The sequence below is a fragment of the Ascaphus truei genome, chromosome 3, assembly GCF_040206685.1.
Source record: "Ascaphus truei isolate aAscTru1 chromosome 3, aAscTru1.hap1, whole genome shotgun sequence".
Taxonomy (NCBI): domain Eukaryota; kingdom Metazoa; phylum Chordata; class Amphibia; order Anura; family Ascaphidae; genus Ascaphus; species Ascaphus truei.
Window position 1 is genome coordinate 382,346,076 of NC_134485.1, and position 144,179 is coordinate 382,490,254.

Genomic DNA, 144,179 nt, shown 5'->3' on the forward strand with positions numbered 1-144,179 from the left:
GAGTGTCAGACATGCTCTCAAGAATACCACCTTTGGCACATCCTCCTTTCTTAACTATCGCCCTGTCTCTCTCTTGATTTTAGCTTGTAAACTTCTCAGGTGCCTTGGTTTTTAAGGCAGGGGTGCGTAGACTGGGGGACGCACCCCCTGAGATTCTCTGTGGGGGGCAACGGGTTTACAGAGGCCACGTTGGCATGGCAATGCGGCATCAAATGACGCCGTGGGGGCGCATGACGCGTGTTGCCATGACAACGTGACGTTGTGATGTCAGCATGCCGGATCCGAGGTAAGGAAGGGAAAGTGCGAGATGGGGGGGTGGGGGGAAGCCAGCAGGGGGCGCAGGGGAAAAAGATTGCGCACCCATGACTTAAGGCATACTTCATTTCCTCAACTCCCGTAGCCTAGTTGACCCCCTCGCATACCATACTCAACTGAAAGTGCACTCAAAGTAGCCAATTACCTCCATGTCAGATCTGAAGGAAACTACTCCATTCTGATTCTTGTTGACCTCTCCTCTGCTTTCAGTACTGTGGACCACCGTCTTCTCCTGCATATTCTTCACTCTCTTTGTACCTGTGGCCCTGCCCTCTCCTGGCTTTCCTCCTACCTCTCTCACCACTTTTAAGTGTCTCCTTTCCCAATTCCTCCTCTACCTCTATGGATCGCTGTGTTGCTGTACCCCAAGACTCTGTTTCAGGTCCTTGTGATGGGGTATATTTGGTGATGGGACACATCAAATTAGATGCAAAAGAAAGGCAAGTGGTTTTTCACTCACCAGGAGCCTGGAAAACAAAGTAGTCAGACAAAAGCCAAGCTAATAACACAGTCCTTAGTCTGCTTTATCATAAGCATGGGTTACAAATCAAAACAAAACAAACAAAGTCTCTTACAGGCACAGTATAACACTCCTTTGTGGCACATCTTTGCAGAAAGTTCAGCAGCTCAGCTCTCCCCTTCCAAGTTCACTCTAGGGAAGAAGGGAGGCAGTTGAAATATCGATTCAACTGGTCTTACCTGGAAAGTAACTAAACCTGCATTCTCTGCCATTCTGGCAGCATTGAACTGCAGATAGTTTGAGTGAAATTTGCACATGTAAGATGTTAACCTTTTAATGCTTGTTACCTTTGTAGGGTTTATACACCCCATCATATACTGTACCACCCACCTCAGACTGTAACCAGTCTCCATTCTTGGGAGAGAAAAAAATCTTAATTTACATGTAGCCTACCCTGAAGTGCATTTAACATACCTCTAAGGCATCAGTCTGTAATATAAATTATTTTTTAAAGTCTGGGCTATGTAAAACAGGTTGACTGCATAGCAAATGTTTTATTCCTTAAAATGCCCTTTCACACTCTTCTTGCCATCTAATACGATTGGGGGCTACCATACAAGTAAGGTCAGTTAAAGGAGCTGCAAGAGTGTAGAACCCAGGAATTAATTTTCTGCACTCTCCTGCAAGCCTGTAAGAACAAACAAATCTCTTAACAAAGATACAATACCTTCTGGACCATAAGCTATGCTTGAGCCATGCATTCTGGCAATTATGGGGTTACACACTGGGATCTTTAGAGGAAGCAAAAACATTTAAATGCAGCCCTGTACCCTGCTCTAAGACAGGTATGGCCAACCTGAATGGGAGTTGGAGCCAGAATTTACCAGTGTAATTGTCAAAGGGCCTGTAACAGGGACTTATCTCTGTTTAAAGAAGGCTGCAAAATAAGCCTCTAGTGGTCTGAGGAATCTAGCAGGGAGCTGGTTAATTGCTGCTAGACAATTAACCAGCTCCACCTGGTTAATCAGACAAAGGTAAAAACCTCCTGCTGGGAACAGACTCGGAGACTCTTGAGCACACAGGCATGACTACGCTAGAGATGAAGTTCCCACTGTGGCTGTAATGCTGTGGGACTTTTGCAAATGTTAAAAAATGTTATAAAAAAGTTAGTATCCAGCCCAGGGAGCAGTTTTTTACCCAGAGATTCCTAAGAGTTTTTGCTAAGGAGATTCCTAAGATTCCAGATTGCTAAGGAGATTACTAAGAGATCAGAACACCGATCCGACCTGTGATTTCAAGGTCCAAAGTGTGTAACCTTCACGGAGGGGTCAGACCGACCCAAAGAAGCCTTGTGGAGACAGCAAGGTAACAGCTACAGGACTTTAAGCAGAAACGTTTCTAAGTCACACTTTCAGTACCATTTGGAGTGGAAAGTGCGGGAGCTGCTGGAGGCACATGCCGATTTGAGCTCCAGAACTTTTCGGGCTAAGACCCGGTCAACCAAAGGACTATTTAAAGACTTTGTTTCAAACAGGAAAGTTAGTTTTTCCACCTCAAACCCCCAGTAAGTGTATTTTCTTCTGCCTATTGTAATCCAATGTGTGTTTGCCTGTTTCTACGGAATAAATCACAATTTATTTTACTTTTTGGTTTTGCTCAGTGAAAAGATCCCAGTATAAAGGTGTATTTTGCCTGGTCTCCAATGACAGATTGCCCATTGTCGGTTAAAGTATTAATCTGTGAGGGTACCGATAAATACAGTGACAGGCAATGCATTTTTTGGCAAATGCTTGTTATCAATTGATGTTATTTTTTCTATTTCTGTTTATTGTTAGGATTAAATTGTTTAGCATTTGAATTACTTGTTTTTAGTACATTTTAGGATTGGTTAGCGTTATAAATTAATTAATTGTTTTGTTAGCTAGTGGTTTTATTTATTAGATTGATTTGTTGGCTAGTGGTTTTATTTCTTGAATTGGTTGGATAGGTTTTTATTTAATTTAATTCTTATGTTTTGGAATAACATAATTTTTATTCTTTTGCTGTTTTGGTGATAGATAATTTGTATTCAAGTGTACTATTAGGCTTTTTAATTCTTTTATTGTTGGGGTGTTTAGGTGCTTGTGTATTTCTTTTATTCTTGTGGATTTTTGGCCTTAATTATTTTTATTAGGTTCACTATTGAGTGCTATAGTGGCTTATCATGTCCATATTATATGGGTATGTTGAACCACTGTTCCAATCAATGGGTAGAGAGTGGGTATAGTGTGCCCGGGGTGGGTGGTTAGGCCTCCCGGGTGGGAAGCGAGGAACAGGGATTAACCCCTTAATTACTATAGTGGTTTATGGAGGCTTACAGAATAGGACCCTTGGAGTTAATCTACATCCCACTATGTTTAGCAAGAATAAAGATTTTTGTGATAAATTTGAACATTTTAGGAATAAATGTTCATTTTTATCATTCTTTTAACTATTGAAAATATTCAGAGAGAACTTCAAACTATATAGAATAGATTAGGTGAAAGTAAAAAAATTCACTCCCGGTGATGTGACCTCTTGGCAGACAAAATTGGATGAAAATGTCGAGGATTTTAGACAAAATCTAGAGGCACGAAAATGTGGAAAATCCATACGTTATATTCAGAACTATGATTCCCCACATGTCTACAGATGGAGACAGACACACTGTGATTCTCAATGTGGACAGAGATCATTCCAGAGGTGGACACGTCCTAACCGGGACTTTGGACAAACTTCAGACTCCGAATATTCCAGTGACACTTCATTTTTATATAAGAGATAGAGGAGCGCTCAATGCCAGGTAGAATGTTCAATAACACCAAGACCACCATCCAAGGAGAACAATATCAGGATTGATAAAACGTGTAGGTAATATAGCCAGCAATTATGGATAAACACCCCCTGAAGACAGGTAGTGGGAAGCAACCAAAGGCCCCCACCATCAATCTCATTGGGGGATATCCCTGTAGTAAAAACCAAATAATTACTCACGAATCCTGGTGTGGCTAGGTGGATGTGCTGCTTCCAGGATGAAGTATATGGTATGCAGATAATATGAGGAGCGCACGATCCGGTAGGAGCAAGAAGAGGACCCAGGTAACAAAAGTGAAAATTTATTGAGTCATCAAGACATTAAAATCCAACGTGTTTCGAACATGTTAGCGTTATTTATCAAGGATCCTCTCCTTGCTCCTACCGGATCATACGCTCCTTATATTATCTGCATACCATACACTTCATTTTTAGGCTGGGATCACCGGTAAAATTCTACATGGAAGAGGAAGGCAATAAGTAGAGGTCGACAGAACAGATCACAAATGGTAACCAGGTCCCGCAATCAACAGAACTAATAGTAGTAAACATACAGTATCACGGTATGAACTGACCATTTTAGAGACTAATCTATTTGCTAAGGGTTTGTTATTTGCCTTTATTAACTCTGTGAAACAGTTTGAATTATACATTGAACTCAATCGGTTCTTTAGTAACTTAAGACTGAAGCCTTTTTTTGCCAGCATAAATAGATCTATGCCAATTGATGCCCCTCTCTCATCTAAAACTACAGACAGAATACTGTAGATCAAAGTCAGAATCTTTCGTCTTTTTTTGATATCCACACCTTGGGTCAGGGGTGCGCAAAGTTTTTTTTGCTGCTACCCCCCTGTGTGACGGTCCCAGCGCTCGTGCCCCCCTCTCCAGTGACCCGGCATCAAATGACGCCGAGAGTCACGTGACCCTGCAGCGTCATTTAACGCGCGTTACCATGACGACGCGTCACGTAACATGACCCCACGGTGTCATTTGACGCCACATTGTCATGGCGACGTGACCAGAAGCCGGCTGAATCCCGGTAAGTTGAGGTTGCAGAGGCCTCGCGCAGCCCCCGGCATTTAACTTAAATGCTTCAGGGAAATGCACGGAGCCTCTGCAACTGCCATGCCCTCCTAGAAAAATCCCACCCTCCCCCCCCAGTTTGCGCACCCGTACCTTAGGTCTCAAAACTGAAAGTAAATGTAGGCTTCATACACGAAACATCAAGTTGAAACGTACACTAAGTTGACGCAAAATGAATGTAAGAAAATGAGAGGTGTATATAATAATGGATTGGGCTCATGGTAAAAATCATATGAGAGAAGAAGCTGATGCCCTTATGGCATTAAAGAATAACAAAACTAAAATGATAAAACCAGCAGACACAGGGGGAGCAATTGTGGTAATGAATATATTCTCCTGCAAAGATGAAATTGTATTACAGCTTAAGCTTGGGGGTTTCCAGTTGCTAAACTCGGTCCATATAAAGGAATCTTGGAGTTGTCCATGACTGTGACTTGACCCTGAAACATCACATATCAGCCATGATCAAATCTTCATTCTTCCACTTAAAGAACATAGCCAGGATTAAGCACTTGATCCTCCCAGAGGACCTTCCTATGCTTGACCATGCATTTGTGTCTTCCAACCTGGACTACTGCAATGCACCCTACCTGGGGTTTCTGGGAAAAGAGCTACGCAGTCTGCAGCTGGTACAGAAAGCTACGGCCAGGTTGTTAACCAGACCCGTTGTTGCCACCTGACCCTTGTTCTCCGTTCTCTGCACTGGCTGCCTGTAAAATGGCGAATTTATTTCAAGATTGGCTTGTTTTCATTGAAAGCCCCACATGACCAGGGTCCCAGCGATCTGAGAGAGCTTCTAGTTCCCTACACTCCCATTTCAGCAATTCGATCTGCAGATGAAGGACTAGAAATATCTCAGTTTCCAAATGAAGATATAAATATAATTTTTTCATTATGTTCTTTGTCCTGTGCCCCACCCCCACCCCCCTGGATAAATATGTAGGAATCATAAATATAGGCAAAACGCTGGAGATAAACTGGGGCCTAAGGCTTTGCAGAATATTAGTGTAGCCCCCTCTTGGAGGGCTACTAGTTTCTGTAATGGGTTACTGGCCTTAAAGGGTTAACTGTGTGGGCTCACTCAAGTTACTCCCCTCACAACCATGTGATCTATGATGTAGATGTAAGGGTATATATAGCTGCCCCTTATGTTCTAGCAGCAGGATCTTCAGAGTTCTGACTGGGGTCCTCACTGTGAGTCCTTTAAATAGATTTGTGTGCATAGTCATGTGTATTAAGATGTGTCCTGTCATCCTTTATTGTTTTCAGTTACGAACATGCCCCTTTCTAAGCTGGCGCCTATTAAAGGAACGGGATATCCAACTGTCCTAGTCTCATAGAGTTGCCCCTGCAGCAGCCTGACCGACACTGCTCGCATTCGGTTTGCCTATACTTAGGGTGAGCATATTTGTCCCAGCAAAAACCGAGACAAATGTCATTGCGCATGCATGATCGGCACTTGCCGGCTGCGCATGAGTGACATTTGTCTCAGTTTTTGCCAGGACAAATATGGTCACCCTAAGTTTAGGCAAACCCTATGTGAACAGTGTCGGTGTTGATCGTGCATTTGCAGCCAGCGGGATTAAAAAAAAAAAACGGGACAACACCCCACAAATTCGGGAAAGAGACCTAAAAATCAGGACTGTCCTGGCTTAACCTACACATCTGATCACCCTACCTATACTACATCCCTCACATGACTAGTGGGTTCTCATTGCATCCCAGTCTCCTTGCAAGCGGTTTCCACTCCCTCCTTTCCAATGGGCTATTAAGCTCAGAACCTCACCTGAATAGGAATGGGAACTATACGGGGATGAAGTATCGGAAGAATTGTTTGCCTGGAATTTCTGTCAAGTACCCTGTATGTCGATACCTGTGGAGTGTTTTAGATGGCTGTCAAATAAAGCACCTTATTGTTTACCAAAGTTCCTGGCGCCCATCTTTTTCCAATCGGTTTATTCTGCCCAACCTGCACCTACCCAGCACCCTGGAAAGGCCTGAGACTGAAAACTGCCATTGTACGTAACTAATCTAATGTGGCCTCTTTTAGAGCCGGGTATGGAGGGTTACATAAGGAGAACATTAAAAAGGAATGGACAGACTATATGCACCTTCTCTGCAATCAATTTCTGTAGCAATATTAATTGTTCCTTGGTTTATTTCCATTTTTTTAATGTTATTTTAACAACATTTGGCAGAACACTCAGTGATACTGTAATTTGTTCAGTGCTGTTCATTACAATATTACACATCTTGTTGAAATACAGTTTTCTGACTTAGTGTGTAGTGCCATCTTTTGAAACAAACTGCATATTGCACATATCATGTAGAATTACTGTTCTAGCACTGGGATGTCCTCTGTACATATATCCCATACCTGCCTTAATAGATTGTCCATTTGTACCGTAAGGCGGAAAAGAATACACACAGCAGAACCTTACCAGAGGATAATAAAGAGTGAAACACAACATGAAGTGTAATTTAAGTTTTTTTTTTATATTTGTTCCGAGACTTTAAACCAGGGCTGTCAAATACACTCAGCAGAATTGCAGACAGACCACTTCAGGCTGCAGACAGACGATACGCTGGAACCCTGTAGCGTGCGAATAGATGTCTTTTCGCCCAATTGCACCCACACCCGATTCCTCCAATCGCTACCCCGCTCCAGAGTGGGAGAGAGGGGTGATGGGGAGAGAGAGGGGATGGGGGAGAGGAAGACAAATGGGTGAGGGGGGAGGGGATGGGGGGAGATAGATGGGGCAGAGGGAGGGTAAGGCTACGCTTATAGTGCCGGCGACGCGACATCAGGCTGCGGTCGCTGGACAAATCAAATTGAGATGACTTCCTGCAATCGCGACCAAGCCGTCGCTGGCACTATAAGCGCAGCCTAAGACGGGGGGGGGGACGATAGAGATATGGGGGAGTGGTAGAGAGCAAGGGGATGGGGTGATGGGGGAGAATGAGGGGGAAAGCTCAAGAAAAAAAGGGACACGTAGGTTACAGTGACTATTCAATTATTTTCCTTCTGCCGCTCTGCTGATGCGACCCGAGTCTTGCTGTCACTTGTAACAATTGCCCCCCAAGCTATTCTGAGTTTGACGGGCCTGCTGTAGACATTGAAGTGTTTTTAGCACCGCACTAAAACAGTAGGATGTAGTAATCACATCAGCAAAACAGGACTAAATGTAAAAGCATTCAGTCATTTAATGCAATACACTTTTTGAAGGTCACAAATGTTTCAACCAAGTTATAAATCTGTAAAGATTGTCACACTACAGGTAAATAAAACGACTGCAGCTCCCAGGTGCAGGAGATGACTAGGCAGAGAATCATGGGAATTGTAGGCAGATAGGTCAGCAAGGGATTCTGGGAGTTGTAGTAATTAGACAGCTTCCTGGTAATGGCTGCCTGCAGCAAGGTAACGTGCGTGATTTGCAGGGGGATGTGTTAACGTTGTAGGTCTCAGTTTAGGATTGTTATCTTGCGTGCTGGAGGAGTGTGTGATACTGCACAGTATTTGCCACTGCTGTGCAGGTTCCTGCAGCACTGAAACGGTTTAAGACAACTATACAAGTCTTTGTTAAAGCTGTCGGATGGATAGGCTAAAAATACAAGCAGTGCAATAGCAAAGTGGTAACGTGTTGACATTCTTTGGTATTTCTAATTATTCTGGGTAATTTTAGAATATGGAGAATCACATCTCTATTAAGAAGTCCGGGGCTTAATATTGGCCCCTAACTCCTATTTGGTACCCTGTATCTGTTAAGCAGGCACAGTACCTGTTTTGGGGGTAATGTACAGGCCACCTGCATCTGTTTATATTTCACTCAGTATGAGATCAGGGGATAGTTCTTTCTCCTGCACCCATTGGTTGAAGATCTGAACCTTCAGCTGCTTAGAGCAGTAGATCTGATAAATGTATTTTAAATAGGGATTGTATCTATTGGATATATTGACAAAAAGGCTTTATCAAGAAGAATTCCTGTGAGTTTGGACTATTGGAGTGGGGAATTATACACAATGTTCTGTGTTTTTTCTATGCACTATAGGTTTTTCTTTCTGGTGTGTTTTAATTTAACTGCAATTTATATATAATTTGACATGTCGTATTTGCTATCCATGGTCATAGGACACCACCCTGTGGTAGCAAGTAGCAATTCATTGCAAATTTAGGCTGGCGTCCTTTGGCTTAAAGTATTTTATGCTAGTCTTTGTCTTGTTTTAATATCTGTAGGATTGGTGATTTTATATTGTGTATCGCTTTCATGCATACATGTGGGTAGAGAAAACGAAATCTGAAAGAAGAGGGATGTTTTATTTCTGAATGAGAGAGTTCTTCATATGTGTAATAGCGTTTAGAGCTTTCCAAACCGTACAGGTCTGTTTTCCATGTGTACATAACATAATAATATTTTATTGTATATAGAAAGTTATTACCACAATGAACCCCTGCCCCGAAGAGATTTCATTCCAATGAGTTCCTGCCCCGAAGAGATTTCATTCCAATGAGTTCCTGCCCCGAAGAGATTTCATTCCAATGAGTTCCTGCCCCGAAGACCTCACAATCCAATGAGTGCTGGCCCTGGACTGGAGTCCACAGTCTTATTCTTGGTGTCAGAGGCACAGGAAGATAGGGACTTGCATATAATCACAAGGAGAACTCACAATTAGATTTGAACTAAGTTCACCCACATTAGAGGCGATGTCGTTAGGAAACTGAAAAGTAGTGAATTTAAAGTGCGCTACTGTAAACATTAAGTGATACCAATAATATAGAATGTGTAGATAACATAAAACTACAACTCCCATAGTACCCACCATATTAAGTACAATGTGAATTAAACAAAATATACAACACGTATACTGGGGTTAATAAATTGAGCATCTGCAGCTATGAACGGGGGTGGCTCGGCACCCCCTAACCACTAAAAGAGAAAGAGAGTGCAAAAACGCTCAGTGAAAGTGTGTTTTAGTAAAGTAAAATACTATCAGCAGGTAAGTATTCTGTGTACATCAGAGAAGATAATCACAGGCACATCATGAGTCAGGTTACCAATCACAGGATACACAGGTCTGGAGTAGGGTCGTCATCTACAGGTAGGTGGCCTCTCACACGGGCACAATAGATCCTCCTTGATGTCCCCTCTTTTTTCCGATCAAACCTTCTGTATGCTGGAAACACACTGCAATGGCGTCACCTATCCTCCCATCCCCACGATCCCGCAGGGCTTGGTTTATGGTGTGTAAGAAGTCCCGGTAGTTGGAAAAAAACTCCTCTCCCCACTTCAGATTGAGGGTAAATTAGGCCTCATTTGGGAATCACATTCAAAAATGGATACCACAAAGTCCCTTTAAGTTCCTTATGCATAGGTTAGAGTCCTCAGAATGATAACAACCTCCTATTCTCTCTTGTACCATAAGAGCAGGGGGTAAAGGGAGTAGTTAGCAAGATCGCAACAGAGTACCACACCGGAGTACCCACACGCTGTGCTTGGATAGAACTTGCTCAGAGCACTGCTGCGGCTGAGGCTGTAATCCGTACCGGCACTCGAATCAGCACCCTAATAGATCACAGGTGTTGGTACAAAAAAATAGCGCAGCCAACAGCCACAAACAGGGTCATACAGAGAATACCGTAAAAATCATATAGATAAAACTTGCACAAATCTAAAATAGAACCATCCTACGCATTTCGTAGCGCGTACGCCACTTAATCAGATTTCAAAAAAGGGGGGACATCAAGGAGGATCTATTGTGCCCTTGTGAGAGAGGCCTCCTACCTGTAGATGATGACCCTACTCCAGACCTGCTGTGTTTCCTGTGATTGGTAACCTGACTCATGATGTGCCTGTGATTATCTTCTCTGATGTACGCAGAATACTTACCCGCTGATAGTATTTTACTTTACTAAAACACACTTCACTATGGGTGTCCTTAGGAATATGTTACTCCTTCAGCACATGTAACAGTATGTTATAGACTTCATAATGTTCATTTACAAAGCACTGTCTTGTTCGTTAATTAAAAAGTATCCCATCCTTTCGAGATCTGTACTTCGCCAGGACCAGTAGAGCTAATGAACCAGTGATTTTTCAACCGGTGTTCCACGGCCACCAGAGGGGGAGTGCTGGGATAACTCTCCCAGCTGTTCCAGGCGCGGAAGCGCCCTCACATAGCAGTGACCTGTCATCAGCAGCAGATCACTGCTCTTTCCTCTCCCTGCTTCTGCCGTCAACTTCCAGCCGACAGGAGAGAGAAGAATCGGCGCGAGAGCCAACTCCCTTAAAGACACTGTGTATCTGTGAGAGGGGGGAGAGTGTGGGGAGGGGGAGAGTGGAGGCGGGAGGGGGAGAGTGTGTGTGTGTGGGGGGGTGGGAAGAGTGTGTGTGTGGGGGGGTGGGGAGGGGGGAGAGTGTGTGTGTGGGGGGGTGGGAAGAGTGTGTGTGTGGGGGGGTGGGGAGGGGGGGAGAGTGTGTGTGGGGGGTAGGGGTGGGGGAGAGTGTGTGGGGGGGTGGGGGGAGAGTGTGTGGGGGGGAGGGGTGGGAGGGGTGTGAGGGGGGAGAGACACAAGACGGGGATGAGGGGGTGAGTGGGGGTGGGGAGGGGAGGGGGGAGAGTGTGTGTGGGGGAGGGGTGGGGGTGAGTGGGAGGGGTGGGGGAGTGTGTGTGTGTAGGGGGGAGAGACACAAAAGACGGGGATGAGGGGGTGAGTGTGTGTGTGGGGGGGTGGGGAGGGGGGAGAGTGTGTGTGGGGGGGAGGGGTGGGGGAGAGTGTGGGGGGAGAGTGTGTTGGGGGAGAGTGTGTGGGGGGGTGGGGAGGGGTGGGGGGAGAGTTTGTGGGAGGGGTGGGGGAGAGTGTGTGGGAGGGGTGGGGGAGTGTGTGTGTGTAAGGGGGAGAGTGTGAGGGGGGAGAGACACAAAAGACGGGGATGAGGGGGTGAGTGTGTGTGTGGGGGGGTGGGGAGGGGGGAGAGTGTGTGTGGGGGGGTGGGGAGGGGGGAGAGTGTGTGGGGGGGAGGGGTGGGGGAGAGTGTGTGGGGGGAGGGGTGAGTGGGAGGGGTGGGGGAGTGTGTGTGTGTAAGGGGGAGAGTGTGAGGGGGGAGAGACACAAAAGACGGGGATGAGGGGGTGAGAGACGGGTTGGGGTTCTCCAGAATTTCACAATCGAATTCTGGAGTTCCCCGAACAAAAAAAGGTTGAAAACACACTGTAATGAAACTTTGCAATACCTCTGAACAAGGCAGATGCATTCAGAATTCATCCCCAAAACACAGTGGCTTTTTCTATAAGCTCCGAAGCGGCAACTTACCAAAAACACCCATTCAGGTCAACAAGAGTTTTGAGAGTATTACAATGCTATTGGCCACTTCACAGCTTATAGAATAGGACCCAGGGGGCCAGTTTTTCAATCCCAAACCAGTTCAGCAGTTACCTGGGTTAATGTGCATGTACATAAAGACAGTCATTGGGTGTCCACCCAAACTTTATTTCCCCTGAGATCATGCAGGCAAAACTAAAATATTCATAAAAATATTTAATATTTTGATTTTCTCTTTTCAATTGAGAAATCATAAAAACATCTAATAGGTACAATCCGTGGTAAAAATAATAAAACAAAATAAATAAATACGAGGGTAGAAGTAGTAATTATTTTGTACAGCATACATAACTTGGGTCTGTCAACTGTCCTTTGCTTAGATTGGAGGGAATGTCCTCAATATTGTAGGAAACACATCCACTGCAGTTGATCCAAAGGGCAAACTGTACCTGGAAAATATATATACAGCTCAACCCCGTTATAACGCGAATCCGCTTATAACGCGATGCAAGCATGGCTCCCAATTTTCGTATTTAGGAATACTTTACAACACGCTTATTGGTATCTTAAATACTTTATTGTACAATGCATACAATTGTACATTATTTCTAACGCGATGTGATTCTTTGGACCCCAAGCACAGCGTTATAAGGGGGTTGAGCTGTATCTTTTTTGCATTTCTGATGGGGAGTTGCAACATGGTTTGATGTAAGTGTTTGGGAAAATGAGAAGTTTTGTTTTGGTCCAAAACCATATCTTTCTATCCAGTCGGTTGTAGTTCTATTTTTATCGGCTCAACAGTTTAACCCACGTTTAATACATTGCTGACTTCTCTTGCAGTGAGGGGTTCATGTCCACATGCAGAAGTGGTTAAAAATATAACATTCATACTTTTCACATATTATGAAACTGGTTTGTTTTGTATTTTTCTAGTGTCCACTTCAGAGAATGAACAACACTACGGAAACTAAAACAAAACTCAGCAAAGAGGAGAAGAAGCTGATAAGGAAACAGGCAAAGACCAAGAATACTTTGCTAAGACATGAAGGCGTTGAAACTATATCACACCCCTCAAAGGTAGCTCAGTGCATTTTAACTTACTTTGTATTTGTTTTCCATATTATAAAGTGTTACTGATACCTTCCGTTACATGGGTAGCTCTGGGACCACCTAATTCTGTTTTGCTAAATAATTATTTGTAGACGTCTGGCCCCTCCTTTCAGGTTCCAAACTTCTTACCAATTCTCCAATTAGCAAATAGGTATAAAACACTTCTATGTGGTAATCTGATGTTCACTCTACAGGAGAAGGTGGCGAGTTTGTGTTTGTGTTTGTGTGTGTGTGTGTGTGTGTGTGTGTGTGTACATGTGCACTCACAATTTTCCCTTTATAATGGGGAAAACATGTAAACTCCATTTAATTTGGGGATGTAACCTTCATAAGCAACAGCATATTGAATATGGGTATGTGTTTGACACATATACACACACACACACCATTTGTAAACAGATACCCATATGCAATATGCTGTTACTTCTGAAGATGAAATCTCCAAATTAAATGAATTATGAATATTATATAAATATATACATAAATATACATATGCAGCCGGGCGAAGAAGTTGGACCCGGCCAGAGGTAGGGCCCAACTTCCAGCCATGGCTGGCAAGATCTCCCGCAGCCACCGGGCCCGGCGCTCTTGCCCTGGCTCTCCCCCCTGTCGGCGGCCCTGGTTGTGTGTACTGTCATAGGAAGGACAAAAATAAATATATATATATATATATATCACCCCCTCCCCAGTGTTTCCTGGGTGAGTGACAGGCCGCTCAGTCTATCAGAGACAGGGAAGGTATGTATGTATGTATGTATGTATGTATGTCATTATTTATATAGTGCCGACAGTGTACTCAACGCTCTACAAAGACAATACAGTACAGTACAGGGAATTATAATCAATAAGCTCAGCAAAGTCCTATAATAGGAAAAGGAAATCCTTACCCGGGGAGCTTACAATCTAAGTGTTATGTTAGGAGACTTACAGAGACAGCAGGTGAGGGAATCAGTGCAGTAGATTGCAGTGCTTGGCCACAATTGTTAGTAGGAGTGACTGAGTGTGGGACAGTAGGCATGAGTGCAGGCTATTGGAATGCTTCTTTTGAGAGGTGAGTTTTCAGGTTGGTCGATATTAGATGGGTTAACACCATTAGCAGGGAAAGAAGTGTCAGGGAGGCGTGGGTGAGAGCAGGCATGTATATGGTTAGGCCCAGGATTAGGAGGGATCTCCCCAGCAGCAAGGAGTAGAGAGAGAGTAGGTGAGATGAGGATTTGTGGGTGCTTTTTATTGAGGGGTGTAGAAGTTGGTAGGAAATAATTGTGTACATAATGATGCAGTGTATAGGCACAAGCATAGGTGGAGGGGAGGAGAGGTGAAGAAATGTGGATAGGAGGAGAGTAGGGAAGTTGGAGAGAAAGGAAATGTTTACAAAGGAGTGAGGACACAGCATAAGGCTTTGGTCCCGCTGCGCGCGGGCCACCAGCTCCTTTCCTCCTGTCTGGAGGTCCCCCGCTGGCTCCTTCAGACGTGGCTGACTGCGTGCTGTGACGCGTCAGCCGGCCGATGCTGCCAGCTTCTGGTGATCAGAAGCGCTGACGCGTCACGTGGTGCAGCAGTCGGCCAATGAGGGAAGGGAGGCGGCTAAGGGGAGGGAAGGGAGGCGGCTACGGGGAGGGAAGGGAGGCGGCTACGGGGAGGGAAGGGAGGCGGCTACCCTGTCTGTGCAGCCGTGCATAGCGCCCCCCTCCCCCCCCCCACTCCTCTGGTGCCCGTTTCGCAGACTGCCCCTGCTCCGGGAGGGGGGGAGAGGATGGGGGCTCCGGGAGGGGGGGAGAGGGACCGACAGGTTGGGGGGGGGGGACAGCACGAGAGCCCCCCGCTCAAACCACGCCGCCCCCCACTCAAACCACGCCGCCCCCCGCTCAAACCACGCCGCCCTCCTGCTCAAACCACGCCGCCCCCCGCTCAAACCACGCCGCCCCCCGCTCAAACCACGCCGCCCCCCGCTCAAACCACGCCGCCCCCAGCTCCCTCTCCCTACAGACCGCAGGGAGCGGTCAATTGCAGGGGCTGCTGTGGAGCTGAGGGACTGCTGTGGAGCTGAGGGGCTGCAGCGCTGTGCTGTGGGATGGTCCCGCCCCCACCCATTTTGGCCACGCCCCCCCGCGCCGGAAAAAAATCACTGCAGGTCGTGGTGCAGTGAATTGCGCGCGCCGCCGGCAAGCAAGGCGGCCGTGCGGGCGCGTGCAGCGGGGCCTTAGCCTAAGGAAAAGTAATAGGGAGGGCGTTATGAGATGCTGGGAGAGACGTCCCAGGTATTGGAGGATAAGAAGAGTTGAAATAGCAGAAGTATAAATCAGGTCTGGGAGGGCAGTGTAGCACTGAAGGTTACACAGAAGCTTTGAAAGTTAGTCTTTAGATGTGACAAAATTGTCAGAGCATTTAGAAAGCCAGGGTCTCCCAGTTGCAGGGTTCATGAAGTACAGAGTACAGTTCTTGTATTCTTCAGCTCCAAATTCTTCAGCTCCAATTCTTCAGCTGTTCGTGGTGAGGTGCCCGCTGCGGGCCGCGCCATGGACACACAGACACATACACATACACTGACTGACACACTCACTCACTGACTGACACACACATACACTGACTGACACACTCACTCACTGACTGACACACACATACACTGACTGACACACATACACTGACTGATACATACAGACTGACACACACACCCCAGTGATGCGCCGAACACCGCCCCGAGTGATGTGCCTATCCCTCCCTCCCCCCATGAGCTGCCGAGCACCTCCCATGTCCCGTACCTCCGCTGGGGGGCTGGCTGCAGCAGGAAACACAGCCCGCAGCGGGGAGGAGACTCAGACAGAGTCCCCCGTGTCCGCAGCTCCACCCAGGGTGGGGGGAAGTCAGGAGGGGGGGGGGGGTAGGACACAGAGAGAGACATACACACCACAGAGAGAGAGACACACACACACACTGACTGACGCACGCAGACACAGAATTCAGTTACTATAAATATAGACGTGCAAATAGCTAAAACATGCGGTCAAACTTTTGTGTTTTGGAAGGGAAATTGTGTTGTGATTTTTAATTAAAAACATCACCATCACAAATACAATTTCTGTGACAAAAAACAAAGAAGTTTCACTTACTATGCGCGTGCTCAGCACACACAGCTTTTTATTTTCCATTTGGCGTTTTATGTTGCACCTTTTCATATCAGTGTCATTTTTAATTTTTTGTGTGTTATTTCCCCCCCTTATTTATGTATTGTTTTATGCCATCTATTGTTTTATGGGGTTTTTTTTCTCTTCAATATATAGGTGTGTGTGTAGGGGCATACGCTTTTATTGATATAATTCTTTACAAAATGACTAGAGGTCAAAAAGCAATAGTGCAATACCACAGTTTTCACAGTTCAATTTTCTTTTTAATGAGTGGTATTTATTTTAAAAAGGAATATCTCCTTTTTCTGTTTTTAAAGCATAAATATTGTATGAAGTTTTCTAAATTGAACTCCAACGTGCTTAGCTCCGATGTTTGTAAAAAAAATATAGAATTTCTCAGAATCACACACAGTGCTACTATTTTCTTTAAAGGGCTTAGATCACTGAAATTATCTATGGTAAGGCAATAGTCTTGTCACAGCCTGCTTTCGAGTTTAGATCTGACCGCAAACATAGTGATGCCGTTATCATTTGCTTTCCTGTGGAGGGTTTTTGTCACTTTTTTTACTCACCATAACTTAACTCAGTATTATGGTTTGGCCTATCCCATAGCCTCTCTTGCATTCCCAGTAAAATCAACCCCACACAGAGGAGACCCATCGAGGTCGAAACAGCTGTCTGTGGGTGGTTTTCTGGGTATGCACCTTAACCCTGGCTGTGCTCAAAGCTGTGACCATGCAGCAAGCTTAAGCCTATAGGGAACCATGTTAAAAATGGTTATTGAGGCAAAAAGTGACACTGTGTGCTCATTTGCATGTCATTTCCAAGAATCCCTTGCTGCAGTGGAAGTGCTGTATGCTGGGTGATAATGGGGAAAGGCGGGGTTGCAGACCTGCCTAAGACATGCAGATGAGCATACAGTTATATTTGCATATGCCTATAGGGAACCATGTTAAAAATGGTTATTGAGGCAAAAAGTGACACTGTGTGCTCATTTGCATGTCATTTCCCAGAATCCCTTGCTGCAGTGGAAGTGCTGTGTGCTGGGTGATAATGGGGAAAGGCGGGGTTGCAGACCTGCCTAAGACATGCAGATGAGCATACAGTTATATTTGCATATATATATATATATGTATATATATATATTAGCATGTTCTTGTATAGCGCTGCTAATTGTACACAGCGCTTTACAGAGACATTTTGTAGGCACAGTTCCCTGCCCCGTGGAGCTTACAATCTATGTTTTTGGTGCCTGAGGCACAGGGAGATAAAGTGACTTGACCAAGGTCACAAGGAGCCGACACCAGGAATTGAACCAGGCTCCCCTGCAGCAATCTCAGTGCCAGTCAGTGTCTTTACTCACTGACTCCTTCTCCCATGAGCCACTCCTTCACATATATATATATATATATATATGTGTGTGTGTTCTTCTCTTAAATCTGCCACTTTGAACGTTAACAGTTTTAAACCACATCAGATTGCATTTCTGAATTAAAAACTCGGAGCCTCTGAATATGAAAGGACAAGTGCTGTAAAGAGAATTATTAGTTTATTCATATTTAAACAATAGTCCATCGTATGTTCTGTTCATTCAATAGGATTTTTCTTTTACGTTTTTATTTTAAAGCAGCAGTTAAAACTACCGTTTTTTAAACATTTTTTTCCCATTCAATATGTGCATCAATACAATCTGCACACTGCCAAGTAATTAGCTAAGTTTCTGATCAATCCGTTCTCCTGTGATCGATCGGCACCGAGCCTCGCGCTTACAGAGTCCCTGCCCTCTTCCTCACAATAGTTAAACTGATTGCTGGGGGAGGACGTGGGGCCTCTGTAAGTGCCTCTTACCTTCTACCTGGCTTCTCCTCTCTGGCATCTCCTCAACCTTGCGACTTTGCGGTGTCACGTTGGCATGACGTGATGTTGCGACGTCATATGACACTGCGACGTCGCTGAAATGAGCACGAGGAGATGCCAGCGCGGGTAAGAGGACCCGCGCTCTCCCCCCGACACCGAGCCCCGCTAAATTTCAAGCTGGCTCTGCTTAGATGGCAGCCATTTTGATTTCCCAGAAGGGACTTGAAACAGCAGCCCATATCTTGCGACCTAAGTTCTAACGAACTCGTTGGTTTAGCTTCAGGAGACCCCCAGAGGGATTCACTACATAAATATATCGGTTATTAATTACAAATGCTTGGGTCCTAGCAATCTTTTTCTACTCTTTTTTTTCATTTAGAGCCTCGTGGTTGCCAATGGAGGTCTGGGGAACGGAGTAAACAGACAGCAGCTGCTTGCTGTATTGGAGACAGGTGGGCTGGTTGAAGCACTCCTAATGCCCCCAAACAAGCCATATTCATTTGTCACATATGGTACAACAGAGGAGGCCATACATGCTTACAGTTCACTGAGTGGCCGAGAAATCTCACCTGACGACCCTGGGCAGAAAATAACCCTGTATTTGAGTTTTGTTGAAAAAGGTATATATTTTGCAGTGTGTTTTTTTTTTTTTCCCCTCTGCGTATTACTTGTTACTGTTATTGAAAAAACATGAGGCACAGTCAGAGGAAATCACGATACCGTCCTGCACAGCTTCAGTGTAATTCAGTGCTGAGAAAACAGGCGATGTGGAAATGGCTCTGCTTTCTGTACTTTTATAAACCCTTCTGAAGGGCAATATTAACCCTGATAGGTTTACACGCCTAAATATTCAGAATTATTTACATAGCATCATAGGTGAAGTATGCTCCCTTTCAGTGGGAAAGAGAAGTGTGTTGATTTAATTCAAGATTATTTAAATCAATGACCTAAATCACCAGAAAACCTTGACTTGCATATTTAATTTAAATTCCTGTTCCCTTTGGTGAAAGAGGAATACTTGTGTTCATCTAACAGTTTTAATGTTATTTACAACTATAGTCTTTATACCAGATTTGCATTATCTTATTTGCCTATTTACAGGCATACCCCGCATTAACGTACGCAATGGGACCAGAGCATGTATGTAAAGCGAAAATGTACTTAAAGTGAAGCACTACCTTTTTCCCACTTATCGATGCATGTACTGTACTGCAAACGTCATATACATGCATAACTGACGTAAATAACACATTTGTAACAGGCTCTATAGTCTCCCTGCTTGCGCACAGCTTCAGTACAGGTAGGGAGCTGGTATTGCTGATCAGGACATGCTGACAGGCGCATGTGCGAGCTGCCGTTTGCCTATTGGGCGATATGTCCTTACTCGCGAGTGTACTTAAAGTGAGTGTCCTTAAACCGGGGTATGCCTGTATTGTATTATTATTACCGTTGTGTTTTTTTTTTAGCATGTTTTTTTTTTTTTTTTGATAATTCTTTATTGTAAATTGACATGTACAGTGAAATAAGTGTGATAACGAAGCCTATGGTTACAACATATACATGTAATGGCAGTCAATACTTTGAATCTTTGAATTAGTTTTTTGTTTTCTTACAGATTTTCTCTCATTTTTTTCCTCGCCCTAGACAATGATTATCAACAAAGTGTATTATCTTTATGCAACTCATACGCACTAAAATGTATTCTAAGGGGTGGAGGGATTAAGGGGGACCATAGGCATATATACCTATCCAGACATAGACACATGGATGTAAAATGAACCTTAACCCCTGGGAACCAGGATCTGGATTTTGTATTAGTAGAATAGATGAAATCTTCATGAGATGTAAATATTATGCTTATGTATTGGTCTGATTTTAGTTTGGATTAATAAAAGACAAAAAGTCAGGTATAGTAAGTAGTTAGGACTTGCAAAAGAGGGGATAGCTTGGCATGGTTTGCAAGCTTAATGTTTTGGCCAAATAATTTTTATGGAAAGAAAAACAGATACGTATTTGACTATATAATTTGTCATATTGGATGTCACACTGAGGCTTTTTGTCTTTTGTTGTACTTGAGGTCACAAACTCTGTGGCACTTCTTTTGACATAAGTATATATGGTGGGTTTGCGATCTTAGCTTGCGGAGGTTGTGTGTGTTAGTTTGGATTAAGTCTATTCATCCACGCGATCTCCATCAGCTTCCTACCATATAATTTATCAACGACCGTACCCTTCTATTTACCTTTAAACTACTGTGTTCAAACACTGACTTGGTTTATTTGAGGATTTATTATACGCTACATTCGAAAATGATGAATTGTCTATTATTCCTGCCAAGCTTTCTAAAGGTAACGACACATTTATTAAGCACAAAAATTACAATATAGGACATGTTCTGGCTTATTAATAAAATGGTACCTTCCACAGTTAAATGGTTATCCTTTTTATTCTTCATTTAATAAACAATATTGAACTAATTTAACATTTGTGATAGATACTTATGGATTTGGTGTAGTTTCATGATGTTTTACAAGATAATTATATCTCTTAGCACAAATTCTCCTGATTTTGTCAGAAAGCGTTACTGTGTTTTTAGCTGAACATTGATGATTACCTTCTATCTCTGAAAATATTTCTCTCTTTCCAATGCAAATCAATGGAAGATCTGTGAATCTCCTGCATTTTCACACCAGATCTCCAAAGAAGGAGCTTTCACGTGCTAGTATGTTTATGGTCTAGCCCAGGGCATATCATATATTATATGAAATGCAGATTTAGTCTAAAAGTACATTTTTGTAAGAAATGGATAGACGACACCCTACACACAAATATTGTTGTATAATTTGTAAGTATCCAAAACCAACAGAATATAATATCAATGACTAAATGAGGGTTAATTAAACCACTTGGGTACCAATATAGCACACTGTGGGGTGATCACAATATGATAAATGTATACAGGCATACCCCGGTTTAAGGACACTCACTTTAAGTACACTCGCGAGTAAGTACATAGCGCCCAATATGTAAACGGCAGCTCGCGCATGCGACTGTCAGCACGTCCTGAACAGCAATACCGGCTCCCTACCTGTACCGAAGCTGTGCGCAAGCGGGGAGACTATAGAGCCTGTTACACATGCGTTATTTCCATCAGTTATGCACGTATATGATGATTGCAGTACAGTACATGCATCGATAAGTTGGGAAAAGGTACTGCTTCACTTTAAGTACATTTTCGCTTTACATACATGCTCCGGTCCCATTGCGTATGTTAATGCGGCGTATGCCTGTAATAATGCTGTGTATCTGAATATGTAGAATATGGTGTGAAATGGTGCTCAAAATCACATGTGAACCCTGTAAACATCTTATATGATATGTTCATATAAATCCTGGGTTCTGTAGTATTTGTCCACAAGGAAAACAGTCCATGTATAATGGTAGTAAAGAGGAGTAAGCGCCTAGTGGTATCTGTCAGGTAACCACAGTATATGGCACACAATGATATCCTCTCTGCAGTATATTAAATACTTAATGGTAGGAGAGCAGGGTAACTTAACTCAGGGCTGAAGCCCATTACCTGTTAACCTCCCTCTTAGGATAGTCCAGCAACTCCAGGGCGTGCAATCCTTTAGGTTGGTGTTGATACCTAGATAAAGAGCTTGCGCACGAAACGCGTAGGTGCATTTTTCATCTGTCATTCGCTTGAGCTTCACAATAAATCGATTTTTATTTGGAGTTGCCCTGGATTACTGAAATTTTTTGGTTGTGCTCCGGTTCTACACCTTTTTTTTGGTATCTCTGAATATGACGGTAAAAATTCAAAACATATATGAAAATCAATAAAAAAAAGTTCAGAAAAATGTATTGCAGTATAACAAATAAATAAGCGTGTATAAAACCCACAATAATTGTCATCCGGAGTTCCAGGCTGCTTTCTTCAAGGATTAACCACTTCCCATGATGAATCCTAAAAAAACAAGAAAAGAAAGCGCACACTCCATGTGTAAAATCAATGTGACAATTTAATTAAACTGGACAAATCTAAAAGCATCTCGCTCACAAACGCCAGATAATTTTGAGCATTGTATGAGTAAAACTCGAGCTCTGTTACTGGATTTCAACTGTGGCAGTGATGGAGCTTGAGTTTTTCTCGTACAATGCTCAAAATTATCTGGTGTTTGTGAGCGAGATGATTTTAGATTTCTTCAGTTGAATTAAATTGTCACATTGATTTTACACATGGAGCGTGGACTTTTCTTGTTTTTTTATTTATGTACGTTATTTAATTTTTTTCGTTTCTAACTGAATACGAGGAAGTAGACTTTGCAAGAGTACTTCTCCACCAGTTGTACCTACCTTTACTGCATGCTTTTCTATTACTTGGCCACATTCTTTACACTTTCTTTGTGGTTACACACAACATTATTCCTACAGCAATGTTATCACTTGTAGCCAGAAATCTTTCTTTACTACAAGGAGCCACTTGACCCTTTTGTAATTTGTACATGCTTCCCTGCTATGTACTGTGGTATCATCTGTTTCTGATTCAGGATTGCAGAATTGTAAATCGGTTTCTTATTTCACCTCAAGTTCCTTGAATCCCTGTATTTTTCACTGTCTAGAAACAAAGGAGGGGAGTATATGGTATGATACCTTTTATTGGACTAACAAGTAGTTGGTATGTTACAATCTTTCAAACCTCTCATTAGGGAACCCGATGAAGGACCCTGAGAAGTTCGAAAGCTTGTAACATATCAACTATTTGTTGGTCCATGTAAGAAAGGACCAACATGGCTACCCTCCCTTCTTTGCCTGTTTTTTTTACTATCAGTTTGTACGCACTGCCTGTGCCAGTTAAGGATGTAGCCTATTCTTTGTAAAGATGAGTTCATCGGCCAGTAGAAATGTGTGGGGGAAACTATAGGTCTTTGACATGAAGGATGGTAATCATGCTAAGAGAGTACTTTCCATTTTACTCTTACCCACAGTTGATGTGAAAGAAGTGTTACCTCCGGCATTACCTCCTGGCCTGGTAATAGTAGAAGAATTTGTACCCCCTGAAGTGGAGAAGATAATGTTGGAAAGTATTGACTGGGCCACAGATAATGACACCAGTAAGTATCCTTATCTACTCTTGTGGTGGAGGGACCTACAGTGCATTAAAAAACATATTTAAAATCTTTGGTTTAAAAAAAAAAAAAAAAAAAAAAGTTTAAATAGATTACTGTTTAAGTTGTATTTACCCTATAGAAAATTATCATTTTTGTATGTTGTCTTATCCTATTAAATTGTATTGCCTCTTATCTGGAATGACTGACCTTATTGGAAAAGCATCATTGTTTTTGTTACATAGAAGCTCAAGATACGTTTTTTTATCAAACTGGTTTTGTTTGTAAGCTTATGCTTGCCACATAAATTAACCAATAACATTTGACAGGCAACTTTCTTCTCGGAACCTACCACTCTCGTAGAAAACAAGACAATCTAAACTAAGGCGCTACGCTTATAGTGCCGGTGACGTCAGACTGCGGTCACTGGAAAAATCAAATTGAGATGACTTCCAGCGATCACGACCAAGCCGTCGCGCCAGGCTTACTATAAGTGCACGCGACGGCGGCAATGCATTTGTTTTGACGCAAGGTCGCTGTCGCCGGCACTATAAGCACAGCCTAAAGCAGACTTGGAAAAAAAATAAGCTATATTTTTATAAATGGACCAATACAACAGAAGGCCATAGTTTATTTATTAAGGTTGTGGTAAATCTAGTTGAAAATCAACAAAAAAACAGAAACAATATCTAAGTGCAGGTGTCTTATGCAAATACTGGATAATGAAAAGCTCACCACCGCCGTCTCCTCCGAGACGCTGGTGGTCTGGGGAAGCCTCCCCAGCTGACTGCCTCCTTGCTGGCGACTCCCGCAGGCTGCGCTTCGCCACTTCCGGTGTATACCACGTCACTTCCGGTTTAGGCTGGGAGAACGCATCTGCGAGTGCTCGGAGGACCTGGGAACTCACACGTTTCCCAAATCCCTTGCCTTCATCAGGAGTGCCACACTTCCCCCAGACGACCAGCGTCACAGAGGAGACGGGCTGTTCACCCAACTATGTCTGATATATTGTGATAATGCGTTTATGATCGTACATATTGTACATTTCTCCTGAACATCCTACACAAGCAAGTTTTTGCCACAGTTTTGGAGTTGCGTTTATATTATCTACTACACTGAGTAGGCACTTCATATGATCCCAGGCTTTTCATGATCCAGTATTTGCATAAGACACCTGCACTTTGATATTTTTTCTGTTTTTTGTTGATTGTCTCCCATGCTCCCCCTGGATTGTGAAGAAAACAGCAGCCTTGAGGGATCAGTGAAGACAGTCCCTACCAGAGGGTCCTAGCAGGGAGTTACAACTATCATTCACTATTATTGCACTATTTTTGGCACAGTAATTATTGTGTTTATTATATATATTGTATTTGACACTTATTTTTTGAATCCCTTAATATTACGATTGATTACACTTTGTCCTGTACAGGACAGGGCACTTTGTGCCTAATTTAATCACATTGGTGTTTGTTGCAAATCTAGTTGAAATACATGTCAGAAGAACTGAATTTATTATATTTTTAATGTCTGATAATACTCTATTGGAAATAAATTGTGCTTCTGAAGACTTATGTACTGTAGTCTCTGATGGTGTTTCAAAACAAGCCGTAATAAATAATAATCAATGAAATGTCAAAGTATCTAAGACAAAACAGAACTGCCTGACCATTTCAATGTCAAGTTAAAGCAAAGTTGAAGTTTACCAGAGATTGAAAAATGGCTTACATTACTAATGGAATGACGACAAAGTCTGAGCCAGTGCTTCGGTCCAAATGTACCTTCTTCAGGTTTGCACTGCAAGGCTGCTTGGACTCGAGTATTGGCTGTAACTTTTGTCGACTTTGTCACAAACAATGTAAGGTTATTTTTATATCTGGATCTTGTTCTATTTCTGTTTTCTAGTTTCTTTTTAGAAATGCTAAATCATGTCTTACTCATTCTATCTGTCTGCAGGTCAAAAGTCCTTAAAACATAGACGCGTGAAACATTACGGGTACGAGTTTCGATATGACAACAACAATGTAGACCAAGATCAGCCCTTACCTGGAGGTATAATATATAATAAAGCGTTTATCCTTAGAGCAGGGGTGCGCAAACAGGGGAGGGGGGCGCAAGATTTTTCACTGGGGGCGCGGAGGTTGCAGAGGCCCCGCGCTCTTCACCCAAGGCATTAAATGAATGCCGGGGGATCGCGTGAGGCCTCTGCAACGCCCCTTACCATGTCTTCCGTGACACTTCGCCATGGCAACGCGGGGTCACATGACATCACGTTGACATGGCAATTGTAAGGAGGGGAGCACAGCCAGAGGGGCGCATTGGGGAAAATTGGTGCTCCCCTGCCTTAGAGAAGGGTTCGCAAGGTTTTGACTCTGCGTCCCCCCCCTGCCTTCTCACCTCCCGGCTCGCGCCCCTCCCCTCATGCAAGGCTCTGGCATCAAATGATGTCGCGGGGTCATGTGCAGTGTCATTTAACGCCAGTTACCATGGCGACGCACCACCGTAGATCAGCTAGGAGAAGCTGCAGAAACCTCGCCCGGTCCCCCTGGTACTTAATTTAAGTGCCTTTGGGGAGAGCGCGGGTCCTCTGTAGCCGCCGCGCCCCCCTTGGAAATTTTCCCACCCCCTCTAGGGTGCAGGAGCAGAGCAGTAACGTTGAGAAACTGATTATCATTCAAAATGATAACACAGAGTTATTTAACCTGGCTCCAGAAGTGGGTACTGAGCCACTTTTTAACCCCTTTGCTGCCATGGGCTTCTTGCAATGCATTGCACCTGGTGCTTTATTTTTATAGTGTAAAAAGATTAAACTGATGGCCGCAGATCCAAAACCTAATAACCCCCACTGTAATATATGTGGCGGGTAACTCATACACAACTTCTCCTTTGGCTCCATAAAACTACCCCAAAATTGTAAGCTTGCACAAAATAGTGATACATACAATATAATATGCAATTAAATGATCGTTACAAGACCAAATAGAACATTTGCGTTGCATGTGTGTAATATTGTACAGGTCATATTCACGTGAATAAGCTGTAAAGGGCTTCACAGTGTATCACTTTTTTTACTGTGATTCTTCTACTTTTTTTTTAACTAGATAGCAAAAATGTAACCTCTGGAAGATATAGACAAGTCCCACACAAAATATTAAATAGTATAACTTTTCTTATTTTGAGTCACACGCTAGAAAATGACTTTTCTTCTGTGTCTAGTCTTTGCACCAAAAGCCGTGGGTGCGTGTCTCATTCGTATATACTCTCGGCATTTTTGCACAAATGTCCCCTGTTTCCCCAAATTTCTTCACATGTCTTCAGCTTCCTCTGTTGTCCTAGTCCTTTGATTGTCCCTGTATACTCATAACTCTATGACCTCTATTCCCCACACCGGTTAGTGTGGGCACTTCCCACGTACGCTCAATTCTATCCCAGATATACCCGCAGACACAATCCCACTTGCTCATACCTGCAACATTACCCATTTACCTCCATGGCACTTACAGTACAATTGGTTTAGTTAAAGACCAATAACAATTCTATCTGCAGCTAGAGCACGATTACAGGTGACTAGGTCCAGATGACTCTGCCGACACGAAGTCTGTTTCTAAGGCCAGTGCTCTCTCCCGCTGCTTTCTCACTTTAACCCTCTAGACTAGAGATTGACTGAGGTGAAGAAGCGAGCCCAGTCCATAGCTGTCCTGGTCTTATGACCTCAGACTCCTTTGGGCCTGCTGGCTGCAACCATTCTGCAGGATCTCCAATTCATTTTCTACTGCTCTTCAGTGAGAGATTGGGAGCGCAGGGACAGGATCTGTGGGATCCTTTTAGATCTAGAAGAGTTGGCGTTCCTTCTATCACCCTGTCTTCTTCTTAACTATTATTCTCATACTGTACTATTCCACCATGTCTTTAATTCAAAAGTACATCAATAGTGCTGTGCAAAGACAATTCAATATTATTGGTAGAAAATTGCATATTTCATTGTATACATTCTTTTTCATGTATATATACAGGTCTGCCTGATTTTTGCAATGCAGCGCTGGATAAATGCTTGCAACATGGACTAATCAAGGTTAAGCCGGATCAGTTGACAATAAATCAGTATGAACCAGGGCAAGGTAAGAGAAGACCAACAAACAGTGAACAATAATATATATATTTTTTTCATAGTGCTATTAATGTATACAGCGCTATAAACAAACAGGATTGTGCACAATATAGCTCCCAGCCCAATCTTTGGAAGTAACATGACCATGCTCACATGGAGAATGGACACTGGGTTAATTCCCTTCCATGGCAAAGACTGAGCTGCTCCATGAGTTGTTATTGTAATTGGTGTTTGACGTTCAAATACATAGTCTTATTCCCACTAGGACTTCACATATTGTCAGTATATGCCTAATTTCATAACATAAGAAGATCTAATCTCCCCATCAAACACATTAGATAGTAGCTTTGCCAGCATTGCAAATGCCGGGGTGTTTTACTTAATAATCAGAATTTACACTGATGAAAGAAGAAAGAATCATTCGTGTAATCTGTGCTTGCAATTTTAATACTTAATGTTTAATACTACTATAAATTCAAATACTTCATATTAGGATCAACGACAAACAGAATAAAATATATTCTTGACTACATTTTGTCAGTTTCTTAGTTAAAAATCTGATAAAAGAGCCCTATTTGTTACAGTGATTAGATGTCGGATATTAAGTGATTTTTATATTGATCAAATTTAATTGAAGAAAGAAAAGGGGGGAGCTTTCTGAGCCGTCTGCTTACCCAGCAGAATAAGTTTTAAGATGATAACTCAATGTATGCACTATAGAGATAGGTGAAAACAATTGTCTCGATGTGGTGTATATGTACTAATTTCGGTCGACAACAGCCGATCGCCGGCTTCAGTGAATATAGAATAAGCCTGTATGTTGTCTTTGTCCATAAAAGACTACTATGATGCAGAGTGCACTGTGATTACAGTTAGAAAACAAATACTGTTCATATTAGCTGCGCTCCTCCCTTTGTGCAGTATGCTGCTGGTAAAAGAATTGTCCTTACATTTATGGACAAACAAAGAACAATTCCTGCGCTCCTACCAATTTGGGCTAAAATATACTAGTGACATTTATACATTTAGAATCCAAGTCTGTGTGACAAAGGAGTCATTTGGTTGCATCTTTTGATCAAAAATAGTGTTGTACCGGGTCCATAAAAAAACCAAAAAAAAAACCACAGGTATAATGGGTACGGCCGGTTACCCGGACGGCACTTACCTGCAGGGACGGAATACCGGTGAGGAAGACCGCTGTGATATCTGGGACCAGCAGCAGAAGTCCTGGTGGTGGTGGCAGCAGCTGAAGGTCTTATTCATCCGGAGGGAGCAGCAGGAACAGAGCACACAGCTGATGCCTATGTGAGCCGGGGAGGCGTGTGAAGGAGCGTTCTTATTGGACAGCTGGGGAGGAGCTGGCTGTCCAATAGGAACGCTCCTGCTCCGGTCACATGCTTCTCTGGTTCACACAGGCATCAGCTGTGTGCTCTGTTCCTGCTTCTCCCCCCGGATGAGCAAAGACTTCTGCTGCTGGTCTCAGATGTCGCCGCGGCCTTCCCCACCGGTCTTCCGTCGCCGGCTGCAGGTAAGTAAGTGTTTTGACTATTTTCAGCTGCCCTGAAATTACCCGGTGCCGGTGTCCCAGTTCCCCTGCTGCCGGGTAGCTGATAAAGCGCCGGATACTGGATATTTTTCGAGTACCCGGTACATCACTAATCAAAACATGATTCAAGCCTGCCAACCTCGTCAAAGTAGACTCCGTTTAGCAGGTACCTACACGGAATATATGCAATTTCTTATTGTCCTATGGACTAAACTTTTTGAAATACGTGAAAATGCTCTGAGGGGGTTATATAAATGAAGCATATGCTTTTGTGATTTACTGTAGTGCTGCATTGACATTTCCAACTTGGCAATTGATGTCTTGAACTTTTACTCCAATCATCTTTACTTTTCAGTCAGTAACTTGTTGGTCTTAAGCCAAGACCCACTCCGTCCCTTACATATTACTCACACTTCATTAGTGAGCTTCATTGCAAATTGAATTTCAGCCCTGAGATATAAAATGTCCCAATTCCTATTTCCTAGGAATCCCGCCACACATTGATACCCATTCTGCTTTTGAAGATGAAATCATCTCTATCAGTTTGGGAGCAGAGGTAAGATGAAAGCAATGTATTACAAATGTACTTATTCTTGGTATTTGAGAATAAAAGGTAATGCGCATTTTGCATCCGATACTGAAGAGGCTAAACTTGTGCTATCTGTGTGAGCTGAGAGTGTAGATCGTTACATTTTAACAATGGTTTATGTCCAAGATACAGTCTGTATTAAAGTTAAAACTTGGCGAACTAAGGGTTTTTAGTATTATTTCTGCATTTTGAACCAAATTTCCGAACTAGATCTAAACTTTAGTAAAACTAATGTCCTTTCACTTGAGAGGGTTTTAAGATGCACTGGTACTTGGTATCATTTTGTACATCTGATCTCGAGGCTGTTTAATGGATGATCTTGTATGCTGCTTGTATTACATATTGCCCCACTCTGAATCTTGAACAATATTATTGAATATTACTTAAACGTTCAAATTGCTGCAGGAACCATAAAGGAATTACATCAAATTGCTACTCAGCATTGCAGATTTTGTTTAAGTTCAGTTACCTATTTGAGTAGAGCTCAACTTCGCTGCAAACGCTGTGTGCTACTTTGTGCTGTGGACCATTCAATTGGGCTGATGTAAATGTCTTAAAAAGTTCAAACTCCCACAATCACTTTATCAAGAGCCTATCTGGGACCTGCAAACTCTGCGTACTTTTTTCATTCAGTAAAATGTAAGATCATAATGAATGGAAGGCTTTGTCTGGCTGTGACTTTCATCTGTAATTGAAGGTATCCATAGTTTTGCAAATTAGTCTAATACGTATAGGAATTCATAGACTTGATTATACAATGTTTACAGTAATGCGACTTAATACACAAAGTGAAAAAATCCTATAAAGATAAAAACAACCTTGAAACCCTTAAAGCTACATCAAATCCAGTTGTATATATGTTTCCTCAAATGTCCCTCCAAATAAATTAGGTAGAGATGCCTGTGCTGAAAAAGGAGCACACCTGAGGTACTCTGGGAGATATGCTAAAAGCTATACAAAGAATATTGAAATGAATCAAACCTCCTAAAATATATCCACACGCCTACCACGTAAAAGACCCTATTTCAGGCTCAGGGGGGGAACTCGCATTTTGGCTTTGAGGTGGGGAGAAAAAAAATGCGAGGAGTTTAGAAGCGATTTAGCCTTTTCAGTTTCCGGAGCAAGTAGAATACAGCTAGTTTGCAAAAAAAATACCAGTTTGTTTATTCAGCACAGATTTGCACAACCAGAATGACACAGCCTCTTAGCCACGGATTGGACATGCGAGAAGGCTTGCAGAATAGCAAAGCATACAAATTTTTTTTCTAAAGTGCACTTAAGCGGTTGGTCACAGTTTGGAGTCATTAGAATAGGCCGCTAAATCATAAGTTATCAGCAGCAACTGATTAATATATATATATTTTTTCTTGTACAATTTCTTAGTATTATACTACACCGAATTATTCCCACCAGGACTTCCTCAAGAGATTCCTATTTTTACAACATTAGCAGAATAGAACATCCTCATCGAAGACGTTGGGCAGCAGCTTAGGCACGTCCCTGCCGTTCGTTCTTTTTGGTCCCTTCAAAGACCAAAATGAACCAACAGCCGTGATATGTGTAAGGGGTTAAAGCAGCAGCTTTGAAGATAAAACAAAGAGTATTATTATTATTATTTTTAAACTGGACGGGTCTAAGGGGTTCTGCGATGCTTTCAGCTCTAAGGACCCCCGGGTTGCTGGTCAATTAGAATGGAATCTCCTGACAACAATCCTTATCGAAGAGAAGAATATTACCAGTAGAATTAGCCCAAATCCACCGGCCAATAGAAAGCCGCAGCATCGTGGGGAGATGGCAGCGCGGCTTACTATTGATTTACCCCATGGTCATTTTCAGAGTTTTTCATTAACAATCCGGCAACATTCGGAAATCCAATCCAGGCGGATAGCTGCTTTAAGAATTCAAATATTTTTTATATACATCTGGAAGTATTTTTTAAATATTTGTAGGCATTTTCTTGTGGTGATACGTGTCTTGGAAAGGTATTTATATCCTCTAGATCAGGAGTGGCCCACTTCAGTCCCCAAGGGCCACCAACAGGTCAGGTTTTAAGGAAATCCCTGCTTCAGCACAGGTGGCTTAATGAGTGACTCGGTCACAACGACTGAGCCACCTATGCTGGAGCTGGGATATCCTTAAAACTTGACCTGTTGGTGGTCCTTAAGGAGTGGAGTTGGCCACTCCTGATCTAGATACAACCTTTTACATTAGTGAGTTTGCACAGGCAAACCTTTCCCCCTCTTTTATCTTTATTGGCCCTCTGATAGATGGAAGGTAAACTAAGGTGGAAAGTAACATTTGCTTACAAAACACCCCCCTATTCAGAGTCAAAAACCTTCTTAATTTCCTATGTAACACCCTATCTCCACCCACCCCCCGCCCCCCTAAGGGAGACCTGTTGTTACACATGATGTTACAGTGGAATGGTGCTCACCTGTAGGCTCTCATGAGGTCTGTGTCTCTGCGTTGGTATGTGGAGTAGACAACAGGACAGGCTTTCAACTTTGGTGCAGTGCCTCCATCCTGCAGGGCTCTGCCAGAGACAGGGTTTCATCCCCACAGGAACCTTTGCAGTATTTCAGCCACAGACCAGGAACAGTACAACATGATTTATTGATGGACCAGCTCATACAATTCCTTTCCATATTCCTCCCATGCAGGAGAGGTGGAATTCGCTTGACTAGGCCTCCCTGGAGCTTGAGGCCCCTGGGTGAGTCTTTACCCCCCTGTCCCCTAGTGGGGCAGGGTAGAATCTTGCCTACTCCCTAAGGACCAGGCTACACTGGAACACCTACTGCACTAACTATCGAAGGAAGCCATGTTTTATACCAGAGCAGGATCCCACTCCTAAGCTCCAGTAACTGGGCAGCACTCCTCCATTGAGCCCACCCCCTGGCACATACTCCAACGGTTTCCAGACTAGGCACCTGGGAACCGATACAAATTAACCACCCAGTGGGGAGACACACATGCAGGCCCATGTGAGAGGAATTTAACCCCAACACTGCTTACTCCTTACTAGGACTTAGTGTAAGGGCCAGGGAATATATAGCCTGGGGCACAAGGCTACACACTCCCCCTGGTGAAAGTTCCTCACGACCCCGCATGGAGTACATAATTTACATACCACCAATACGTTTTGTGAAATAACAATAAAATGCAACAGTAAAAATAAAACAGGGCATAACCCACAGCAACCTTTGTTTAACAGGGCACTTCTATAGGAGCACCCATAACCCTTGCAGCACAGCTCCCGCCCTGTAGATAGCACATATGATACTCATTGCAGCACAGCTCCTGCTCTGTAGATAATAATACTCAATAGTAGTGAGCGGGGTCAGGTTTGCGGACCAATTTACCATTTCTATCCGGTACTGTGACCGAATAGCATCTCTTCTGGCCCTTCTCACACGGTCTATGTAGCTATTTTGCCAAACTTTACACACTCTCATTAAGTACTCTATTCTGTCCTCATTGTAGTGACCCTGACTGCTGAGGCGGGAAGACATATAGTCCAGCATCTCTGGCCCATTCCTCCCTACTCTCCTCCGCTTCCCTCATTAATGGCTCAGGTAGATCGTGGTAATAATACCCTTGGAATTTCCTGTAATGCTGGATTACTATCCTATCAGCTCTGCTATTCATTACATTTTGACCGCAAGCCTGCCCTGGCAGCACCCAGAATAATGACTCTTCTGGTATGACATCATATTTAACTATCTCCAAGCCGGAAGGAGAGCTTAGCCCCATAGCAATATCCTTGCTGCGATTCCTCATTATCTCTAATTGTCTCCTGACGAAGCTATCCAAAGTGAAACACCTAGAGTCACTGTTGCTGGTGTGCCTCTAGGACTCTAATCCACCCTCATGATCTAGCTGGGACCCTCCTTCATCCGGGATCAGAAGTTCGTCACAAATCGGAAGTGACACGACAGAGAGGTTCCACACGGAGACTGCGGTGAGAGTACCTCATCTCACACACACCGTATTTTATATGGCTTATACCTTTATGACACTGTGTAAGTGTTGATTTTATATTTACCTATAAAACTGTTATTTATCCGACTGGATTACACTATGTTGGCTTTCTTTGTTCTAACTCCCCATTGCCATTGATGTCGCTACGCTCATACCACATGAGATTGGGAACAATGTTGCACCAGTGCCAGAATACCACACCATACCGGGGAACATCACTCACCTGTACTTCCACCATTTGCCACAGTTTTGGATCTGCCCAATTTATTTTGGGATAATGTGAGTTCCCACTCCAGAGATCTTCTTCCAATACATTCACCTTATTTAAAACTTTATTGCACTATGTTGTGTTTTTATTCTTTTTCATGTTTTACACTGCTACCTGCGCTCCCCTACGTTTGAGAACAAACCTCGATGGTAAGCAGCAGGATTCCCCCAGGTAGCTCAAGTCTTTGGGCTATTTGATCAGCCATAATAGCAGGCGCGGTATCGGGGAACAAGTCAGACACTGCTCTGACTTGGGTAGTCACCATTTGCGTCTGTTGGGTGTGATAGCTGCACGTGATGGCAGTTAAGTCTGCGTCTTCTCCCTCTGGTGGATCCAGGAGTCCCATGCATTGTAGAAAGGGCACGGCTATGGCTTTTGCACCAAGCCACACATATTCTGCAAAACTGGAGCTTGCATCTTGCAAACTCTGCATGCAGTTCTCCCGATTTGGGCGGGTACCACTCTCAGACCTCAGGATCCCACTTGGCTGAACCAATTTCAGTTGGTTCCTTCTTGGGGGTTCTGGTCCCGGGCCAGAGATCCACACCTGGCAGCTCTGCATGCACGAGTAGGATAGTAGTTGAGCACACACTGCGAACCCCAATCTTGGAGCTCTAATCCATCGGAGGCATCCCTGGGCTCATTCCCGCGTGCGCTTGGCTGATACCATGTTTTTCACACACGTCTCCACTCTTGAACAGGTCAATATAGGGGAGTACATGCTGGCGTTGCCTTCTTGGAGGTTCTGGCCCCGCGCCAAAGATCCACACCTAGCGAACTCCACATGCACTCAGCTGATACCATGTTTTTCACGCACATCTAAGCCCCGGAACAAGCAACATAGTAGTGGGGTACACACTGATAATCCCAATCTTGGAGCTCTAGTCCATCGGAGACATCCCTGGGCTATTACCATATGCACCAGGCTGATACCATGGTTTTCAAGCACATCTCAGCCTCTAGAACAATTCGGAAGGGATATGGCTCTGATACAGTGGGTTTCAGGAACCTCTCAGATATAGCGGGTGTCCTAGACTTCTAATTGCTCTGATACAGTGAGTGCCCCCATTCACTTCTCAGGTTAGCAGCAGTGGAGTTTGCAATCATGAGCAGGATGCTACCACTGTCACCTCCTCAGGGAGCATCTCTGCTTGCAAACAGTTAGGAATATGTGGCTTGGATACAGTGACTGGTCCTTCACTTGCATATATCACATTCCTTCTTTAATGCCTGTCCCTATTGTCCATCTCAGCAGCGTCTCCAAATGTAACACCCCTATCTCCTCCCCACCTAAGGGAGATCTGTTGTTACACATGATGTTATAGTGGAATGGTGCTCACCTGTAGGCTCTCAGGTGGTCTGAGTCTCCGCATTGGTATGGGGAGTAGACAACAGGACAGGCTTTCAGGTTTGGTGCAGCGCCTCAATCCTGCAGGGCTCTGCCAGAAACAGGGTTTCATCCCCACAGGAACCTTTGCAGTAATTCAGCCACAGACCAAGAACAGTACAACATGATTTATTGATGGACCAGCTCATACAATTCCTTTCCATATTTCTCCCACGCAGGAGAGGTGGCATTCCCTTGACTAAGCCTCCCAGGAGCTTGAGGCCCCTGGGCTAGTCTTTACTCCCCTACCCAATGATAGGGCAGGGTTGAATCCTTCCTACTCCCTAATGAGAAGGCTACACTGGAACACCCTCTGAACTAAATATCAAAGGAAGCCATGTTTTAGGGTCCCACTCCTAAGCTCCGGTAACTGGGCAGCACTCCTCCATTGAGCCCACCCCTCTGGACATGCTCCAACGGTTTCCAGACTAGGCTCCTGGAAACCAATATAAATTAACCGCCCAGTGGGTAAACTCGCATGCTGGCCCATGTGAGAGGAATTTAACCCCAACACTGCATGCTCCTTACCAGGACTTAATGTTAGGGCCAGGGAATATATACCATGGGGCACTAGGCTACACCTAGAAAACTAAAACAGCCAAATCTTTTCTTAAAGCATGATTACAATTGTTTAAGAAAAACAACCGTAGTGTGTCTCAAATTGTATTTGTTTGTGATCTTATGGGGATTGCACCTTCAATACATTGCTATGTGGGATAGGAGCCTAAACACACATGAATCTACAATCCCCCATGCACAGTTTACATTTCCTTCTCTGTTTGGTAAGCTCACCCACAGCACGTCATACTTATTAGAATTTATTAGCTCCTCTTTAAAATGTCAAATGAATGTATGACATTTAATAGCGTTTCTTCTGTATAGACGTGTGGGATGCAATACTAATTTTTATGTTTTATATATGGAAGTTGAGCTTTTAACTCTAATAAAATGGCACATGTGACTGTGCATTGTATAATAAGGTCTCATCTGTGGTCCTCTTTTTAGAGTAAAAGAGATAATAAATTCAAAATGAAAAAAATATATACATTGTTTTGTCCTGGAACAGGATTGCGTTTTTTCTCTGCCTTCAGGCAGCCCAGACCAGCATGCTGTCTTTTAGTATTAGTGCCACCTTGAGCAGTCACCTCTCCTATCCTGGTAAAGTTACTGATTTTTACCTATCCCTATATCGTGCATTTAGCCCACTTTCCTCATAGCTCCCCTTCCCCTCCATTGCTCTCATGTCCCAGTGTTCCCTCAGTACTTTCCCCCCCTTTTTATTTGTCTGTTGCCCCAAATAAACACTTCAGCAAGTATGAAGGTTCCCTTGCTTGATATATGGGATTGAGTTAACCTGCCTGTCCCTACGCATCTATCAGGGTGTGCTTGGGCTAGAACATGTTTTAAAAGAGGCAGTCCAAGCGGCACTTAAAACCAAAAAAAAAGTTGTTGTTTTTTGTTTTGTTTTTAAATATATGCAGCCTTTAATTACCTTTTAATGAAAACGAATTACCTAAGCTGCAGATCGATTCGTTATCCCGTGATCAGTCGGCAAAATCCTGCTTCCCAGAGTTCACTAAATGGCTGCTTTCCAGTTTCAATCAATCCTTCCGTAAGTGTAACTCAGCAGCTACAATGTATTCTTATATTACTAAGGTAACGTTATCTATTGTTACAGTTTGCAGCTCAAACTGCTGGGAATATTGGCAACAAATGATCACAAACAGGAATGCGTTACAAAGATCTTACACTGCTTGGGAGGTGTGTTAAAACCTGCTATAGAAATCAAAGGATGCTCGGTAAACGCTCATTTAAAATAGAATTAGGAGTTAAATAAAATTTAAAAAAAAAAAAACAATGTAGTAAGTATTATCAGATACTACAGAATTAATTTATTTTTATTTAAAAAACATGTGTAGGATATTGCACAGATTGCTCCTTTAAAGTCCTCGTGATATAACATAAAATATATAGTTTCCAAATGGGTTTAGATTGGGCAAAACTTAAGGAATGTTATTTGTTCGATTCATTTTTGCATTTTATTATTGAGCGTGAAAGTAGTTTAATCAATAACTAAATTTTCTCTGCATTATGCCCTTTTTCATTTAAATTCAATTTGATGTTAAAATCAATTTTTATGCCCCAGTAACTACATTGTTTATTGCCAACATGCAAATTAGAAATTTAATGCTGGGTTTGCCAGCTAATTTAAATAATTGTGTTGGATAAATTTGCTTAAAAAAACTTGGGAAGGAAGCAAAGATAAATAACATTATTTCATTTTATATTATTTATTGATTCTAATACCGGTAATTACATTTTACCTGAATCAAAAACAAAATGCTGCAATTACAGCAGATGTTTTATAAATTAACAGGGCCTTGTATTGAACATAAATGTTTCGGAACTACGTGGACTACATGGACATTCCATACACAGCAGCATGCATCATTTATAGAGCATGTCAGATAAACTGTTTAAAGCAATATCCTACATGTAATAAACAATACAAACCGGCGCCGATACAGTCCAAAGATGAGTATTATAGTCCAATGGTATTAAAGTCTCTAATGGTAGATAACTGTTGGTATGACTTCCCAGCTTTTCTTCAGGATGTTAACTCCATACATATAATGCAGAATGAAAAAGAACAAAGAAAACACATCATAGTGCAAAAATGCAATTAAGTAACATGCAGGACAAACAAGACAAGACAAACACTACATGAAACAAGCAAGGCTGACTAATACTAAAGAATTCGTTTATTACACACAATAAAAAACTGTAGCAGATGTGGGATCCGGTGTATTAAAACCAGAGTCCTACTTACAGAACTGCCACAGATCATAAGCAGGGGTTTAGGTGAATGGTGACCGGCTACAGCTCCGTCCGAGCACGTGACATCCAGGGGTCTCCTTCGCTCCGCAACCGGAAGTGCGTCAATCCAGGCGACTCTGGAGCTCTCCAGGAACTGTCAATCAGCCTGCCACCGGAAATACGTCACTAGGGGCGGGTGAAATCGCCGAAATCCCTTCTCCAAATGACTACTGCGGCAATGTTCTACAAGTCCTCTGCCTCAGTCTGAGAGTAATAACAAAACTGCCCAACGCGTTTCGTGCGCATGCGCACTTCTTCAGGGGATATAAATCACTAATTTTACATACATGGTATTATAACTCTCCAAACCTACGTGTTAATCATAAACAAAACGCAAAACTAGAATCCATGTGGCAAAGTGACATATTCTTATCCATAGTATAAAATTTATATAAACAATTATTATTTTAAAATTATATATACATATCAAAATGTTAAAAAATTATATATATAAATATATACATTCATTTAAAAATATCATTATTTTAAAAATGTTACTATTTTAAAAAGACTCCCAGTTCAAAATCGATATTTAAGCCGTTTGGAGAGAGGGTCTTCAGCTCATAGATCCAATAAGCTTCACGCCTACTGATCTGATTGAGCTGATTCCCCCTGATTTATGATTAACACGTAGATTTGGAGTGTTATAATACCATGTATGTAAATTATATTATACTATATAACTTCATTATTTGCAATTTATAAGCAGGTTTTAATATTGTATTGGTAATTGTATTTATTGTGATTGTTTTGTTATGTGTATATTTGTTAGTGAGGTTGATTGTATATTGGGCGTGACTGACAGCCTTTTAGACCAACCACAAAGATGGATTTTGGTTTTATCATCCAATAGTATTGGCTCTGTCAGTATATAGGTATCTCATGCTCAGTGATTTATACCCCTGAAGAAGTGCGCATGCGCACGAAACGCGTTGGGCAGTTTTGTTGTTAATCTCAGACTGAGGCAGAGGACTTGTAGAACGTTGCCGCAGTAGTCATTTGAAGAAGGGATTTCGGCGATTTCACCCGCCCCTAGTGACGTATTTCCGGTGGCAGGCTGATTGACAGTTCCTGGAGAGCTCCAGAGTCGCCTGGATTGACGCACTTCCGGTTGCGGAGCGAAGGAGACCCCTGGATGTCACGTGCTCAGACGGAGCTGTAGCCGGTCACCATTCACCTAAACCCCTGCTTATGATCTGTGGCAGTTCTGTAAGTAGGACTCTGGTTTTAATACACCGGATCCCACATCTGCTACAGTTTTTTATTGTGTGTAATAAACGAATTCTTTAGTATTAGTCAGCCTTGCTTGTTTCATGTAGTGTTTGTCTTGTCTTGTTTGTCCTGCATGTTACTTAATTGCATTTTTGCACTATGATGTGTTTTCTTTGTTCTTTTTCTTTCTGCATTATATGTATGGAGTTAACATCCTGAAGAAAAGCTGGGAAGTCATACCAACAGTTATCTACCATTAGAGACTTTAATACCATTGGACTATAATACTCACCTTTGGACTGTATCGGCGCCGGTTTGTATTGTTTATTTTGTGTTTTGTTCACTAACTGTGTCTTGGAGTTAGTATCACCTGGCAGCCTAGTTTCATTATTGTATACTATTATATAGTTTATTTTGTGCAGGGTCACATATTATCACATACACTGTATTGTTATTTTTAACATCTTTTAGCGCTATTTACACCAATTTTTTCTTGTTAATATCCTACCTGTGTTATTTATTTATATATATATATATATATATATATATATATATATATATATATATATATATATATATATATATATATATATATATATATATATATATATATATATATATATCAGTTCTGTTCTATGAGAAAATACTTGTGGCATTTAAAAAAAAAAACTTATATTTTATTATTCTTTTTAGCAAACATAAGAGAGAAGAGGGTACAAAAAATTAAAAGGGGGGGGGGTGGGCAAGGATAGGGGGAGCACCATCAACTTTTTCTTGATTTTGGGTTTCCTGCCGTTCCAGATAAAAAAATAATTTAAAGACATTTTTAATGTATTATGTAACCAGCATTTTTTGTTTGTATAGCAACTATTTACAAAGTCACATCCCCTTCCTCTTCTGAAACAGGGTCTGGCACATCCCTTTTTGAGCCTCGCCCTCTCTAGCAGTGCACCAATTGTATCTAGTGACTGCCTGGTCACATGCTCTTTCCTACAGAACTTTGCATCTTTGGTCCTCTTCTGCTGCACTGACACATTTAGTGAACCCCCGAGCCAAATCTTCGCCGATCGATCGGCAACATAGCTAATTACTTGTCAGTGTGCAGATTGCATTGTTGCACACATTGAATGTTTAATTTTTAAATGGCAGCTTGAACTGTTGATTTAAACCAGATGCTCTTCTTTTAAATAAGATACATTATGTTAAGATAATGTCATTGGTCAGTAATAACAGTGATAACATTGCCCATAACCTGAAGGTATTGAATAATAATTGTGATTTAAATAGGGCTTTTAATTTCTTTACACATTGCATTTTTACTTGAAATAAAAAAAATTAAAAAAAACCCTGATATGCAGTAGATCCAGAAAGCGCTGTTAAATCAGGGCTCATTATGTAGAGTAGCGTTGCCTAAAACCATAACGGACGGTATGTTACCTGCGGTCAATGCGTATCCACGAGCTAATTATGTGCAAAAACAGCACCTGTTGTATATGTCATTAGCATAGGCCTAACGTTGCGTTATTGTTGCGTTAGCTTACAATAACGGGACATTGGATATGTTTTTGCCGTGAGAGAGAGAGCCAAATTAACGCCTACACCTCCGAACACACTCCTCTATTCAACATATGGAGAGATTCCTGGGAAATATGCAAAATATATTAAAATGATTTAAATTCGCATATTTCTCCGGGGGCTTTAACAGATAAAGCCATATTTCAGAGTCTGGATGGAAGTAACTCCAAGTTAAGGTATGACTTAATATTGTAACGTTTAGTCAGTGCGGTAACTTTAACAGACTTAAGTAGGAAAGGCGATGTTCATGTAAAATTCTGAGGGGAGGACACCATGAGCTACATTTAAAGATTTTGTTTTAGATGGGATCCGGCCTTTTATCCTACTGTAATTTACTTCGACCGCAACTGCCTATTGAAGTTGGAGGCTTTTGAAATGTGTTCCTAATTGATTCATATCAATGGGGAAGGGTTGTGTACTTTCTGAAAGGTTTCATAGTCAGGACCACAGAGAATAGAATGTTGACAAATCTCTAAGCAGAGCCAGAAACCCCTGGCAGACGGAAATGTCTCGAAATGTCAGATTCCTTCAGCTAATGTAAAGGCAGCAGAAACGGTCCTCTGAAAATCCTGCAAGTAAAAATAAAGAAATGTGACATCTATTTAATAATTCTTTAGTTAAAATTAAACAAAATTACTTTTGGGCTAATAGTTTACATAAAGTAATTATAACAGAGACATTTGATCATTTTACAAGTATTTATAACCTCTTTTTTTCATCACCTTAGTTTAAAGTAGCAATAAAAGTAGCAATACGGTTAACTTAAAAAAAAAATATTATATATTTACTGTACCACTATTTGACATACTCAATACCTGTGTACCATTTAATTAAATCCCATTAGGATTAACACTGTTGGGCTACTTGTGTGTGTTGGCTATATAGTATACCAGGTTGGCATAGAGCAGGCCTGCACAACTCCAGTCTTCGAGGGCCGCAAACAGGCCAGGTTTAGTTGTGCTGAAGTAGAGATATCCTGAAAACCTGGCCTATTTGCTGCCCTCAAGGACTGGAGTTGTGTAGGCCTGACATAGAGCTACAACCATCTGATCTGTTTACTCATTACCAGTGTACCCGTTAGTGCTGTTGCAGTTGGGTTAACACGATTAGGTTGCATGTGTGTGAAGGGTATACAGTTTAAATTATATGGTATATACTGTAGTAAACTAGGTTGGAATAAAGATAGCACCAGCTGACCTGTCTCTAGTTTCTACCAGTATATCATTTTATTTAGTTCCATGGTGTCTAACCCCAATAGGTCACCTGTGTGTGTTCGGTATATAGTATATACGATGTTATGTTGGCATAGACATACTGTACCAATGTTTGAACCAGTCAATTCAGTTCCATTTAGGCTAATACTGTACTAATAGTTTACCCTTATAGTATATTTTATACTAGGTTGGTGTAGGGATACAACCATCTGACCTGTCTCTATTATGTAATAGTGTTTCAGTTGAACAGTTACAGTTGGGTTAACACCATTAGGTGCCAACTGTATGTGTTTTGGAAATATAGTATTCTAGGTTGGCATATCATAATCTGACATTTATACTCTGTACCAGTCAATTCAGTTCCAGTTGGGTTAACACCATTACATTATCTGTGTGTGTTGGTTATATTGTATACTGTATTAGATTGACATAGAGATACAACCATCTGATCTGTCTCTACTTTGTTTCAGTGTAACAGTTAATTCAGTTCCAGTTTGGTTAATACCTTTAGGGTACCTATGTGTGTTGTGTATATAGTACACTAGGTTGGCATAGATATATGTATGTATATCTTTATTTATACAGCCGTGGCCCCTTTTATTTTCCAACATCTCTGAATTTTTTCAGGGATTTTTTCCGAATGCCACGCACTTCACCGCACTTCACCGCATTCATGCCGCATTCATACCGCATTCACGTTCATGCATTCAATATTACGAGCGCTAAAATACCGGAACCTATTCCGGGGAAAAAAAATACTGCATCTGCCCGCGGTTATCAGAGTTGCACCGATACAGCCGCATTAGGATAAAGGCGGCCGCAGCTGTATAGCGCCATTCAAGTACATAGCACTTCGCTGCAGCAATACATGTGATTATCATATAAATACTAAATAATACAAATAACACATAATGGGAAGAAGTGCTTTCAGACATACAAGTGACATTTAGGAAAAGGAGTCCCTGCCCTGAAGAGAGTACAATCTAAATGGTAAGTAGGAGAAACGTAAGAGACAGTAGTAAGGTGTTCTGGTAAGTGCGTCTACTCATATGCTTCCTTAAGCAGGTGTGTTTTAAGATGGGTATTAAAGGTGGATAGAGAGGATGCTAGTTGGATATTAAGTGGAAGGACATTCCAGACGTGTGGGTCAGTCAGTGGAAAAAGGTTTAAAGCGGGAAAGGGCTATAGGCACAAAAGGGGTAGAGAGAAGACATCCTTGAGCAAAACGCAAGAGTTGGGATGGTGCATAGCGAGAAATTAGGACTGAGATGTAAGGATTGGCAGAAGTGTGTAACGCTTTAAAAGTGAGGATGAGAATTGAGTGTGTGATACGGAATTTGATAGGAAGCCAGGAGAGGGATTTCAGCAGGGGAGACGATGAGACAGATTTGGGAAAGAGTAGAGTGATTCTGGCAGCAGCGTTAGGAATATATTCTAGGGGAGGCAGGTAAGGGGCAGGAAGGCCAGACAGCAGGAGGCTACAGTAGTCCAGACAGGAGAGAGTGAGGGCCTGTGACAGAGTTTTAGCAGTCGAGCAACTGAGGAAAGGAAAGGGCGTATCTTTGTAATATTACTAAGAAAAAAATGACAAGATTTAGCTACCTTTTGAATGTGAGAGGAGAATGTGAGAGAGGAGTCGAGTGTGATCCCAGGCAGCATGCTTGTGATACTGGGTGTATGATAGTGCTTCCAACAGTTAAGGGAAGGAGTTAGTAGGGCCAGGTTTTGGAGGAAATATGAGGAGCTCTGTTGTTGACATGCTAAGTTTAAGTTCGCAGAGGGCCATCCAGAATGAAATATCGGAGAGACATTCAGAAACTTTGGTCTGTACAGCAGGTTTAAGGTCAGAGGTTGAAAAGTAAATTTTTGTGTCATCAGCATAGAGGAGATATTTGAACCCAAGAGATGTGATTAGGTCCCCTAGAGAGTGTGACGAGAGAAAAGAGAAGAGGTCCCAGGACAGAGCTCTGAGGTATCCCCACAGAGATCGATAGACCTGTGTTAAAAAATCTCCCAGAGTATACTGAAACATCATCATATCTTAGCCAGCGACAGAGCCATTGGAGAATACTTCGCTGTTCCACCACGATTTTGTTACCGCAGAGGCCGGAATCTGGGAGATTTTTTAACACAGGCGGACCCGGTTTCAAAATACGTCACTCAACAAACGTGGCTTCAGAGACCAGCAGGAGTCCACAGATGCCACGGATATATAAACTGTCAATACCTCATTCTGGGAAAAACATTCTCACATCCACATTATGGTAACCAGATAAAAATCAAAAACTACATGAACTGCGAAACTAAATATGTGGTATACTTTATCAAATGCCCATGCGGATTGTATTATGTGGGCAAAACAACCTGTTTGCTGAAGGAACGACTATGCCTACATCGTTCGTCTATACGGAAAGCACTGGCGGACACTTATGATAGAGAGGATCTGAGACACCTACCGGTCGCGAGACACTTCAATGAGCAAGAGCATGGCTTATCAACTCTAAGTTGCATGCCAATATTACAGGCAAACATGCCCAGCCGTGGTGGCGACAGGAACAAACTGCTGCTGCAATTGGAGGCCAAAATGATCTTCCCCTTGAACACCGTGAGCCCGAAGGGCCTGAACGAAGATTTCAAGTTAAACTGCTTCCTTTGAACATCATGATTGCCGGTACACTTCAACACCGTGGTGATGGGAAGATTTCATCGTATGTTTTCTCAAATCTGAGTGGCTTCTACATCAAACATCAGTGATGCACGCATGAGAAATGCCGCCTGGGACATTGGGATACATACCCATATCCACAATTATGGAGTCTTCAAGACCAGTGGATCCAGGACAACAACCACATATGATATCCCATCAGGTACCAAAGGTGAATGTATCCAGGACTAAATCGTTGATTTTTTTGTCATAATGCGGAATATATAGATTCAATGCTCTGAGACACATTGAACATTACAGTGTGAAGGATAGACAATAGTACGAACAATATCATTGAAATAGAACATTTAATAGACTATCTGTTCGACTTTTGGCAATCACCTTGAGGGGTGGACATTATGGTATTATAATACATTAACAAAACACAGAACCCCAGCAAGCTCTTTTTGTGAACCCCTGAGCCCCCACAAAATATATATATGTATGTGTGTCAAAATGGAGTGCTATTGAGCGTGGCATATGAATACAACAGATGACAGGGAAGCCCAATGCTACATCCAACATGACAGAAATACACAGTAAAATACTTATATATTCTCTTGAAATAGGGTCATTTAGTTTAACCCTTTGGCCAAAGCGTTGTAAGCTTGCGTGCCACGTCAAGGCAGACACCTGTTCGCAAGTCCTAACACTACCAGATAAAATACTAATATGCCTCTATTAGGATTAAAATTCTCATTTACCTCTATTAGGAGGGAGAAAGACCACAGTGGGTCTGTATCCAGCAGAATGATACATTACCTCATCCACGTTTTCATAACTGTGCTCATATTCCTTGCAGGGCTTTGTCTGTTGATCAATTATGTGGCATTGCCATGCTATTTACAGAGTGTGCAGATCATTACTGTGTTTTTTGAACATATGTTTACTGCATACTGACACCCACAACATCATCTTGTATGTATATTTGTATATTTTCCCCCCGTCACGAGTGGCACTGATAAGGGTGTTTTTAACCACTTTATGTTTTTTTCCAGCCCTTATTACAGTATCACAGTAACTGCTGCTTTAATCCTGCTACTTAACATAGGGTTATACACATCTCACGCGCGCAGCAGCACACAACATTCACAGGAATGCCCGTGACAACAAAGCTTTACAGGAGCGCTCCCTCGCGCATGCGCATAGACTCCTGAGTCAGTGTTTATTATGCTGACAGGGACGCCTAGCAACATAGAGACGCTTCTGCTGGATAGCACCAATCAGGAACGAGACACGTGCACATGCGCAACAGTCCTCCTTCAGACAACTGCTTCGGGTCTCGATCGGGAGTTGCTGGATGCTGCGGGAGGTTGCAAAGCAACAAAACTGGAGTGACAGCACTAACCACATGCGCAAGCTCAGTGTAAACTACATTATGACCGACAGTAAACCCCTGCTTACGAGGGCACATGCAGCACACGTGTACACATCTGGATAGGGCTGAGACACTGGAACTGACTCTCATGATTGGGAGTTAATTGATTGATTGCTGTTTTTTTCTTTGAGGTGGAGAGGTATTTATTGTACATGTACTGTCATTCTCACATTTCATCTCCCTGAGGAAGGTCCTGTTTTTTGGACCGAAACGTTGGAATTTGTGTGCCTTGTTTTTTAATACACAATGTCTACTGCAAGACTGAGTGCTGTCTCCTGATTTTGTGGGATCTACACGGTATCGTTTGTTTTATATATATATATATATATATATATATATATATATAAATGTAATATATATATATATATTTTTTTAATTTAGTTAACCCATATTGCTGCTTTAAAATTAAAAAATTGCAGTAACCTGCTTGAAGAACTGTATAAAAATTAGCCGAAGCAGATTGTCCAAGCGCCACTCGGAGCCCCTTCTTAAGTACTTAAAAAGTACTTAAAAGAAAAACACTTGGTTAACCATGTAAAACCCTCTTGTGTCTTAATGTCAGTGTTGCTGCATCTCGACTGCAAACATCCCTTTACATTGGCAAAATGGCGATCATCACACATGCACCTCAGGTGGGACCTTCCGCTGACCACAGCAGTAATAACCAATATCTTTTGCTTTGTTTTATTAAAACACTCAGGGCAAGCCTCTAGCAGGGAAAAAAATAGGCAGATAAACGCCACACCTTTGACAACCAAAATATCACAAAATAAACAAACCTATTCACAGGCCATAGCTGACGACATAGAAAAAACTAGAATGAGTTAAATCTCCTGCGGAGCAAGCTGAAAAAGCTCTTAGGTGGACAGGGCAACTTTTTTTTTTTTTTTACCAACAAGTGAGCATACCGAACACCTTATTAGCAAAAAGACTGAGAGATAAACAGAATAATATGCACATGCACTCCATTAGGATACAAGCAGGAGATTTGATCCACGACCCAGAGTAAATACTCAACGAGTTCCACAGTTATTAGAAAGATTTATACAATGGGCAAAAAATGCAGAAAGATCACAAACACTATAAAAAATGAAGGGCCTTTTAAATGACTCATCTCCCTCAATTAACCTCAACACAGCGGGACAATCTTAACCAGCCTAATAACAACGGAGGACGTTTAGCAGGCAATAAAAATATTAAAGCCAGTGAAAGCCCCAGGTCCTGATAGGTTATATTATAAAAAAAATTGCTACAACCCTTATACAACACATAACCAAGCTCTTCAATTGTTTTTTTAGATAGTAGATAGATCCCAGAAGAGATGTTTACAGCATCAATAGCGTTAATACATAAAACAGGAAAGATCCACCGGACTGCAAAAACTACAGACCAATATCCCTCATAAATACGGACATAAAACTCCTTCCCAAAATCTTAGCGACTACCTGCCCAGCCTAATTCCCCCAGACCAAATAGGCTTCATCCCAAACAGACAGACACCTGGCAATATCCACAGGGTGACGAACCTCATACACATCGCTAATGCAACAAAAATGCGTAATCTAGATATAGAAAAAGCTTTTGACAGAGTGGACTGGAACTACCCTTTTACCACATTATGAGCTTATGGGATAAGGGGTAATTTCCTTAACTGGATTCGATTACTTTACACAACCCCAACAGCCTCCAAATGTGACTTTCCAAATTTCTGCCAATTAAAAATGGAACAAGACTGGGCTGTCTCCTAGCCACCCTACTATTCGCATTAGAAATTGAACCTCTTGCATTGTAACCCTCCCTGCCCGGCACCTAGGCAGTTTACATCGTTGTGAACTGTTTGGCTACTCAGCATGGATTATCTTAACTCAGGGTGCTGGCTTCAGGGAGATGGGAGATGAGGTAGCAAGAATGTATAATAATGGGCGCGAGGAAATTTTGTAATGCAACAGTCTTTTATTCTAGTTCCCAGGCATGGGGACCGTTCACATTCAAACTATAGATGTCTTTATTTTGCCTGTCTCTTTAAACAATGTACAGCATACAAAAATAAACAGTCTATCTCTGTATAAAGGCTAACTCACTTCCTCAGTCCCTATCTGCAAGGCTGAGAGGAAAAGCCCTTTGCAAGCCTATCAAAGTCTCAAGAAGTATCTCAAAGCAGGTGGTCCTTCAGGTCAGTCTCTGGTGCTGGGTCTGGATGGGTGTTTGTTGAGGGACCTGCCTGTGGTTGGTTCATGGGTTTGCTGCACCCTGGAAAAGAGATCTGTTCCCTTGGTGTCTTGAAATCAGCACACAGTCACCCTGTGTCCTCAAGAGACTCCTGGTTAGTTCACAGAATGAGGCTTTTACACTGGTCTGATTAACCAGGTGCAGACTATTTAATTGTCTTTAGCTGCATTTAACCGGTTCCCTGCTGGACTCCTCAGACCACTGAGGCTTTCTAGTGCAGCCTAATTGAGAAAGGGTTAATTCCCTGTTACAGGTACCTAACCCCTGATAGACTCAACAAAATGTATAGTCAGACCTCGCCTATTTGTTTCTGGGGATGCGACCAGAGACGCGCAATGGTACATATATGATCGTAAATAGCAAAAACAGTGGTACTGGGTGCTCTAGTACTGGATCGAAAATGTTAAAATATAATAATGTGGAGACATAGTTGTCTTGGAGAAGGGGATGAGAAGCAATTTTCCAAAATATTAGACTAATGGGCCCTTGATAAAGTACCAGCAGGTACGAAACGCATAGGTGAGCGTTATACTGTACCTCCTTTTTAATACGTTTTATCAATAAATAGATTTTTTCATTACTTTTTCCCTGACTCCCTTTGACTGTGCGCTGTTATCTTCTTGTTCTACATATATGATCGACCTGCCCTATAATATCTGGATTATGACAGAATGTTTCTCAGTTAATAAATGGGGTTCTGGAATGTTCTGTGGAAATTGGTTCTTGGTCAGCACTACTTAACAGGCCAATCTATAATGTACCATTTGGAGAATGCAAACTGATTCCACATATATTGACGGCCACGAGGTGCACCAAAGCGGCCATGTGGAAAGGTCCAATACCAGATATCTCAAAAATAATAAATATATTCTGGCTAGTGATTCATTATGAAAAAATAACAGCTTACCTCAATGATTCACTAACCAAATTTAGCAATATATGGGACCTATGGTTAAGTAAAATGGGACACGCAGGACAGCACCGGGACCTTCTCACCTTATAGAAGATCCCCCACCAGTCTCAGGTACAGACACACAAATAGATCTAAGTTCCTCAACACTGGAATAAACAAAGCGTCTAGGGCCAACCATATAGAAGGGCGATGTTTGACTTAAACCATACCTACTGTGGCTAAATTTAATAATGTGCCATCCGATCTGAAAAAGTACTACACAGAAAGGCTGGTGGATTTAGTGTGTATTTGTATGTCTTAAAATGTACCCTACAACCCCCACCCTCCCCATGTCCTATTTTCTTTTTGTACCCACACTGCCTAAACACCTCCCACAACCATCCCTTTTTAATATTTGTACCCCATCCCTCTTTTCAGTGAAAAAGCCCACCAATCAATTAAACATTAAGTTTAAAACAAAAAACTTGCCATAGTTCCTCATCTTCATGACTACAAAAAATATACTACTGGACTTACATTAAGCATAAAGGACCGGGTCCAATTTTAGCTCTGGTGACCCCAGCTTCCAACATGCTTACCTCTGCCAGTAGCATGTCCAGCTGGGTGAACAATATGGAGGCTTAAATCTCCCGTTGAACGGGAGCACCTACGCAGGTAAGTGTCTTGGGAAGTAGGGCGTCCCTGGAGCTGAAATGAACCCGGTTCAGCTCCGGAGACCACTGCATCCCACCTACGGAATTGTTTTCATGGAATACGGCTTTACTGCCAGTCGGGTATAAGGTACTCCCAGGAAGGAAACTCCTTCAGAATAATCACCAAGGCAAAAGAAGAGGAGACTGCACACTGAACATCTGTCCAAAAACTGCTCAGTTACATTCATTGAAAGTGTTTTGCCAATACCATTGTTGTCATGTACCTCTAATGCTGCAGATCTTAGTCCAGCTCAAAATTAACCATCATTTGACATGTCTCATTGCTTTAACAACCAGTATAATTGGGTAAAAGCTACAATAGCTTAGCGAAAACAGAACAGTAAAAATGGATCTCCCTTGCTGAAAATGTACTGAAAGGGTGGTGGATTTGTGGAATCCCATGCCAGCAGAGGTGGTAGAGACTAATATGATGAGCACCTTTTAAAAAATGCTTGGGGTAGACTATGTGTGTATGTCTTTATTTATATAGCGCCATTAGTGTACATAGCGCGTAACAGCAGTAATAATATGTGACAATCATATAAATAACAAATAATATAACTAACACAAAGGGAGGAAGTGCTTCAGACATAAAAGTAACATTTAGGAAAAGGAGTCCCTGCTCCGAAGAACTTACAATCTAATAAGGCATACAATATGTGATAAAAATGTTTCTAAGAAGGAATCATATTGACAGCATCCAAATTCTTGTTCAGCATATATAACAAGTACTGTACCTCCCGAGAGCATTCCTCGTTTAAAATACCAAATATTTTAATAAATGGCTGAAAAGGTTAACATTCTTCTTCACACGATGATGCATTTAGTGGCAATTTTGCTTTATGGATTTCTGTCCATTGCTGGAAGATTTTTCTTTGTGAGCTATTTTTTGTTTCTTCTATCCCTGAGCTATTTGTGGAGGGTGAGCTCGAGATGTGAATATAATGAAACTTTCATTGCCTGTCACAAATTAACAAAGAACAAACTGAACCTTGGGGCATTCGCCAGTCTTTATCTTTAGCTTTCCAGCAATGGTTCATTTTGCGAATTCAATAAAGAAAGCTAATTTCAGCCAAGCTTTGACGTCATGATCTATTGTAAACCTGTCTGCACTGTGACCGTATCCATTAGGGACCAGTAAAACAGGAATAAAACCACATCACAAGGGCTACCGGTGGAAGAAAATAGCTCATTGAACATCTTTCTATACATGATGCATCTGACCATGCAAAAATCTGGTTTGTTAATGTAGCCGGAACAAAGCCATTTTAGCCATTACTAAATCACGGAGAGTAAAAAAAAAGAAAATTAAGCAATTATCCTAAATATCTGTCTCTTACTAGACAAATAGCCTCACTCTTAAATTAAACCTCTGTAGCCACTCCGAAAAGAAAACACATTTGCTGTGAGTCGCATGTAACATCTTTTCTGCCAGATGGTAATGTAATGCAAAGCAAAACTGCCTTCATGATCTTTTCATTTGCATTATGAATCACTACTTGGTGGAATCACTCATAAGAGATAAGAGCAGAAGCAGATGTCGGACTGAATCTAAACTGGTTAGCGTTACAAACTGCCCTGAATTTGCAGGGGATGCCCCAACTTACATTTTAACTCCTTCACTGGCAAAGGGGTCTGCTATGGGATTAAAGTAAATAGTTTTTTTGTTTTTTCTCCTACTATTTGAATGAGGTTTAAAGTATGAAAATGTAGTCCTCCTTGGCGACAAATTATTTGCAGAAGAAATATGAAGATGTGGTCTTTGATCTAAGTGTCCAGTTGTTCCTTTTAAATTCAAAGGGACTGTATATTCACGTAGAATATATCCAATATGAACCATACTGCAGAATAAAGAGGAACATATCGCAATACGCCTGTGCTCTCACAAAAACTATTAGCTCTTACAGGTGCCTATTGTAAACTGGAGGAGAGACACTCCTTGCTCAGCTAGCAAAGTAGAGGAGACATATAGTCAGATAGTCAAAAGGTGCAAAACAGGAATAGACATATGGGAGTAGCAAAAAAGAAAAGCACTGTATAATGCACTCAATTGAGTAAATAAATGATGAGGTAGTGATAATTAAAAAAAATAACTTTTAATAGGTAAAATAAATGTCAGACTGAAAAATGTATGAATACTAGTGATAAACATATACAGTATATACAAATAATCAAATATATATGCAGACTAGTGCATTTTTGGTATGCCTATCACAGTCACCGTCTAGTGAATATTGGTAAATGGGCTACCATTAGCTAGTCTGGCTAATACAATACTTGCTTACTCTTCATATAGTTAATTTCTCTGTTGATTACCACACGTTGCTATTAGTACAACCCTATCTATCCTGGTGTGTCACTCTTAAAGTAACTGCCCCTGAGGTAATCAGACTTTTAATTTTTATATATATTTTCGTGTGTGTGTGTGTGTGTGTGTACACACAAATAAGAAAATATATATAAAAATTATATATACAATATTTTTGTGGGATTTTAAGAATTCACATAAATATTATCACATCGTGTACAGTATATTGTTTTGATGTAATAAAATTGTATTATTTTATTTTAAGTGTAGCTGATCCTATGGTCCCATGACTTGCTTGATAGAGATATTGTGTCTCAGGGACCTGCCTAGTCCCATACTTTCCTTATGAATATATCCGCATGAGTGCAATTCTGATCTATCTTGGATCCACATTGTATATTCACGTTTATATATTCACTATGCACCATTGCTTCTTATCATTAATACCATTTATTACTTCGGATTATGCAAGGTGAGCAATCCGGTCACTCTTTGTGTATTCCATTATATTCATAATGATGCAGCTCACGAAGCCCCATCTATAAAAGAATGGTACATTACAGCATTTTAAAAGGTCACCGATGGACCAGAAACCTTGTAAGTTTAATCTTGGTCTGGCGTGCATATTAAATTGGTTAAAATTTTTACACCATATGTATATTTCTTTTATTTATGGGGATAAGCTGCATCATTATGAATATAATTGAATGTAATAAGAGAGAATTAGAAGCCTTCTGAGAAAGGATGTCCACACACATACATACTCTATCAAAATAATTATATAGTGTGAGTAGACACCTGTAAGAGCTAATAGTTTCTGTGAGAGGACAGACATATTGCGATATGTTACTCTGTTTTCCTGTTTATTCTGCAGAATGATTCATACATCCGAGGATATCTTCTGAGTAAATATACAGTCCCTTTCAATTTAAAAGGTACAACTGGACACTTAGATCAAAAACCACATTTTCATATTTTTTTCTGCAAAGAAATTGGCCCTGGATGTAGGAGGCCTGAAGAGACTTAGAGCGAATTAGATTTTATTTTGTATTTTAATCTATCTGGTGCTTCAGGAGTTAATGGTGCAATCAGTTGGGGATAAAAATACAATCTTTTACTATTTCACTGGTATTTTACCCCAGTGAGATTAAAACAAATCTACCCCCTGGCCTCCGATTTATGCTGGAGAGACTGTGGACAAAGAGGAGACATGGCCCACATTTGGTGGACATGCCCAGAAATTCGGAAATATTGGCTTTCTGTACAAACCCTTATAAAAGAGGTAACGGACCTCACCGTATCTATTGATCCACTGACCTACTTATTGGCTAGGCCAATTGAGGAAATTGACCGTCCAGTAAGGAAATTAATCTCCTTCATCCTCACGGTGGCGAGATGCGCCGTGGCAGCCTCCTGGAGGAAAGTGTCCCCTCCCTCCAAACAAACCATAAAAAAGAGGATCAATGAGGTCATGCTAATGGAAAAACTGACAGCTTTCCTAAAGCAATCCACCTCGGGATTCTATAAAACCTGGGACCCGTGGCTGAGATATTGACTCGGACCCAAAGACTATCCCCTTATTGTGACTGGCTGGACCCGGTAGATCTGACCACTGGTTGGTGGATATCGGCTCCCGGCAGCTGGGGTGAGATGCAGCCTCACCATCTCCCCCCCACCTGTCTCCCCCATCCCCCTTTCTTCTTTCTCTTCTTTTTCTGGCCTCCTTCTCGACTGACCCCTTAATTACCCCCCCAGCCCCGAGTTCTCTAAGCCCAGTTGATAAGGAACGAGAGTTTTTCATAAATCCTTTCTTCTTATCAGTCGAGGTCCACTCTATGGTCAAGAGGCCTCTCCGTATTCGGCGATGTTCTATCCTGTCTTCCTTGTATTTTTGAAAAAAATATGTGTATTAGGCTATGTATATACCATGTGCTGTTGTCTAACTACTGCCTAATAAAAACGTTTGTGAAAAAATATATATACAATCTTTGGGGTTTATGACTTGTCGTGAATCCGTGGGAGCAAAAAGGGCCTTGATTTAAGTTGTGTGCTAAAACTACAAAGTAATGGTGTATGGCCTGGTAACACCTTAGGCAGGCCTAGTATTAAAAGCTTATTCGATTCTAGAAATAAGAGCCTATGTTTTGACAGAGCTGGAAGCAAGTTGTGACTTTCCTATACCATCCCAAAGATGTGAAACATGGAACCAGGGACTTGACAGCGATGCTGACGTATATAATTTTGATATTGTCTTCATGGTAGGGAGACAAACGCAATAAGACCAGCTATGGGCGGTCTGGCAGGCACTGGGGAACAGATATTAATTTGTCGCTCAGGTTTAGGGGTAAGACGGTCATGCTTAGTCTTGTCACGTCCGCCATGTGCGCTTGAATGTATTGATGTGACTCACGTGTGTGTAATGAAAAAGAATTAATCTCTGGCGCCTAAAACATATATAATATATGTACTAAAAAAATGAATAAATATACAACCAGGACTGGCAGATGAATCAGATTCCAGGATGTGCTCCAACAGGTGATGAAATCATGTACATGAAAAATAAAAACAAACAAAATACATAGCGTAATACTGCAAGACTGCAACGATGATGCCAAATAACAACAAAAAAACAATAGGACTAATGGAAGTTAAAACGTGTAACAGATGAACTGCATCAAATAAAAAACATTTATTAAAACAACACAATAGGTGTAACACTGATGTGTGTAAAATCTCCCAATGGAATAAGTCCCACAATAGACTCCACTGCTATAGGTAAACGGTCCACTTACCAGATGGAAAGTGGTAGCAGGCAGTGGATTTATCAGAGAGTATCCCCTCTTATCCGTGGCACAGTTGTTCCAGGCTCATCGCTTCAATATAGATGGCGTCTCAGTCCCTGGCAAGTGCTGCCTGGGCAGAGAGTCACTCCTAATCTCGCGAGGCCAGATGGAACACCAAAGTCGGTTCCAGGATCTCAGACGACGTCAGCAGATACACCGTGGAGCGGCAAAAAAACGTCTTGAGAGAGTATAAGCAGCAGAGTCAGCAGGGACAACCCGTATATACCGCTGACGAAGAAAGCGAGTCTTTTGAAACGCGTAGGGTGGTCCCGCTGACTGCTGCTTATGCTCTCTCAAGACGTTTTTTTGCCTCTCCACGGCGAATCTGCTGACGCCGTCTGTGATCCCGGAACCGACTTTGGCGTTCCATCTGGCCTCGCGAGATTAGGAGTGACTCTCCGCCCAGACAGCACTTGCCAGGGACTGAGACGCCATCTATACTGAAGAGATGAGCCTGGAACAACTGTGCTCAGAGGTGTGCCGTACGTGACACAGATTAAGAACATTTGCAATTGACGTCATTGATGGGTATCTGTGCTTCCCTTTTTGAAAGTTGGTAGCCCTAATTTAGGTTAATGTTTCATTTATGCTTGAGGAGAGATTTTTTTAGTTTTTATGCACCGCTTCTACCACTCATCCTTTGATGCTGTAATTAGATTCCTTCATACTCTATGAATCCTTTTGGACGACTGTTAGCTGTGACCGAGGCACTCGCCCTACTTATTTGAAGTGGTAATTAGCACTTCCATCGTGATATTGTTAGGTGCTCTCTTTGTGAAGCAGTAATGTTGAATTACACAGTAATCAAGTGCTGTAAACTGTTCTGCATTATTTAGTTGCACTCTGGAAATATTCTGCAGCTACTTTTCACACATACTGTATAGCAGAGATTGCCATGATAACTAATAATGCCGGTGACGTACAATAAGCGAGGGGTAAACACAGCAAAAATAATGTTTTAGGAAAAAAGGAAAAGAAACGGCTGATCACAGAATTCACCAGTGGTCATCAAACTATAGTCCTTCACCTGTCATCTGTGGCCTTTTTAACACTCGTGCGTGTCCGTTCTTAAGGGCTGTTTTCCGCATACAGACCCAACCTCTTATATGTGTCCTATTATAATACGTTATATTATTTTATAGATGATATAGGATAGATTGATGCTGTAAGGCAACAATTACTAATTCCTCATCTATTAACAGTCTAGAATGTTTCTCTTCATTCATAACCTTTTTTGAGTTTGTGCATTAGAGCTTTCCTGAGGCATCTTATATTAATAGAGCTACAGATGTAGCCAGGCTTACTGTGTTAGGTACAGTGACGTGGCGCAAGGTTCAAGCCGTGGCAACACTTTGTTCACCGCAGGCCGGCGACGGTCAGCCGGCAGAATTATTCGTGAGGTTTATTTAAGTAATTGCAATTCAGTATGTGTCCGGCAGATGGCGTACTGCATGTCGTTAGCCATGCCCGCGTTGAACGGCACGTTTTTCTATACAAAGTAACAATGTCACATGGAATTTCTAGATATGTCTAGATGCCCTGGATGTCACAACACCGGCACCATGGCTGAGGTCAGAACAATGTTTGCAATAATCCCTTGTATGTGCAGACAGCACACTACTAGCAGACCTTGCCGCAACAACAGACGCAGTTTGGCAATGTCAAGTGAATTTCTAATGGAGAATTGTGATACCGCTATAAAAGATATACCTGTGGCCAGACCTGTCACTGATCGTGCCCTGTCACCGCATCTGGATCAGAGACTGAACACAATGGAAGGAAACATTTATCTTGTGTACAGGGTGGGCCAAATGGTGAGGGACATGAAGGACCCTTATTCAATTATGGGTACACAGGAAAGAGCACATCTGGAGGAAACCTAACCCGTCCCCTCCCCTCCGTGCCTCCATGCAATACCCAGATGGTAGGAAGCAAACACAACAACTCAGACAGCGATGATTACTTTTTGTGGCTATGAACTCCCGTGCTACAGAGACAGACCTGTAGGAAAGTGACATCCCGGAGCAGTTATCTGTGCCTGTTTTCCAAAGCACACATGCAGCTACACGGAGGCAGAGACACATCGGTATCACTGTCCGTGGGGATCCAGTAGATGACTTCCCACTTTCAATAATACCAGGGGAAACTTTGCAAAGCTATGTTACACATGGCACAGGATAGCCGAGTTGGTTTGCCCAGCTAATCTTTCAAAACCATGTGATTATGCTTTATTTAAGGCTACAGTGTTCCTAACAATTTCAGGAGAGCTCTTTTAGGTGAACTTGGGAAGCAGTATAAATGCAGTCCTGCAGAATTCAACACTGAAAGACAATGGACTTTTATGGTATCAGAGGACTGTGGCCTGGACTAATCAGTAAGTAAAACTGATGACTAAAATATGAAGTGTTTGAGTACATACAGTTTTTAATAGTCATTCATTTTTTGTCATTGTTGAATCCTTGTTTTCAGATTTTATTTGCAGATTCGGTAGGCTGATTAACGTCAACACCTTGTTTGTGTAGGAAACACATCCAGCGATAATGGATAATTAAGGTAATTTATGCGTTCCATACAATTAGCAATAGCTGTAACTCGTATGCGCACAAATTCAATGGAACACATATACATTTCTCATACATTTTATGGAGAACACACATGTGCACCGACACAGCAGTACAGTGTAATTAATGCATCTATTTCTTCTCAATTATTTTTCAGGCGAAACTGAACAAGAGACAGCCAGAAGATGATGTCAGTTGAAGAAGATTGTATTATTGTTAGAAGACTTTATTATTGATTGTATTATTTCACAGTCTTTATTTATCTCTAAGCTCTAATTTCCGCTAATAAAAATGTAATTCTTTAAAAATACTTTTGTCATCTGAAGTTTTCTATGGGAATAAGGGTTTGGTTATATTGGATTTAGATTAAAGACACACTAGCACCGCCTATCATTACTGGAGAGTACTACGGCAGCCACAAAACTCAATTTTGCAGCTGTGTCGCGGATCTGCAAGATGCAAATAAATGCCGGGCATTTAAACTTGGTTTTGCACTGCACCGAAAATAGTAAGTCTGGTTACAACTGTATCCAGGGAAAATGATATATTTTGTTTGGTAAAACATGTCTCTTTTTTTCATTGTACTAATCCTGCAGCAGGAAATCTTCGATAGATATACCCTCTGAATTTGCCTTAATTTTTAAATAATGACTTCTGTATTTTGTTTGATGGCCCTGTAAACCACAGGCTAAGTAGTCTTTCCACTTCCTCTCAGTCATTCACTTATAGTAATGTCACCATGACAGGAAGTAACACTATAAGGGATGTAGATGGCAGAACACATGTAAACAATTGTACAGAACAACAGAGCCTGCTTGAAATTAAAACGGCATCAAAGAACAGAAATATGAAATGTGAGCTCACCAGACTTAGGTCTGCACCACTGTGTAAACACTACATGTTTTCATTACTTATGCATTAATTACAAAGTGCTGGGATCCTCAATAACAAGATTCAGGCTCTGGAGATATTGGCATTTTCTTGCCCTTGACCCCAGACAAATGTGTCCTATCATCATATGTAGGTTTTGTAGCTATACATTTTTTGAACATCAATCATAATCCACGTTGCCATGGACAAGTGTGACATTTGATCCTTATTGGTTCTGTCACCTCAGAGAATAAATCCAAAGAAATAAGGGAGCACAGGGCATCAGAATAAAGCACTTCACTGTTAGAGAGCGCCACTCCTGTTTTCTACACCCCCACCTCAGAGAATAAAGATATTTTGTAAAAACATAAGGGATAATTGGAAATATCTATTGTGGACCAAAATGTCACGAGGAGGTGTGATTCAGCAGTGGCAGAGTTACTTTATTGCTTGCGAGTTTTTGTTGAATTTAAAATAGGTGATTTGTCCTATCTGTTTATTATGGAAAATGACAACTCCAAACATTCTTCAGGAATTATATATTTATAACATGTTTCACCAGGAAGTAATACATTGAGAGTTACCTCTCGTTTTCAAGTATGTCCTGGGCACAGAGTTATGATGATAATACATGGATACATTAAATGAACGGGGTTATACATTATATTTAAAGACATTGCATTAACAGTTAAAGATAATATATGTTATAGGTGTATGTACCAGTTACAGATCAGATTAAAATGTGAGACAGGTTTAGTTTTGGAAGAACTTAGACCGGTGGTGGCTTTGGGAGTCTCTGGTAGATTGTTCAAGTTGTGAGGTCACACGGTAAGAGAAGGAGGTGCGGCTGGATACTTTGTTGAACCTTTGGACAATGAGCAGTCTTTTGGAGTCAGAACTCAGATAAGTTTTGCCTGTGGAAGGGGTGAGGAACTTGTTCTGATAGACGGGTAACTTGCCCAGAACATTTATGAAGGCAAGACAGGAAATATGAACTTTGGGCCTAGACTCAAGTGATCACCTACAGGTATAGGGAGTTATACAAGAAGACCCCAAATGGTATGCACTTAAAAACACCTATAAATTAATTGGTCAATAAATGTGCAGTAGCCTAGTGGTTGGAGCTTGGTATAAATGATACTCTACTGGAAGAGTACCCCAAACATATACAATGTGGAATTGAATGAAGAGAATATAAAAACTAATTTTATTGGTACAAATCAAAATAAAATAAATGGGATAATAATATGTTACAAACAATGTCCGCACTGGTGAGTAGCAATCTATGAATATGCCAGCTGATAAGTGGAATATATATTAGTTTTTCTCCAGGAGGGTAGAGATACTTCTCCCAGCTAGGAAGGACCCTGGCTGTTGCTCTGGTCCCCCAACCCTGTGAGGAGCTCTGCTGCTGGGACCCCAATCCCAGGTGAAAAGACTGCTATGAGCTGGACACAGCCTGCTCCCCGGAAACGGCATTCCTGTTTATTGTTGGAGCTGCAATACAGATAAGACTTTCTTAGTATACTTTGTATGTGGAGCACATGTTTTGGGCGGAGAACCAGATTAGCTGGCTGCCCTGTTAGAAAGGGAATGCAGTATAAGTTGAGTTAGTTTCCCTAAATGGGAATAGATCTTTATTTTATCTTTTATTTTGACTTAGAGGGACAGTACCTATGATGTTCGTTTGCCTGGTGGATAATAAAACCACTACAGTTAGGGTTTACACAGTGTCTATGCGTCTGCCTGACCTCACCTACAGGCCGCTCCGTCACAAGGAATAATTATCATTCATAGTGCACTGTTCTTAACATGTGAGTGGGATTGCCACATGTTACTATCTTTGACTATATTGTGCATGACATTACTATGTCCTGCCTCTTCTTTTTCTGAGATTACCACAGAAGACATGGAGGAGGAATTCTCTGAGGCAGAGTTCATTCTGACCCCTTTTTCAATTTGGTTACGGATTTGCGCTTCACCAACTATAGAAACCATATACTTTTGTATACTGAACACACAGTCCTTGTGAAGATTGGAGCTGCATTATCTATTCTATTTCCACCTAGGTTCCTATTAACTGAGCACTTATCACTGAGAGCGTTTGTTTGTTTGTTTGTTTGTTTGTTTTATACCAAAAGAACATACACTTATTAAACATTACAACATTCTTGGAGACAAAAATTGATATGCATTGCTACAGGACCATTGAAAAGGTCTTCACTTGGGCATACTGTCTCCTCGATGTTAACAGTGGCACACAGACCACATTGATGGAGAATCGCCGTTCAGGGTCCAACCCCATAAACGTGGTCTGTGTGCCGCTGTTAACATCAAGATGTTCCAGTGCTTGCTGCCATACGAGTACCATGTCCCCCGAATGTTTCTGACTACCCACCAAGATCAGCTATACTTACCTCAGCAACAGTGTCTACTGACCGATCCCCAGTGTGGTAACCCATGTCTATGTAACATGAAATGCGTTAAAGAACTGTTCTGATGTACGTACAATACTTACTCTTCATTCACAATTGTGCTTATTACAAACATTACTTCACTGTGAGAGTTGTGTGCTGTTTTTTTTCTCCATTTACAGAGCTTTTGATACCTAAACGGAAAATGTACAAATACGCAGGAGAGAAGGAAGTAGGAATTAAAATATATCTAACTTTGGGATTCCAGAAACAATGTCTTAAATCAAGATTCTGTGTTTGGCACATTGAATCCACTTCCTGTCCCACATTTAAGAGAAGGTGTTAGCACAACACCATTCACACCTCTCCTATTTACCCACCTCTCCTATTTACCCACCTCTGATACCTACTGTAGCATACCTAGCTCCTGATAATGTATGATAAATTCTGTAGGTAGCTTGGTAACAAGAATATATTGCTCTCCAATTGTGCTGCCCCAGTAGACTTGAAGAAGAACCTGTGAGCTTTCAAAAGCTATGTACTATAAACTCTGTTGGTCCGACGAAAAGGTATTGCATTGGTAAACTACTTTCCTTAGGAAAAATAATGACACAGCCTAATTGCAAAAACATTTGTATGATTTATTGTGTATTTCTGATTTTCTAAGAAACGTTATATCACTGTTAAGCAAACTTCAAATGTATGTGCAGCAGGATGCTAATTAATTATTTGTTTGTAGATTGTGATGGATTTCAAGCATCCAAATGGCTGTAGTGTTCCGGTGATGCTTCCACGGCGTAGTCTGCTGGTCATGAGTGGAGAATCTAGATACCTATGGACACATGGGTATGCATTATGAAGACAGATTTATGTCATGTTGCAACTTGGCAGTATTAAGCTTCATCTCACAAGTGGTTGTTAAGATTTTGTTCAGGATTAAGCATTGCTTACCAGTTGAAACAGTTAGAAATATGCTATTCACTTGGCATGGGTATCCTAATGGTCAACAAAGTTTTACAGTAAAGAATTGGTAGAATGGGCCTTACCAAGAGTTCCATCTTTCCTCTGAGCTCAACCCAAATCAGAACTGGAGTCCACTAGGACAGAGGCAGGCAGTCTTTTTTTTTCTTCCTGACTGTCACGAGAGAACAGACAATATATCTAATAACCGGGCCAGATTGAACAAGACTAGGATATAGTAAACTGAATGAGTTTATTTCCTATGAGTAGAACAAACAATACGTCAAGCAAATAACATTACAGAAATATTTACACTTACTGGGGTTGGACAAGGAGATATTCAGCCGAATAGCAGTTCCTTAGTTGTTATAGGTCACAACAAGCACGACAAGCCCAGGAATAAGGGGTGCAAGCAACTATATAGATGCAGGCCTCCCATTCCTAACATGGCAGTTCAGTTATTGGTGAACAATTATCTTGTCCCAATCACAGGTTGCCAGGTAACGCGAGAAGCCGGGTTTACCCAGCCCCTCAGTAATACAACCCTCCACTGTAGCTACTTGGCCAGCCCATTTATAAAAAAACTTTGACATGATGCCTTCGTTGCCATCCTGTCTAGCAAAAATGCTTATTGGGCAGGGGTCTTTCATGTAGGGTGTTACTTTTAACAGGTCACAATGGTTAGTACCCATCTGTGAGATCTGGCTGCATATGCAATGAGGCGAGTCACCTCCATTGATGTACAAGTTTTTTCTCACCTCTGAGGAACTTCTCCACAACAAAGCCTTTCAAGTAGCCTCCTTTGATTGTACAATTACATATCAAAGCGGCCATTTGGCAAGCTTCCAAACCTATCCAAAGTTATAGTAAAAACAGCGATAACTCATAACTATATTTCCCATATATTAAATCAGATTAACAATATGTATGCAACCTGTGTTCGTTGCATAGGAAAGCATATCCAAATTTCAGCCTTGTAGCACAAACACATACAGAGATATGGTTCTATGGGGTTTACATTATGACAACTACACAGTTAACCCCTCTCTCCATGTTAATACATAACATAGCAATTAATTCTGCTGAAGTGGGGGAATGCAGATCAACATATACACAGATCCCATTAACCCCTCATATCCATATCATGATAACAGGATATATACAATAACACAGTACTGCTGGGGAAATACATCTAAGACCTGGAACAATTTGGCTGAAGCGGGGAAATGCAGATCCACATATAGACAATATGGTTAACCCGTTCCCTCCCAACATGATTTATACACACATAGTAATATAACACAGACTGCTGGGGAAATACATCTAAGACCTGGGGCCTTTCTGCTGAAGCAGGGGGATGCAGATCAACATATACACCGATCCCATTAACCCCTCATACCCCGATCATGACACTGACTACTATTGTTTCAGCATGATTATGCGAGTGAATAAAGGTGTTGATTATCTGGAAGCAGAATCATAATGTTCACTAGGTGACAGGCAATCTAACAGGAGGACCAGCCACTGAAGAAGAGCCATTAAAGCAAATCAGCATGCATTGCAGGGCATGCTAAAAGCCTTCAGTATGGGTTCCTCCATAAGTCTAAACTACTAGTAGACGGGAGATTATTGGTTTTCTATAAATATTTGCGCTTAATATGCTTTTCTCGAGAACGGAAGCATTTTTTGTTAAAGATAATAACCCTGTTATTGAAAGACAACAACATATTTCTAAAGCTTTTCACTGGGACCCTGCATATAGTTATTGTTAAAATAATTTCAATGTTATCCCTACAGTGTGCCATGTCATTATTTTGTTTTATAATAGCATCACACCAAGAAAGTTTGATGTAGTTCAGGTATCAGAAGGACAGAACGTTGGAACAATCAGTGGGAATACTGAGGAGCTAACCTTGAACAAGAGGGGCACAAGGACATCCTTCACTTTTAGGAAAGTAAGGCGAAGCTCATGTGACTGTGGTAAGTGCCTTAGATTAACAACATATGTGGAGCTTATTGGATGTTTTTATACATGTATATGATTATTTGGATATTTATGGACTATTTGACCACATTAATGACAGGAGTACAGCAAAACAAATATTGCCGGCATTTCCAGGACCAGGGGATTTTGTTGTTTACAAATGTGTTGACTCCCAAGTGTTTTTCTCACGTGATATTAGATGGCACTATTCATGATAGGGTTTTCTATGTCACTTTTCATGATGGAATTCGCTATGTATTGTATACAAATAGACTGCAGGAGGTGCTGCAGCATTAAAGTCACATACAAGTTAACGCGGTTTTCCCGTGGCTCCCGTTTAAAAAAAAAAAAAAAAATTTAATTAAATTTTTTTTGCACACACTGCACACTCTCACTGCACACTCTCACTGCACACACTGCACACACTGTTCACTGCACACACTGCACACACTGCACACTAATCACTGCTCACACTGCTCACTGCACACACTCTCACTGCACACTGCACACACACTACTCACTGCACACACTGCTCACAGCACACTGCACACACTCCCAGCACTCACTGCACACACTCCCAGCACACACTCTACACTGCACACACTGCACGCACACACACACTCCCACTGCACGCACACACTCCCACTGAACGCACACACTCCCACTGCACGCACACAGTCCCACTGCACGCACACAGTCCCACTGCACGCACACAGTCCCACTGCACACTCCCATTCCACACTCCCACTGCGCACGCACACTCCCACTGCACGCACACTCCCACTGCATGCACCAGACACTCCCAGCACTCACTGCACACACACTCACTGCACACACTCTCACTGCACACACTGCTAACAGCACACACTGCTAACAGCACACTCTCACAGCACACAGCTCTCACAATACACTCACATGTCAGCAGCCCACCCCTCCCCTCACATGTCAGCAGCCCACCCCCCCCTCACATGTCAGCAGCCCACCCCCCCTCACATGTCAGCAGCCCACCCCCCCTCACATGCCAGCAGCCCACCCCCCTCACATGTCAGCAGCCCACCCCCCCTCACATGTCAGCAGCCCACCCCCCCTTCACATGTCAGCAGCCCACCCCCCCCTCACATGTCAGCAGCCCACCCCCCCCTCACATGTCAGCAGCCCACCCCCCTCACATGTCAGCAGCCCACCCCCCCCCCCTCACATGTCAGCAACCCACCCCCCCTCACATGTCAGCAGCCCACCCTCCCCTCACATGTCAGCAGCCCACCCCTCCTGACATGTCAGCAGCCCACCCCTCCTCACATGTCAGCAGCCCACCCCTCCTCACATGTCAGCAGCCCACCCCTCCTCACATGTCAGCAGCCCACCCCCCCTCACATGTCAGCAGCCCACCGCCTCCCCTCACATGTCAGCAGCCCACCCCCCACCAGCCCGTTTTTCACACACCCCCCCCCACCAGCCCGTTTTTCACACACACCCCCCACCAGCCCGTTTTTCTTTCACACCCCCCCACCAGCCCGTTTTACACACACACCCCCACCAGCCCGTTTTTCACACACACACACACACACACACACACACACACACACACACACACACACACACACGACCTTAGATCAGCTCAGCACATCCTCTCTCCCCGGTACTAAGCCCCGCCCCCTCATGCTCTGACCTCTCCGGGAGGGAGGGAGGAAGGGAGGAAGGGAGGAGGGATGAATCGCCGCCGTTTTTTTTAAACTTTTTTTTTTAAATTTATTTAATTAACTGGTGCCCGGCCAGAGTCATCGCGGGCCCCACAGAGAGGCGAGACGGGCCGCATGTTGTGCAGGCCTCTTCCTTCCTTCCCTCCTCACTCCCTCCCGAACAGGCGCGCGGCGGCCATTTTTTTTTTAAATTAGCGCGACCCCGTTACTAACACGGTGGTCTCGGGGTGGACCCCGAGGACCACGCTATAACGGGGTTTACCTGTACTTGTAGTTCATGTCTCACAGAATAATTGGCCATGAAGTCAATATGTTTTCATTGGCATTACAACTTGGACAAATGATTATGGAATGTGATAACATAGTAAGGTGCGTTTTCATTTTCAAGAGTCCACTTGGGAAAAGCGTGCTTAATAGGACATATAAAATAATATAATTTTTCATTTTTTTTTTCTGTGCACATCTAGCCTTTCCGTCAGTCTGTGATAGCCAACAAATGGAGAAAAAGTACATTCCACCTTCAGTCAGTGACATGGAGGCTACAACATTGGAAAAAGAGTACGTGCACAAGGTCTATGAAGATATAGCTGGACATTTCAGCAGCACTAGACACACTCCATGGCCCAGGATTGTTGACTTCCTCATGGCTTTACCTAATGGTTCTGTAGTGGCCGATATAGGCTGTGGCAATGGAAAGTATCTTGGTGTTAACAAGGACTTGTACATGGTAAGTATGTGATTGTTTTATTTTCGTGAAAACGTATATTTGTAATTCTACTTCCATTTCAGAGATCTGCTTGCTTTTAACTTTCCATATAAATAATCATTCACTCTTATAAAGGTTAAGTAATATAAAATCTAGCATATACATATATATATAGATATATATATATATATACACACATATATATATATATATATATATATATATATATATCTATCATAGAAAAAGAACAAAAAGCACTCCGTAATAATAGTCACTGGTGAGGTTATCTGAAGAATCACTCCAAAGGGGCCAAAGAGTTAGGTGTATGTATATGCTTATATGTAGAGGGTACTGATCCCCAGACCGCACCCCTGTGAACATAGCCTATATTAATGTTATGGGGTTCCCCTGGCCCTCCCCTCGTTTCCTCCGCTGCGTGGGTGATCGCGGGTGCCGCCGGAGTCAAGCAGCAGACCCGCTGACAAGTCTAGAAGGTGGGGGCCGAGCAGGGAGCGCTCCGGAGGCTCCGCGGCGGCCCGGCTAGTACAGGGCGCCACCATTTTGTGTCCTTTCGCATGCGCAGTGTAGATGTGCGGCGGGAGGCTCCTGGTAGGTTGCGCATGCGCAGTATAAGCGCGCGAACGGCTGGCCAATAGAGAAGAGGCTCTGAGCTGGGACTACAATTCCCATGAGCCTCAGCAGGGTCACAGGGTACCAGGCAGCCAATAGGGTGCGGAGCTGTTGGCGCCAGCCCCGGGCAATGCAGAAGAACAAAAGGATCCACCTGATCCAACGTTGTCATCCGCGATGGTATCTGCCTCCGCGTGGGATGAATTCCGGCGTGGATATCGCCTTACCATCTTTACCATGTAGATGATCTGGTCCCAGATCATAGGCCGCAGTCTCCACGTGGCGTCTCACCGGTGCTGTGCCTGATTATATGCAGCTACTGGGGAAAGGTTCCTAACTATGGGCTTTCCCTATAGCAGCCACAAGCTACAGTGAGTCGGGGCCTAGCTGTGGCCTAAGGGGGTGAATCTGGCCTAGTCCAGGGAAGCACTGCTCCCTGGACACTACCTGCTCCTCAGAGGTCCGTCTTCTGACTGGCGTGCTCCCTGGCGCGCCAAATGTATCAATAGTGGTGCAGGGGGAATACTGTAGCCCTATTGGCTGTGCTTATTCACATGTCTGGCAGCCAGAGTGCATGCTGGGTGTTGTAGTTCCTCTGCGGAGTACTTGTTGCAATGGCCACCGCTTACAAGGCTTGCTGCGCATGCGCGATCATTAGCAAAATGGCGGCACCCTGCAAAGGGAGCCACCGGCGATCCGATTGCCTCTCCTAGCTGCCGCTGGCACTGCTCGCCCCCGCAACACTTCCGCACCCGCCGGACGCATCAGCCGCTGCAGAGGTAAAGGTGCTTACTGGGGACCAGGGGGACACGTTTAAAAAATATATATTATATATATATATATATATATATATATATATATATATATATATATATATATTATGTGACAAACGGCTTACTCCGGGGCTCCGTCGTTTGTCCGGGACTGTTTAGAACACGGTCTTTTAGGGTAGGTTAAATGATGAGGCGTCACGTACTGTTCCTTTAAACAGGCTATGCCTGGTTTATTCAGTCCCAGGCACTGAGACTGCCACAGTGCATACAACAGAAAACAGATCAAAACAAAAGCTGCTCACCTGAGCGATAACTTAACTTAGATATCCCTGACTCAGGGTTGGAAGTGGCTTTTCCACTTCCAACATCAAAACACGGTACTTTTGCAGTCTTACACAAATGAACAGAAAGATTGAACCTGTTTGGGGAAGAGGCTTCTCCCCTCTGTAGTTCAGCAGCCTTCCAGCCTCCTGGCTCTTGTGGGGAGACCAGAGCAAACAGGAAATCAGTCTTTCATACCTGATTCCTAATTAGCATGACAGGTGACAGAAATCAGGCAGCAGACAAACTCTGGTCTGGATCTCTCATCCCTCAGTTCCAGCGCTTGCCAAACTGTGGGATGGAGTGTATGTATTATAAGGCTGCTCTCCCAGGCCAAACAGGATAGAAACTGTCTAGTATCCTGGGAGCCCTATATACGGAATTTATTACCATCCCCTGGTTTCTGTCACATATCCTCCCCCCCAGCTCAGACCTCGAGGGATGAGCGACCATGGATATTAGGGAGTGCATCCTTGACAACCCGTCAGCATTGCCATGTTTGTGCCCTGACCTGTGTTCCACAGAAAATTTAAAGGGTTGTAGGCTTAGGAACCACCTGGTCACTCTAGCATTCTTTTCCCTGTTTTGACACATCCAGGTAAGGGGTGCATGATCTGTGACCAACCGGAATTTTCTCCCCAACAGGTAGTATTTGAGCGTCTCTACAGCCCACTTTATTGCGAGACACTCTTTCTCTACTATGGAGTAATTTTTCTCCTGGGGATTTAGTTTCCTACTTAAATAAAGGATGGGGTGCTCCTCACCTTGAGACTCCTGGGAGAGTACCGCCCCCAGCCCTACCTCAGATGCGTCGGTTTGGACTACGAACTCTTTGGAGAAGTCAGGTGTGACCAACACTGGTTGGGCACAGAGAGCTTCTTTCAGGCTTCTAAAGGCCTGTTCGGTTTCGGGGGACCACTTTACCATTAGCGGTCCTCTTGCTTTTGTGAGGTCAGTTAGTGGGGTTGCCTTAGTTGCAAAATTGGGAATAAACCTTCTATAGTACCCAATTAACCCCAAAAAGGTCCTTACTTGTTTTTTTGTAACTGGCCTTGGCCAATTTTGTATCGCCTCCACTTTGAGTGTTTGGGGTTTGAGTAAACCTCTGCCAATAGAATATCCCAGATACTTGGCCTCCTCCAGACCAATAGTGCATTTAGCGGGGTTAGCAGTTAGTCCAGCAGACCGGACTGCGTCAAGCACAGCTTGGACCTTTGGAAGGTGGGATTGCCAATCTTCACTATGGATTACCACATCATCCAGGTAGGCGGCAGCATACCGAGCATGTGGTTTTAAAATTTTATCCATCATTCTTTGGAATGTGGCGGGAGCTCCATGTAAGCCAAAAGGCAACACCTTATACTGAAAGAGGCCGTCTGGGGTTGAGAAGGCTGTCTTTTCTTTTGCCCTTTCTGTGAGGGGAACCTGCCAGTACCCTTTTGTTAGGTCTAGGGTTGTGAGATATCGGGCTTTGCCCAGTCTCTCTACAAGTTCATCTACCCTGGGCATAGGATAAGTATCAAATTTTGACACCGCGTTTAGTTTCCGGTAGTCATTACAAAACCTTGTTGTACCATCTGGCTTTGGGACTAAGACTATAGGGCTGTTCCACCCACTTTGGGATTCCTCAATTACACCTAGTTTTAGCATTTTTTTAACCTCTAAACTTATAGCCTTTCTTTTGGCCTCTGGGATTCGGTACGGTTTAAGGTTAACTCGGACCCCCGGTTCAGAGACTAGGTCATGTTCAATTACGCTAGTTCTACCTGGCCGTATAGAGAAGATTTCTTTGTTTCTTTTCACTAAATTCTGAACCTCTCGTTTCTGATGAACAGACAGGGTTTCAGCTATTCTAACCTCTGGGTCAGTTTCTTGATTCTCTGACGGACCTGGGGGTACTAGGGTTAACAAGACTTCTCTATCTTTCCAGGGCTTGAGTAGGTTTATATGGTAAATTTGCTCAGGTTTCCTCCTACCTGGCTGTCTTACCTTATAATTTACTTCTCCCACTCTTTCCAAGACCTCATATGGCCCATGCCATTTAGCAAGGAATTTACTCTCCACGGTGGGAACCAGAACTTGTACCCTATCACCTGGAGAAAAAATTCTGACCCTAGCACCCTTATTATATGTATTCCTTTGTGCTTCTTGAGCTTTCTCCATGTGTTCCCTCACTATGGGTAGGACTGCAGCAATGCGGTCCTGCATCTGGGCAACATGCTCTATTACACTTCTGTAAGGGGTAACCTCGTGTTCCCAAGTCTCTTTGGCTATATCCAGTAAGCCCCTTGGGTGTCGGCCATACAATAGTTCAAACGGGGAGAAGCCTGTGGATGATTGGGGAACTTCCCTAATGGCAAATAACAGGTACGGTAACAAACAATCCCAGTTTTTCCCATCTTTATCAACCGCCCGCCGTAACATGCTCTTTAAGGTTTTATTGAACCTTTCCACTAAACCATCTGTTTGTGGATGATAGACTGAGGTTCTGAGATGCTTGATTTTTAGGAGTTTACATAGCTCTTTCGTTACTTGGGACATAAATGGTGTTCCCTGGTCAGATAGAATCTCTTTAGGAATCCCGACCCGGGTAAACAGAACTACTAACTCTTTTGCTATGTTTTTAGCTGAGGTGCTACGTAGGGGAACTGCCTCCGGATATCGGGTGGCATAATCTAATATTACCAATATATGCTGATGTCCCCTAGCAGACTTTATTAGGGGTCCTACTAGATCCATAGCAATCCGGTCAAATGGTACCTCTATTATGGGAAGGGGTACCAATGGGCTGCGGTACGCCTTGAATGGGGCGGTGATCTGACATTCTGGGCATGAGGAACAATAATTCGTAATTTCTGCCAGAACCCCAGGCCAATAGAAGCTTCGGAGAACCTTTTCTTTTGTCTTTTCCACCCCTAGGTGTCCCCCCAATGGATGACTATGTGCGAGGTGTAATACTACGTTACGGAATGTCCGTGGTACCAACAATTGTTTAGTTGTAACTGATTTCCTTTTATCAACCCGATATACTAGGTCGTTCTCTACCTCGAAGTAGGGGTAAGCAAGTGACTTATCTGGTTGGCCAGGAGTACTATTCTGGTCCCGTATATTTCCCCTTGCTACCGCTAATGTGGGGTCCTCCCACTGGGCCTTCTTAAAACTCCCAGGACTGACCTCTAGGTCAGCGAGGGTCTTATCCGGTTCTGGGGTGGTAAGTGTCTGCTCAACATCTTGATTTGGGGTATTCCCTACCAAAGTAGTGATGGGGAAGGGAATTTTACAGCACTCCTCCTTTTCCCCCTTCTTATTTGGGCCCTCGTCAACCTCCATTTCTGAAAAAGGGAAAGGATTTGTTTCTTCTAATACTTCGTTATGGTCCGCTATTGAACTCTGGGCGCTATTCTGAGCGGGGGACCACATTTTTAGAAAATGGGGAAAGTCAGTCCCTATTAACACATCATGTGCCAGTTTGGGTACAATACCCACCTTGAAATCTAAAGAACCAAACTCTGTTTCAAAAAAAACATCAACAGTGGAATATTCATGATTATCCCCATGTATACAACAAATTGCCACTCTTTGTGAACTGTTTCCCTGTTTCTTCTTAATGGGCAAGAGGTATTCGGACACTAGTGTGACCATGCTCCCAGAGTCAAGAAGTGCCCGAACCCTCTTACCATTAACCTTTACAAATGCCCACAGATGGTTATTCAAGGGGTCCTCTGGGCTAGGGCCCATACATTGGGACAACAGCGAATAAGGTTCCACGCTGTTGCATTGCATGGGCTCATCATTTAGTGGGCAGATTTTTGCTGTGTGGCCCCTCTCATGACAATTTACACATTTAGGTACATAGTCTGTGTCCCACTTAGAGCCTTTTCCCGGCTCCCCATGTTGGCTATTGCCCTTAGTGTGCGAACCACTGTTGCTGGTGCTGCGTGAAGGTGGTCGCCGCTCTTCAGCGCCCCTTAACCCCGGTACCCTTTTACCGTCTCTGGAAGAGTCCTGGAACCTCGGGTAGTGGGGTTGCTCCACGACTGTGGGTTGCGGGTGCTCTTCTGCTGCATTGTACCTTTCTACGAGGGCCACAAGCTCATCCGCATTGTGGGGGTCACTCCGACTGACCCAACGGCGTAAGGCAGAGGGAAGTTTCCTCAAGAACTGGTCCATGACCAACCGTTCCACGATGTGGCTGGCTGAGTTGATCTCGGGTTGTAGCCACTTCCGGGCGAGGTGGATGAGGTCATACATCTGGCTTCGGGTGGCTTTATCCATCGTGAAGGACCATGCGTGAAACCTTTGGGCGCGAACAGCCGTGGTTACGCCGAGGCGGGCGAGGATCTCGAACTTCAATTTTGCATAGACGTTAGCTTCGGCTGGCTCTAGATCAAAGTAAGCCTTCTGGGGTTCGCCGCTTAGGAAGGGTGCGATTAGACCAGCCCACTCAGCTTCTGGCCATCCCTCTCTCTGTGCCGTGCGTTCAAACGTGAGAAGATAGGCTTCCACATCATCCGAGGGTCCCATCTTCTGAAGGTAGTGGCTTGCCCTGGTCATTTTTGGAACTGGGGCTGCCGCTGCCAGTGGAAGGTTACTGATAGTCCCCCTCAGGATCTCGAGTTCCTGCTGTAAGCCCTGAGCGAACCGCTGTTGCTCCTCTCTCAGCAAGCGGTTTGTCTCTTGCTGGTTTGCATTCGCGTTTTGCAGGGCTTCATTCGTCTGTTGCTGGTTTGCATTCGCCTGTTGCTGGTTGGCATTAATCTCTTGCTGGGCTATTAGCAGCTGTTGCAGGGCTGCATTCGTCTGCTGCTGGTTTGCATTAGTTTCTTGCTGGGCTATTAACAGCTGTTGCTGGGTTTCATTCACGTCTTTCTGGGCAGCGACATTGCGTACCAGCGCACCCACCACGTCTTCCATCTTCTTTGCAGAGGATGAAAAAACTTTTTTTTTTTTTTTTTTTTTCAAAGTTCTTCAACCCGCAGACCCCCTAGTGCTCTGCCCGCATTCTCCACCATATGTGACAAACGGCTTACTCCGGGGCTCCGTCGTTTGTCCGGGACTGTTTAGAACACGGTCTTTTAGGGTAGGTTAAATGATGAGGCGTCACGTACTGTTCCTTTAAACAGGCTATGCCTGGTTTATTCAGTCCCAGGCACTGAGACTGCCACAGTGCATACAACAGAAAACAGATCAAAACAAAAGCTGCTCACCTGAGCGATAACTTAACTTAGATATCCCTGACTCAGGGTTGGAAGTGGCTTTTCCACTTCCAACATCAAAACACGGTACTTTTGCAGTCTTACACAAATGAACAGAAAGATTGAACCTGTTTGGGGAAGAGGCTTCTCCCCTCTGTAGTTCAGCAGCCTTCCAGCCTCCTGGCTCTTGTGGGGAGACCAGAGCAAACAGGAAATCAGTCTTTCATACCTGATTCCTAATTAGCATGACAGGTGACAGAAATCAGGCAGCAGACAAACTCTGGTCTGGATCTCTCATCCCTCAGTTCCAGCGCTTGCCAAACTGTGGGATGGAGTGTATGTATTATAAGGCTGCACTCCCAGGCCAAACAGGATAGAAACTGTCTAGTATCCTGGGAGCCCTATATACGGAATTTATTACCATCCCCTGGTTTCTGTCACAATATATATATCAGAAAATAGCCGTGTTAGTCCAGTTGCGATAGTGCAGAATAAATGAGTTCTTCAGTATTAGGTGATACCTTTTTTATTGGACTAACAATTTATGTCATAGGACAAGCTTTCGAGAGTTCTCCTCTCTTCTTCAGGTCAAGCGATACTGATATACAAAGGATTCAATGGCTAATACAGTGTAGAGAGAGGGAAAAAACAACAACAGATATTTACTGTAGATAAGGTAGGGTGTTAAGTGTTTGAAGCCAGGGGACAGTGTCAAAGAAAGGTGGGGAGGGGAGAGAAAGTGTGGCTAAGAATAGAGGCAAGCAGGATAATTACAAACAATTTTGATAGGGTGTGAGACTCATACCAAACAAGGTATCATACACAGCCAGGCTATAAGATATCACCGCATATGCTCTGACACTGAAGACAGAAACATGCATCTCACAACCCTGACCGAATCGTTCAGACAGAAGGGATACAAACCAAAGACCATTGCCAAAACTATTACATCTGCACTAAAAGCCCCACGAGAACACCTGCTACAATACAGACAGAAAGAACCTACCACACGCATACCACTAGTGACCACATACAACCCTACCCTAGAGGGTATACGAAAAATAATCAAAGATCTGCAACCCATGCTAACAGAGGATGCGACATTAAAAGAAATCTTTCCCAAACCTCCCATTCTTGCATTCCGGCAACCACCAAACCTCAAACAGAAATTAGTCAGCAGAAAACTTCACAACAATTTTAAAGACATGGATAATGGCACAAAACCGTGCAGCAACAAACGCTGCAAACTCTGCAAACACATTTGCCAAGATCCCACAGCCAGTCACAACCATAGAACATTCAATGTTAAAGGATCATACAGCTGCACATCCAGAAATATAGTGTATATGATTCAGTGCAACAAATGTGACCAAGGCTGCGACATTGGGGAAACCAGCCAAAAACTACAAGGAAGAATGAATATGCACAGACACTCTATACTCCATCACGAAGAAGGAAGATACTGCTCACCTGTGGGGCATCACTTCTCACAACCAGATCATTCCATAAATGATTTAAAAATCAAAATCCTCAATGGAATGTTTAAAAGCACCCAAGAACGGAAAACATTTGAACTCAGAATGATAAGACTCTTTGACACCAAAACCAAAGGACTTAATGCGGACATGGGTTTTCTCACACCCTATCAAAATTGTTTGTAATTATCCTGCTTGCCTCTGTTCTTAGCCACACTTTCTCTCCCCCCCAGCATCCCTTCCCCTCCCCACCTTTCTTTGACACTGTCCCCTGGCTTCAAACACCTTACCTTATCTACAGTAAATATCTGTTGTTTTTTTTCCTCTCTCTACACTGTATTAGCCATTGAATCCTTTGTATATCAGTATTGCTTGACCTGAAGAAGAGAGGAGAACTCTCGAAAGCTTGTCCTATGACATAAATTGTTAGTCCAATAAAAAAGGTTTCACCTAATACTGAAGAACTCATTTATTCTGCACTATATATATATATATATATATATATATATATATATATATATATATAGATCCCTTACTAGTGTATAGTGTACAGTATGGTGTTATAAACACTATCAGTGATACAGTAGTATAGCATGTACATAGTTACATAGAGCAGTAGACATCACAATATAAGTACATAACTAAAGGGATCAGTACCCTCTAAATTATTGCTGTAAGTGCAGATATAATTGGCACCTTGAAAGGGTTCTTTACAGTAAGGGCAGTTAAAATGTGGAATTCATTAACCATGGAGACTGATGGCAGATACAAGAGATATGTTCAAAAAAAGGTTGGGCGTCTTTTTAGAAAGGAAAGGTATACTGGGATATACCAAATAAGTAAACAAGGGAAGGATGTTCATCAAGGGAGAAATCTGATTGCCAATTCTTGGAGTCAGGAAGGAGTTTATTTCCCCCTTATGAGACATCATTGGATGATATGTCACTGGGGTTTTTTGTTTGCCTTCTTCTGGAATATACTGTAAATACAAATATAGGATAAAGCAGGGGTACGCAAACGTTTTTGTCTGCCCCCTACCTGCTGCTGCCCCCCCTTACCTTGATGTTGTGTTGTCAAATGACCCAGCAGCGGCATTTTACTCCGCGTTGCCATGGCGACGCGTTAATAGACACCGCCGTAGACAAGGTAAGGGATATACAGAGGCCTTGTGCACTCCGCTGACATTTAAATGTTGTGGGGAAGACCGCGGGTCCTCTGTTTGCGCCACGCTGTGCCGCCCCCCAGAAAATGTTGTGTAACCCCCTGGGATTAAGTATCTGTCGTCTAAATTTAGCATAGTTTGAACTTGATGGACGTGTGTAACTATAAAAATCCCTGCAAACTCAAAACCCAAATCCCTGAGTTATCACACACAAAACCAGTTATTCCTGTTCCAATCCGTTATATGTATTGAAGCAAATTCAGTCAATCTCACATGTATGTTACATTTCACCAATTTACAAAATACAGTTCCCAATCACAACTTAATTTGTAATAACATATTTTAGAGCTATAGGATAAGAATGTGGAATGAATCTGTAACAGCTCAGCCACACAGCCAGGTCACTCACTATCACACATTTATATATATTTTTTACATCTTTTGAGGATAATTTACAATATCAATTGTGATTAAATAACACAGAGAAGGGAGCTGTGTTATGGTCATGAGTGACATAGAAATGAGAGCCACTAACCCATAATTAACAGCTCCTGTGAACTGTAATTGAGGCCCATTACTCACCCCCTCCTGCTTTAGCATTATCTTTCGTATTTGGATAGAGGCAAAAAAACTGAAAGCTCGCCTGAGCTCAGATTTATTTCATGCAATTTAGATGCAAATTACAAGCTAATATGCTTTTGTTCCTTTCAATTAGTTTACAATTCATTAACATTTCTCGGTGTGTTAAAATCACACTCTAGGTAATTTTTTCTCCCTTTATTTGGCTCACGTTATAAGAACATTTTCTACATTATTGTTTTGTTCAATGTTCTACATTGTATTGATGTAGTTAATGTCATTGTCTTATAACTTGAAAGATTCCTGCCCAGACTGTCACATTTATATGATTTTCCTATGTCTGACTGGCAATTCTGGTTCATTACTTGGCTTCTCAACTCACTTGAACATTCCCCATTAATGCAGCAACAACATGGATTTTGCAGCCATCTGAGTTTGTTACAGTGAATTACTGTAGCTGAGTCAGTCCATGCTCTGAACTACTTTGAATTCAGTTAGGAAAAAATAGATAGTGCAAGGATTAAAAGATGTTCAATATGTTCTTGGTCTCTACCTAATTTTCATAATACAATCTGAGTGAACAATGTCGTTTTTCATGCAGAACATCACCATGCTGCCAAAGCTCGAATGGAAACATTTAAGTATAAAATGTATTTTCCTTATATGCATACATCATTAATAATGTGCCACACTATACGGCAGGACTATACCATGTGGGTTTGAGGCAATAGACTAACAGTTTATACACACTGATACAAAAGTTAGCGGAAGTCCAGGCGGGCGATTCTTTTTTTTACATAGGATTGAAGCAGGGGGTCTCTGGAGCTGAACTCCATTCATTTCAGCTCCGGGGACCCCCTCTTCCCTAGATAGATACCACCATATGGGATTCCAGTAGCCACTCCGCTCGGCTAGCAGGGTTCACGTAATGGCGGAGTTTCAAAGCTCCTGCGAGCCAATAGGAAGCCATAACGTCATGCGGTTCGGCTTCCCATTGGCCTGTGTGAGACGGGAGCTTTAAACCCCAGCTATCCCAGCTGGAGCTGCTACCGGCACCCCATACGAAGGTCTATCTAGAAGCAGGAGGTCCTCAGAACTGAAATGAATGGGGTTCTGCTCCAGAGACCCCCAGCTTCAAACCTATGTAAAAAAAAAAACCATTTGCAAAAATGAATCGCCTTTTCAATTGCTGGTTTAAGCTAGCCCCTTATCCAATGACCTTACAGTCCCATGGAAGGATAGTGGAAACACAAAATGTTTATGTAAACGCTGATGCTGCTGGTGATGGTCATGATTGCTTGTTCTCATATCTGCAGCTGGGGTAGGAGTAGTGGTGTATAAATAGTAGATTTGTTAACATGGTACACGTTGTGTGAATAAATATGAATGAGAGAAGACTGTGCACAACAAGTCATATCCACATCTCCCTCCACCCACAAATGTATTACCTCATTTGTTATGGGTATTGGAACAGATGAAGATAAGCAAGATGTAGACCATCCTTAGATTCTGGTCAGCATTACAGCACACTCGGGGTATATACAGTACATGGACGATAGCTATGTAAACAATAAAAAATTTTTAATGTATACATTTTCTGTCACCTTATTAGTGTACATTGGTTTTCATTAACATACAGAACAGAGAAGAAGGCCATACATTTTACCAGGTATTAGATGGGGACCTCAGTGGGTTATTGTGTCAGAATATATATGTGTATATGTATGTGTGTGTGTGTGTATATATATATATTATATATGTATATATTGCCATTGTTTGAAATGACAAAATCAAGTAAGTCTGATTCCAATATGTGAGGCATATATCAAGACCAACAAGTATATACACATATATATATATACAGTGTTCGACAAACCTATACATTTGCTCGCCCCGGGCGAGTGGCTTTAACCCCCGGGCGAGTAAATATTGGCCCAAGCAGCACACGTTTGGTACTAGGTGGCAAGTAGATTTTTTTGTGTGGCGAGTAGATTTTTTGGTGATTTGTCAACCACTATATACAGTTAAACCCCGTTATAACGCGGGTCTCGGGGTCCACCCCGAGACCACAGCGTTACTAACGGGGTCGCGAGAAAAAAAAATGGCCGCCGCCATATTCATCCCGCGGGACAGGAGATGGGAGCGGGCATGTCCCTCCGCTCCCCGCTTCCCCCTGTCACCGCGGGACAGGCCGCGGGGCAGGAGATGGGAGCGGGGATGTCCCTCCTGTCCCCGCATCCCCCTGTCACCGCGGGACAGGCCGCGGGGCAGGAGATGGGAGCGGGGATGTCCCTCCTGTCCCCGCTTCCCCCTGTCACCGCGGGACAGGCCGCGGGGCAGGAGATGGGAGCGGGGATGTCCCTCCTGTCCCCGCTTCCCCCTGTCACCGCGGGACAGGCCGCGGGGCAGGAGATGGGAGCGGGGATGTCCCTCCTGTCCCCGCTTCCCCCTGTCACCGCGGGACAGGCCGCGGGGCAGGAGATGGGAGCGGGGATGTCCCTCAGGTCGCCGCTTACCTCAGATCCCGCTGCCTGCATGGAGGTGGTAGCGGGGGGTTTCTTCTCCCCACCGCTGTCCCTGGCACTCCCGCTGCCTGCGCGGGAGGAGGGGGGGAGCGGGTGGTGGTGCTGGTCGCGGCCTTTCCTCTGCTCCGACCCCACCCCCCGTCTGTGTAGAGTGAGAGAGTGTGTGTGTGTATGTATATATGGGAGAGAAAGTGTATGTGTGTATATGGGTATGTGTGTGTAAGTGTGTGTAAGTGTGTGTGAGTGTCTAAGTGTGTGTAAGTGTGTGTGAGTGTCTGTGAGTGTGCGTGAGTGTGCGTGGGTGTGCGTGAGTGTGCGTGAGTGTCTGTGAGTGTCTGTGAGTGTGTGTGAGTGTGTGTGCAGTGTGTCAGTGTGTGCAGTGTGAGCAATGAGGAGTGTGTGTGCAGTGTACAGTGTGTGTGCAGTGTGTCAGTGTGTGCAGTGTGAGCAATGAGCAGTGTGTGTGCAGTGTGTGTCAGTGTGTGCAGTGTGAGCAATGAGGAGTGTGTGTGCAGTGTACAGTGTGTGTGCAGTGTGTCAGTGTGTGCAGTGTGAGCAATGAGCAGTGTGTGTGCAGTGTGTCAGTGTGTGCAGTGTGAGCAATGAGCAGTGTGTGTGCAGTGTGCAGTGTGTGTGCAGTGTCAGTGTGTGCAGTGTGTGTGCAGTGTGCAGTGTGTGTGCAGTGTGAGCAATGAGCAGTGTGTGTGCAGTGTGCAGTGTGTGTGCAGTGTGTCCAATGAGCAGTGTGTGTGCAGTGTGCAGTGTGTGTGCAGTGTGTCAGTGTGTGCAGTGTGAGCAATGAGCAGTGTGTGTGCAGTGTGCAGTGTGTGTGCAGTGTGTCAGTGTGTGCAGTGTGAGCAATGAGCAGTGTGTGTGCAGTGTGAGCAATGAGCAGTGTGTGTGCAGTGTGTGTGCAGTGTGTGCGCAGTGTGTGTGCAGTGTGTGTGCAGTGTGTGTGCAGTGTGTGCAGTGTGAGCAATGAGCAGTGTGTGTGCAGTGTGCAGTGTGTGTGCAGTGTGCAGTGTGTGTGTGCAGTGTGGCAGTGTGAGCAATGAGCAGTGTGTGTGCAGTGAGTGTGTGCAGTGTGAGCAATGAGCAGTGTGTGTGCAGTGAGTGTGTGCAGTGTGCAAAAAAAAATGAGAATTTTTTTTTTTTTTTAATTTTTTTTTTTTTTTTTTTTTTAAACGGGAGCCACGGGAAAACCGCGTTATAACCGAATCGCGGTATAACGAGGCGCGTTATAACAGGGTTTAGCTGTATATATATATATATATGTATATACTTGTTGGTCTTGATATATGCCTCACATATTGGAATCAGACTTACTTGATTTTGTCATTTCAAACAATGGCAAAAAGAAACATTTGGCCGTGCTACTGTATATCTTTATTTGCTCCACGTTCTTTGACAGGCAAATGGCATTGTACAATCATGTGTTGGAGAGAAGTGTTATTAGTATTGTGATTAATGTCTATTCAGAATACACACAGAGCTTTGAATTTTAGTTTTCCATGCACTAAAGAAAAGGTTAAAATCCATTTAGCCATTTTGGATGAATCATTATTCTGATAAATTATGTGAACTAAAGATTACATAAAATAGCTGCAATATTTTAAATCCGGATTAACTACAACAATGCTATACAGTACTTCATCCAGGTCTGAGTTTGAAGCCCAGTGAGAAAACAGGTTTATATATAATAATAATAAAAAAATACTGCTGATGTCTTATGCATTTAATATTATGTTTTTTTTTATTTTTCTGAAAGATTGGTTGTGACCGGAGTAAACACCTTGTGGATATTTGTGGTGAAAAGAAATTTGAGGCGTGTGTGTGTGATGCTTTATCAGTACCTGTCCAGACTGGCTCGTTTGATGCATGTATCTCTGTAGCTGTGATCCACCATTTTTCCACAGAAGTAAGTATAATAATTTCATTTTCGGAGTGCCTTTCTAACCTGTATCCTATTAGTACACTGTTTTCCTTATTCTTAAATGTCTTAGCACCTGCAATGTAATAAACCTGTGGAATAAAGATTAGAAATGTTAAAGTAGTAATCCCATTTTTTTTTTACTGAGTCGTAACCAGGTATCTCCTTGGAGCTCTACCATGCTTTTCATACCTCTACGAACCCCCGTCCCGACATATTGTATTAACCTCTCTGTATGAAAGTATAATCAAAGATAGCAAAAAGTGAGAAGTGAATCTCTAGATGGTGCTTCTAAATCCAGGTATGCATAATGTTGGCAATATAGCCAGGGAGTCCAGGGTATAACCAATATGAAAATGCAAAATAGGTGACAGGGTATATAGCTCACCATATAAAGCCTAACATGGACAGATAGAGTTAAACCACCCTCAAAATGACAGCAGAAAAAAGCCCATATATAAAAGGACTCTCAATGTTGTCACTACAGAGAGGGATGGTCTACTGAACCATTGGCTGGAGCCATGCAAATACCCTATAGTCACAATAGCAAAATAATCCAATGATAAGGGTAAATAACTCACATTCAGAAACCCCTTCTGCTCCGTTGAAAGCGTGCATCCGTCCAATGAGGTAGTTCAAATATAAGAAAAAAGCTGGTAGAGCACTGCGGAAAAAATAGGGCTGGAGGCTAATTGATGAAAAATAAAAATGCTTTAATAAAGATGCATGGTAGCAATAACTACAGAAAAAGGTCCTCTGACGCGTTTCACGCCGTAGTGGCGCATTATCAAAGAGTGACCCGTGTCCCTATTCCTCTGGCTTATATGCCAGTCTAATGAGGAAGTGGTTTCGCGCCAAAATCAGTCAGAAAGATTCTGACTGATGCTGAGTCCCCGTATGTAACTACGGTGGCCTCATAGGGTAGAAACACCTCCGCATAGAATGGACAAAGCAGGAAGTACAACAAAAAAACATATAGGAACCCGGATATAGACCGGCAATACAAGCAATATGACAAAAAATAATACAATACAACTCAAAAATAATAGAAGAGTAAAGAGATAGATTAAAAGCATAAAAAAGAAAAAAAGGAAATCAATAATATTTAGAAAAAATGATTAAACTACATTAACTCATGAATCATAAATCGGAACACAAAAAGACCCATCCATAAACCCACCCCTCATAATAATGTCTATAGCCTTACGAAGATATACATAATAATAATAATAAATACTATACTAAGTGTAAAAAAAGAGATAATCTAAATCTAAGGCTAAGGAACAATATAATATTAAAAATGTAATATAACAAAATAATAAATGTGTACAAATGTGACATTTGAACAGAAATATTAAGAGGTGTATATATTATTATTCAAATCCAATACCTATACAACATAATAGATCCAAAAGTGTTCAATTAATGAATAATCATAAATAAACACAAAAGCAAAATATATAAATATTTAAAGTTATTGTAGAAAAATATATATAGATCAGAAATATATACATAATACTAATATATAATAGAATAGAATTAAACTGAGAAGCCCCTGAAAAACAAAATTATAAAAAATTCAAATGATTAATAACCAAAAAATAAATATAAAGACATTTTTAACTCAAGGATAACCTAAGAAAGTAAATTGATTTTATAAAAAATGAATTAATTCCCAATCTTGATTAATCCCATTAGGGTATAAGGAATCCATACTAAAGATCCAGAACATCTCTCGTCTATTGACCATGTTCAATCTATCACCACCCCAAATGGGTGGGGGAACATGCTCAATAGCCGAAAATTAGAAGTTCTGGATACCCCCCTGTGGGCAATGTGCAAAATTACGTGATACTGGATGCGTGGTTGTACGTTTTTTTATAGCTCTGACCCATTAGACTGTAAAAGCTACAGGCCCATCTCGCTTATTAATACGGACATAAAAATCTATGCTAAATTGATTGCCAATAGATTAAGTCAGATCCTACCTAGACTGATACACCCAGATCAAGTCGGCTTCATTAAAGATAGACAAGCGGGAGACAACATCCGACGAATCATTGATCTGCTAGAAATAGCCAAGTCACAAAAAGTACAAATTATGGTGTTAAGTCTAGATGCAGAAAAAGTCTTTGATAGGATCGACTGGGCATACCTAAAAGCCACGCTTGGAGCATTTGGTTTCGAGAACAAATTAATATCAGCTATTATGGCTCTATATGCTGGCCCGACAGCTAAAGTTATCCACCAAGGCTTCCCTTTAGACCTATTTAAGAGACAGGGCTGTCCCCTCTCACCCCTACTCTTCGCCATGTGTATGGAGCCTCTAGCGGCACAAGTGAGAGATAATCCGGATATTTCCAGACTTAAAATAGACGATCAAGCCCACAAAATAGCCCTATATGCAGACGATGTACTAATGGTCTTGTCAAAACCACTCATCTCTCTCCCTAATCTTTTCAGCTTGTTGGATAGGTTCAACAAAATTTCAGGGTTCAAAATAAATCAATCAAAATCAGAGGCCTTGAACGTCACCATACCAAAACCAGACGAAAAACTCTCTAGCAGACTGGTCCCGAAGATCTCCCATACTGGGATCCATGATATTTCATGGTCAGATCATGCGCCTATAGAGCTAAGGTGCACCCAGCTAATCCTAGACAGACCTAGAGCAAATTGTAAGCTTAATGAATCCCTCTTGAAAAACCCAGAAACCGCCCAGTTAGTAGCCAAAGAAATAGATCAATACTTTAAGCTAAACAAAGGATCAGTGAACTCCTATCTATCCCTTTGGGAGGCTCACAAAGCTACGCTAAGGGGCGTACTAATTAGTATTGCTTCAAGAAGAAAAAAAGAACGAGAGGCTAAAATAGGGTTACTACAATCCAAATTAAAGCCCTTGCGGACAACCATAAGCAGTCCAATAACCCCAGCTTACTCAAACCAATAAAAGACACCAAAATAGAATTAAACCTACTATTAACTTCCCAGGCTGATATTTCCCTGAATTGGTCAAAGAGGAAATTTTTCAATAAGGCAAACAAGCCAGATACTATGCTCGCTAACAAACTGAGACACAGACCCCCTAATTATAGTATACAAGCCATTAGAAGATCCTCGGGTTCCATATCCGGAAATCAGACTGTAATTGTAGAAGAATTTAAAGCATTTTACGAGAAATTATATAATGGGGATAAAATAGTACATAATCAGAATACAGAATGAGCTCGCAAGTCCTTTCTTACAAGCTCAAAGCTGCCAAGGCTGACAGAGGAGGAGAGAGAGCGACTGAGTTGTGACTTTTCCATGGAAGAACTAACCTTAGTTGTTAAAAATTTAAAGACCTCGAAGGCCCCGGGACCGGACAGCTTTTCGGGTCTATATTATAAAAAATATAGTAAATCCCTGGCCCCATACCTGCTTAACATGTTTAATGCGGTGTTGGCAGGAGAACCCTTCCCGGAACACATGCTCCAAGCGTCAATCTCCATAAATCAAAAACCATTTTTAACATGGTTCCCTATAGGCTTAAGCTTGCTGCATGGTCACAGCTTTGCGCACAGCCAGGGTTTAGGTGCATACCCAGAAAACCACCCACCGACAGCTATTTCGACCTTAATGGGTCTCATCAGTGTGGGGTTTATTAACTGGGTATGCAAAGAAGCTAAAGGATGGGCCAACCATAATACTGAGTTAAGTTATGGTGAGTAAAAAAAGTGACAAAAACTCTCCACAGCAAAGCAAATATGCAAATGTAAATACAACGGTATGCTCATCTGCATGTCTTAGGCAAGTCTGCAACCCCGCCTTTCCCCATTATCACCCAGCACACAGCACTTCCACTGCAGCAATATATATATATATACTGTAGTGCCGACGATTATTTCACACATTTCTGCAGACAGACTAATGGCCCATCGGATTAACAGCGGGGGTCCCTGGCAGTCCCATTCAAACTGAATGGGACTGCCAGGAACCCCTGCTGTGTTAATCCGATGGGCCATTAGTCTCTGCAGAAATGTGTGAAATGTTGCAGCATGTACCTGGGTCTTGTTGGTGATAAACCCAGATTTTCCAAGGCAAGTTTAAGGCAAGTGCTAGAATACTCGTCGGTGCACCTGTATATATAGATATAGATAGATATACATTTTTAAAAAAAGGAAAGCTTGGGGGGGAAACCCTAGTTTAAGGCTGCCCCATCTTCTCCAGTGCTGTGGGGGAACAGCAAAGCATTGCTCTGCATTGAAAAGTATATTATTTTTTCAATGTAGGTAGATATTTTAAGGGAATGCTAAGAGAATTGTAGCTACTTGGCATAAACACACTCACTCTCACACACACTCGCGTGCACACATACATTCTCTCGCACACGCACTTTTTCAATCTCAATTTTGTTATTCCAAAATGTTTCTTTTATTTAGAGAAAAACGTTAAATAACGAGGCTTTAAAATCTACCTTTTTTAAAGGGAAGAAGATTGGCGGCAATAAGGGAATTAGCCCGTCTCCTACGATCAGGAGGACAAGCACTTATTTACGTCTGGGCAATGGAGCAAGAATATAAGAAAAAGAAATCAAAGTACCTTAAAGAAAACAAAAGTGATAAAGAACAGAAACTGCCCAACAACAGAGCGGGCCGTATAAATCAAGAAGGCAATGCCACCCTGCCTATTCACACGAACAGAACGGCGTTTGATTCGCAAGACCTACTAGTTCCTTGGCATCTTAAGAAAACAAGTCACACTACAGATATTGGGACATCAAAACCTCTGTTAAGGAAAGAACAGCAAGGGCCCTGCTCTGTGCATCACCGCTATTATCATGTGTTCTGTGAAGGAGAACTGGAAGCACTGTGCAGCAAACTGGATAACATTACAATCCAACAAAGCTACCATGACCAAGGCAACTGGTGTGTGATTTTCGAGAAGTCATAAAATACCTGACGATTCGGAGATTTGCAGCAGCTGTGAAATACTTTGCAGCTGAGTGATCCACATTTTAACAATGTAACTCTAAATTATAAATAAAGACATGGATCAATGTGTTCCAGAAATTGTAGATGTACTACACTATCTATACATATAAATATATTTATTTAGCACCATCCATGGTAGGTGGCATAATGTAAGTGAATAAATGGAGGCTTTTTGATGTTCAAAATATAACTTACATTTACTTTATACAGTGTACTTCGCACCAATGTCTTTGCTTTGATGGTCTGATTTTTTTTTTGGAGCTTGGTTACTATATATAGACTTATAAGACCAATGATCAACTAGGGTCTGGGGTTTTACAGCAGGTAAGGTGGGCCAAGTGGTTCTTATCTGCTGTCGTAGTCTATATTTACAGTATATAACACATGGGGCCACATGTATCAAGTGCCAATATGGCCCATCGCACCCTTTTTGGCTTTATCTCCCATTCAAGTCAATGGGCGTTAACGCTGGAACGGGCGAGATAACCAGTACCGGCCCTTGATGCATGTGCCCATAGTCACAATATAGAAAAAAGATTCATGTGTTAGCATTTCACTTTGCAATCTCACTTTAGGGACATTGTTATAGTAACATTTACTTCTGTGTCCAACGATACATATACAATGCTATAATAAAATCAATCACGACAGTAGCATTTCCTAAGACAGTGTGTGTGCTTGGTATGTACTTGTGCACTGCTCTTTTATTTTTCTCAGCTCATTACTTTAGCTACGCAGCTTGTTATCACACAACCAGCTGCTAAGCAACTCCTATTTTTCTCTTTACTACAAAATGAGACTTCACTAGCGACTACACTTCATTTGTGATCATCACTGTGGGGTCTTCGAAGCCCTGGAGGTGTCACATGTACTGTAACTAAAATGGCATTTAGAACCTGCAAGTCAGGTCATCGCCATCAAACCTTCACTTTTGAGGTCAGACTCTAGGTATCAAAGTGCACTGAGCTCTTTTTTATAAATGAAAATGCAGGCGCTTAACCAGCTGTGTGACTATCTATATATTCGAAAACTCAACCCCCACGCTCAGTCAATTAGGTAGAGGGGACAGCGTATCAATGAAGTAAGAACAAGCATCATAAAGAAATGTATTTCACCAATTATAGCTTTTTAGTAGATATAAAAAAAATACAGCCACACATTTATTCTGTAACCCACTCAGCTGTCTCCTTTTATCAGCATTTCATGTTGCTATAGTTCCTCTTGCAACCTTTCTATCTCGTACAACTGACAATATTAAAAGCGCAGTTCCCCATGCAGAGGATTTTTTTTTTTAAATAAAGATTTCTTTATCATATTGGACAAAATACCTTTTTTTTATATATATATATATATATATATATATATATATATATATATATATATATATATATATATATATATATATGTTGAGACCCAAACCAAAATTAACATGGCTGCAAAATGACACATTTTTGGATGTTCGAACTTTTGCAAAATTGCTGAATTTATCAAAAAATACAAGCCAATTGTCAAAGTTTGCCAGAAAATATATATATTTTTTAATTCGTACACAATCCAGATCCTGAAATGGGAAGAGACATATTTAGTAGAGGGGTCCATTTATTTATATGCATCCATCGCTTATACATGTGGAGGAAGCTGTGAACACACCTGGGAAATAAGTTAATTAGAATAAGCAAAATGCATTCAAATTGTTTAAATTAGTATATTTTTTGTATTGACAGGTATTTTTCCACGTACCTCTCTTACTCTCCCTGTCTGGATGGTGTGCAAATGTTCAACAAGAGTTTATCTGGAAATTCGACAATTTCTGTAAAACTTGTTTAAAAGTTCAATTGAACGTTTTGTGAATTTTCAAACTTATTTAAAAAAAAAATGTGTGGGAATAGAATTTCTGTAAATTTGGCCATTTCTACAGTAGCAAATATATTTATTAGAATAGCCACTGAAAGCATTGGGTGCTCCAAATGTTCCTACCATTGTTTCTTCTGGAGACTCCAAATGTTCCTACCATTGTTTATTCTGCAGATGGAACAATTATGGATGTGGGAAGGGATACGATACACCAAAATGTTTTGCCTTACTTGGGACTGTACTCAATATGCTCTAAAGTGACAAATCGCACCGTTCCAGGCCAAAAACTCCCATTGACTTCAATGGGTGTTTGTCAGATAATGGCCCGAGCAGTTTTGAGTATAGTGAATTACCTCCTCAGTATGGGGCAAGAGGAGGTATGGATATGGCCAGGATAGAGCAACCTCCACAGTGTGGGGAAAGAGGAGGTACAGGTATGGCCAGGATAGAGGTACCCCCTCAATTTTGAGAAGAGGTATGGGTATGGCCAGGATAAAGGTACCCCCCTCAGTGTGGGGAAGAGGCGGTATAGGTATTTCCAGGATAGAGGTACCCCTACAGTATGGGGGAAGAGGAGGTACGGGCATGGCCAGGCTAGAGGTACCCCCTCAGTGTGAGGAAGAGGCAGGCTCCTAGTCATAGAATCCTCTGCATACAATTTATTGGTGTGCATCAATTGTTATTTTTACAGTGCCATCGTAACTACCTTTAATCTGCTTTCACTGGTGTTTTGTTATTGCTTCTAAAAAATGTTTGTTTTGGTTTTGCTAGAAGTCGATTTGGTTTTGCAATTTTAAAAAAGAATGGGAAAAAGCACTCCAAATAAGCAAGAGTTTATTTTTACAAAATTTGATAGTACCTTTTTAAACTTCGAACTGTAGTGTTTTTTTGTTTGTGAACTGGGATGTTTGCATGGTTTCTTAACTGCCCCCACATCCCAAAAAAGAACAACAAAACATGAACCATTCTTGTGTTTTGGCACAAATTTGGCTCAGATTCTAGGATTTCACACCTGCCCAGCCTTAGCAGAAAGTAGAAAAATAACCAGTACTTGTAACACATTTACTACAGGATCACAGGTTTTATGCAGCAAATGATGGGATATCTTGGTACCGACAGGTTCTCGGTTAAGTGAAAAAAACAAGTTGTTCTAAAGAAGAAATGATACTTTTATTGACAAACTGGTGTGTATTGTACAAGCTCTTCCAGAGCCACTCAGGTTGGGTACATGAGTCTTAACTGCAGAAGGCTGAATTGATCTATTATACATTTATAACATACTGTTCTCAGATGTCTAAATTGACTTTGCTTTTTACACTTCCAAACTCAATGTAATCTTTTGTAATTCCCTGCTAAAGCCTGCTGACATAACTTGTCATTCTTACTCAGATGGAATCCTGCAGAGAAGAAAAGGGATGCAGAAAATACATTTGAATGACCTCTGCAGAGAATGATTACAAACTAAAGATTGGAGCCGTGCTGTTAGGAGTGCTCATAATCTGTACAACACACTGCCCTATTTAACAGGCTTTCCCCTTACCTACAGTGGAACAATGAAATTCCTCAGCTATACAATACGGCCAGGTTTCCTCCAATTGCATAGAAGTTCATTAGGAGAACTCCTATTTAAACATACCCGTATAGGCAATGTATGTTCTATCAATATTTACATCATTTTTAATATCTACAACAAAACAGCACCAGTCACTCCTAATCACAAATATTTTCATTTGACCAGAACCCAGAGCACACATGCATCAATATCACCCCTGAGAGCCTCTCATTTTCAGGATTAAAAATACTTTACTGATGTTGCTTTTTGAAGTGAAACTTTTTTGCTGGCACCTACAGAGTTTTGATAGGAAAAAACCCTTGTGTTGTAACAAAATTCCATGACGGAAGTGACGTCACTGCTGGGAGAAGAGGCCATCAGTGACGTCGGGGGAGGGAGAGGAAAGACACTGACTGACAAACACACACACTCCCTCACACACAGAAATACAATTTCTGTGACAAAACTGACAAAAGACGAAGTTTCATTTAAAATGAACGTGCTCGGCACGCACACACTTTTATTGGTTAAATTATAAATTCTTGGAGGATCCCCCCTGCTTTATCATTAAACCCAAGCTTAGAAGTCGTCACTTCTATTCAGCATTTAGAAATGTATGTGTGTGAAGTACGGAGGGATATCATTAACCAAATCAACAGGGTTTTGTATGTAACAAATGCGGTTCAGTTACAGGCACTGGTGTTCGTACTTGCAGATATTAATAAATAGACCTCATGGTATCTGTTTCATTTTCTAGCTGTGGTGCTATACTGGGTATAAGAAATACCACGTTAGAAAGCAGAGATCAATGTGTGACTTTTGTTGTTTTACGTTGAATGTCAGAGTAAATGGCACGGTCTTATTACATGCAGATATATTCATGCAGCTACCACATGATACTGCCATGAATTACAAACAAAAATGCACTCGCCACTTCTCTGACTTGAGGAAAGAAAACACAGGGTTGATTTGTGTCGGACTACTGCAGGTTTCTTCACAATCGAATATCGAGTCACAAAATCGATACAATGTGTTGATTAAAGCTTAAAAATAGAAACCAAATTAAAGAAAGTGTTAAAAATACCAAAACTGCAGCAAATGTTGATTGTGGTTCATGTGTATTGAATAAATCAGTTCCTCTTACTACCAATATTCTGGTTATTTGGAGCTGCTACAATGTTATGGTCATTGATTCTTTATCACGTTTGCCCTCCACCCATTTGTAAGATGCACATTCTGTTGTGTTACAGAAACCAGTCTGATTGGTAAGAAATTGTTTGCTTAATAGGAGCAGTTTGAGCCAGGAGTCAATTACAGGTCACAGCACTAGCCCCATTACATTTTGGATCATCCAAAGATAGGCTGTTTCTCAGGCTGAAATGTTACATTTTTCTGAAGTAACCAGCATTTTTATTCGGATGAATGAGCTCTCTTCTGTTATAAAATGTTAATTTGTTTCAGGAAGAGTAGAATAAAGTGTTAGCATCGCTTATGTGTTATTGGCATTGGAAAAAAAAAAGGCAGAAAAGTTTAGATTAAAAGAAAGTAATTGAAAGGCTTATTCATTTTAAAATAGAGTAGATACGTTGGTGGCTGCTCCAGCTCAGAAACTGGGTAAATTCTCACAGTGGATAAGTCCATAAATGAGTATGGGGGGCAAATAAAGCTGCTTGACTACCACAAATATTGGTCAATAATGCACAAACCCCTTGAACACATAAACATCCCCATAAAAGGGTTAAGGTACAAATATAAGGGCTATTGCCCATTACCTGCCCTTGGGGGTATCCTGATGATCCAATAATAGGTAGTGTTCCAAGGCGTGCAATCCTGAAGTGAAAACAATTGATAGTAGATGAAGCAAAGAAGCACAGCCACCAACGAAGATCCTTGTAGAAGAATAATACAGGGCAACTCCAGAATAAAAATGAAGGGTATTTATTGTATAGGCTCACAGGAAGATGAAAAACACAAATGCACCAACACGTTTCATCCCGTGGGACTTTCTCAAGGTGTCAGTCACCTTGAGAAAGTCCCACGGGACGAAACTCGTTGGTGCGTTTGTGTTTTTCATCTTCCCGTGAGCCTATACAATAAATACCCTTCATTTTTATTCTGGAGTTGCCCTGTTCTTGTCAGGAGCCAGGTGCCTCGTTTTCAAGTATGTCCTGGGCACAGAGTTATAAAAATACATGGTTACATTAAAAGAACAAAGGTTATACAGTCAATTCACAGGCATTTCATGGACAGATAAAGTTGGAAAATTGGGTACAAGGGATAAAGGGGCTGGGGAGTTTCAGATTGAAATAGAGCAGCTTTAACATCACGTTAACATCACCAAACATCAGCGAACGGCTCACACCCTTTAGCTGTCCTTCGGCTGCGCCAAACGCTGTCCTTTGGGGCAACACAAATGTACACTGGGAGTGTTGATATTCAATGCAGCTGTGAACACAAATTGGGTGGTGTTGATGTTCCACAAAGTAAGGGGCAATGTTGTAAGAAAAGGTAAAGTGGCTGCTCATTGTGGAACATAGTATGCCTCAGGGTGTAGTTTCGCTTAAAACAAGTCATGGAACTGTGCTGGATTAAAGGAAATCTCTACGTTTATTAAATATTGGGATAAAGATCTTTGTACAGCTCAACCCCGTTATAGCGCGTTCCGTTACAATACGAATCCGCTGATAACGCAATGGGAGCGTGGCTCCCAATAATATACAGTACCATGATGCAGATCTCCTCCCATGTCATTTTCTAGCCTCACCTGTGCCCTACTGGGGTGACCAGGGCTTGTCATGTCCCAGGTCTGCACCCCCCTCCTCCTTGGCTCCGACGTCAAATAACGTCACGGGGTCATGTGACGTCACGTTGCCATGGCAACGCAACGTCGTGACCCCTACAGCGTCATTTGATGCCGGTTACCATGGTGCAACTTTCGCAAAAAAATTTGGGTACGGTATCCGCATATAACGCAATGAGATTCTTTGGACCACAAACGCTGCAAAATAACGGGGTTGAGCTGTAATAGTTTTTTTTTTATACATTTACTTTAAAAAGTAAGTGGAATTGCAATGTTGTAAACAGAAATGTAGTGGCATTTTGGAATTCTCTACCACGCACAATCAGACTCTCCCCTAATAATATATATTATTATATATTTATATATATAGTGGCTCAGTGAGTAATGACACTGACTGACTGAGTTTGAAGCAGGGGAACCTGGTTCAATTCCCGGTGTCTGCTCCTTGTGACCTTTGGCAAGTCACTTTATCTGACTGTGCCTCAGGGACCAAAAACATTGATTGTAAGCTCCACGGGACAGGGACCTGTGCCTGCAAAATGTCTCTGTAAAGTGCTACGTAAAACTAGCAGTGCTATACAAGAACATGTTATTATTATAATATACATATATAGTTAAAAGTTCCTTATAGACACACTTTTTTTTAGGAGACCTATCCTCACTCCTCTCTTCTACTTTCATCCAAAACCGCAGATTCAGAGGCCTGACGTTGATAGCCAAACCCTTGCTAAGAAACCAACACTATTCATTGTGTCTTTACTCCCCTCCTTCTTGATTGTAAGCTCCTTGGTGCAGGGACCTCCTGGCTTTTGTCCGTTTATCTTATCATATATGTACTCGCTTGTCAATGTTATTGTCCTCCCTACCACATTGTGAAGGAAACTGCCCTGCCAATTGGAAAAAATGGCTGAGGGCCTTGTGACTGGATACACACACACAGCACCACACTGCTGCAGACTCCCCGGGAAGCTTTGGCACCACGTCCTAGCACTGTTATCTTTGATCTGATGAACGTACAGGCCCGGGAAAACGAAGGAAATGAAACGAAACACAAGCCAGGTTTCAAATTCCTTTGTCTCCGTTTATTAAGCATAGGGTAAAGATTTTTATACAGAAAAAAAGAAAGGTTTGGTTAGAGGTGTACCGTAGGTGTAACCTGGGTGTTTTAGATTAGAGGCGTGATTTAGGTGCAGGACATATTAGTGGCGTAATTCTCCCAAAACAGGCACTGTCTAAATACATAGCCTATTCATTGTCTATGTTATCAAAGAACCTTGAATTTCTCTAGCAACTATGTTAGATGAGTTTGCCTCTCTCAGAGAACCAGTCTATTGTTTACTGACTAAAACAGCAGGAAGCTCACAACACAAAAAGTATCTTAGCAAGGAAAGAGGAAATGTAATTTGGCAGAAGCTGAATACATTAGAAATTATATTTCAGCAAAAGGCTGACTACATAATCTTAGTAGGCCATTACAGACCAAATGGATGGGTTAACACAAATGCAGATCTTGGCCTTACCTACTGTCCCTAACACTTGTCAATGTTATTGTCCTCCCTACCACATTGTACTGTGGCATAGGTTGACACCATGCAAATAAAATATGATAATACTCCTTGGTTGAGATTAGTCCTAAACATTGATTAGACCAGGCCTGCACAACTTGTTAAGTGAGAAGGGCCCAACTGCTCCAAGGAAAAAGATTTGGGCTGCACGGGTAAAATCATCATCATATCTCCTCCAGCACCTCTCATCATCATCATCATTCTCATTTATCTCCCCCAGCACCCTTCATCATCATCCTCATATATCTCTCCCAGCACCCCTCATCATCAACCTTTTCGAGACTCCCCATCTATCTCTAATACCCCCATGTCTCCCCCTCCACATCAAACACACAATACCCCTCTGCACACCACACACCCCTGTACCACACATCACTCTCCCCCCTGCATTTCACATCACTCTCCCCCTCTGCACCTCGCATCTCTCCCCCCCTGCACCTCACATCACCCTTCCTACACCTCAAATCACCCCCTGCACCTCAAATCACCCCCCTGCACCTCAAATCACCTCCCCCCCCGATATGCTTACCTTGGTTTGCCCCAGTTGCCGGAGGAGGAGGCGGCGGCAGAGCAAGCAGAACTGTACGCACGCGCTCGCTCTAGCAAGCAGCAGGCAGGCAAGTGCCTCACTGCTAGAGTGCGCTCCTACCATGCATTCCTGAGAGCGGGCTCGTGGGGAAGGTGGAGGGCAGACTCGGGGGGGGGGGAAGAGGGGGAAAGCCGCCACAGGCCGCACAGTGAGTGCGGGCAGACCGTGTGTTGTGCAGGCCTGGATTAGAGGAAAGGATCTCTAACTGCCTCTGACACTAACATGCTGTGTGATTCAGATAAATGCAGACTATGTCCTTCTCACCACCGCATCCAGAAACCAAAAATGTTAAGAAATAGGTGAGGGGGGGGGGAGGGCATGCAGATTAAAGAACCTAATCATTCTTCTGCTGGTGTGACTTGTGCAGTACTGTAGCTGACTGCACTTATGCCTGTGAAGTGCAAATGCAAAGTGTTTTGGAAGTAAGAGGTGCTATATAAATCTAAAATATTGTAATGCCATATTGAAACAAAAGGAATGTAGTGAGAACATTTCCTTCTAGGAAGTGTGAGCTTATTACAGTGGGGTGTGATGAGCTCCCTTTGTGAACTGGCACATACAAGTCTGGCTTAATTGCATTCCTACAGCTGTGACGGAAAACAATACAAATACCTGTGATTGCCATTCACTTGTGTAATGTGCTCATTAGCTGTTCAGTGACAGGCGTCCTAGAAGACAGAATAGATGACTATTCTTTGCAACAATAGATCTCTTAATATTCCAAACATATCAGGGCTTGATCAGTGATTGAATCCGTCACCCGGAAATCTCATTAAATTTTTAACTAATCCATGAAATATTATGTGGCCTAGGCCATCATCACCCATTATTAACCAGGATGTCGTTTAGGTTTTCATACTATCATACAAATAATAGAAAACAGCAATATCTCTAGGCAAATATTTTGAGAATAAAGCTGTGTTAACATTAGCTCATATTACATCTGGTTCCTTTTCTTCACATTGTACAATTGAGCAATTCAAGGATTTTTGGCTGGAAACTGAGATAAAACACCATGTGCACAGACAAAGGACATTTACACTTAATACATCACTTTTATGGCTGCCTCGAAATCTCTTCCACACAATCAATAAATAATGCCTTTGCCTCTAAGAGACTCTTTATTCCACATGAGATCACTCGCTGCTTTTTCCCACTAGATGTGTCTGACAGAAACCTCGGAGAAAAAGAAAATAAACAGTGACGTATGGGGAACCATACACAAGCTCATAGTGTCCCCACGATGGAGATGAGATAGAACCATGGAAAATGAGAGCAGATCGGTATCATTTTGCCCACTTTGTCTGCTGTTACTTCATACTTCCTGTAAAACCTTTGACTCTGTGTTTATACAGTATACTGTCTGTATATTTAAAAGAAAAATTATGGTGCATGGAGTAGTATCTTCTCTGCCTTTGAAGTGGGTTCATTCCTAGTGCCAATTCCTTGTAACCTTAAACGATACACTGCCCACAATACAGTGGTACATAAGAACAAATACTATTATTATTTAAGGGTGTTTTGTCTAATAAGCATTTAAAATTACTTCACTGACATTTCCCATTCTTGTCTCAACCTCCAATTATGATCATTTGTTCTGGAATTTATTTCTCAGAAGAAAATATCGTTTTTCTTATCCTTTAAAAAAAAAATGTTGTTAAAACAAGGAACCTGAGGCGTTTCCTGCTGTAGCTGACACTTCATCAGACTCTTTGATGAAGTGCCAGCTACGGCGGGAAACGCATAAAAGGTGCAACGTTGCTGACTGCAAGAAAGGATACGAACCCGCAAGGCATAGGTGGGGAGTAGTACACCAACCTTGGCCTGGGATCAGAGGCCTGAGATGCAGGGGTAGTCAAGTCTAATACTTAGGTCGAGGCAAGCGACAGGCAGGGATAGTCAAGTCCAATTCCGAGGTCGAGGCAGGCAGGAGTGGTCAGGTCAAGCACAAGAAGGTAATCACAGCGGCAATGACAGAGTCCAAGCAGAACAAGGTACAGAGTACTTTGCACGAGCACTGACAGGGAGCAACTGCCTGCTATTTAAAGGCCAGAAGCAGCTGCTGGTAATGAGGGCCAAAGAGATGCTGACTTCCTGTCAGGAAGTGAGGAGCAGGAATTGCCAGGAAGCAAGATGGCCACGGTAGCTTCAGTGAGGGTGAGAGGTCACTTCCTGTCAGCAGCCATCTTATGTAACCGGACAGATCCCTTATAAAAGGTTCCTTGTTTTAACATTTTTTGAGGCATTATGCCTCAATAAACCTTTTTGATATTTGTTGATACCTTGCCTCCAGTTCTCCTTATTGCAGTGCTCCTCCTTCTCCCCTCTTCGATTGTTACTCTCTTCTCAAGAAAGAAGCAGGCCAGGAGGAAGAGACGGATTTACCCGCAGTTACGGGTTTGTGAGTTATCTCATGTTGTCATTTACATTGACTGTTGAAGACTTGCTGAAATCTATCAGGTTGGATATTATCGCTTCCCTACCAGTCACTGGGGTTTCATTCAGTGATCGGGTTTACCGGTGGGGCCACTGTCATTCCCCTTTATCTGTTTGTTCCCATTCCTGGACTATGTCATTTGGATTATTTACATACTTCCTGTAGCAGCTTCAGTCTGTTTACGGAGTCTCTTCATCTCTTTGCTTCAAAGGGTTATTTAGTTGTATCTCCCCAAGACCAAGGTTATATTAAATACAGTTGATAGTAGATGAAGCAAAGAAGCACAGCCACCAACGAAGATCCTTGTAGAAGAATAATACTGTCACACTGTGCCCACCACAAACTAGACGAGACCCTCGGTACTGAGGTGGGAATAGAGAAAACACCACCGACAGGCACGGGGATCCGGTCTGGAGTGTGCGTAGTTGATCTCGCCAGGACAGGAGCAGGGAGAGCAGAATAGTCATAATACTTGCCGAGGTGCGGGTAGGAGAAGTCCGGAACGTTGGAGGTACTAGTCGCTGAGGTCGGTGCAGGAGAAGGTAGAATGGTCGAGGTCTGAGAGCCGAGTTCAGGTTAGGAGAGTTGCGGAGGGTCGAGGATAGCCAAGGTCGGGGTTCCAGAGAAGCGGTGGTCCAAAGGCAAGCCAAGGTCGGTACACGGTAGATCAAACAAGACAAGGTAGGATATCTAGGAGACAAGAGAGGTAGGCACAGGAACAGGAAGCTTATGCTCAAGCAATGTGCCAGTGGCACCGCTGAGCCTAAATAGGTGAGATGGTCCAATCCAAGCAGGAGGGGGGACCGGGGGAGTGTCAGTGCGGAGCCAGTGATAGGCTAAGGTAAGGAAGCCAGGTGAGGGTGCTGAGGGCAATCAGTGTCTGTTGCCACGGAGCTCGGGCGCGTGGCACGTGCGTTACATGCGTGCGCCGCGCACAGGGAGTGTGCGCCACGATCTGGAGGCGGGAGCTCCCGCTGTGACCCCTGCCCGCGTGCGCCCACGTGGGAACACCGTCCGGCACAAGGATGAGCCACGTGCATGCGTGGAGGAAGCGGGAGTGCGCGTGAGAGCGCGTGAGTCCTGAGCCCCATCAGCGGCCATCAGAGCAGGTAGGAGGGCTGCAGTAAGGCTTGAGGGGAAATTTCTGATGGAACCTTTTGAGAAGAACAGGAGCATGGATGTGATATGAGGGATCCAAGATCGTTCCTCAGGTCCGTATCCCTTCCAGTGCACCAGGTATTGAAGAGTTATTCTAGAAATTCTTGAATCAAGAATGGACTGAATCTCGTATTGTTGTTGACCGTGTACGAGTCGCGGGGTTGGAGCCGAGGAAGACAGATCTGGGAAACAAGTACTCTGGAATGCAGGTTTAAGGAGAGATACGTGTAAGACAAAGGAGTCTTCATAGCGGGTGGGAGTTGAAGGCGGAAGGCTACCGGGTTGATCTTCTCCAGAATGGGGTAGGGCCCCAGGTATCTGGGTGCCAGCTTGAGAGTAGGCACTTTGAGTCGAATATTCTTCGATGAAAGCCATACCTTGTCCCCAGGTTTAAACTTAGGAGTCCCACGGCGGTGGTGATCAGCTTGGTGTTTCTGTCTAGAGATGGCCGTCTAAAGGTTCTCCTGGATTCCTTTCCAAGATCTTTGTAAGGACAAGATCCGTTCATCTGCAGCTGGAACATCGGAGGGTGAGGTGTCGATGGGGAGTCGGGATGGATGAAACCCAAAGTTGATGAAAAACTGAGAATTTTGAGTGGATTCATTCCGTAGGGAATTGTGGGTGAATTCAGCCCAGGGGAGGAGGTCTACCCAATCATCTTGTGTATCCGAGATTAAACAGCGTAAGTACTGCTCCAGCGTCTGGTTGGTTCTCTCTGTCTGCCCATTAGTCTGTGGGTGATACCCGGAGGAGAAATGAAGGGAGATGTCTAGTCTTTGGGAAAAAGCACGCCAGAATTTGGAAATAAATTGGGGACCCCGATCGGACACGATGGTTAATGGAACTCCATGAAGACGAAAGACCTCTTGGACAAAAATATCAGCAAGGGAAGAAGAGTTTGGTAAACCTTTGAGAGGAATTAAATGAGTTTGCTTGGAAAAACGGTCGATAATCACCAGAATGGTATTCATACCCTTGGAGACGGGTAACTCCACAATAAAGTCCATGGCCAAGTGGTTCCAAGGGCGATCGGGAAAAGGAAGGGGGTGTAGAAGTCCTTGGGGTTTGATACGGGGCGTCTTGTTGCGGGAGCAAGTAAGGCATGCTTTGACGAATTCCTTTACGTCTGAATTAATCCTTGGCCACCAGAAGGTTCGAGTGATAAGGTCGGATGTTCTCTTGGCCCCTGGGTGTCCTGCGGATCTACAGTGGCGGCCTTTATCCTAGTGCGGCCGTAGCGGCGCAACTCTGATAACCGCGGGCAGATGCAGTATGTTTTTTTTTCCGGAGTATATTGCGGTATTTTAGCGCTCGTAATATTAGCATTTTATTAGCGCTGTCTGCAATACTGCAATACCATCTAAAAACTCAGGGGGCGTTCGCGAGCTGTTGTCTTCGAAGTCTAATACTTTAGCAGTTCAACCTACGTCAGAACACAGTCTGCGTGTGCGTGCGCAGTAATTGTAAAGTTGCATATTGTTACGCCGATGCTCGCCACAAACCGGGACCGGACCGCGGGGCTGAGGTGGGGTTATATAATCACCGACCTGAGTCCACGCAGACTGATCCGGAGTGCGCAGTTCATAGTCGTACATCGCAGGGTCAGGATTGGAGAAGGCAGCATCGTCGTTATGGAAGCAGGAGTTCGGCAACAGGTAGTCAGGATTTCCCCGCTTCAGCTTAGGAGCGTGAGCGCGGGGGTGGCTTCTGCGCGAGGAGCGGCCTCGGCCCATGACGCCGATCTCAGCAGGAGGAGACAGCAGGCTGGCCGAAGTTCACCGCAGGGCAGCGTCGGGTAGAACCAACGCTTCAGCGCAGAAGTCCAAGGCAGGTCACTGCAAGAGGATCGCAGCAAGCCGCAGGAAAGGAAGGGTAGCCACTGCTAGGAGGGAATGCAGCAGGTACCGGTGCTGGCAACACGCTTCAGCACAGACGTCCTGGGTAGGCCACTGCAGGAGAATAGCAGCAGGCCAGTGCTGGCATCAACGCTTCAGCACAGACGTCCAGGGCAGGCCACTGCAAGGAGATAGCAGCAGGCCGCAGGAAAGGAAGGGTAGCCACTGCTAGGAGGGAATGCAGCAGTACCAGTGCTGGCATCAACGCTTCAGCACAGACGTCCAGGATAGGCCACTACAGGAGAATAGCGGCAGGCCACAGGACAGGAAGGGTAGCTACTGCTAGGAGGGAATGCAGCAGTACCAGTGCTGGCATCAACGCTTCAGCACTGACGTCCAGGGTAGGCCACTGCAAGGAGATAGCAGCAGGCCACAGGACAGGAAGGGTAGCTACTGCTAGGAGGGAATGCAGCAGTACCAGTGCTGGCATCAACGCTTCAGCACAGACGTCCAGGGTAGGCCACTGCAAGGAGATAGCAGCAGGCCACAGGACAGGAAGGGTAGCTACTGCTAGGAGGGAATGCAGCAGTACCAGTGCTGGCAACAACGCTTCAGCACAGACGTCCAGGACCAGGCCTCTGGATACTCAGGAACTTGGAAGGTAAGAACGCTAGGAGAGAGGCCTGGGGTGGTTTGTGGCAGAGACAGTAACATAGAGGTAGGAATAGTTTATGCTCGGCGCTGGTTCAGAGCCAACGCCTAGAATATAAAGGGCGGAGATCCAATCACAGGAGGAGGGTGTGTGAGAATTCCTCCAATGAAGTAGCACAGGGCAGAAGCTGCAATGAGAGGCAGCACCTGTGCCATGGATTGCCAGAGGAAGCCTGCAACTGCACAGGTCTGCAAGGCAAAAGTCAAAGCCAGTAGTGGATTCCTTACAGTACCCCCCCCTTCAGGTGAGACCTCCGGACGAACAAGATCCATCACAGATTTGGGGGACATGGAATTGTTCCTAAACCTCCTTAGGCGAGAGGTGGCGTTGAAAGCCCATAGTTTGTTGGGATTCCTTACAGTACCCCCACCACTGGGTGAAAAGCCTGGGTGAACAGGACCATTCATAGGTCTGGGAGACATTGAGTTGTTCCTGAAGTGTCTCCGGCGAGAATTAGGTCCACAATCCAGATGTACATTGGCGAGTGCCATGAAAGACAGCGGTGGTACTGCAGTTCTTAGTACATGGACAATGGGACCTGAGGGCTCCGGAATGGGAACATCGGAAGGACGGTAGCCAGGTGTCCGGTGCATAGTAATAGTCCAAGAGTACGGGACACAGGACACAGATTGTCGGACAAAAATGGCAGAGGGACCTTCAGAGAAGGCAATGTCTTTGGTGAAATCAGCACGGAGGAAGTTGCGAGAGTCTTTAGCTTCCAAGGAATTCCGGGTGGTGGTTAGCAAGGGAATGGGGCGGGAGGGTTCACTACACACTATTGCAGCGGTACTTTTGATACCAAGCAGGGTTGCTATCCCAAGCAATTTGCGAGAGTCTGTAGCAGTGTGTATGCAACTCATGGTACTGGCAGTCGAAGAAGGATCCGCTTCCTTTGGTTTGTGATCTTTAGAGAGAATCAAATCCGAAATTGTGGCCTTGGCGAAGGACATAATAGGCATGTCTATACCCATAGTGGACCCATAGAGAACAGGAACGGACGCTTCAGGTAAAGCGACGAGGTCCAGTAAGGGTGTCTTCGTCTTAGGGAGAGGCCAATTGCCATACCGATTGGGCACTTTGGGCACCGCACAGAGACCTGCGAGTAAGGAGTCTGTTTGAAAGGTGAGAAAACAGATTTTATCCAAAAAACAAGGCAGGCGGTTAAGCGGTGCATCAACCTTAGGGAAAAAAGTCTTGGGGTTAAAGCTGGGTGCCTCCAACACAGAGAAAGAAGACAGAGAACTAGAGCTTGGCTTCGGAGTGGAGGTCCCAGGTACCCAGGTCTCACATGATACTGTGGGAGAAGCAATGCAAATTGTTACTGTTTTAAACATAGGGTCTTTAACATCGGTAGCTCCAGGCACCTTTTTGAGAGGTAACCCTAGTTTTGGGACAGGACAGTCAATAGCAAGTACCCCAAGTATTGTGGAAGACACAGAGAAAAATAAGTCCATTTTAAAGACGGGATCTTCTGAAAAAAGGCAACGTTCCAAATGCGATACCCCTGAGTGCGTGGTAGTAGACATACAGTCAGTAGTGGATACCCCGAATACTGTGGGCGAATCAGCGTGAAACAGTATTATTACAGGAATGGGCATCCCAGACTTAAAGTCATTTTTAATCATCCCGGAGGCTGTGGCATGATCCGTGAGAGAAACTGGGGTAAACTCTCCAACAGACACAAGGGACATCTTGCTTGTTACAGAATTGGGTCCCTGAGAATCCCTAGTGAGGGCATCAGACTCCATGGGAGACTTAGTGACAGGGGTTTTGGAACTGATTAAAGGAATGGCAGGTATCACAGATTTACTAGGAGAAATACCTTGCAAAACAGAAATTTTAGTAAAGGTGATAGGCATCACAGATAGGGCAGACAGAAGTAAGCTAGGCAAGGTTGCTTCTATAACAGAAGATTTGGCAGCGGCAAAGCTTAACTCAGCGGCTGCTGGAGAACTTTTAACTACAGTGAGAAGGGACTGCAGTTTTACAAAGTCAGGGATAAAGGGAGTCTCAAACTTGAAAGCCTGATCATTCAAAAAGAAGGGCCCTAACTTTAATGGTACTGAGGAAGCAACAGCAGATACGCTGATCTCAGAAGGGGTCACTTGGAAAGGAGAATAATATGTACTGTTCGCTTTAAACCCTAGGATTTGGGAAAAGGAGAACTCAGACAGTGCAAGTGGGGCAACCACGACTGTGCTGGCCTCTGAAGTGGGTATTTGGGAAAGAGTGTCTGGGACTTCAGAAACGACAACAGATTCCACGAAAAGGGGTCTATGCTCAGAAGCAGGGGTCTCAGCTCTCTGAGTGGCAGACGGGGTGAGTGAAATACCTAGGAGTAGGGATTCTGCGAACAGGTTTAGAGAAACAAACGGCTCCAGAATACTTTTTACTGGAGCCAGTATTATTGCCGAAAGTTCAGGGGGCATAGCCCCGAGAATTTTAGCCGAGTCAGAGGACAAAAGGGGTTGATCCTCTGAGGCTAAGGAGGTGTCCCTGACTGACGAACTAAAGGGATCTACCAAGGAAGGTTCACAGGGCTGACCTGCAGGGGTTAACATAGGAAAAACCCCAAGGGTTAAATTACTCTGTACCTGAGAATCAGAGAAATAGAAGCTAGTCTCCGAGAGTGGGGTCATAGGGGGTTCTGCCTCTTGCCCTAGGAACCTATCATTAGACTGCGGAATACTAGGGTTAGCAGTAGGAACCTCACAGAGCAGACTAGCAGGGGTTAATACAGAAAAAACCTCGGAAACAGAGCTTAGAATTTTTGGTTTAGGAAAAGAGGGCAAACAGGATTCATTCTCTGGTGCTAGGGAAGACACACTGACCTGGGTACTGCAGGGATTTACAGTGGGGAACGCATAAGCCTGACTAGCAGGGGTTAAGACCGAAATAACCTCAGGGACAGAACTTAGGGAGGTTAACTCAGGATTAGGGAGCGTGGCAGCTTCTTCCTTAGCGGGCAGCGACAGAGAAATGGTTTGACCATTCTTAGGAGAGAGAGGTAACCCCACAGGTTTAGTAACAGGACTGGTAGCACAGAGAATCTGCCAAGCAGCAGCATAGCTGGCAAGGAGGGGATCCTGTTCTATTATGTGAGTGTCTAGTGTTGAGGAAAATACATGGAGTGTATCTTGAGACTGAGCCAACATGAGGAGGGCGCTCTGTTCTACTAGATGAATGTCCAGTGATGAGGCCAGGGCATAGATTGCCTCTTGGGCGTCGGCCAGTTCCATAGGGTTCACATTATCCCAGGTTAAAGGGGAATCAGGGGAGTGAATACATTCGGCTAGAGACTGTTTTAAGCTCAGGATACAGTAAGCCTTAATAAAGAGATCACAACGGCATTGTCTTTGCAAAGGGGTTAAACCTTCATAGGTAAACATTTCATCCATCAGGGGTATTACTTCACACAAATACTGGCCTTCATAGTGGGACTGATACGCAGGACGGGACATAACTTCAGTTGGAAAATTGCCATCCCCCGCCACGGCGCGGTCCGGTTTTAACGGGCCGAGCATACTGTTACGCCGATGCTCGCCACAAACCGGGACCGGACCGCGGGGCTGAGGTGGGGTTATATAATCACCGACCTGAGTCCACGCAGACTGATCCGGAGTGCGCAGTTCGTAGTCGTACATCGCAGGGTCAGGATTGGAGAAGGCAGCATCGTCGTTATGGAAGCAGGAGTTCGGCAACAGGTAGTCAGGATTTCCCCGCTTCAGCTTAGGAGCGTGAGCGCGGGGGTGGCTTCTGCGCGAGGAGCGGCCTCGGCCCATGACGCCGATCTCAGCAGGAGGAGACAGCAGGCTGGCCGAAGTTCACCGCAGGGCAGCGTCGGGTAGAACCAACGCTTCAGCGCAGAAGTCCAAGGCAGGTCACTGCAAGAGGATCGCAGCAAGCCGCAGGAAAGGAAGGGTAGCCACTGCTAGGAGGGAATGCAGCAGGTACCGGTGCTGGCAACACGCTTCAGCACAGACGTCCTGGGTAGGCCACTGCAGGAGAATAGCAGCAGGCCAGTGCTGGCATCAACGCTTCAGCACAGACGTCCAGGGCAGGCCACTGCAAGGAGATAGCAGCAGGCCGCAGGAAAGGAAGGGTAGCCACTGCTAGGAGGGAATGCAGCAGTACCAGTGCTGGCATCAACGCTTCAGCACAGACGTCCAGGATAGGCCACTACAGGAGAATAGCGGCAGGCCACAGGACAGGAAGGGTAGCTACTGCTAGGAGGGAATGCAGCAGTACCAGTGCTGGCATCAACGCTTCAGCACAGACGTCCAGGGTAGGCCACTGCAAGGAGATAGCAGCAGGCCACAGGACAGGAAGGGTAGCTACTGCTAGGAGGGAATGCAGCAGTACCAGTGCTGGCATCAACGCTTCAGCACAGACGTCCAGGGTAGGCCACTGCAAGGAGATAGCAGCAGGCCAGTGCTGGCAACAACGCTTCAGCACAGACGTCCAGGACCAGGCCTCTGGATACTCAGGAACTTGGAAGGTAAGAACGCTAGGAGAGAGGCCTGGGGTGGTTTGTGGCAGAGACAGTAACATAGAGGTAGGAATAGTTTATGCTCGGCGCTGGTTCAGAGCCAACGCCTAGAATATAAAGGGCGGAGATCCAATCACAGGAGGAGGGTGTGTGAGAATTCCTCCAATGAAGTAGCACAGGGCAGAAGCTGCAATGAGAGGCAGCACCTGTGCCATGGATTGCCAGAGGAAGCCTGCAACTGCACAGGTCTGCAAGGCAAAAGTCAAAGCCAGTAGTGGATTCCTTACACATATTTATACATGCATGTGCAGTGCTGTACAGGTATGTCTCATTTGAAAATTGTTGAAACGCATAGGCGTGTACTGTAACAGTATCACATTTCGGCATATACAGCGCTCTCCCCTCGCTCGCCCCCACACACACACAGGATAATTTACTGCACTGCAGTATTTCAACTTCTTATCTTATCTACAGTACAGTACACCTCTCCCACACCATTCCTTTGATTGTGTGTCTTTCTGGTTTCAATCACATTCCTGCTTGATAGCTGATGATTACTGCGCATGCGTCTGTAACTTCGCCACTGCTTGCTTGCGAAGTTCAAGAGTGATTGACCAAAAAAATTTCTCCTCATTTTTTATTTTTATTTTCTCCACAAGCCTGCCTAAACCATCTTGATATTACAATATTCAATCTGTGCTGTAGCTTTTGACTGCGACACTGTGCGTTTGACTGCACATGGTTGATTTGTGTGCTTTTTACTGTATGTATTTGGGGGTGTAGGGATCAAATTATTATGATGACCTGCCTTTTGAAAATATGTAATTTCTTTGATTTGCAGTACAGCTAATCCTTCATGCAGCTGTACCCTGTACCCCCCTCCCCCACGCACACACACAAGGCTCGCTCAAGGATTTGAACCTCTTATTGACAGACACCTCTCCAGAACCATTCCGTTTCTAAAGCTTGTCATTGTGTTTTTAATCGTCCGTCCCTAGCCGAGCATCACCTCTCTGCGCCTGCGTGCCTAATTTTCCTATTGTTGGCTTTGAGTCACCTCTCTGTAATCCTCTTTGGGATGGGAGCTAACTGATGATTACTGCTCATGACTCACCTCAACTCCATCCTTCTTCGACGACGCTGCCGCTTCTCTCCAGGGAACCCCCATCTCATCCTCCGTAGCACCCATCCACCCAGATGTCCACAGCACACCATGCACAAGAACCAGCTCGTTAGACCGCATGCTCAATGGGTTAAGTGTGGATATCCCCGGGAACTCTACTGTGCTGATAAAGATAGATCTGCTTTTAGAGACCATGCTAAATATGGATCAACGGATGCAGAAGATGGATCGACGGATGGAGAAGATGGATCGACGGATGGAGAAGATAGAGACTGACATAGTGGGGATACATAATTTGCTCGGTGTTCATGCCCCTGTATCCCTGACGCCGGAGCAGGAGGGTGGCATGGATGTGATGAATGGGACCTTCGACCGCCTTCCAACACCAAGCGCACCCCCTCCACCAGAAGAATTTGTGTACATGTATGCCGTTGAGGAGGAGGATAACATGACAACCCCGTCAAGACCACGCCAGGTGACAACACGGTGATCAAGACAGGAGGAAATCTTCCTCCCAGAGAACCTACCCTCGCCCTCCACCACAAGCACACCCGCTCCCAGAAGAACACCCGCTCCCAAAACCCAACCTACATACGCTTGCATCGATACGGTGCCCGACATCATCCTGCGCGAGCTGCCACCAGCACTCAGGGAGAAGTATAGGGTGATGAGTGCTGGTTTACCCCAGAAGTATGCCATGTTAATTTTTAAGCACCACGTGTCCTACTTGGTGTACTGCGGATGGGTCTACAATGTAAACTACGAAGGAAATCGCGAAAAAGGGCGCTTCCTGAAAATTTAAGAAGGACTATTGTGGAGGAATTGCGGCACTATTTTTCAATTTCAGATCCTTTAATGAAAATCGTTCGAGACACCATTAATGGCATTTTGCGCCATACAAGGCATCGGCCCTGGAAGGACAATCTGGTGGGGATAGAATTTGCGTGACTGTTCAACTGTTGTTTATTTTTTGTAAATGTTTTGACTTTCTGTACTTTAATAAAGGAGATGTTGCGTGTTTTAACTTGTATTAATAAAGAAATGTTTTTACTTACTGTACACAAGACCTGCACAATTCCAGTCCCAGAGGGCTGCAAACAGGCCTGGTTTTCAAGGTTATCCTTAAAACCGGGCCTGTTTGCGGCCCTCGAGGACTGGAGTTGTGCAGGCCTGACTGACTGTTCTGTACACCATCCTACAATAAATGTTTTGACTATCTGTACTTTAATAAAGGAGATGTTGCGTTTTTTAAATTTTATGAATAAAGAATTTTTTTTAATAACACCATTTTTTTAATCAGATTCAGGAATGTGCAGGCATTGTAACACAAAGCAATATTATCCATCGAAATCCCTCCATTTGTCATTTTCCGCATGAGATGACAAAGTTTTCTTTTCTGAGAAAAAAAAAGTAAAAGTTTTACTGTAATGGTCAGTCAGTCCCCTAAAGAAGTTCCCACAGTCAGTCCCACCAATAATTTTCTCGGGGGGCGTCTCCTGTTCACCTGCGCATGCACCTACTGTTGATGTGATGACACGCATATGCGTTTTAAGAAGGTTCCAATGCGCATGCGCATGCGCCTAGCGTTCCACCAATTGTTCAGTATCTACTGTAGAAGCTGCTCAGCCAATGATATTGCTTACAGGAGACTTGCTTGACTGTGCATTGATATTTCAAAAACAGAATAAAATATGGCAACATTACTCACCACAGACTTTGACAATCAGCTGGCGCCGAGCCACTGCCAGTCCCGTATTCTTGATCATACACGTAGTTGCCAGGTGACAGCGGGACTACTACACCTGTAGTCAGCTGATGAGGCTGGAAATCGCTTAGGTAAATGTAAGCTTGCTGGAATCTGTACGCAAAATCCGGCTCAGGCTGCAGGTATCCGGGCGGGGACAGACAGCAAGGGTTGTCGTCACCAGGTTTTCACTGACGGTCGGACCGTTATTGGAAGCCAGTGCTGGCGCATTGCTTGCCTGCGACTGACGTTTCTTAGTTGGTTTTAACATGACCTTTCGCCTTTTGAAGTCTCCATGATCATAGATACGGGAAAAACCCGGTGATACACACCAAACCCTCCAATAACATCGGGATCAATACGAAAAAAACATGATCGATACATAACTTTTTCCTTATTGCACGCTTCCACACACGAGCATCTGGTGAAAATTTGTAAAAGTCATAGTTTTCGATAAAATACTGATAAATTTGAACAACTGTTGCCATCTTATCATCTGTTGCATTAATCGCAGCCCATATTAAATAAGCGTACGTTCTGTCGGGTTTTTGGAACACGGACTGCAGTTGTGCACTCATCTCGGAACTCTTAGGACAATACTGTAGAACATATACAATACTGTAATATGAAAAGCCTAAATTGATACATTATTGTAACTTCTTCAGTCCCAAGGCCAATTTACAATGGACCACTCTGGTATTCTTTTAAATACAATTCATGAATATCTGCCATCTGGTGGATACGCGAAAAATTGCTACCAATTAAATCCGAACCATTATCAATAAACACATCAACCGCGCATCAACCGCGGGTGTAATTGCGGTATGAATGCGGTCAGAATGCGACATGAACGTGGTGAAGTGCGGTGAAGTGCGTGGCATTCGGAAAAAATCCCCCAAAAATTCGGAGATGTTGGAGAATAAAAGGGGCTGCGGCTGTAGCAGAGTGACCCCATTCCAGAATCCTCTTGCGAAAGTGAGGTGCAGCGAAAAGACGACCGTCAGGAACCTCTAGACCCTCCGGAATGTTGGCCTGATCTGCGAGAATTTTGTCCAGCACGTCAAAGGTATTAGCAGCAAGAATGTATTTAGCTGGAAGGATGGTCTCCAATTTAACCTCCGGCTTATCCTCGACAATGAACTGGCGGGAAAGTGTGTCGGCCTTCAAGTTTTTTGATCCTGGTATAAACGAAATTATATAATTAAAGCAGGGGAAAAAAAGTGACCATCTAGCTTGACGAGCTCCTAGACGCTGGGCAGTCTCAATATAAAGAAGGTTTTTTTGATCTGTAAGGATGGTGATAGGGATCTCCATACCCTCAAGCAAGTGTCTCCACTCCTCCAGAGCGAGCTTGATGGCTAATAACTCGCGGTTGCCGACGTCATAGTTCTGTTGGGCTGTGGAATTTTTTTTAGAAAAAAATGCGCAGGGGTGAAGCCTGGCCTGGGGAAACTTCCTCTGGGATAAGATGGCTCCAGCTCCAATGTCCGAGGCATCCACCTCGAGAGTAAATGGGAGGCTGGTGTCTGGATGAGTCAAGATGGGTGCTGAGACAAAGGCCTTTTTAAGGCGTTTGAAGGATTGAGTGGCTGTAGAAGACCAAGAGGTAGTATCTGCCCCCTTCTTTGTAAGGGCAACAATGGGAGCGACAATGGACGAGAAGTTCCTGATAAATCTCCTATAATAGTTGGCAAAGCCCAGGAATCTTTGAAAGGCCTTGAGAGACGTAGGAATAGGCCAATCCAAGACTGCTTTGAGTTTGGCGGGGTCCATGGAGAACCCAACGTCCGAGACAATGTAACCCAGAAATGAAGTAGAACTTCGGTGAAATTGGCATTTCTCCAATTTGGCATACAAGTGGTTCTCACAGAGGCGTACTAGTACCTGCTTGACATGGTTGATGTGCTCCGGGAGTGATTTGAAAAAGATTAGAATATCGTCGAGATATAAGATCATGAAGTGATTGAGAAGGTCTCTGAAAATCTCGCTAACAAAATCTTGAAAAACCGCTGCATTGCAAAGGCCGAACGGCATGACCAAGTCCTCATAATGTCCGTCTCGCGTGTTGAATGCCATTTTCCACTCGTCGCCCTGTCGAATCCTCACCAAATTGTAGACGCCCCAAAGATCTAGCTTGGTGAAAATTGTTGCACCCTGTAAACGGTCAAAAAGTTCTGAGATTAATGGGAGGTGGTACCGATTCTTGAGGGTAATCTTGTTCAAGCCTCTATAGTCGATGCAAGGGCGGAGGGTGCCATCTTTCTTTTTTACAAAAAGAAACCTGCTCCGGCAGGGGAAGAAGACTTGCGTATGAACCCCTTTTTTAGATTCTCCTGTATGTAGTCAGATATGGCTCTGGTCTCAGGGAGAGAAAGTGGATAGGATCTCCCTCTGGGAAGAGTGGAACCGGGCAGAAGGTTGGTAGGACAATCAAAGGATCGGTGTGGGGGTAATACCTCGGATTTTACCTTGTCAAAGACATCACGGAAGTTCAGGTAGACCTCAGGTAAGGAGGCTTGCTCCATCACGGCTGTCGTCAGACTGCAAATCAGTTGCATTGAGGGAGCACAGGACGTGGCACACTGGGTGTTCCAAGTGATGGGGCGCTCGTTGGTCCAGTTGATGAGAGGATTGTGGCGTTGAAGCCACGGAATCCTCAGGATAACCTCTACAGAAGGCGAGTGGATGACGTTGAGTGAAATCCTCTCCACATGAGTCCCGTCAATAGAGAGAGACAGTTCAATGGTCCGAAGAACAATGAAGGCCTGTTGGAGTGGCCTTCCGTCGATGGCCTCTAACCCCACGGGGTCCTTCCTCTTGATGAGGGGAATGTTGTTCTTCTGGGCGAATACTCGGTCTATAAAGTTGCCCCCAGATCCGGAGTCGATGAAGGCCATGGCTGGAATGCAAAAAGTCCCGGTGTCAAGAGAAACGGGAATCAGGATCCTACTAGGGAGGATTTTTTCTTTTTTAATGGGGAAGCAAGAGAGTGTTCCCAATGAGACTCCCCGGGGACTCATTGGGAGCTGGCGTTTCCCGACTTGAGGGGACAGCGAAGGGCTTGGTGTCCAGGGTTGCCGCAGTAGAGGCAGAGCCCGGCGGAGCGGCGGCGCTGTTTCTCGGCAGGAGATAGCTTATTCCCTCCTAGTTGCATGGGCTCCAGAGCATCCGAGGAAATGGGTTCCGGAGAAGGGAGACGAAAGGCGTGCAGTCTGATGGGGAGCTGTCGGTGTCGCGAATGTTCTGCTCTTCGCTCCTGGAGGCGCTGGTCCATGCGAATACAGAGCGCAATGAGCTCCTCCAAATCAGATGGTCGTTCTTGAGCAGCAAGTTCGTCCTTGAGCGACTCCGAGAGACCTTGCCAAAAGGCGGAGGACAGGGCCTCGTTATTCCAGCCCATCTCAGAAGAAATGGTGCGAAATTCCAGGGCATACCTAGGCACTGGGCGGGTCCCTTGGGTGATGTGAAAGAGGGAAGAGGCAGCCGTCACTCTATGCCCTGGGGTGTCAAAGACACGACGAAATTCCTTGGCGAATCGCCCGATATCTTGTGTGAGGTCCGTCCTCTGCTCCCAGATGGGGGAGACCCAAGCCAAGGCATCACCTGTGAGAAGAGAAACAATGTAGGCTATTTTGGATCTTGCAGAGGGGAAGCAAGCGGGTGTCAGCTCGAATTGGATGAGACATTGGTTTAAGATCCCGCGACATTCCAAGGGGTCTACAGAATATCGGTTGGGTGACGGGAGTCGGGGTTCGGAAGATGAAGCACCTACTGGTGGTTCAGTGGGAGGAATCAATGGAGTGGGAGCGGAAATGTTCTGCACCTGGACCGTAAGGGATCTAACATCCTGCTGCAGGGAATCCATGCGGCGGCTGGACTGATCCAAACATTTCTCCAATTTGGAAAACATGGTGGCATGTGACGCCAAGATGTTTCCCACCTCAGAGGGGTCTATGTCTGTGGGGCTGAGCATACTGTCACGCTGTGCCCACCACAAACTAGACGAGACCCTCAGTACTGAGGTGGGAATAGAGAAAACACCACCGACAGGCACGGGGATCCGGTCTGGAGTGTGCGTAGTTGATCTCGCCGGGACAGGAGCAGGGAGAGCAGAATAGTCATAATACTTGCCGAGGTGAGGGTAGGAGAAGTCCGGAACGTTGGAGGTACTAGTCGCTGAGGTCGGTGCAGGAGAAGGTAGAATGGTCAAGGTCTGAGAGCCGAGTTCAGGTTAGGAGAGTTGCGGAGGGTCAAGGATAGCCAAGGTCAGGGTTCCAGAGAAGCGGTGGTCCAAAGGCAAGCCAAGGTCGGTACACGGGAGATCAAACAAGACAAGGCAGGATATCTAGGAGACAAGAGAGATAAGCACAGGAACAGGAAGCTTATGCTCAGCCAATGTGCCAGTGGCACCGCTGAGCCTAAATAGGTGAGACGGTCCAATCCAAGCAGGAGGCGGGACCGGGGGAGTGTCAGTGCGGAGCCAGTGATAGGCTAAGGTAAGGAAGCCAGGTGAGGGTGCTGAGGGCAATCAGTGCCTGTTGCCACGGAGCTCGGGTACATGGCGCACGCGTGCGCCGCGCACAGAGAGTGTGCGCCGCGATCCAGAGGCGGGAGCTCCCACTGTGACCCCAGCCCGCGTGCGCCCGCGTGGGAACGCCGTCCGGCGCGAGGATGAGCCGCGCGCATGCGCGGAGGAAGCGGGAGTGCGCGTGAGAGCACGTGAGTCCTGAGCTCCATCAGCGGCCGTCAGAGCAGGTAGGAGGGCTGCGCGCCTGCGGGTAACTCTCAATGTATTACTTCCTGGTAAAACATTTTTATAAATAAATAAAAAAATATTCCCTGTGGATTGTAAATTCTCCTTGGTACAGTATGTCATTCTGTTTATGTAACTTGTATAATTCATTTTTTTTTTTTATATAATTTAGATTTGTATTAGTTTTTACAACAGGACAAGTTCATCGCATTCATCCATTGTTTCGTCAAAAATACCAATGCCAATCATATTTAACAGAACAATCAGAAAATAATACTAAAAGAAAAAAAGAAAAAAAATACATGATGGGTAGGGGGGAGGGTTTTTTTAGTTGGTCCGTTCTTCTCTCTGAGATTATCTTCCTGTGAGTTTTTAGCCAAATGCATTGTATTTCCAGTTAAGTTGCGAGTTATGCCCTCTATTCTTATATCTGACAGGTTTAATCTAAACTCTGGTGGTCTCCAGGATTCTAGATTTCTCCGCTTTCACACCACCATTGAAGGAGCGTGCACTCAAAACTATCAAAGCAAAATTGTGGTCGTCTCTACCCCTGGCATATCTGTCTGGGCCAACCATGGGGTCCAGACTTTTAGGAAATTTTCGCCAGTGTCATTGACCAAACTTGTCAATTTCTTCATCTGGCGCACAAACCAAATTCTATTCCGAATTTTGGGGATTGAAGGAATTTTGTTCTGTTTCCATAATGCTGCGATCTCACACCTCGTTGCTGTTGCAAAGTGGGCAACTATTTTAAGTTCCACTTTGGCTAAACCCAGTATCGGTCTATTCAGTAAAAAGAGCCATGGGTCTAGGGGAATTGTGAGGTCTAAAATCTCTGTAGCCAATCTTTAATTTTGTTCCATAGATTGGCATTCTGAGGGCAGGACCACAACATGTGTAACAGGTCTACGGACGCTCCACATTGTCTCGGGCACAATAGGGAGTATCCTGGTATAAAATTTGATAATTTAACTGGGGTAAGATACCATCTCATCAGTACCTTTATATGCGTTCTCCTTCAATGTCGAGCATATTGAGCTTTTAGTGGCCACTGTAACGATCAGTGTCCAATCATCTGGTTCTAAGACCTCTCCAAGGTCTGCTTCCCATTTCAACATATATCCTAATTTATGGAATACCTTAGGGCCAGAACCGATCCCTTCTCTATACATTTGCGATGTGAGTCCACAGTCTCTCTAAGACAGAGCTTTTCAAAATTGGTCAATGGGGGGGTGAGGGTTGAGTTTGTTATAAAATGCACTGATCTGGAGGTATCTATAGAATTCAGATTGAGGAATATTTTTGTCAGATTTAATTTGTTCGAATGGTTTAATCTTGTTATTACCCTTCAGATCTCTAAGTCTGAGTATGCAATTTTTTTTCCATATTGAGAAGTTAACACTATTCATACCTGGAGCAAAATTTGGATTATCCCATGAAGGGGTCATCAGTGTATTTTTAGAAGTTAGACCGCATTTAAGTTTAGATGCCTCCTAGATTGACAACGAATTGGTCATAGAGGATAACGGCGATTTTATAGCTTTCTGCGCTATTTTTGGGCTCCAAATTAGATTGTTTAACTCCAATGGGGAGCAAACTTCTCTCTCTAATGCTACCCACTGTTTCAATTCTGGGTCAGTCTGCCATTGAGAAATTTGGCATAATTGGGCCGCCTTATAGTACGATATCAGGCAAGGTACCGCTAGTCCTCCTTCCGTAGTTTATTTCAGAAGGGTCTGTTTTCTTACTCTCGCTTTTTTTACCTCCTCATATAAACTTGGAGATTCCAGATTGAGGGTGCGGGTCCGCTGCATCTAGTACCTCCCCTATTCTCGGAAGTCTTCAGGCATTGGTTGTCACCATGTCCCCTCCCTCTGGTGGAGATTAGAAAAGGGGCACTCGGTGACGTAGACTGGGCATGACTCTGGCTTTTGGCTGAGCCAGTCACATCGCTTGGGTGGGGCTCTGGCTTTCGCGCCAAACCCTTGCAGAACTTTGCAGCTAGACGTACAGTCATTTTGCAAACAGCACGTGGGCTCTCCAGCTTTGGCGGGAGACACCATTTTAGATGCTGCAACTCACATGGCGGATTCCCAGGCAAGGGAACCTCCATTTTAGGAACAGTTCTTTCACCGACCACGCCGTAACCGCGATTCCGGCAGGAATCCGTTCTTTGTGGTTCCTCACAGTACATAGATTAGCAGTCTACCAAGAGTAGGTTGTACCCCAGGCTAGCAAAACTCCATCTCAATACGCTGTACACCAGGCCTGCCCAACTCGTAAAGTGAGAAGGGCCGAACTGCTCCAAGGAAAAGAAATTTGGGCCGCACGGGTTAAATCATCATCATCATCATCATCTCTCCTCCAGCACCTCTCCATCATCATCATCCTCATCTCCCCCAGAACCCCTCACTATCAACCTTTATGATACTCCCCATCTATCTCTCATACACCCATCTCTCCCCCTCACCCACACAATAACCCCCTCCACATCAAAAACATAATACCCCCTCCACATCCCCCCAGCCCATTCCATGTCAGCAGCCCCCCCCCCAAGTAAGCATCCCATGTCAGCATCCCCCCCATGTCTCTCTTCCCTCAATATAACACTCTCTCCCCCTCCCCTAAATCACACCCTCTCCCCCTCCTCTCAATGACACTCTCCCCCTCCCCTCAATATGACACACTCGCCCCCTCCCCTCAATATGACACACTCTGCCCCTCCCCTCAATATGACACTCTTCCCCTCCCCTCAATATGGCACTCTCTCCCCCTCCCCTCAATATGACACTCTCTCCCCCTCCCCTCAATATGACTCTCTCCCCCTCCCCTCAATATGACACTCTCCCCCTCCCCTCAATATGACACTCTCCCCCTCCCCTCAATATGACACTCCCCCCTCCCCTCAATATGACACTCTCCCCCCCTCCCCTCAATATGACACTCTCCCCCTCCCCTCAATATGACACACTCTCCCCCTCCCCTAAATCACACCCTCTCCCCCTCCTCTCAATATGACTCTCTCCCCCTCCCCTCAATATGACACTCTCCCCCTCCCCTCAATATGACATTCTTCCCCTCCCCTCAATATGACACTCGTCCCCTCCCCTCAATATGACACTCTTCCCCTCCCCTCAATATGACACTCTTCCCCTCCCCTCAATATGACACGCTTCCCCTCCCCTCAATATGACACTCTTCCCCTCCCCTCAATATGACACACTCTCCCCCACCCCTCAATATGACACTCTCTCTCCCTCCCCTCAATATAACACTCTCTCCCTCCCCTCAATATGACACATTCCCCCTCCCCTAAATGACACGCTCTCCCCCTCCCCTCAATATGACACTCTCTCCCCCTCCCCTCAATATGACTCTCTCCCTCCCCTCAATATGACACACTCTCCCCCTCCCCTCAATATGACACACTCTCCCCCTCCCCTCAATATAACACTCTCTCCCCCTCCCCTCAATATGACTCTCTCTCCTCAATATGACTCTCTCTCTCCCTCTCTTCAATATGGCACTCTCCCCCTCCCCTACATGACACTCTCTCCCCCTCCTCTCAATATGACACTCTTTCCCCCTCTCCTCAATATGACACTCTCTCCCCCCCTGCAACTCACATCATACCCCCCCTGCACCTCACATCACTTCCCCCCCTGCACCTCACATGTCAGCAGCCCCCCCCTCACATGTCAGCAGCCCCCCCTCACATGTCAGCAGCCCACCCACCCCTCACATGCCAGCAGCCCACCCACCCCTCACATGCCAGCAGCCCACCCACCCCTCACATGCCAGCAGCCCCCCCCTCCCTCACATGTCAGCAGCCCACCCCCCCTCACATGTCAGCAGCCCACCCCCCCTCACATGTCAGCACCCCCCCCCACATGTCAGCACCCCCCCCCACCTCTGTACCAGCCCGTTTTTCACCCCCCCCCACCTCTGTACCAGCCCGTTTTTCACCCCCCCCACCTCTGCACCAGCCCGTTTTTCACACCCCCCCCACCTCTGCACCAGCCCGTTTTTCACCCCCCCCCCCACCCAGCCCGTTACACACACACACACACGCACACACACACACACACACACACACACACACCCACACAACCACACACACACACACACACACACACACACACACACACACACACACACACACACACACACACACACCTCTCTCTATTCAGCACATACACACACCTCTCTATTCAGCACATCTTTTCAGCACATCCTCTCCCCGGCACTGAGCCCCGCCCCCAGCATGCTCTGACCTCCAGTCCCCGGCATCATGCATCCTCCTCATGCTGCTTCTGCCCCCCGCGCGCGCATTTCAAAACCCGGGGGTGGGGGGGAGGCGTAGGAGGCGGGGGGGAGGCGAAGGAGGAGGGGTTGGGGATGAATCGCCGCCATTTTTTTAAACTTTAAAAAAATTTTTTTTTTTTTAAATTTATTTAATTAATTAAATAACTGGCGCCCGGCCGCCGCGGGCCACGCAGAGAGGCCAGGCGGGCCGCATGCGGCCCGCGGGCCGCGTGTTGTGCAGCCCTGCTGTACACGATCTCAGTCCATTACAAGCACTCTGTGGTTCTTTAGTCTGGTTACTGGCTAGGAGTACTCCAGGTTTCTGGCCATTGTGGTACTCTTACGCTGCCCCTTTTGGCTGCCGGGATCGCAGACCTTTACCTCGGTGGCTCCTGGGGACCTCCCAGGTACACCCCCCTTCTAGGTATCTCGACTACCCGCATCATGGTGACTTAGAACAGCAATAACCTTATTGTCTCCAGACCATTCACCCAATAGGGCCGTCTAGGTCATCTTTGCAAGGTTTCTGCTCCTCCTGACTAGACCTAGCTTCTCTCTTTCATTTAGCACTTGTTCTGGAAGCGTATCTCGTTATTTCCCGCTTTGTGTCGCTGTAAGCCTGTCCCGTTATCGCATCTTAGCAGCGCCTCCAAATGTAACGGTGTCCCCCCCCCCCCAATCGCAGATAGGGGCCATTACAGGGTGTGTGTGATGCATACCTGCTGGTAACAAGAGGACTGAGTTGTCCGCGATGACTTTGGAACACAGGACCAGGTTTCTGGGGTCCATACCCCACATAATACTTTGCAGTGCAGCGCCTCCATCTGCCATAGGCTCCAGGAATATGGAGGCTATCTCCCACGGTAGACTGAAATACAATTAAAAGGTGAATGACCCTGGCGCTAGAAAGTGAACTACAAATGATATATAACAATAACAAATGGTGAGCCCAATGATATACAAATATTATTGAAATAAAGTCCACAAAGGATATGACCAATCAGAGTCCTTATGATGACATGAGGATTCCCTTCCCAGCGAATGTCCCAAATGATGCCTACTTACTAGAAACAGGAATGAATCGCACAGTGGATAGAATCTGTAAGATGAACCGTCTGAGTCCTGTCTTCTCCAGTGGTGCACGAATCCCATGTAACGTGTAACGCCTGTATACCCGCAGACCTGGCCAGTCCCGAGTACTGAGGTGGGTAAGGTTATAACACGCACCCACAACAGTGAGGGCGTGCCCGGAGTGTGGTAGTGCATTGCTGGGCCTGTTGAGAAAATGTTAATAGATACTTGCAATGTCCAGGATCTCAGAGTTTGGATTGTAATGTCCGTGTGCCAGAGTTCAGGGGTAACAGAGAGCAGCGTAATCAAGTCCATGGGCCTCATGCAGTAAGCGTTGATAAGGGAATTATCGCCATTTTATAGCCAAAATTGGGTTTGAGATTCAGTAAGCGCCGATAAGTGCTTGATTTCGCCATGTTTCTGAGCCGATTATTTTGTTATGGCCAGTCGGCTGCCGATAAGCCTGTTTTCGCCACTGATCGCCACTTTTTTAAATCGGCTGGATTCAACAAAAAAAATCAGCTTATCGGGGCTGATCGGCACTACGAAATTGAGATGTTATGGCCAATTTCTCCCGCCAACTAAAGTTGGCAGTTTGGAGGGGAGAACGATCGCTAAGGCTGCCGGAACGGCACTTTGAAAAAAAAATTCTTCTGCACATCAATGGAGTCAATGGAGCGGGGACGTATAACAGTATAGTACTGTTTACGTTTCATTGCTCACAATACAAACGTCATTTGCATTACAGTGTGGGTGCATTCCCTGCATTGTGTCACAGCTGACGTGTATTATTTGCATAACATTATACTTTTACATGTTTTCAGCATTTGCGGGTCACATTACTCATCATGTGATGATGTGCCAAGGGAAAATACTATACTCAACTCTTAAAGGAGAACCTCACATCATATCACACATTTTATTGAACTGAGCGACAATTATTTACATGATGTTACACATGTCACACATGTCACACATACACCGTATATTCATCTTCCTTTACATTACACAATGCTAGTAATGTGTCACGCATCTTTAAACGTTCATGTACATCTGTATTCTCATGTTTACATATACTTTTGGTTCCTCCCTATTTTCATGACGTCACTTATTGGACGCTCAATCACATTGCATGTTTACATTGTAACCGTAGCATTACAAGCACTTCAACCTAACTTATACACACATGTACAGTAATTCATCATTGGGACACCTTGTAAACTCATTCTATACCAACTATCCTCATTACAGAAATGCATGCATATGCACACGACTATTCATTGTTGTCAACATGTGACAATAACATGGCTAATTACACATGTTACACAAAACTTTTCCCACGTCAATCTCAGCCTTTTTGTCTAATTACATGACTGACTGTTGCCTTCAGAAGTTTTACATGCATTGCACATGCAACTATTTATTTGCAAGCAATATTTGTACAAAGCTTCACGTCACATCATTGGCAAATATCATCATTCCCTGCAGAATACACACAACAAATACTTATAACAACAACTGCACACAGCTTGCCACAGAAGTACTTTATTATGTTAATGTAACACCTTGCATTTTACTATGTCACCTGACATCATCACATACCTATTTAAAGGACGCCCATTACCTGCTCATTCACAGCTACTCATTTCAAAATGTTGAGATTGTTTAGGAGACGGAGGAACATTCTTTTCTATGACATGCTTGATGATCAAGAGAATCATATAGGGCAGGGGTGCTCAAACTGTGGGGCGCGACCCCCAGGGGGGGCGCGACACTGCCGACGGGGGGCGCGGGGTTTACAGAGGCCCCGCGCGCTTCCCGAATGCACTTAAATTAAGTGCCGGGGGAGCTGCAGGGCCTCTATAAACCTTACTTACCTAGGCTCCGGCGGCTTCCTCCCTGCGGCGCCATGGCAACGCGGCGTCAAAATGACGCTGCGAGGTCACGTGACGTCACGTTGCTATGGCAACGTGACGTCATTACGCCGGAGCGCGGGTAAGTTGGGGTTGGGGGGGGCGCGAGAGCGAGGGGACAGCCGTCAGGGGGGCGCAGGGAAAAAAGTTTGCGCCCCCCTGATATAGGGCAAGGGAGGGACACACCGAGGGACAGTGACAGGGACAGTCACGCGGATACGACAGGGAGAGGGACAGGCCGAGGGACAGGTAGAGGGACAGGAGATCAGAGGAGAAGACAGAGGAGACAAGTTGTGCCTCGTCCGCGTCTGTACAGGGAGAGAACCCTGTTAGATGGGATGAGTGAGGAGGAGATTGTAAGTCGCTATCGTTTGAGTTCAGCAGCAATCTTATCTCTTTATCAGGAGATAAGGGGAGATTTAGATTTTTTCACAGCCAGAGGTCGTGCAGTCCCTGGGCTTGTTAAAATGCTGTGCTCATTACATTATCTTGCTTCCGCGTCATACCAGACAACTGTGGGCATAGTGGGCGGGGTCTCGCAATCTACATTCTCGCGGGCCTTGACCCAGTTTCTCTATGCACTCAATAGACGCGCTAGGAATTATATTCATTTTCCTACAGAGGCGACAGAGTGGCTGGAAGTCAGGACTGGCTTTTATAATATAGCAGGGATACCATGTGTGCTGGGTGCAATCGATTGCACACATGTTGCTTTGATTGCACCTAGTCAGAGTGAGCATGTGTACCGCAATCGTAAGCACTACCATTCACTCAATGTACAGGTGGTATGTGATGCGACGATGAGGATAATGCATGTGGTACCCAAATTCCCTGGTTCCAGTCACGATTCCTCTATCCTGAGGAACTCTTCAGTCTTCCATGCGTTCGAAGAGGGACATTTTGAACATGGTTGGCTGCTGGGTGAGTACACATTTACATGTTCTAACACAAAACACATTTTTATTTAGGAATGTTGGCATTGTACAATTTGATCACTAATGTCAGCTTATGTGTGCTCCATTCATTATAGGTGACTCAGGATACGGAATTAGGCCGTGGCTCTTGACTCCGGTGCTAAACCCTCAAACTGAAGCAGAGGACAGGTACAATGCAGCCCATATATCTACAAGATCTGTTATAGAGAGGACATTTGGGCTACTCAAGACCAGATTTAGGTGTCTGGACAGAACTGGTGGGGCTCTTCTATACAAGCCTCAAAAAGTGTCTGATATTATCCTTGCCTGTTGCATTTTGCACAATGTTGCACTGAGGCACAATGTACAGTCAGACCTAGCTGAGCCTTTGGTAGACGAGCATCCCACCCATGTAGCTGCTGAAAATGAACAAACAGCCAGTGGTGGCCAGACACGCCAGAATCTCATCAATTCATTTTTTTCTTGTAAGTAAAAACATATATGTTCCAAGTTCTACTTTTATAGTTACATTATGTTATCTTAACAATAATGTTTTTTTATATACCCTTCTGGTAGGACACAGATGAATATGGGTTGCACACCTTTCTTTTCTCTGCTGTGTGCACAAAGGGATGTGGCACCGGTATGTTATTGTTGCACAGGTTATATAATCCCTCTTCAATTGTACTTTAGTTGTGTGTATGTGAATACAACTGGGGTAACAAAGCACTAATATTTTAGCATTGTGTTGTTCCTTATGCTAACACAATACACATATTATGCCCATACTCATTCATGCTTCTAGTATGCTTACATACAATGTTATTGGTGCAGTGTAACATGTACATCCATATGATGTGTACACCAGCCTGATTTACATTTTGAATGTCATGAAATATACATGGTGTTGCACATTTAACACCAAATACACACTTTGCTGTGTTGTTTACGGTACTGAAGATGGCATGTCAATGTTTGCAATTTATATATTGTTCCTTTGCATTATAGGTATATCTCCAGTATGACTGATCATGGTATGTATATTTGCTGACATCTCTCATAAGATGTGCCTACCTCAATCTTCCTATAATTATTTGAAGTAAAAACCCAACATATTGCTTTTAACACAAATGTAACATACATGTACTTTCTGTATCATGTATATGCATTTAGCTACTCTTGAGCTTTCATGTGCATTGTATTAGAAAATGATTACTCACATTTCATCACATTTTATGTATGTTTCCTTATAAATTCCATTAATGTAATATAGAGGTGTTTGGAGACAAGGGGATAACTGTACTTATTTGTTTACTTACGGGAGCTCATTCATGACGGATGAAATTGACTGATCATAACACTCCATGCATGAATGCCTGTAATCACAACAATGCGTACTACATCTTATATTTAGCAATGTAGGTGTTTTTTAATGCTAAGAATTAATAGTCAACATTAATTTACATTTGTGACATGTGTATGTATAAGTCACACGTGTGTGGATGTGTCCTACATGTACCAAGTGTAAAACTGTTAACAGAAAACACAATTTTGTTGCAAATGTTACTGTCATTTAGCATTTCTAATTTACCAATATGACAATGTTGGTAATATTTTTGCAATATAAATCACGTCACTTCATCATTATCATGATGATAATTATCAAGTATTCTCACAATTGTAACGTCAATCACGTGCACATTAGCATAGACACACTTTTTAAGACAACTGTTTGTGTCTGTATCAATTTGTGTAGGATCCATGTATAACACCGACAAATGATAACACCAGCTTTATTATGGTAGCTTATATCATCATATTGACTATACTATGTATTTTTAGAACGTTTAATAAACACAGTAAACTATAGTTAGTTAGGTTAATGAAATATACACAGAAACGTACTTCATTACATGATGTTGATGTCATATTCAGAACATCATGCATTGTAGGGGACCACAACATCTGGCCAATAACATTATTTGCTACAGTCCCAAACCATTTTATCAACATACCCATGTAACAAGAGATTTTTAACAATAAATGGCTAGTTGGTTGTAAGTGTCCTTTACATTGGGAGAAGGAGTGGCTCAGTGAGTAAAGACACACACTGGCACTGAGAGTTTGAAGCAGGGGAGTCTGGTTCAATTCCTGGTGTCGGCTCCTTGTGACCTTGGGCAAGTCACTTTATCTCCCTGTGCCTCAGGCGGCAAAAAATAAATTGTAAGTTCCATGGGCCAGGGACCTCAGCCTGAAAAATGTGTCTGTAAAGCGCTGTGTACAACTAGCAGCGCTATACATGAACATGCTCATATTATAATTATTATTATTATTATTATTCTTATTATTATTGTTACATAGTTTCGACAGTCATACTTTCCATTACACAATAGAATACACAAATGTGTTAGCAGAGTGGGAATGGTTGTTATATATAAAACACACCATGCCATAAAATGATAGTAGTCATTAAAGAACACTCAATAAAAATTCATGAGGCACTATTTTGCAACATCATTATGTTAATTAAGTGCTTATGCAATATAGGCATAAGGGTATCACATTTGTAATTGTTTGTTAATAAGCGCTGCAAGCAATATAAAATTAGTTCCATATGTAGTATAGTAGTCGGTGGCTCCTCCTCACAATCATCTCATATAAAGGTAGACTCTTCTGAAATCATACATTGATCCGATTGTATCTTCCCCGACATCTCTGAAATACAGCAAACACATGATAGTCAAATATGGCACCTTACTATATATGTATCCGTGACAACGCGTTACACAGCTCTATATGATTGTGTACATACACACGTCACTCACTTATATGTTAGAAGTACAAGTGTACATCAGTATGTAATGTTTCTTTAAATTTGTAGCAGGCATAACTATGTATATGATGTGAACGTTGCCTGTATACTGAAAAATGTGCGCGCACATCTTAGTGTGCGCACGCACTTCACGCTTGGCTGCACTAACTGTTAGCGCATGCGCAAAACAAAGCGTACGTTGTGCGTTCAATACATCTTGAAAATACCATTAAACATAAAATCTTTATTTCAAATACAATGAATACAAAACTACATTCGTTCTAAACGAGTACATCTGTATTCTTTTTAAACAGACGTGTTTGGACAGAAAGGACGGCCGATAACACAATGCGCAAATGCAATACGTGTGACGTCATGTTAAACCAGCGTGAAACGCACGCTAACACTCCTCCCACTCAATTAACATTCGGCTAATGCCCAGTTGACGCCTACAAACACTGAGCCGCACACATGACACACTGCAGTTACCGTTACTATAACAAAACATGACAGCCAATAGGCTTTGAGGCGCGCACGTCGCTTGGGGGCGGGACTTACATCCGTAATCCTTTTTAAGGACGCCTTGGGCCATGACAAGGGTCCCACGTCATACGTGGTGGACCCGCTTTTAAATGTTGTAGATGTAGCATGATAACAAAACAGGTATGTGTTAGAGTTATGGTAAAATGTTGCTAATATGTTTAAAGTGATAGGAAAGTACGTATATTTATTCCGTCAGCAATGTGTACTACTCTTTCAGGTTCTACTATATTGTATTCGGAAACAATTTCTTTGTGATCGCTACATGTTATGCAGTCTGCAATGTTACGCTGTATCCACGCATTGAAAGGGAAAATGGTGGTTACAAAAAAAAAAACATTTAAACGCAGAGTCAACTCATAACGGTTGTTATATTTACCATTCTTCTAGAATTAACTCTTCGTCTGGCTGCAACTGGTCGCTCCAGAAATGCAAGGCTTTTTCATCCACGCTTGACCCACCCGCTGAATCCAGTATGACACACATCTCCTCCATGAAGCGCTCATAGGAATCGCCACTGCTTTCTTCAAACAATTGGTCGGGAGGTAGGTTCATTTCTTCGGGTACCCATTCCAATGCATTTTCAGCTGAAAGGCTTGGTACATAATCATAGTAGTTTTGTTGTTGTACAATGTGGGTTTCAGGAATGGAGGGTGCAGATATTGCAGCAGGTATCGATTCACACGGAACAGTAGTAGCGGATCCATTGCTATTGGCATTAGGAATAAATATGCCTTTAACCACAATATATGTGCCCTCTTTCACGGTGAAATGTTTTTCTTTGGCAATCTTCCAGAAACCATAGTTGTCTTCTAGCTTATCCTGCACACGTTCAAAAAAGTCATTAGTTGATAAAGTGAATCTTATTGAGGAATTAAAATTGCGCGCATGCCGACGGTCTTGGTAATAAGGATATTTTGCTCGAATCAAATCATAGATTTGGCGTGTGCTCGCTTGGTGTCAAAATAGCTTCTGACACCATGTATTTATAGCCTAAATTCGGATTCATATTTTTCACGAATTCATCAGCCATTGCAAATTAGCGAAAAATATGTGTGCAGGTATCTGTTCTTTGCTCATCAAAATGAAACTGCTCAATGGCTAACAAATTGCTGTGTTTCCTTTTCAAGGTCAACAAAACTATAAACTGTAACTCCTTATTTCAAACGCCAATTGGATTTGTAGTTTTAATTGCTTGAACATTTGTGGTTTGTGATAGCCGCATGTGGGACAAACATGTATCCTTTTTTTATCTCGTTTCTGAAAACATTCCTACACTTTTAATTCAGTAACATTGAGTTTTCTTGAAAAATAACAAAGAGCACTGTGTGAAAATAGTGCTTAGACAGCCATATCAGTAAATACACACACCTGCAAAATGAAATGTTTTTTTCCCACATACATTTCTGTGTGTATTTGAAAGTCTGGTTAACTCCCTGTCTGCATGAGTTTAAATACGTGTGTATCTATATATATATATAAATATATCTCTCTCATAAATATATATATATAAAGTGTATATTGTACTATATGTATATTGTGTGTGTGTATGTGTGTGTGTGTTTATATATATATATATATATATATATATAAAAAAAAAATTTTTTATATTGCAGGAGTACACACAACATATTGATGGCAGTAAGTAGGCCTTGTATGAAACCTATTTAAATGGTGATAAACATGAGTGAATTAAGTAATAAACATTTGTTTGCGCACAATGTTAGAGGCTCACACTTAGTATAGTTCTCAAACATTAGGCCTATATTATTTAAATACTGTGTTTTCACAAGGAAGCATGAAGTGTATGTTTTTTGTAAATACATCTATACCAGTTTAGATAGTACTATATATACATACACACACACACACACACACACACACACACACACACAGTGTGTGTCTGTGTGTGTGTGTGTGTGTGTGTGTGCATATATGCATACATACTACATATATATTAGTATAAATTCAGAGACGTTCTTGAAACAAGAACACATAAATGATTAAAGGACAACATTACAATGGCCAGCAAAGGTAAGTAATATTTAACACAAAATCCTGCTGTACACGTACAAGAAAGATGTTTGCAGTTAAATAGGTGCTTTTATAATTGCATGTGAATAATATGCACATGCAATGATTACATCAAGTAACACACCCAAATGCAATGTTTTGCTGCAAAGTCAATGGCAGCTTCTCTAAACTTAGCAACTGGCTCCTGGTGGACCATTACTGAACAGACGATTAAAACATAAATATTTATAACACTATTCATTAATTAGGAGTGTTAACATTTCCAAAACTTCACGTGTACAAGAACATATTTGAAAGTTTGGAAACAACACAGTCTTCAGCATACATACAATATTAATTAGATAATCTGAAGTCAACAAAACAAGGCCAAAGACATATTTTGTGAATTAAAAAATTTATTTTTTTTGTTCCTTTTGAGAGCGAGTAACAGGCCTGCTTGTTGTCTCTTGAATTTTCCTTTTTCGTTTGCCACCAACTTTAGCCACAACAGAGCCACTTTGAGTGGCCTCTGGCACTTTACGGGCAGGGCTTGTGGCCAGTGACTCACCTACAGGGCTTTTGGGCAGTGATTCACTTACAGGGCTTTTGGGCAGTGATTCACCTACAGGGCTTTTGGGCAGTGATTCACTTACAGGGCTTTTGGGCAGTGATTCACCTACAGGGCTTGTGGCCAGTGACTCACCGACAGGGCTTGTGCCCACTGACACATGTGAGCAAGTTGGTAGACACTGCACAAGTGATGGTTGGTCTGTTTCATGTGTGTCTTTTGTTGTTTTTGACCAAAAACTGGTCAGTAGTAACTGCTTGTGTTTTCTTTTTGTGGCCTCCTTTGTAGGTGTCAGCTGCTGAATTTGTACAGATGGCAGCGGTAGGATGTCGTCAGGAACCTGCACAGCAATGTCTGCTACTTGACCGGTAACATTCGGGCCTGGTGAATGAATATCAGAAGCATGTGGTGAAAACTGACCTGCATGAACAGATCCTGCCTGTGAGGTGTTCAAGTTGAATTGTGGTACATTAGTCATTCTCAAGTAATTAGCTTGTGTTTGCTGAACAACTAATGCTTCGAATGAGGTGTTGATTTTTTGCAACTGTTTAGGCACTTCAATGAAGACTCTGTGGAGATGTGCCAATTGTGAAACTGTTTCTTCCTGCAGTGCAATCATCCTTTCCAGCACTGTCATCAGGTCAGAATGGCGACGATTTTCTGCTTCCACAATTTTTCCCTCAGAAGCTACAATTGCATCGTATGTGGTATTTGCTGGACGATTTGGCGGTAAAACAGTTTCAATTGGAACCTCTTCATGGTCACTTGCTTGTATTTGTGTGTCTATGGCGGCGGCGGCATCATCATCATCATCATCATCATCATAATAATCATCTTCATCATGTTCTACAAATAAATGTACACATTATTAAATGGCATGTTAATCTCTGCTGTGTTACTATGTAATTCTACTGTGTCATAAGTAACAACTAACATGTTTCCATACGTTTTATAACCTCACATTAAAAACTACCTTGACTTAAGAATAATGTTTGGACTCAGTATGAAATATGAGTGAATGAAAACTTGCTGTAAACTCACAACTCCTACATGATAGTTAACATCACTAACACAATACATGTTGCCTTACACTTCATTTTCACTGACACTAAGTAATCCTATTTAAAGAACATGTGCAAAACAAATAATGAACATGACAACATAACATATAGAAGAGCACATATTATATGGCCACCAACTGATACACTCACCTTCTAGGTGTGTTGAGCTGGCTGACCCAGGTGAAGACACTTGTTCCGTCTCAGGTGACACATGTCCTTCATGGGCAACTATATATAACAATAACATAAGTTTTACATTTACATGTGTAAATATTGAACAAACAGTTATTGTATGTTCTGTATTTATGAGTACCTAACAGCATCAGTTCCTTAACCCAAAATGTGTGTGTGAAAGTGAACATAAATAGTTGTAATAACAATGTACATGCCTGTGTACTTAGAACTTTTGAGTTCCCTAACATAAAACATACTATGTTTCTGCAGTAATGTGTGAGGATAAATAGATTAAATTTGTACATAAAAATCATATGTTGTGTAGTGATATCAGTATCATAATGTACATAACTATCATGAGATGACCATTCACAATGGTTATCATGAAGGTGGTCATATTGCAAAAAGTGTTGTTTTTGGTAGAGGATATGTGTGGTACATTAATATAAGATGTGGCACACCTGAATGTGGCTGTGACTCAACAAGACAACACATGCAGTGTGTGATAATGTGTCGTTGATAGTAGTTCAACTATAGATATGAGTGAACTAATGTGTGACGTACGCTTTGATAAGTAATGAGTTGTTGGGGCATTTAGTAGCTAAAGTGAAGCTTTCAAATGAGTGTGATTAACTTCAGTTTTGCTATTCAGGTTGTAAGAACGGTATTCCCTTCCCCAAAAAGCCTAATCAGCCACACCTTTCAATTACTTGAAACAGGTGAAAATGGTGTGAACTAAGTTGACCCTAAAATGAGGCTGTAATTAGTGTGTGTGCTGAACCCCACCCCCTCTGTTGAAGTGTATGCTGTGATGAGATATTAATTGCAGCTGCTTTAACACAATGGTAGATGAGCTAAATAGTCGTGTGCAGTTTTTAAGTTATGAAAACAATGACATAACATATGATACGTGTGCCTCATTATGCTGTCTGTATATGACTTAAAGCAAAAATGGACCTTTTCATTAACAACTATAGATGTGTTAGTGCAAGTGATGTTTGTAGGCCGTTGCATGCAATATATTTGATGCATGCTTAAAATAGGCAGTAATGTCATGTTTGTCGGAGTAAAATAAATAAAATACACAATAATATTATACATATTTATGTTCTGTACCTGTAGCTAGTAATAATTTCTCATTAACATGTGTTACACATGTGTACTACCCTGTTGTTCCCCATCTTCGCCCACCATCAATTGCTTCCACTGCAGCAATGCATTTTGGGAATTCACATGTAAATGAGCACGCAATGGCACGTGCTATATTAGTTACTGCTTTTAGTAGGACTACAACATATATGTCTATTTTGAGATATATATATATACAGAATCAGACATATACATATATAGATGCAGGTATGCTTATATTGTGAAGACAGTATAAAAAGCAGTGTAAATATGCAAAATAACTGTAAGCAACGACACGCTAAGTACATTAATATTTATCACCTGGTGGAAATTGTGAGGGATAAATTCCAATATCCCGGTCACCAGGTAAGCCTTCCACGACGACGGGAAGTAATTTTGCCCGAAGCAGCTCCTCCAATGGACTTAATATGAGACGTTGTGGTGTCGGCCCACCTCCAGTGCCAGTAGCATGCACGCGTTGGTGTTGTATTTTCTTTTTCAATTTGGACCTAATATCATCAAATCTCTTGTGACAATTCCGCTTGTCCCTCACATGATTCCCACACGCATTGACACCAATGACTATTGTGTCCCACATTTCTTTTCTGCTTGCTGAACTTGTCCGCCCTTGAAAAACATATAAAATATATGAGGTAAATTAATAATAATAGAAGCACCAGTTTCCTACACTGCTAGCTGTTCCAAGAGATAGCAAACATGCTGTTTTAGGTGTAATATGTGAAGCACATGAGTATTCACTACTAAACCTATACATGTAAGCAAGGTTGCATTCATATTGTATGCAGTTATGGCAAATTGACCGCCTGTGTTTAGTTGTCCTTGTAAGGCATGATAAAAAGCTGTGTTTCCAGACTAATTAACATAGAAAGATATTCTGAACCCATATTTGCATATGAACAAAACTCAGATGACCTAGGATCACATGTATTTGAATAATAAATGTAAAGGTACACTTACCTAGTAAATGTCCATATATACTGTCATAGTGCTCCAGAATGCCAGTGACAAGAGCTGTATTTTCCTGGTCATTGAAGCGAGGATTACGTGGCTTCTCCACACGTTTCTTCCGAGCAGGTTTAGGGTCAGAGCTTGGCTGGTGCTGACTGGACTCTCCTTCTTCCAATGGAAGAGCCTCCAAAAGCTGCCCACCAGCAAGCACGCCACCACCATCCACCCCATCAGCAACTGCGCCACCAGCAGCACTCACAGCACCAGCACTCCCACTCCTAGCACCAGCACTCCCACTCCTAGCACCAGCACTCCCACTCCTAGCACCAGCACTCCCACTCCCAGCACCAGCACTCCCAGCAACAGCACTCCCACTCCCAGCAACAGCACTCCCACTCCCAGCAACAGCACTCCCACTCCCAGCAACAGCACTCCCACTCCCAGCAACAGCACTCCCACTCCCAGCAACAGCACTCCCACTCCCAGCAACAGCACTCCCACTCCCAGCAACACCACTCGGTGCACCAGCAACATCACTCCCCTGAACAGTACGTTCACTCCGACGCGTACTCCCACGAGTAGCACTCCCACTCCCACCAGCATCACTCTTCCCACGCTTTGCGGGCATACTTCCAGCACTCACAAAAAACAGACAATAAATGTACAGCCAATCACACGAAACACTTCCACATATAAAACAAGACAAAGATGTAAACAAAACAACAATGGACAAAGCTCACCCAATACACAACAAGTCTCTCAGTCAATATGCAAATCTTCAATCAGCCAGCTCTGTGCGTCTCTCTCTCTCTCTCTCACTCCCAACAACACAGAGAATGATTAGCAGTACACGTTGCCTTTAAATATGGCGCGCAATCCAATACATGCTTGTTTCGCCTGATTCAGCAAGATTTGTGATTGGGCAACCTAACAGCACCCCGCCACGCACGCCGATACACCTGTGTGTGATCGGCTAATCATTGTGAGAGTGGGCGGATTTGTTTTCGGGTTGATTTTGAATGTATTCGGCACTTACTGCATACGGAGAGGAAAAATCGCCAATAACATGACTAATCGGTAAGATTGCCGATTTCACATAATCGACGCTTACTGCATGAGGCCCCATAAGCCAGTGTTCGAGGATAGGAGAAGGCAACGTAAACGTATCCGAATGCAGGGTCCAAGGGCAGGAGAAAGCAGGGTAATCCAATTCAAAGCAGAGTTCAAGCCAGGGAGATCCAAAGGTAAACAGGGACAGGAACCAGCGCTGAAAGAGACAGGAGAGCCAAGCATAGAGACTGCACACACAGGGGTCACAAGAAGCTATGCAGAGCAATGAGCTAGAGGACAGACAGGGATTATAAATGAGGGAGCACCAATGGGAGAGAGAGGAGGAGCAGAGGATAGAGTGAGGGGTTGTAGAGATAGGTCAGAAGGAGTGAGGGAGGAGACAGGTAAATCAGACAGGGAAATGGCTTGCACACTATGAGGGGCGGAACCAGGGCTCAGGGAAGACCTACAAGTGGAGCGTGTGCGCGCGCCTTCTGTAAGGGTTGGATGCGCGCGCACCGTGTGTGCCAGGGAGCGTGAGGAGCGTTGCGCCGCGGGGGCGCTCGCCACGGACGGCGAGGGGGCAGGAGTAGTAGCTGAAGGAGGTAACGGGAGAGGGAATAGAGAGGCGCCGCGAGCAATGGGGAGGATCGGGTGTTTGAGGATAAGCGTGCACCTTGCGGGGAACGCGCGGGACAGCTGGACGTGCGTCCGGACAGGGCACAGAGGAACGGGTGCGGGAGGAGGAAGGGAGAGATGAACGAGGAGGCGGAGGAGAAAGGTCAGAGGCAGGGAGAACAGGGGTGACGGGGACACATTGGGAAGCAGGAATCCCCTGAACCATCACATAACGTCCCTGGTTCAGCTGGATGTTCAAAACATGTTTAGGGGTCTCACCTTTTTACCCAAATCTGACACCTATGCATATTTTTTGTGTTTTTGAAAGTGAGATTTGGGAGGGGTTTGATTTTCTCTGGGTGCTCCCTTTTGCGTGATGTCACTGTGCGTTCAGCAAGCCCACCTCTCCCATTATACCTTCCCTATTCAATAAGGTCAGAAGCAGCTTGTGTGGTTCACAATGTACAGGCTTTCATCTGCTTGAGTGGAAATTAACTCTTTGTTAAACGTGTGGTTACACAAGAAGAGATGGGGGAGCACAGCGTGAGGAAAGATGGGGTTAAAGTGTGTTTTCTCTCGCTGATGGTCAATGGGGTGCTCACACCTTCAATGTACCCTCAAAGAGAGATGGGCAACCCCTTGGATGGGGGGTTGACGTATATGGGTAAATGTGTCTAGGTTCACAAATTAAAATCAATAAATGGATAACTTACACGGCCTTGTGTAAGTTGTATCCCATCAAGGTTTCTTTTGTATTCGTATCTTTCTTCTAGGAGATGGTTCTTCTTTCTTTCTGATCCTCTCTTCTTGTCTTTTCCTCTTACTCCGTCCTTGATGATTGTCGTTGGGTAAACAGATTCTTCACAGTAGTTCGCCTAGTCGCGAGCTGCCCTCAGGCGCTGATCGGTGATGTCGAGTTGGCTGCGGTTGTCCGATTCTGTTTTTGTATGGCTCCTCTCTCTTCCAGATACTCTGTCTCCTTGTTCATTCAGAATCAAGAAGCATGAGGTCACATGGGAATTCCCACCGTTCCTCCTTTTCAGTGGTAGGCGCGGGTCCTCCGTCCCGCACGCACAAGTGTGTCCTCCAACGCTGGGCACGTGCATATGCAGCTTACAGAGCGCACAACCAGCATCCACTCTTCTACTTCCACTCCTGCTGTGAGGCTCCGCCCCCGTACACCGCATGGGTGTAATCAGAGTGCTACCAGTGCTCACCTGGGTTGTAGACCAGGTAGAAGAACATAGTTCGAAAATAGTGCTCTAGTGACAAGATATGTAATAAACAATAATTTCTTGATTGAAGGTAGTAGGCTGGGTTAAGGTATATAAATGAGTGAGGTATATATGGGTGAGCATATGTGTCTGACACCTGAATAAATGTCCTGGTGAGTGTGGGTAATGGAGATATATGAGCCCCACCCCCTCACTGCCAATGTGGACTGGTACTGACAACCTGCTTGAAACACCAATAAAATACCTCTGAGTACTGTATAAGGTACAAACTCACGTGACCTTGCCCATTGTGCCTTCTGGAATGCGTGCTTCTGCCAGTTGAGAGAAGTTCAGGTAGCCACGTAGCCACGTAGAAGTGCAGCGCACAGCAAAGAAACTGGATCCACGGGACAGCAGCAGTATAAGAAAATCCTTTATTTACAAGGAAATACAAAGAGAGTACTGGATATCCTTATTTATTTTTGTTCTGTATTTAAGGCTTTTTCAAATGCAGATTGAATATCCAATTCAGGGTAGCCTCTACTTCTAAATCTCTCATTTAATATCTCAGATTCTTCCAAAAAGGATTCCTCAGTGGAAAAAATCCTTCTTAGTCTGAGATATTGTCCGATTGGAATACCACGTAGTAGTGGTTTCGGATGGCTACTGTTGGCCCTGAGGAGAGAATTGCGGGCATTAGGTTTACGAAACAGGTTTGTCTGAATTCTGCAATCAGTATCTATATATAAATTAATATCTAGATAATTGATATGGTTGATGTGTATTGATGAAGTAAATTTTAAATTCAAAGAATTATTGTTGAGATAAGCAATAAAATCCTGTAGTGTAGAGCAATCTCCCCTCGATATCAGAATGAGGTCGTCAATGTACCGACGATAGAATATAATATTATTACGGAAATGATTAGTGACACCAAAAATGTGAATGTTTTCCCAAAATCCCATATACAAATTCGCATAAGAAGGTGCAAAAGAAGTCCCCATTGCCGTGCCTTGTTTTTGGAGATAAAAGTTGTGATTGAACAAAAAATAGTTGTGTTGTAGAAGAAAAATGATACAATCTAATAAAAATGTGATTTGAGGAGTGTGTAAATTAGAAGTGTTAAGGAAGTGAGTGACTGCTTGAATGCCTAATTCGTGACTAATAATAGTGTATAAAGATGACACGTCTAGTGTTACCCAGAGATAATTGTGACACCAAGTGATTTTATTTAACATAGTGAGTAAGTGTGTGGAGTCTCTGAGATAGGAGGGGAGTGCTCTAACTAGAGGTTGTAAATAAACATCCACATATCTCGATATACCATCTCCCAAAGATCCAATGCTGGAGATGATTGGTCTCCCTGGTGGATTGTCCAGAGATTTATGGATCTTTGGGAGATGGTGAAATATCGGTATGGTTGGAAAACGATTACTCAAATACTGACATTCCTGAGTTGATAATACCCGCAATTCTCTACCAAGAAACATTCACATTCAATGCTTTGGAACATATCCCCAAACACATTAGGGGAGGTAACAGAGAATTGATTTTGAATCAAAGAGAAATGTTTTGGATTTATACCCTCGGGTCATTATCACCCGGGGGTATAAATACCGATTGGGAATTGAAACATTTTTTACAATAAACGTAACCACTGTTATAATAATTATATATTATTTGGTTTAATCAACTGGTTTAGATTTAAATTGTTAACCTCTCTCTAACAATGATAAATAAGGATATCCAGTACTGTCTTTGTATTTCCTTGAATCTGAATAGTATAGTGTATTCTTTTGATCTTGCTCTAATATATATCTTTCATATACAAATTGTTACCATTGTTAACCAACAATGTATGTTGATGTCCTCTGATATGTTATTATACATGTCAAATTGTTTTTAATATATCTTGCTTTATGTAGGTCAAATGACCATCCAGTAAGATATTTGTGCCATACTCCCCCTCATTGATTATCATTTTTTTCCCTTCCCTAGATCATCTTAGGGTTTATGTACAAGGTTGCCATGACTACCTAGACAGTATGTAAATAAAGGCTGTCGCGCACATAATAGCGATACGTCACTTCCGGTCTGTTAACACGGCCACATCATATCCGGTTTGATTCTAACCCCTATTGCAGCTTGCCTTGGCAGTCTCCCCACAAGGTTAGATGACATGTACATCAAGGCAAAGCCAGCATGTAAACAGTATTGACTCGCGCATCGCGATACGTCATTTCCGGTTTATCGAGACAGCCGCGTCACTTCCGGTTTTTGATTTTCATGGCGGTTTGCAAATCTAGCAAATTGGGACCACTATAAGAGGGCGAGTATGGCACACCTACCTGTACTCTCCGACAAAGCGCCACACAGGCGTGAAACGCGTTAGAGACAGAGGCTTTTTTCCTGCACCCATTCCTGTCTGCACCATGACTTTTCAATAAAGGATTTTCTTATACTGCTGCTGTCCCGTGGATCCAGTTTCTTTGCTGTGCGCTGCACTTCTACATGGCTACGTGGCTACCTGAACTTCTCTCAACTGGCAGAAGCACGCATTCCAGAAGGCACAATGGGCAAGGTCACGTGAGTTTGTACCTTATACAGTACTCAGAGGTATTTTATTGGTGTTTCAAGCAGGTTGTCAGTACCAGTCCATATTGGCAGTGAGGGGGTGGGGCTCATATATCTCCATTACCCACACTCACCAGGACATTTATTCAGGTGTCAGACACATATGCTCACCCATATATACCTCACTCATTTATATACCTTAACCCAGCCTACTACCTTCAATCAAGAAATTATTGTTTACTGCTGCTGTCCAGTGGATCCAGTTTCTTTGCTGTGCGCTGCACTTCTACATTCGTGGCTACCTAAACTCACCTGGGTTGTATCAGCCACACCAATCCAGAGAGGCTCCCTGCAGTCCTCCTGACCCGCCCCCATCCCTGATTGGTCAGCCCAGCCTTATCTAGCATCTCTGAGCCCTCAATCATCGCTCGACAGTCTCTTTATGGGAGTGTTTGGTGTACTCTCGGTTACTACAGGTTTTGACACGGCTCATACGACTACCCCCTTTGGCTCTCAACTTCGGCTCTCCTTGGACTACATATTCTCTGGCATCCCATGATCACGGCTTGGACTTCGACCTTCCTCATCTCTCTGCTCCCTGACCTCGACAAGGCAATCACTATTCTACTCCGACACCCGGTACCGGCAAGTATTGTCTACGTTACTTACATCTGGCCTGGCAAAGCTTAATACCACACTCCGGACACGCTCCCTTTGCTGCAGGTGCGTGTATTCCTACCTCCCCCTTCAGCACAGGGGACGGGTCTGGTCTGCGGGTAGCACCGGCGTAACATTATGTCGAGCCCACAAGATGCAGACCAGACTGAAGTAAGGCAGTTTCTCTCTGATCTGCTTCAGCAAAACCAGGCCATGGCGGATCAAATTGTGGCACTTACATGTCAGGTCGCTGTACTCTCGGCCCGAGTACCAGCGGCTTCCTCTCCTGCTGTTAATCCCCAGCCCGCAAGCGCAGCTAGCAGCTCTGACATAAAAATTCCACCCCCAAGCCTTACGCAGGCAAACCTCAAGAATGTAGGGTTTTCCTCAATCAGTGTGAGGTGCAGTTTGAAATGGACCCCTATCTCTTCGATACTGGATGTAAGAAGGTAGCCTACATTTATAATCTCCTAATGGGTAGCGCCCTGGCTTGGGCTTCCCCGGTCTGGGAGCGCCGTTCTGACCTTACCCAGTATTACCCTGCCTTTAAGACTGAATTCCAGCAAGTGTTCGATTCTCCCGCACACCGGGAGATGGCATCTGTTTCTCTCCTACAGATTACCCAAGGGCGACGAACGGTGACGCAGTATGCCGTGGAGTTTCGGACCCTCGCAGCCGAGACTAACTGGGGGCAGGAGGCTCTTGTTTCTGTATTCTGGCAAGGCCTGGCAGATTCCATCAAGGATGAACTCGCTCGTCAACCCAGGCCAGATCAATTGGAGGTTCTCATCGAACTAGCAGTCAGAGTGGATCAACGTATCCAGGTACGCCGCTCCGAGCGTCAGCGCACTCGCTTTCATAATTTTCAACCTCCCTTCCTCAGTACTCCTGGCAGTACCCCTGCGGTTACTAGTGCTATCACTCCTCTTCATCCTGCCCTGGAGCCACCAGAGCCGATGCAATGGGGGGTACAACGCATCCGCACACCTATACGGCAATTCCGCTATGCCGGGGGATTGTGTTTCTACTGCGGATCCGCTGAACACCTGGTCCGGGAATGCCCCCTGCGGCCGGGAAACTGGAACACCTAGTCAGTACGGAGGGTCTCTCTCCCTGAAAGAAAAGTCCCATCGCACTGGTCGGTATAGATGGACTTCCCCTTTCCCCGGCATACATCTCCTTAGAGACGGTCCCTCTCCTTCTGACCTCACACCCTCACAAGGAGACCTTAGTCCTTGATGCCATCCATGCTCCTGGTCTTCCCTGGTTACAGCTTAACAATCCGCAGATTGCCTGGACTTTCTCTTCCCCCATCACTTGGAATCCGAGGTCAGGTGAATCTTTCCAACTCTTGGCCAATACCTCCGTCCCTGAGATTACCCTTCACTCTGTCTACCACCAGTTCCGGGACGTTTTCAATAAGGTCCAGTCAGATCTTTTGCCGCCTCACAGGACCTACAATTGCCTGATCGATCTTGTTCCAGGTTACTGCTTGCCCAAGTCCAAGACTTACCCCTTATCACTACCAGAGTCACAGGCCATGGATGAATATATCCAGGAGAACCTCAAGAAAGGTTTCATTCGCCCTTCCAACTCCCCAGCAGGGGCTGGCTTTTTCTTCGTGAAAAAGAAAGGTGGCTCGTTAAGACCTTGCATTGATTACAGGGGTTTGAACCGCATCACCATTAAGAATCATTACCACCTTCCCCTTATTACCGAACTGTTCGATAAATTACAGGGGACTAAAATATATTCCAAGTTGGATTTATGTGGGGCCTATAATCTGGTGCGGATCAGACAGGGGGACGAATGGAAGACAGCTTTCAACACACGTAGCGGCCACTATGAGTACCTTGTAATGCCCTTCGGCCTATGTAATGCTACAGCAGTCTTCCAGGACTTCATTAACTACGTTTTTCGTAAGGTACTCAACATTTTTGTAATAATTTACTCGGATGACATACTGATTTTTTCCAAGGATCTCCTGGATCATATTCGTCACACTTCCTACGTTCTCTCTCGTCTCCGTGAACACCATCTGTATGCCAAGCTGGAGAAGTGCACCTTTCATCAGACCTCTACTCAATTCCTGGGCTACATAATTTCTGACGAGGGTTTTATGATGGATTCCTGTAAACTTCAGGCAGTGACTGAATGGCCAAGACCCAATACCCTCAAGGCCATACAATGGTTTTTGGGATTTGCGAATTACTATCGTAAGTTTATACGTAATTTTTCTACCATTGTGGCACCCCTCACAGCTCTTACGAAGAAAGGGTCCGATCCAGCTGCTTGGTCACCCGAGGCTCTGTCCACCTTCCAGGTACTCAAGGAAGCTTTTGTATCCGCCCCTATCCTCCGTCATCCTAACATCGATCTCCCCTTCGTGTTGGAAGTCGACGCCTCCGATTGCGGCGCAGGGGCAGTTCTGTCTGGAAAGTGCGTCCGCCTTTACGTTTTTTGTCCCGGGAATATAAGAAAGGTGAAAATCGAATCTGGAAAAGAGACCAACGAGCCTGTCGTGGACCAAGGTGTCGGGCATTCTCGATGTAGAGAAGGTTTTTGTGATCCGTGAGGATAGTAAACTGCTCTTTCGATCCCTCCAAGAAATGTTTCCACTCTTGGAGAGCCATCTTCACGGCCAGGAGCTCCCTGTTACCCACGTCGTAATTTCTCTCAGCAGATGAGAACTTCTTGGAGAAGTATGCACAGGGATGTAACTTGTCTTGTGACGCACTTTCCAGGCAACATTCCTCTGAGGAGAGACCAGAGGAGTCCTTGGAGACCATCCTTCCACGGGAGAGGATTCTCGCCACATCTACCTTCAAGAACCTTGATAAGATTATGCATTCTCAGAGACGCATTCCTAAGCACTTGGCGGTTCCTGACAACAAATTCTTCGTACCTCCCAAATTTGTTCCTGAAGTCCTGAGTTGGGGCCACTCTTCTAAATCCGCAGGTCATCCAGCTTTTAAAAAGACTATTGACCTTATTCGTCACAACTTTTGGTGGCCTAAAATGTCCCAAGATATTTTGGAATTTACCCGCGCTTGCCCTACCTGCGCACAGAACAAGACATCCCGTCAAAACCCCCAAGGTTTTCTGTTACCTCTACCAGTCCCTGACCATCCCTGGTCCCATATTTCGAAGGATTTCATCGCGGATTTGCCCAAATCCAGAGGAATGAACACAATCTTGGTGGTCGTGGACAGATTCTCTAAGATGGCCCATTTTATTCCACTGAAAGGATAACCCACCTTTCCCGCCCTTGCTAATATCTTTACGGATCAAATTTTTCGGATTCATGGGATTCCTTCCTCCATTGTTTCTGACAGAGGGTCCCAGTTTGTGTCCATGTTTTGGAGAACTTTCACCAAGAGATTGGGCATCTCTTCCTCCTTCTCCTCTGCTTATCATCCACAGTCCAATGGACAGACGGAGAGCATCAACCAGTCCCTGGAAAAGTACCTAAAATGCTTTATTTCTGATTACCAGGATGATTGGACTCAACTCCTTCCTTTGGCGGTGTATGCTGTTAATTCTGCCAAGAATTAAGCCACCCGTGAGTCGCCCTTTTTTTTTTTAAATATAAATTATGGATTTCACCCTCCCTGCTTGCCCATATCCAACATTCCTTCTGGGGTACCGGCCGTAGACGAACGCATTTCTTCTCTCCAAGCAGCATGGTCCAGAATTCAGCATACCCTTCTCGACTCCTCCTGCAGATCTAAACTTCAGGCCGATCGCCGCCGTCGTCCTGCGCCCAGGTACAGGCCAAGGGATTTGGTATGGCTCTCCTCTAAAAATATCCACTTAAAGGTACCATCCCCAAAATTGGCACCTAAATTCCTGGGTCCTTTTCCTATTTTAGAACAGATCAATCCTGTGGCATTTCGCCTCCAGCTACCACACAGTATGAAGATCTCCAATGTTTTTCATGTTTCTCTCTTAAAACCTTTTGTCTCCAGTCATTTCTTCCGGGACCAGACTCACAAGCCGGATCAAGTTACCATCAAAAATAACGAAGAGTATGAGGTTCATTCTCTATTGGATTCCCGCGTGTCCAGGGGTCAACTCTAGTACCTGGTACAAGGGAAAGGTTTTGGACCCGAGGAGAGGTCTTGGGTTCCTTTAAAGGACATTCACGCTCTGGCTCTTCTTAGAGCCTTCAGAAGGAGGTTTCCAGAGAAACCTTTTGAGGACCGTACAGAGGCCATTCCTGGAGAGGGGGGTACTGTTAGGAATCTGATTTCTCAGCGCCGTCCGTGAAACACACAGACTACCCGCAGGGAGACTCAGGGCGCACAGCGCAACCTCCGCTTACCTGTCTCCAAGGGCCGTCAGCTCCTCCGTCGCCGCAGGGTCCCTCCCCTCGGCGGTCCCACCGCTCCTCCTCCTGACACGGCTCGTACGACTACCCCCTTTGGCTCTCAACGTCGGCTCTCCTTAGACTACGTATACTCTGGCATCCCACAATCACGGCTTGGACTTCGACCCTCCTCATCTCTCCGCTCCCTGACCTCGGCAAGGCAATCACTATTCTACTCCTATACCCGGTACCGGCAAGTATTGTCTACGTTACTTACATCTGGCCTGGCAACGATTAATGCCACACTCCGGACACGCTCCCTTTGCTGCGGGTGCGTGTATTCCTACCTCCCCCTTCAGCATAGGGGACGGATCTGGTCTGCGGGCAGCACCGGTGTAACACATAAGACGTACATGACGGGTTTGGTGGGATCTAGGAACCACAAATTGAGTCAGAGAGCAGGGCTGAAAGGTTGGCATATGTAACGGTCATGACATCCTCCCGCAGTACTCATCGTAGACCTTTAAGGGGTGCACAGAGGAGTCAAGATCAGGCCCAGAACTGTTAAGAACTAGAACAGTCCATTAGGCAAGCTGCCATCTTAGTTTGGGTATGAAACCCCACCGTCAGCTAGTTTTTTGCTTATCAACTTTCTGTTTAGAGGTCAGCAGTGACATTATTCTTTTTTTCCCCTAGCGCTGTTCCTTTCTACTGTATCAGTCTTCCAGTTGTGCAGATCTAGATACCTTCTTTAGCTAACTTTAGTTTGTCCTGTCATTTCCTTAAGTACTATTGCCCCCTGTCCTAGTTTGTTCCTTAGCTACCATAGCCTTTCTCCTTGTAGCTCTGCACACTTTGCGGACTCTATTTTGTTTTCCCAGTCTTATTTCCTTTAGTGGAACAACAAACCCTGTCAGTTTTTAAATATTTTCGGTTTCCTGTCTTTTGTGGGTTTTCATTTTACCTCCGAGGGTTCCATACATCGTCATAATTTGGGCATGTCAATCTATCAGTATCTCCTAGGAACATGGATCCCACAAGAATATATGGATGGATTTAGCCAAAATCTAGTAAGACAAGCACAGAGATTTTTCTAAAACCAATACATGCAGGGAGATTTGTCATTATCCACAGTAGCTATAGTGGGTTAACTGCAAGAATGATTAGTTTGAAGCCTCCGGTATTTATTGGAGGGGTGGCAAAGACTGCTTCTACTTCTCCCAAGATTATTAAGTAGGGGATTCATGGCCCTCATGCGGCCAGTAGTTTAGCACCCATTCCGCATTACTTTCCCCATGCTATCCATTTAGTATCGCCAGAACAGTATTTTGTGGATCCGCAGAAATATCAGATATTTTTGACCCAATGTCAACTTCATTTTTTAGACAGGCCTATGTCTTTTCGTTACCCTCAACCAAAAGTAGAATTGATTATATCCCGTTTGGGCGGGGATGCAGCCGCTTGGGCTATCCTGTTGGTGAAGTAAGGCTTTGCCCCCGCTGCCTACTACAGCGTCCGCTGTGGCGGACGCTGCGCGCACGAGAGCCCTCCCCTCAATGGCGCCGGGCCCGCTGCGAGGGGGGGCCGCAGCACTCGTGCGAGAGCTACTCCTGCTCTCAATAGAATTGAGAGCAGGACTCGCGTCGAGCGATACGGCACGCCCCCCGGCGGTTCAGCCAATGAGGGCGAACCTGCCGGGTGACGTCATGGCCGCGCCCCCGTCACTCCTCCGCCACGCCCCCCCCGGTCTCTCTTCGTACAGCTCCCTGCAGACCAGGTAATCGGCTGCACGCGCCGCCAATCTCGCGGGCGCGCGTTGCAGCTGAGTTACCGGGGCCGTAGCCTTAGACAGCCCACTGCTATACAATCTAGATCAGTTTAAAGTAGAATTTCAGCGAATATTTGATAGACGAGCTATCATCTAATCTGCAGATAACCAACTTCTGGAGCTTTGACAGGGCAACAAAGACAATGTTGGCATATCTTATCCAGTTCAATCGTCTAGTGCTAGAATCCGCTTGGCTTGAAGATAAAAAGGGCTTCCCTGTTTTATGGAGATCTCAGAGATCAAATATATTTTGGCCCAGGTTGTTACGAAACCCGCTACCTACTCAGGTTTAGTGGGTTTAGTTCTTTAATTGGAGAAACGTTTCACAGAACGTAAGGGAGAAAGACAGAGGAAGGACATCAGAACTATTTATGAATGACTAGATTCAGTCCAACGTGAAAGCAATGTTGGTCATATAAGGGATCCTTCACCCGAACCCATATAAATAGGGGGAACCAAGGGATCCCTTTCTAAGGAGAAAAGGGAAAGATTTATGTTTCTATTGTGGGAAGCTGAGGCATTTTATGTGGTAATGTCCCAGGAAACCCAAAAACTTATACCAGAGAGCGAACTCGGCGGTATAAGGAGTCGACATGCCGAGTGTTAAGAAACCAAAAACTCCACTTTGTTCTGCTAACACATTACAGGTGACTGTGGCACACTTGAACCTTCCAGGACATACTTGAAAACAAAAGGTAACTCTCAATGTATTAGTAATAGATAGTGGCGTCCATTAGGGATTTATTTCCTAACACCTGCAGTAGGAGGAGGAGGAAGGTGTACAATGTCCATACATGTGTATCAATGTTAAACAATAGTCTTTAATTAGGATAGCGGTTGCAGAGATAGTTTTATACTTAAGTCCCGTGAGTCCCTTTAATGAATGTTCCGACAGACCATTTCATATATGCATTTCCACTTTTAAATCGTTAAAGTTTACTTTAAATATTTGGGAAAATAGGGTACTCAAGGGATCTATTGAAACGTTCAAAGAAGGACTTGAGCAGAGCATAACCTTTGAAGTGGCCCTTTAGTATGCCCTTAATCAATGGTTTGGGGTGACTGCTGTCAGCCCTAAGAAAAGTTTTTTATGAATTTTCTTTGCGATATATGTCAGTCTGTATCTCTCCATTCATATCGACATATAGTGCCAAATCTAAATAGTGAATGTGATTCCATTTGTAGTTATATGTAAATTTTAAATTAACAGTGTTTAGATCGTGATAAAAGCTTTGTCATTGTTTATCTACTACGTTTGTATTCACAATTTAGCCCAATATACATATATTAGTTTTGCAATTGCAACTATCTAGTGAGCAATGACAGTTCAATAAATAAATTACATTTAACACAACCAGTATGATAATGTTGTTTTATATCTGATTGAGTTATGAACTGTCTTTAAATGTATACAAACTTTGGTTATGTAAAGTCCTTTAGTCTCCCTCTTGATTGCCATATAAGTTTGTTATATAAGTATGTAACAGTAACTAGAATATATTGGAGAGATTCTTTAATAAATACATTGTTGCACAACATTAAATATTACATATTAGATTTGAGAAGCCGTGCAAACATTAATTAGATTAATGTTGTATTTATACAGGTTTTTTGAACTTCGTTATTATATACATATTGTATATGAATATTTTAAATATTTTTACGTTTAGTCATCAGTTCTTCCTTCTGTGGCATGCATCCTACTCCATGTTAATACTAATCACCTATGGTAGTTGTTGTCCGCTAATCGTCATCCCAGGTGGAGTTTCTATTAATGCTGTTTAGCCTACACCTGTGTGTGTGTGTGTGTGTATACTGTACACAGGCATTGGCCGAAAATGATTGCATGGAATGCAGATGCCCCATAAGAAGGAGGACTGCATGTTTGAGAGTTCTCAACTCTTTGATAAAGCGCCATCCGGCGCAAAATGCGTAAGAGTGCTTTTTTACCTGTCCATGTGTAAATAACATTTTCTAAAGAGCCCTTCTTGTTTTTTCCTGGCTGTGCATCGCTGTTGCCTTTTTGCATTTTTTACCTAACACCTGCAGTAGGTGGGTGGATTATA

General features: G+C 43.6%; 1 protein-coding gene and 2 long non-coding RNA genes across 6 annotated transcripts; 2 read left to right on the forward strand and 1 right to left on the reverse strand.

Moving 5' to 3' along the window:
• The first annotated feature begins 8,077 nt into the window (after positions 1–8,077).
• On the forward strand, positions 8,078–85,862 carry ALKBH8 (alkB homolog 8, tRNA methyltransferase). Of its 4 annotated transcripts, none has more exons than XM_075592372.1 (12): positions 8,078–8,108; positions 12,942–13,085; positions 18,477–18,717; positions 23,089–23,214; positions 25,162–25,257; positions 27,219–27,323; positions 29,345–29,415; positions 61,611–61,717; positions 63,660–63,811; positions 65,983–66,242; positions 80,650–80,799; positions 85,279–85,862. In XM_075592372.1, exons 1-12 carry the CDS (start codon positions 8,091–8,093, stop codon positions 85,741–85,743), a joined length of 1,935 nt encoding a protein of 644 aa, XP_075448487.1. In that variant the 5' UTR covers positions 8,078–8,090; the 3' UTR covers positions 85,744–85,862. The 4 variants fall into 4 exon arrangements, with proteins under 4 accessions (XP_075448487.1, XP_075448490.1, XP_075448488.1 ...); XM_075592375.1 differs by having other exon boundaries at positions 18,477–18,549; XM_075592373.1 differs by lacking the exon at positions 8,078–8,108 and adding an exon at positions 8,142–8,323.
• A 21,331-nt stretch (positions 85,863–107,193) lies between these two features.
• Positions 107,194–117,959, reverse strand: LOC142491162 (uncharacterized). Its single transcript, XR_012800318.1, has 3 exons — positions 117,766–117,959; positions 117,420–117,568; positions 107,194–107,294 (listed from the first exon to the last, which is right to left on the reverse strand). It is a non-coding gene; the product is annotated as an uncharacterized LOC142491162 (long non-coding RNA).
• A 5,811-nt stretch (positions 117,960–123,770) lies between these two features.
• Positions 123,771–127,767, forward strand: LOC142491163 (uncharacterized). The gene is made up of 3 exons (XR_012800319.1): positions 123,771–124,495; positions 126,820–126,996; positions 127,142–127,767. It is a non-coding gene; the product is annotated as an uncharacterized LOC142491163 (long non-coding RNA).
• Positions 127,768–144,179: the final 16,412 nt, after the last annotated feature.

Bases quoted from the DNA above. Each gene is read 5' to 3' on its own strand.
- ALKBH8 (XM_075592372.1), top strand. The intron at 63,812-65,982 runs GTAAGTGCCTTA...GTGCACATCTAG, and splicing joins GCGAAGCTCATGTGACTGTG to CCTTTCCGTCAGTCTGTGAT. The intron at 66,243-80,649 runs GTAAGTATGTGA...TTTTTCTGAAAG, and splicing joins TTAACAAGGACTTGTACATG to ATTGGTTGTGACCGGAGTAA.